This window comes from Abrus precatorius, unplaced genomic scaffold (assembly GCF_003935025.1).
Source record: "Abrus precatorius isolate BTA unplaced genomic scaffold, Abrus_2018 Scaffold3, whole genome shotgun sequence".
NCBI classification, from domain to species: Eukaryota; Viridiplantae; Streptophyta; class Magnoliopsida; order Fabales; family Fabaceae; genus Abrus; species Abrus precatorius.
This window is the reverse complement of record NW_020874373.1, coordinates 34,532,748-34,675,026: the sequence shown is the minus strand read 5'-3', so window position 1 is coordinate 34,675,026 and position 142,279 is coordinate 34,532,748. Positions and strand designations below refer to the sequence as shown.

Sequence of the window (142,279 nt, the reverse complement as noted above, 5' to 3'; positions counted from 1 at the left end):
TGCTTTTATTTTTTTAATTCAACGCAATATTATGACAATTAATCGGTGGAAGGAAAATAATTTTGAAATAAAATATTCTATTGCGAAATTTTTAGTTACGTGAATATTTTTGAATTCAAGTTTTAAATTTGTTTTTGTTTGATTTAGAAAAACTTAATTTCTTGAAAAAAAAAAGTCCTAATATTTTTGTGCAATAAAATTTTATTGAATTGATGCTTAATTAAGTGTTACTCAAACATAGTTATAGTTCAATTGAAATAATATAAAGTTCGTAGAGGTCTTTATTAATTTAATTAGTCTAAATTTAAGATTTTAAATATAATATTTTATGTGAAAAAAATTGTATGAAGGAGTTAGACATGAACACCTTTACAAAAAGTAATACAAGTTTTCACTTTATCAGCACCCAAAATATCTGCACAAATAAAATTGGCGAAATCAAAGAATTTATGTTAAAAATGATTTATTCTCTCAAAGAAGAAAGAAAGGAAATTCTTCATTTCATAATTGAAAAGTAATAAACTTAGATAAATCATATAAAAATGTATTATTTTTCTCCGAGAAAAAAATTATTGGGGGAAATAAACAATGTAATCAATTCAAACAGTGATCAATATTTTGAAATTTTGGAGTTGTAATTATAGGGGTGAAATGGGCTTTCCATGGCATATAATGAATTTTGGGTTGCACAAATTCAGATTTGGCGACTTGCTCAACCCAACTTAAATAAACTTCTTTTGCATGTGTTCTAACAAGGTTAATAATTTCAGAAAATTTGAATTTAAACATGAAATATTTTTCCATTTTGATGAATTAAAAATTATCTGAATATTTAGAAATATAATCACTTGTTAATCATGAATATTTGTATATCCTAGAGATAAACACACTGTCCTGCTGGTTATCCCACAAACAACAAATCCAAAAACTTTCATCTGGATTCATAACTTAGTTTGACATGTGGAGGAGCATCAAATAACTTAAATAATACATAATTTGGGTTAAAGGATAGAAGCATACCAAAAAACAATTGAAAAGAATTGCAAAGAGATTGCATAAACTTCAGAATGCATAGTATAATGGCACTTCAAAACGCTCAAAGCTTTAGTTTATAGAAAGGTAAACACTTCCAATAAATAGTATGGATCACTTATGATGAAAGCAGAATTAGCATCTTTTGTTTTTTAATCTAAGGTTCATATGTGCACAAATATACATTCCATCAAGCTATAGCATTTTACAAAACTCCAGATTCACGAAAATCAGTACTTCAATATTTCAATATGCTTAGGATCCAATCTTGTAATTTTATATAATTTCATAATAGAATCTGAGTTTATTATAGGAACATTGTTTGTGAATCTCAACTTTAACCTTAACATCCCTTGTCCTTTACCTAGATCATAGATGATACACCTCAATCATGAGTTATATTAACAACTTTTCTAGAAGAGTAGTCTTTGGTTAGCACCTAAAGCCACTGTCACAAAATAAATGTGGCCTCATGTAACTCCAAAAAGAAACAGAACATATTCCAATTTCCTCAAACTAAAATTCTTAACACCATTTCATTGGCTTTTTGATCCAATTGGTTGTATTTGGTTAATTGGTTTAAGGCATGAACTGAGATATCTTATCATCACATTTATTTAAATGTTTCTATGCGGAATTACATAATAAAAACAAATGCAATAAATGAGAAAGGTAAATGCATTAACAATATGTAAGTGCTGGGTGGCCCTCCAACAAATTTTTTTGCCTGATCTGTTCTAAATCTTAAGGACAAGGACTTGTCCATCAACCACTCCCACTGAGTTATTTTATACCAATTTACCCCACAAAAATGATTTGTTTTATGCTCACCTTAATCCACCTAGTGTGACCATTAATCCTATCTTCATTAGGTTTTCCACATTATTCCATTAATAAAACATTAAAGTCATGATGTGTAGTCCATTGTTTTGTCATGTTACAGCATAATACATCACATAATTGAAGTTATTAACTTGCTGGTTCGATTATAAAAATCACTAATTTCATTATGTGCTTCTTCAATGTTTTGTTCTGTCAACAGCATAATGATCAGTGTTCTTAATTTGTTGACATATACTGCATTAAAACAGTATATTTGACTCTTATGATGTAAAATGTGTTTTTATCTTAAAGCATGAATCACTGTAAATTTATTGTAACAATCGTAGTGTATAATCATTATTTGGATGAATAACTGCACCGCCGATCTAATTAGCTAAAGATCTTCGTGTTTTCTCTTTAACAGTGGTGATTCTATAAATTCAGATTACTGAAAAAGCAAAACAATTTTGTGGCATTTTTAGATTGTTGAATGTTTATAGCATGAAACACTGCAACCCTTTGGGTAAATCCAGTTTTTACTTTTTCTATGACTATGAATATGTATTTTGCGACACATGGTCATAACTTTTGAAACAATTGTATAATTTTTATTGATTCTTGAGAAATAATGAGAAGATCCACTTTTATGATGTACATGTATGTATTTATTGAAGATTCTTAAATGGAATATAAGAGAAACTAAAACACTCAAATAAGTCAATAATCATATATTCAAGAGGTATATATAATATTTTCTGTCATTTTAATATAACAGTATCTAATTCATACAACTAAAGTTCTATATCTATGTTGGTCTAAGTGACAAGTGATTCAGTATCATTTAAATAAGGTCTTGATAAATACAAAATATAATGTCCACTTTCTGATATCCTTAAGTCTTAGGTATATTTCAGCAATCCTGGAATTAATTAAGGTCTCCTGATTGACTCTAATGTACTGAGAAATTGTTATGTTGCATTATGATCTAGGATGTGTAATGAGGAAGTTTAGGATTGTACATCAAATTCAATGAAGACTAATCATAAGGCCACATTAATGTATGAGAGGTTTCATGAATCAGCTTATACAGTACAGTGCCCATAGTTAACTTATCATAGCATATAGACATTATCTAAAACATACACTTCCACTAATACAATTACTCATACTGATGACTCGCTTTAAAATTAATGTAAAGAATTAAACAAAGAAATATTTAACCTCAAATAATTTATAAAATTTAAATTATTAAGAGAGATTATATAAAAATATTTTAAGGGAAATTATGATAATTTATTTTATTAAAAAAAAATCTTAATATAACAAAACACACTTTGTAGGAACAAATAATCACTATTTAATTACATGTAATACTTTTTAAAAAAATTATAAATTTCACATACTAAATGTACAATTTTATTTCCAATTGTTAATTAGTCAGCGTGAACAAATAATCTTGCATTCACAGCCAATAACTATTCATAAATTTATTTATAAAGGTCTAATAATTTTTATCTACGAATAGTTTTATAGAGTTATTTTATTATTATTTTTTATGAAGGCAATTTTGTTCATTTAAAAAAAAATAATCATTCTCCCTAAACATTTTTATCTAGTTATCTTCTTTTTATAAAGATAATTTTGTTTATTAACAATATCTAATAATCATTCTCCTAAACAATTTATGTCGCTTACGATTGAATATTTCTTTATATTAAACCTTAGAAACTAATTTTCGGATCATTCTACTGAGTGATGCCATTGATTACTTTCTTAAATTCTAAAGATATGAATAGGCCAAAAGATGTGTGGGAATGAATACGAAAAATACTTTAAGTTGCATGGACACGTTTAGTGGGGCCTATCAGAGACTTATCGTGAAATAATTTTGTGTTTCTTCTTCCTCCTTTTCGCATTGGTTGCTTCATTGACATAACATGAATCCTCCATGTTTGCAGTGTTACAGAACAACCAACCTAACACCCAACCACTGTTTTTATCTGAAGAAATCCCTTAAAGGTTATTTGTGGATACATAGTAAGGGTTTGGTGATTTTTTTATTTTTTTTATTTGGAGAGAATAAGTAGTTTTTCAAATTTAATCTTAAACAAGCTTGCACATCTATTTAAAAAATAATAATCACTTATATATTTTGTCAAATATTTCGTGTAATTAAATAAGTCATAAGGATATAAGCAACATTTAGAGATGGACTCCAAAAAAAATATCTTATGCAAGACAAAAGCTAAAGAAAAAGGCAAATTACAAAGAACAAAAGTGAAGCTACTTTCAAATTTGTGGTTCCTATTGAATAAACAGAAAGGGCAACAAAAGCACGTAATGTAATAAAATAATAGTGTTTTTTGTAAGCTATATCATAATTGATCTACATCATTTTTAACTATTAAATAATAAAATTTAGTAATTCATCTTCATTTATCATTTTCTAAATTTGAAAAATATGCAAATTAAATTAACTTGTACTAAAATCCATAACCTGTGCTGTATATGTAGCTATGATTAATTTCCACAACCTTCCGGATGCCCTCCTTTCGACAAGAAAGAAGAATTACAAAAGCCTGAAGGATCCAAGAAACTTCCATCACAAACATGCCGGGAACCATGTCCTAAAACACAACAAAGGATAATCTTTTTTCTTTTGTTTTTTAAGGAAAATGTTGTTTAAACACTTAAAAAAATTGGATACTTAAAGATTTTTTATTTTTTTTTATGTTTTAAGGTATCATATGTTATATGTAATATCAAATTTCTGTGATTCAAATATAGTGTTTATTTAATGATTTCAAGTTTTAGACAACTTTTAAGAAAAAAGAAAAAAAAGAAAAAAATGTACCCTTATAAAAAATTATTATTTTTTAAATATATATATATATAATTAAAAATAAAAATAATTATGTACCTTATGACAAATAATAGAATGATAACAAAAATATCATTCACATATAATACATAGACATTTTAGCAATTAACTTCATAATCTCCTCTACTTTCATTTAGAGTCGGATGAGTAAGGGTGAGCAAAAATCTAAATTCAAAAATTCAATTCTTAACCAAAGTTAAACTGGATTTAAAAATTTAAATTTTGAAAAAAATGATAAATCTAATCTTCTTTAGTTTTGGTCTAAACATAATTTGGATTTCTTTTTATGAAATTGAATTTACTTACCAAAATCGATTTTCATCCATCCTGTGCACAGTATTTGCAATAGGCTTATAAATATAATATAACACTTGATTATGATTTTAGTGAAAGATACATGTGATTTAGTGAAAAAAATAATATATATTATTTTATAAATTAATAAAATATATTAAAATGAATAGAAAGACAGCAAATTTTTAAGTAAACAAAATATTTTATATAATATTATATATTATAATAATAATTTATTCAATATTACTGCAGATAAAAAATATTTTTAAAAATTTTATTTTATTAAATAATAATTGTGTCTTTTTTCTTTCATAAAAGTATCTCACATGGTTGACAAGATAAAGAATAAACTTAAAAAATCAATTCAACAAAATCATAACCACTTTTTAATACACATTCAATAATTATAAAATATAATATATTATTTAACTAATACTGTTCAGATATTTGTTAACAAAATTTTATTATTAAAATAGTATTCCAAATATATTTTTCAGTCTAATTTCATCACAAATGTAATTAAAGAAAAAGAGAGACTAAAGATAATTTTACAAAAACCAATAAAAATTATATTACTAACATCTTTTATACAATTTTAATTTAAAAAAAGAATTATTTACTCGTTAGTTTATGTGATGAATACACGATGTAAAGTAAAAAATATAAATTTAATTTTAATATAAATATAAATATAAAAATTATATTTTTAATTAATTATTATAAAATTTATTTTTTTAATATAATAAATAATAATAATATAAAAAATATTTGTTGTATATTTTATTAAATTAAAACTAATTTTAAACTAAATTTAAATTTTAAAATTAGTTTTAAAAAAATAGATTAATTGAAAATCAAATCTATGATTAAATTTAAAATGGATTTGAATTAGTTTTATCTAAATCCAATAACACCGATGAGAATGGTACTATAAGTTTGATTATAGTTCATCTCCATTCCAATAACAAACACCCAAATCCTTTTTCAAAACAAGGTACAAAGTAGAGGCAAGTTTGTGAAAGAAAGAACTCAACCATGGGTGTTTCTTCAGGTGCAGCTGAATTCAGAAACTTCAATTCTCCCATTCCCTACCTCTTTGGTGGCCTAGCTCTCATGCTAGCAGTCACAGCAATAGCACTACTCATCCTTGCTTGTTCTTATCGTAAACACTATTCTTCTAATTCTAACTCAGGTGGCGATGAAGAGAAAGTACCACACATGATTCTTGTGATAATGGCTGGAGAGAGCAACCCCACTTATTTGGCCAACCCAGTCCCATCTACAACCCATACTGAACAACCCCTTTGAAATTAGACTAAGAGGACAAGACTCATCATGCAGTTAATTAGCACATATATACATACTTGCACCAACAAAAAAACAATACCCATATGGTTTAATTTTATAAGTACATTTTTTTGTAGTTCTTTCAATTTTGATCGTCATCAGATGCTGTTTAATTTAATTTCTTTTATTGTATGTTCATCGCTCCTAGTTTTTTAATTTTAAGTGTGTTTAGGTGAATAATTGAATTCGAGGGACACACCATTTTTCAAATGTGTCAGCTTAATTAATTCGTTGGTTCACCCTTTCTGAAAAAGAAAGAAGAAAAAGATCCATACAGGATCATATAGGTTGTTGAATCAGGGATATCACATGAGTTGTTAAATCCTCTCGCCCGAAACGTTAAATAGAAAGAATACTTTATAATAAAAAGAGGGAGCAAGAAATTATAAATAAATATTATTTTGAATTTATTACTTTGTTATATATATGGTGGAAACTTGGTATTAAATATACTTCAAATTATTTTTCATTTAGATATTTTATTAGTTTATAAATTACACTTAATAAAAATAATCAAGGCTATGTTAGTCAACATTTTTTATTTAGTTAAGAGTATTCATTTCCTATTACAGGATTTATTTTTTATCCATTATTTTTATATATATCTTAAAGCTAATCATTATACGGATAAGTTAATTTTATTGTCTTATAAAAAATATATCGAATATAAGATTTTAGTTAGTGTCTCTTTTTTCTTAGTTTATCATATTAAGTAGAATTACCTAGGCATTAGCTTTTCCAGGTCTTTAATTAGTTTCTTCTTTGTCTTTAAGTGTTAAGCCCCGTTGATTATCAACAAACAAAAAATAATCTATAACTTACTCACGTCCCTTATTTTATAAAAATTGATAAATGCACGTATAACTTATTTAAGGAATAATTTTTATACTTTTATAGTCACTTTTTTAATATTTATTTTTTATTATGTTTTATTTTTTTATCACATTATTAATTTTTGTCTTTTCTTTTCTCCACTCAAAATAGGATGTGAAAGTATTTTTTTTCTTTTAAATCTAATTTATAAACATTAATTCTAATAATATTATCATTTTCTAATATCTCTTATTTATTTTTATTTCTCTTTTCTGTTACATCACATATTACATTTACAAGTATTTCTCTCTTTTATCCCTTTCTATCTGTAAGCGGGTGTCTACAAAATAAAATAATAGTCAAGAAAATGTTATGATAATTAACAAAAGCAGAGGGAAAGATAGATATGATGAGAAGTGAAAAAAGAAGGGAGATATGATTCATAGGAGTTATTATCTTTAAATAGAGAAGTACCTTCGTGATTATTCACGTGCTTATTTGGTTGGAGTTTCTTTGAATAGCAATTAATAGAGACACTTTTTTACATGTTAATGTTAATAGAAAAGGATATATAAACTCAATGAATTTAACCATGATTATCCTTCAATTAGCTTAGTAATAAGAAATTCATTTTTGTAGAAGAAGAAACCATTAACATAATTACCACATTCTTAATAATTTTTTTATGCATTTAAAAGGACCCAGTTATCATACACGCACCCATGCTTTGTTGGTATTGTGTTACTAAAATATTTTAAAATATTAAAAATTAAAATATTCAGTCCATATAAGTTTGAAGAGTATTTGGAGATATTCTCGTGCATTAAGTGGATATGTTTAGATTAATTTTTTAAAGTAATAACTTTTAAGTTTGGTTATTTATATTTTTTTTTCCAGTTTTTTGCACCAAATTAACTTATTCTATTTTTAAAATAATTTAAATTGATTTAAAAAAAAAATCTTCTAACAGAAGCAACTTTTTCCTAAATAATAACTACACACCATCCACAGTCCATTAGGCCCAACTGGAAAAAGCAATATTAGACATTGGACTAACTAGTAATCGACACAACACTATCCCAATATTTGACATAATTTATTTTAATTATATATGCATATGTACTAATAAATTGAACAAAGACACGTGTTTTAACTCCTTTTTAAGTATTGGAATAAAACATATTTACTTTAATCATGAAAATATACGTTTACTATTAAAACTTTAATATAGAAAACTAACCATAGGATAAATATCCTTATAACAATTTTGGTACGAAAGTTTTCAATTAAAACTTACATCATTTTCTTATTTACAAAAACATTTCTAAAGAGGGGATTGGATTGTGTTTGTTTCAGATTTTCAGAAAACGGATGCTGAGTAATCAGAAAAGCAAAAGTTTTCCTATAAAACTAAATTGAAAAGCATGAGATTCCCATTTGGGTTATCTTAAATCAACAAGCAAGCTACAAATGATCTAGAGGCTAGTTTATTTTTATAATATTATATATAGCATAACCCACTTGATTGCTTTATCATGTTTTGTTGGGGAGGAAAAGAATGGTTGACATTGTAAATATTATTATCACCTAAGTTGAAGTGATCAATAGTAAAGAAAAGTAATTGACATACACATGTGCATCTTTCAAAGATCTTGTTTCATTTTTTAAAAATCCAACAATCACACTAGATTGGGATTAAAAGGATGACATGACACAATATGATAATCACTTGCTAATAAGGGATCATCAAGCTAAAACAATCGCAAATAATATTACAAACACATTTTTTTAATAATTTTTTAATATATATTATGATTGATTGAATTTTTTATTCACCCTTGTTGCTTCTAAAACAAGTGTTAAAATACTTTAATGAGAAATATTAAAAAAAAAATTTGTAACATTCTCCTGTTACTGATATTGAGAGAAAGTGGAAGCAAGTGAAGTCCAAGGGAAACAGCAAAGTCCATTACTCTACATCATCTCTTTTGATAGTGGGAGACAGGTGAGAAATGGCAACATCAATTCCATTGCTGATTGCTACCTTAGCTAGATTTCACATTTTTCTCGTTGAGTTAGATATTAATATAAGAATAAGAAAATGATAGTTTGAAAGTTGAAACTCAAATTTGAGTGTGAAATATAAGAGTTTATTAATATCTAAGATAATATGAAGATGTTTTCTTTGCTTTGTGATAGTGGCGACACCGCCGTCAAATATCAAATATCAAATATCAAATCCAATGGGCTATGGCTAATGGCTTTGCCAATGAACCCATAAAGTGTTATGTTGCGGTTTCAAGATCTACCAAGTACAAAAGCAAGGTAAGAAGCAAGTACCATTTACTAAAATTATATTATTTATTGGTGACCTTGTTTAAAACGTTTTTCCAAAAATTAATTTTAAGATCATACATATAAAAAATAATTTTTTATTTCAGTGTTCTAGTGAAAAACAGTATTTTTATTTTGACAATAATTTTAATAAAATATAACTATAATCAAACAAAAATTATATTTTACTTTAAAATTACTGTTTTTTTTAAAATTAAACAAAAAATGTTAAATCAACCCACACGCGCAGTATATACATAGTCACCCGTGATGATCACTGTGTGCTGACGAAAACAGTAACAAAAGAACCAATGAAGGAACCTTTTTGATCTCGCAGGCTCCAATGGTGTTAATAATGATTTTTGCCTCTTTAGAACGATGAAATTTGAAAAATTATTTTTTATTTAATATGCAAGAACCTAATTAATATGACAAATATTTTTAGAAATAGAATTATTTTTATTAATTTTATATTTACTTCTTATAATTAATATAATTAATTTTTTGTAAGATGTATTTTATTTTTTGCGTGTAGCAGTTTGAACAAAACGTCAAACTTGATAAATGCACTAATAATGAAACCAAAACGCAGAGCGAAAGAAGAGGAATTAATGGAGAATCGATTAAAAGATGGGTGAAGATTAATTGTTATTATTTGATTCTAATAAGGAATCATGAGTTACAAACAACATCACAAGTGCAAAGGCGTTTATTCTGGGGACGAAGATCTTGACAAGTGCAATGCATGGGAATGGCACTTGCTCCCAGTCTCGAAAGAAACTCTTCAAAGCATGTAAATCCTGAAGTTCCCTTTGGACATGATCCATCAAATGTCATTTTTTTGGGACAAAACTTGTACTCTCCTGTGCAGTGTTACAACACCATCAACAGTAAATTTAAAATAATATAATGAGGATTAAAGAAATTAAGAATATGATTAGACCTAATAATGATAAACAGTGATAGCAGTTATACCGTAGGTGTAGCTGAAGAGAGCAAACAAAGTCCACAAAATGAAGAGAATGTTTGGAAGCTTCATAATGTTGATGAGTCTTACTCTTAAAATGAATGATCTGACATTGTTGCATCCAAATGAGAGGGATATATGTAGGTTTGAGAAGGTAACCAGGTTTTAATTCTTGAGGCGTTATTAGGGGGAGAGTTTATTGTTCTTAAAAGTAACATTGCAGTTACATCCACAATCATATCTATAATAAATGAGGTTTATTCTATTTTCTTGCATATTTTTTATTATTTATTTTATAAAGACAATATTCACTAATATATGTACTTATTATCTTAAATATATACAAATTAAGTTGACTTCTTTATTCAGTAATTGTTCAAAGTGTATTATATGCATAACAGATTTGAAAATGTAAAATTATTCCAAATGAACATGTCTTATTTTTCATTGACCTAATAATAATATAATTAACTATTGATAAAATGTTATCAATCAAATTTATAGGAAAAATCAGCCACTTGAAAATATAAATAAGCATTCTAAATTTATTTTTATATTTACTTTATTTTGAAGAGACAACCAAAATCAAATATATAATTTATCAGAAAATTTTATTATATCCTACCAACCTTCAAGATTAAGATGAATATACTAGTAGTTGTGTAATATAAAAAAAAAATATAAATTAGAAGTTTCTTCATGATAAAAAGTATATGATAAAAAAGAATTAAAACTAATAATATTTTTGTTTGTATTAAAAACACATTAGTTTATTAATATATTCATTATATACAGATTAATTTCTTAGAATAAATAATAATTAGAAAAGAATAGTGGTTTTTAGTTTAAATGAATTATTAAATTAAAAATTTATTCATAATTTATCAATTCAATAATTGTTGATAATTAAATATAGAATTTAATAGAATATATAACAACTTAATAAAATATTATAAAAAATAAGTTAAATAAAATTTCAAGTTGTTATCATATTATATGTTTTTAACATGAGAAAATCAACAATAACAGATTAAATAATTAAAATATTAAGTAAATCCATGGATGAAGCTTTTGTAATATTGGCTGGAAAAATTGTCTGAAAGTTTTAGTTATAATTTATTTGATTAAATTAATGTTATTTAGTAAAACTAATTTTAAAATTGTAACTGAATTATGTTTAACTTATTTTTTATAAATACAAATTATTTAAACGATTAAGAAAAAAAGTAAAAAATATATAAAAATTAATTTTCAACAAGTTCAATATTATTTAAAACAGCTTCTTATAAGTTAGTTTTAAAAATTTAATTTTTTATTAGACAATTTTATAATCCAATTAATCAAAATTCTTCATATCAATTAATTAATTAAATTAATTAATGAAAGAGTTGTCCTATATTCTTTTAATAATATTATTTAAAAATTGCTTTATTTATTATTTTAAAAACATAAATTTATTTAGTATTTTTATTTTCATTTCATAACTAAAAATATTTATAAATATAAAAGATAGGAGAAATTAAATTATTTTATTTTTTCATATACTTTTTAAGCAAAATTTATAATGTGTATAAAGGTGCAGAATAACAAGTTGTTTGTGGAATTTTTTATTGAAAAATTTAAGATACAATGAAATTGATTACATTAATAATATTAAATACTATAATTTTTAATAAAAATATATTATTTAATATATTTTTATTGTGTACATTTGGACATAAACTAAAAATATTTTTATTACATATAAAGTAAATATTAAATAAAAGTATATGTGTTTATTATTTTATAAATGTAAAATTTATTTAATGACTTTTCTGTTTAATTTCGGATTTATTGTGAAAACATTATTTTTTAATAATATTTTAAAAAAATTTAATGTCTTTGTTTAAAATTTTTAAATTTTGTTATTACTTAATAAAATTATATTTATTTTAAAATAAAAAATATTCTATAAATATAATAAAAAAAATTACATTATATATTGTATTTGAATGACTATTTCACTTTTTATATAATATCTTAAAATTAGTATTTAAAAAAATAATTAAAGAAAAACTGTTAAAGCATCTTACACGTGCAATATGATGCGTGCGTACATAGGCGCCCGTGCTAATAAATTAAAAATGATTTATTATGAACCTAAATTAATATATTTTAAAAAACAATTTAATTTAAATTACAGTAATAAATAATTTTCTTATTTTGTTTAGTTTAGAATTTTAGTCATTCAGTTTTGAAAGCATTGTTCCTGGAAAACAGTTGCTTGATCTTGTATATCGTATATAACTTGTTCACAATGACAAGTAATTTGATCATCAAAATTTGACGTATACATACATAACTTGTTCTTTTAATCAAATTTTTTAACGCATAACAATTTAATTTTGAACATGAAGAAGTAAGATGGTTACGAATATTTAATATAGTCATTTAAGATTATGAATTAATCTGTAAAAATGCAGTGAATTAAAAGTGACAAACAACGTCACAAGAGCAAAGACGTTTGTTGTGGGGACGAAGATCTTTACAAGTGCAGTTCATAGGCATGGCTCCTGCTCCAAGTCGCGAATGAAACTCTTGAGAGCATGGATACCCAGAAGTACCGTATGGACATGACCCCTCAAATGTCATTTCTTTCCTGCAAAACTTTAGTTCTCCTGCATATATACAACAAACATCCATTAATAAGAGATCAAAGGCAGTGCATGTATAACAAAGATCATAAAGATATAACAGTGATAATAGTTATACCGTAGCTGCAGCTGATCATGAAGACAGCAAACACAGTCCACAAAACGAAGAGAATGCTTGGAAGCTTCATAATGTTAATGTGGAAGATGACTGATGAGTCTTCAAATGATCTGATGCTGTTTGCATCCAAATGAGAGGGATATATATTGGAGCAGCTAACCAGGTTTTCAGAGATATTAAGTGGACAATTTATTATTCTTAAAACCAACGTCGCAGTTACATTATACCTCTAATAAATGAGATTTATTCTATTTTTTATAATTTTTTAAATTTATACAATAATAATTTAATAAAATAATTATACATAATAACTTTTTTAAAATTTTGAATAATTGTCTATATTAATCTTTCTATTGATTATTTTATTTTTATATATAGTAAATATTAATTTTTACTATAAAAACAAAAGACATAAAAAAATTTAAAATCAACATCTCTATTATAAATAAAATTAAAAATAAAAATAGATTAAAGTATAATCTAATTTTTTTTAAAGTTTAGTTTGTCTTAACCTACTTAGATAATAGATATAATTTTAAATTTTTAAAAGATTTAATTAATTAAAGATATAAAATTTGTATTTTAAAAAATTTTGTTAGATTTAATAAAATAATATATTTAAAACTCATAAAATTTATAGTAATATATTAAATAATTTTATATAAAAAATATAACATAATATTATATTAAATAAATAAAATTTAATACTTTTTATTAAAGTTGAAAAGTGATCTTATATGTATAACGCTTATTTGTATTTGTATTTATATTTATATTTAAATTCACAACATAATCATAATTGATTTTTAATTTTATGAATAAAAATTATTTATTTTTTCTATACTAATCTTATATCATGAATATTCTTAATTCAATAAGACTGTCTTTTATAAAAAAAATATTATCTAAATAAAAAAATAAACATTAGGAAAAAATTGTCAAAAATTTATAAAAATAACTTATAATTCACCTAAATTTTTTATTTTATTTTAGTAATTTTTTTATTATAAATTATAAAAAGCTCTCACATAAGAAAATTTTATTAAATAATTATTTAATTCAATTGTATTTCAAAATGCATATAAATGTACTCTATTTAGTTTTAGAGATTTTTGTCGGTTTTTATATAAAATCTTTTACAAAGTTTTATGAACATTTATTAATTTTTGACATAAAAATTGATTTTAATTAAGGGTCAACTTGGAATGTTACAATTAATTTTTAAAAAATTAATGTATTAACTAGTCCAATATTTTTTCTTAATTGTGTGAATCATTAAAAATATTTTGTATTCCTTCTGTTTCACAAGATGTTAGTAAGCAATAATGTAAAATTTTAAAAAATAATTAATTTTATATATTTTTACGATAAAATAGTTTTACCAAACTATTATTATTAAAAGTGTCGAAGTCATTATAATAGTTAAATGATAAATAATTTTAAAACTATTATAGTTAATTGATTTTTTTTCAATAAATAAACTATTAAAAATAATTAATATTTTAAAGTGAGTGGTCATGATTTTGTAGTGTAAGAAATTTTCTCACACATAATAAAAGACCCTCAATTTTACGTTAATAATCAAAAGCAGGCATTCGCTCCCATCGCGTTTATAACCTACGTTGATTTCCAGGTAGGGCTCGGGAAGGTCCTCTCTCTCTCTCTCTCTCTCTCTCTATATATATATATATATATATAGATATTATAAAATTTTGATTTTTTTTTTAAATTTACGTTAAAATTAACAGGATAGTTAAAGAATTTATACTACTTTTTATTATAAATTTATTTTAAAAAATTATAAACACAAATTACATTCCTTTAAACTCACTTTTAAATAAAAGAAATTCCATAATAAAAAATGAATGTAAGAAATTAAAGGAATAAAAAATAGGTTTGTGTGGGTTGGTGGACGCGAGAAATGGAGAATGTAAAGACATGAACAGTTTATTGTTTTAATGATAATATAATATAATGATGACACGCAGGAATGAGTGAGAATGAAGTTGATTTTCTTGAAGAATGATAAAATAATTTCCCACTGATAATGTTGGCTTTGGAAAGAAGACTTCAATTTCCCACTGATTCATTCCATCGCCTACTTTCTGTCCCTCAAATCTCTTTCTCATACCCTTTTCATATTACTGTGGGCAGCCACACTAGGATCACTGTTTTTTGGCTTTAACTCACCCTTCTCTTCTATGCAAATGGAGATCAGAAAAATTCATACAAATTAAAAATAATATTATATTATCATTAAAACAATAAACTGAATAATTATGATTAATTATGATCCATTCTCATAAGAGAGAGAGAGAGAGAAAGTGAAAGAAACCAAATTATCACATTTAAGTAAGGATTTTTTGTATAAAAAATAATATAATAAATAATTCGATGCATGGGAGTCATATAAAGGAATCAAAATAGATTTTTTTAAATATGTTCTCATAAGAAAACCAGAAACGAATTTATAAAATTTTAAATCATATTTTAAATTTAAATTGGGCATATACTTCTGAAGATGACAAAATGTTTATTAACATCCCAAGTAAAATCAAGTATATCAAAATGATATTACTCTTGCCACTTTCAAAGTTGGCTTTAGAAATCTTGGTGCTGCATATGTACGACTACGACAAGATAAACGAAAAAGAAAAAAGATTAAAAAAAAAAAGAAATATAATGGAGAAGAATATATTATCCCCAAGGGACAAATTTTTTTAATTAAAATAGCCGTACATGAAAAATAGTGCAGCCCAACTTCTACAGCTACTCAAGCAAAGGAATTTCAACACTAGAGAGAGGGAATTTCTTTTTCTTATCTTGAGATTTATTTTCCTTTGAAATGTGTTTTTCCACTACAAAGGAACCCTTTATTTATATATAGAACTTGAAAGGCTAGGTATATAAAGCCTTAAAGGTTTAATCATGACGTTCTCTCTAATATTCTTCATCAACAAATCAAACCTGAATTTTAGACAAAGTGAAATGACGTTAAATCCAAATTATGAAGGAAGTTGAGAGGGCAAGTATCTAATTCCTTCACCCTTTCATCTCATGGAGGGTGCCAATACTTATGTCAAGGAACCGTTTATAGCAATACTTTAGTTATTTATGAAATAGAATTAGAAATACGTTACTTTATTTCATCATCGAGAATCACATGTTTCCTATGATTTATATTCAATATCAGAATATTTTCATGATAAACATAAATGTATCAAATTTCAAGAAAAGACGTTTAAAAAACATCAATTAATAGAATTATTTCACTTTAATATTTTTTCATGATAAACATACAGTGATTCTAACTCAAATAAGATAGAATCTGATAAAAGATAGCTTTGATAAACTGGGTAGTAAATTTTCAGTTTTGTCATTAAATTATAGCTGTTAATTTATAATTTTCATTTTAACTATATAAAATTAAGAACTAAAATACTGACTTTGTAATTATAGAAAGACAAGGATTTACTCTGTGGACCACCTTACTGCCATTGTTTTCACCAAATTCATATTAATTAAGGCTTTTCTTGACATGATTATTAGTGAAATATACATTAACCAACAATTTATGAGGACTGTTCTGTATACGTCAACTGTGTAAGCTTCAAGCAATGTCACATATAAAATACCCATAGAACATGTTACTGATAAAGTTTTGCCTTTATTTACTCCCTAGTCCTTATCTTGATTCGTGACCCATCTAGCTGAATTTAAAGATGAGGACTTTCTTATGCCTCTTACCATATTTTGGCTAGAGCAAATACTTCCTTTTGAATTCTGAATCATTTAGAGCAATTTTTTTTTCCTTACATGTGTTTAGGTATAAACCAGACAAAATGGTGAAGGAATTTCAGTGGGTATTTGGATGAGTATATATTTGCATATTAACTTTTCTTCCAGCAAACAAACACATAAATAACCCAATAACAGATCAGTAAGATTTGAATTTATGTTTTTACAAGATATAATTTGTATCTTATCAAATAGATTGGCTTTTGTGAATTTCAGCTTTTAAAATTGAATATAAACAACTAAAATCGTAAATATATTTTTATTTAATTAAAAAATTATTAGTTTTAGAGACTTGTACTTTTAAAAGATTGATGTTAACAAAATTTAATTTTACGTAATCTTGATTTTATGAATTTATTTGGACTGAAATTGAGCTTAAAATGAAATGATTAATATTTAAAAAATATATCTTAAAAATAAATTGATAATAAAACCTAATATAAAAATTTCACCCCAACATGAAGATTAAATAAATATCATCATTAACAACGTTTCCGGTTTGAAATATAAATCAAATTTTTGCAAACAAGTTTGAAAACGACAAAATCTTGGTGGGAAGTGCAAATTGTGTTTAGGTGCTACAAAAGCAGCACCAAACACATACCAAATTGGTAACACCAAATATTGATATATACAATTGTGAAAAGCAGATGAATAGTAATAATACACAATCATGTATGAGGCACTTCTACAATCCCAAATCACTAATGCATTAATTTCACTCCTCACATCTACATGAAGAAGCATCTAGGCAAGCACAAAAAGGAATCTTCCTCGATGCCAAAAGGGGTACTTTAGTAAATCAAAATGTGTCAATTTCACTATAAATTTCAGAACCACCATCTCACTTCATTTCACTGCCATCCACACACACACACACACAGAGAGAGAGAGAGAGAGAGAGAGAGAGAGAGAGAGAGATGAGGCCATTAAGCAGTGTACCGTCAACTACAACAACAACATCAACTAGTGTGAGTGAGATCAAAATATGGAAGTCTCCAATTCCTTACCTATTTGGAGGCTTAGCTGTAATGCTAGCTCTAATATCTGTGGCATTGGTGATCCTTGTTTGCTCCTACAGAAAGCGTGCTTCTCATTCTTCACCTTCAGACGAAGACATGAAACAAGCAATGCCCAAAATCATTGAGATAAACTCAGAGCCTGAGGTTCTTGTCATAATGGCTGGTGATCACAACCCCACATACCTTGCCAGACCAATCTCTTCTTCACTTTATTGCACTTGCGGGTCTCAACCAACCCCTTCATCAAGCTCCACCATTGACCAAAGTTTAACCAATTAACTTGCCATCAACAACAAAATTTTGCTCTACACTACTATATAATAATATATATAGAGAAGGGTTTCTTTTGCTTTTGCAATTTTCATATTCCAGTGGTTTTGTGAGAGCACTGAATATGATTAATGAAGATGAATGAGTGTTTTTTTTGAGAATTTTGGTTTTACATAATGAAAGGATCGCGGCTTAGACTTTATATATATGGATACATATATTATGCTTCTCATTTTATTTTTTCTTATATTATACGATGTGACTAATGAACTTTAATGATGATATCCATCTCCATCTCCATAGCCTTAGCAATTAGAATAGCATTGAAGGCAAGTGAAAACAAGAACCACCCCACAAAGTGATGCATCATTTTCATATTCTTTTTCCTAAGCTATCTTTAAATCATGCCTCGGAATTGCATTCTGTTGAACACGGTCCATTAGTTAAAAAAAGAAAAAAGGGGGTGAATTGGCATGTCACTTAAGAACAAAAAGAAATCATTTTATCTATTTTCTTTCCACCTTTTTCTTTTGTGTTTCGATGAAGCATATGATTCCATTTGTTTCTAAGTTAAAATTCTGAGAGCGAGAGCGAGGGATGCCATGAAACGCAGAAGTGTGTTGTACTTGGACGCAAAGGCCAGAAGAATTAAAGTGGGGCATCACCAATAACCACATACAAACAATGTTTAGTGCTCTGTCATCAAAATGAACATTCCAAATATAATATATCTAGAAAGATAAAGGAGGGAATTTTTTTTAACAATTATATCTATATATTTATATAGTATTTTTACTTTTTTTACCTCCTTTTTTATATCACGTTATATTATGATTGTATTATTTTTACCGTATATATCTCTTCTTTTTATATCACGAGTTAAAAAATTGAGGCTATATGAGAAACTTTATTCTAAATATTTTGGTGGGTGGATGATCAAATAATCAGCGGCTAGCATTGAAGTCCCAAAACCCATCAAAGTCATAAGGAAAAGTGGGATTGGATAACACAGCATCTATGCATGTGAAAGTGGAAGCCTTTTGTTTTTTAAGAAGCAATGTGGCCTTCACTTTGTAGGAGCCATAAAGATTTGACATTAGTCTTCAAAAGGGGCAGCGGCGAAACGCACTTGATTGTTTTATCTTTTTCCCTTATTTACAAAGTGATTTTTCTTTTGCTATCTGATCTTTTGTTTCGAGAAACGCGGCGACTTGATCGGCAACAAGCAAAAATGGGTTAATGGGAGGTCCACAAGTTGAAACTTGAAAGAAAAACAGTGACTTAAATTGTGGTTGCAAATGCACATTTTATAACCTCAAAAGTCACAACATCGTCAGAAATTACATATAAATACAGCCCATATAGTTGTGATTGTGGTTGCAATATGGACCTGGATTCTTTCATGTTACTAAGTGACATAATATAAGAGAAAATTATAAATTTTATTATTAGTTCTTATGATAAACTATGATGGTTCACTGTTTGATAAAAAAAAAAATATTTTTCCAACATAATTTTAAGAAATGAAACAGCTAAACAAAAATGAGTAAAAGAGAAAGAAAATTGCAACAGGGTATTTGTTGATGGGGGGGTTGTTGGAGTTGGGGGATAAGATAACATATTCTATGAGGATATTCCATGCATTGTTGTGGATTTGCCATGTCTTAGAGCGTTAGACACCTCTCAAGTCTTGTCATTGGGTTTGTACGGAAGCATAGTTCTTACCAAATTTCCAAGGTTGGCACAGTTAATAAAGGAATGAGAATTCAAAATGTTTGGTGGAAAAAACAATAAATAACAATGTCAAGAATGGGATTCGAACCCATGCCCTTTCGGACCAGTACCTGAAACTGGCGCCTTAGACCAACTCGGCCATCTTGACATCTGAATGTTGATTTCCTAAAAACCATAATTAATATAACAACATTGTTTTTTGAAGCATTATCAATTACAAATATTGTGTTGTCCATGCCTCACGGACTTATAGAGTTAGTGAAAAAATAAAAAATGTATTGTTATTTCATTAGAAGCTTTGGTTGTTTAAGTTTAAATCCTATGGTTCTTCTATGAGTTAAAGTCAAATCATGTTACTCTTCCTACGTACATATCCCAACTCTTAATTACTTTTACAGTGGTTATTATTACTCGCTGTTGCATTTGCAGAGCCTGTCCCTTGTCATTGTCTGGCTTGTTTTCTACTTATTAAAGAACCAATTGTGTGGCTTTATTATGTTGCAAATTCCCTATTTTAACTGTTTGGGCTTCATTTTCGATCCGTCATGCTAAGCACAGCCTTCAAACCCATGTTATTATAATTGGGTTAAGGTTGATCTTTGTCAAAAATATTTCTTTAAGAATGGCCTTAGCCCACATTTAAAATGTCACAATTTGCCCATATGGTATGTGTCTTTCGTAAAACATATATTTTGTTCTGTTTTTTAGCTTAATTAACCCTCTTCTCTCTTGCACATTTTTTTATATTTAAAGTAAAACTAGAGCATCAACCTTGCAGTGCACACGGGTTCCAATTTGAAAAAGAAAATTATGATAAGATTAGGCATAAAAAACTCTCACCAAACGTGGAACATAGCTGTTACTTTGGACAGTTTTCTATTGATATAGATTACCAAATTTTCTTTGTTAGTTAACTGGAAATGTATTCCAACTGAACCCAATTCCTCTGGGGCCCACTTAATCCATGATTTAATCTCACCCAAGTCATTTTACCTAAACTTTGACCTTCCTTTTCCCTCTCTACACCACCCCCTAGAAACCTATACACACATGATATCAACTAAGCGTAGTAAAAAGCTACTTCAACACTATTTTTTCGCAAAAATTTCTGTGTCTAAGAAAATGATAGAAAATTATATATATATATATATATATATATATATATATATATAAGATAAGATGAGTAACACTATAAAAAGAGATAAAAAGAAGTGTTACAAAAGATTGTCGTTAAAATAATATGATTAAACTTAAAATATGGTCATTTTATCTTGTAATTTACTCATTTGTGATGTGATTATCAAGATTTACCAATATTAGACCAAACCTAGTACGGCTTCTACGTGGTCTTTGTGGTTAGCACGATCACATCCCACCTAAACAAAGTTTAGCCAACAACCCTCCACCAACAACGACCTGCCATCATATATATTAAAGTTAAACTAAGGAGTTTGAAACTAATCAATGTTATTAAAAAAGACTGGCCAGCTTCTCATTCAAAGAATACTAATTTTTATACATAATATAGATTAGAAGATACACACACAAACACGAACAAACACATACATGTTTGATAAATAGATTGGCCTGTTTTCTACAGACAAGACAAAGAATTTTATGCAATGATAGATACATACAAAGTGAAAAGGCACTTAAAGCATATTCAAGGACAGGGATTTTACATTCCTTCCAGTTGTGCTATTGGGACATCTGTATTATGCAATAAAAGTCAGACTTATATTTAAGATGACAACAACAGAGGTTAAAAAATTATTATTTATAGATACTTCTTATGACCAAAGATTGCAGTTCCAACATTCCCTTTGTTTAATTGATGCTTCCAAATTATTTTATAATTTCTATTAGGAACCTTCCTGGTTCCTCCTTGAATTTAAGCCTTTAGCACAGTGCATCTACCATTTCACTACCCTTTTGGCCCTTTACCAATACTTTTGCTGCTGACACAGACAAGCAAATTTCAGGCTATTTCTATTCATGTAAGTTAAATGTAGATTTTCATTCATTAACTATAGTCTCTTATTCTTTCTTCCCCTGCATGTTTTTTTGCCAGTGTGTATTGTTTTTGCTTTGAATTGGCATAGAGCTTTGCTGCCTCAGAAATGGATTCTTTTAAACAAATCTGGGGTGCAGAAGGATGTAGCAGTAGTGAATCTGGTTGGACTATGTATATTGCCTCTCCCATGCAGGAAGATGATGCTGGATGCAGCAATGAAAATTATGGATATCATCATGATAATATCTATGGTGAAAACAGGAGAAAGAAGCAAGGGGTAAAAGTTGATGAAGAAGAAAGTGATGATTCGATGGCTTCGGATGCTTCCTCTGGTCCAGTTCATTATCACCATGCTTATGCTCAAAGCCAAAGTAATCACGGCTCTAAGAAAGATAAACAAGATCATGGAAGCAAGTGTTCTTCTAAGAAGAATGCAAACAAGCAGGAGAAGAAACGTGTTGACAGCAGAAGTAAAAAATGATGAAAATGTTCTTTGCATATGATGCTGGGATTTTTGTAACCATGCATCTCCAAAATTTCAATTTGTTGATTGTACTCACAATTCTACCCAAAGGAAACATCCACAAACATTCTTTGAAGTAATGGAAACATAAGTTTGAAGTTTTATCCCTTTTTAGACTAAACTCTATGTTGAATGTTATTATTGTTTTAAATGTGACAATAAACTTCCATATGTTAGGATCAATGTATGAGCAATAAGAAACACACCATAATTGCATTTGAATTGAAACATTATCAATGATATTCAAGCCAAATAACAGCACTTCTAACTTTTTAAGTACCGAGTTGCGGGAAAGAGCAATTATAGACAAGAGGGTTAAATTAAATCTTTTATCATGTAACCTCTAAATATTTCTTTTTCCTTAGTTTAAAATGAAAACAAAGTAACATTTTGTAATTAAAAATGTAAATAAAATCGAAATAGAAAACATTTTCTGAAACCAAACAGTTCCTAAATGTGTGGTCATTCATCAAGACATCATCATAGATACAAACAAACACAACTTAAGAGTGAAAGGACATAGTAATTAAGATAAAGTTAAAAGGGTAGCTGAATGTTCAATTCAAAGTTGAAATTCTCTTGTTTATTACGTATGGAAAAGTTGTATTGAGCTGGTTGACAGAAGAAACAAGAAACATGACACAAGAAAAGTGAGGAGGGGCCGTTAGAGATGTGGCCAAAAGATTGAGGATAATGGCACAAAGGGAGAAAGTATTTTCTATGGAAAAACCTTGCAATAATGATTCGTGCATGCATGTGTCTGTGCTGCCAAATGCTATGCAGCACCAATGGGGTATGCTGCGCTGGAAAGAGGGTAAGGTTTCAGATAGTTACACCAATGACAACTATAAGCAATAAAAGCATTGTTTCAGTGACAGGGCATTGGCTGGTTATGTGAACTAACTTTGCAAAGATGGGACACAAATGCAACAGCAAGGCATTCGCAAGTTTTAGGCTGTATCAGTGACATAAAAACATGAGGCCACACATGATTTGAAAGGAATCACAATAGGTCACATTCATATAAAACCAATAGAGAGAGAGAGAGAGAGAGTTCTTTTTTAGATTTATGATAGAAAAGAGTGTGACTCTCCACGTTTTAGCAAAGAAGGAAACCAAAGGGAAGTACTTTGGTAAAAATTGTCACTGTTCACTCCATCTTGGATTGGTGAGTCATCAAGTACACACAGAACATGACCATTTTATTTGTAAATAAATTTGTACATGTCCCATTTATTAATTAATAACAGGCACTTTTGAATCTTTGATGGTAATTTTGGTAGTATATGGATTTAGGATTGTCACAATGCTCACTGCTATATAAAATTAAAATCCTAAAATAGAAGCCTAAATTTAGGTGTAATCCCTTAAGTATTTTTTATATTATTTGTCACTTAAAATTGAAATTTCAATTTAATAATCCACGCAACAAAAGTTGATATTACATGCTCAAACATTGGCAATCTAACTAAATTTTGCCTTACAATATATTGTATAGTTTCCATGAGAAGTATGAATGAAACAATACCATAATTACTTTTAGTGTTAGTCTCTAATTAAAATTAAAACTTTATTTCATAAACTTATCCTGAGCTTTAATGTTAACTTTTAAACCAATTATCGAGATGAAAATTCAATGAACAATACTAAAAATATATGTGTTGCTACACTCTGATGAGAGCTATCACATGTCAATCACCCTCGACTTCTGTATTTTTCAGCCTGTAAACTACTTTTAAATACTCAATTGGATTGTCACAACTGCTAAGAGTACTCGTGATTTTAATAGATTCTCACGTATAAATTAGCAGGCAAGTAACGCAGGCAAAGATAATAATGGATAATACTAAGATCCTATCTATTACTTATTATCCAAATTCGAAACTTCTTTTAGAGAGAGGAACTTCTTATTAAGAGTTACAATTCATTCAATTCTCAATAACTTCAAAATTATTATTGAATTTGAAAGCGAAACTTCAAACCCCCTTGGGATGTTAGCAAGATATTATTTACTGAAAAAAGCTGCACATGAATTGTGCCAATCCCTTGTTCAGCCAAAAGTCGTTACATGCTTCTCAATCATTGAGCTCATTTATTGACAAAACCATTAGGCACTTCTCAATCATTGAGTTCATTATTGACACTGAAAACTTCAAAGAAAATGTATACAAATCCAAGAAGCTCAATGCCAAAAGAGGAAAAAAGTGAAGGTTAGAGTAAAGTAAAAGATTATTCACAAAAGTTACTTCTAACTAATAGCTCAAATACAAGGAGGAAGTAGAGAAAAGTGGAAATGTATGGGAAAAGCTGAGTGTAAACTAATTAAAAGAAAAGCTCACTCACTCACTCCTTAAACGTGTTTTAAAATACCAATCTGAATGCTTTCATGGAATATATATTAATACAATGCATGGGAAAGCACATGATTTTATTTGTTTAACCAAACATATATTTTCAAATTTATATATTATATTAACAAACTATTATAAAATGATAAAAAAAAAAAAAGTTAGGTAAAGTCTTAAATAATTGTAACACTAAAATCACGCTTATACATCATGGAAAGAAAAAAAATTAAAAAATAAGAGGCTAAATAGTAAATATTTATAACTGAACCTCATATATGGACTTTTGTAACTTAACATCGGTCCTTTAGTTGACTTCAAACAATTGGTTCAATAAAAAATTGAAAATTAGAAAAAATAAAAATTGAAACAACTGTTTCAACGGGTTCTTCATCACCACTTTTGGACCAGTTCTCCACTGATTTGTCTTTGTCACTGGGGCAAGCTACCCAAAATCAAAATTTGTCAATCTCCACAACTGAGCAATTTCAAGTGTGCAACTATTATTAAAGTAGAAATTAAAGCAACAACAACATCCAATACTTATTATCCTACTAAATGGGGCCAGTTTCATTGACTAATCAATGCCATTGACCTCTATCAAAACCCAAAAATTGAATTGTTGATCCATGAATAAACAAAAATTGACAAATTTTTATGTTGGCTTCCAAAATCTATCCTCATTAACTGGGGTTAGGACTAGCTATGTAAAGTTTGAGTACAACACAGGCAGAGTAAAAAATACGGATTCAATTTAGATCCACTGTTTATCACTATCACCCAACCAATCATATGTTGCCGCATAACATTAAAAGTGTTTTGACTTGATAGAATCTTGATGGTTTGACAACATCTGATTAAATGATAATGTACGCTAAGAATTATAAATTTAGGATTAGGGAAGGAAAAAAAGAGAGAAAGCTCAAGTTAATAAACAAAGTATGTTATTACTAGAGGTAATGTTGTACAATACCTTTACCCAATACTAAATACTCATTTTTATACTAATAATTAGTACTAGCACTAATAGTACAAGCTCAACCCCACTAATAATATCCAAAACCTAATCACGAAAGATATTCTAAGATAACAAACTTTTTTGCATTTGACATTGGATCAGTATGAAACTCAAAATGTTAACAGAGTAACAAAAAAATCAATTCCTACAGTAACATAACACGCATCCTTGGTGCTAAAGGAAATGTTATCAAAATGTGAAAACTAAAAGGGCACCATGAACTGGGACAATTTTGTATCAAGCATAAACAGCAAAGATACAACATAGTTGTTGGAAAACAAAAATAGCATGCCATTCAGTTGGATATAATGGAATAAAACTTCACCGCATTGCAGCTATGTAAATAAACTCAACTCAGCATACAGTCTGAGCAGAAAACATTACATTTATTCAAAATCCTGATACAATAATCTAAATTCTGGACTGTTTGGCAAGCTTGAACCATTCGGTATGGTAAGACCCTTCAATGTCAACCCTTTCATATGTATGAGCACCAAAGTAGTCTCGTTGAGCTTGCACCAAATTAGCTGGCAAACGTTCCCTTCTATAAGTGTCAAAATAAGCAAGACTAGCAGACATACCTGGAGTGCTGATACCAGAATTTATAGCAAGGCAAACAACTCTCCTCCAGGCAGATTGGCGATCAATTATTTCCTTTGCAAACTCTGGATCCACAAGAAGATTTGCCAGATTAGGGTTTCTGTCATATGCCTGCTTGATTCTGTCTAAGAATATAGCTCTGATGATGCAACCCCCTTTCCAAATCCGGGCCAGTTCACCCAACTTCAAATCCCAACCCTTTTCAATACTCTTTGCACGGATCAGATTCATCCCCTGTGCATAACTACAGATTTTGGCTGCATAAAGAGCCTTCCTAACATCGTCAATCAACTTCTTCTTGTCTACAGGTTGGTCGGTCAAGATATCAGCAAAGCCACCTGATTTAAAGACCTTTGCAGCTTCAACTCTTTCCTCCTTCAGCCCACTAAGGAACCTAGCATCCAAAGAAGCTTCAATGGTGGGAGCAGCAACTGATAATTCAGCAGCCTGCTGAACAGTCCACTTGCCAGTGCCCTTCATGCCAGTTTTGTCTAGAACCTTATCAACAAGATATCCATCTCCTTTATCATCCTTAATTCCAAATATATCTGCAGTGATCTCAATCAGGAAACTCAGAAGTTCTCCCTTGTTCCATTCTGAGAAAACACTTTGTAGGTCCTCGTTTGACAACTTTCCAACTGATTTCAGCACATCATAAGCCTCTGCAATCAGCTGCATGTCACCATATTCAATGCCATTATGGACCATCTTCACAAAATTACCAGATCCACCTTTACCAACATAAGTGACACAAGGACCACTGTCAGGGACCTGAGCTGCCACCTTGAGAAGAATATCTTCAATGTATTTGAAAGCTTCAAAGGAACCTCCAGGCATCAAAGAGGGACCATGTCGAGCACCCTCCTCACCACCTGAAACTCCCATCCCAAGGTAGAGCAGACCCAACTCAGCCACTGCTTTCTCTCTTCTCTCAGTGTTCTCATACCATTCATTACCACCATCAATTATACAGTCACCTTTTTCCATGTATGCAGATAGGGTCTTAATGGTCTGGTCAACAGGTGCCCCAGCCTTAACGAGCATTATTATCACCCTAGGCTTTTGAATGGAATTAACAAAAGCTTCAGGATCATGGTAGCCATACACTGGAAGATTTCCTTCCAGTTTTGCTCGTTCTACAGTCTCATCAACCTTGGATGTGGTTCGGTTATAAACAGAAATGGGAAAGCCTTTCTCAGCAATATTGAGTGCCAGATTTTGGCCCATTACAGCCAGTCCAGCAAGGCCTATTCTTGTAGGATTTGTGGGTTGAGCCATAATTTATTTCCTGTCCAACGATTGATAATGCATAGGAGAATAAGAATAAAGCACACAAGAACTGCCACAAACTTCTGATTCAAGGAAAACAAAAAGCTGTAAACTACAATAGCCAAAGACAATAAGAATTTGATTGGGAACTCTCAATGCCATAAATAAAACTTCCACCAAGTACAAAAAACTTGAAATGTTGAACATATTCCAACAATAAAGAAGTGAGGAGAAAGGGTGTCTTCTAATTCCAAGATATTTACAGATAAAAATGTATCATGATTCCCCAAATTTGTTTCATAAAGGGTGATTGTCAAAATGATTCCATGATCCTACTATATAAACACTAGAGCACCATAAGCTTAAGGTTCTTATGTTGCCCCACGCAACAAATTCAATATAAGTTCTTAACTTATCAAAAAGATTAGTATTAACTATTAAACCCAACTATCAAACGAGCTCTATGCTTTCCTGGATCTGAACATATCAAGCAAAGTGACAATCAAAAGGCCACAAAAAACCAAAATGCAACAGGACAATATTCGAGTAGCAATACAGAGCAATTACTTGTATTTTGTTATTATTTTTAAAAAAAAAATCGTAAGGTACAGAAAGAGCAACCCAACAAATCATAACAAGTGTATCCGCTGCATGCAAATGTCAGAACACCACAGTCCAGCACACTCATCTCACAACAATTAAGGGTATGAATCAGCAAGAAACTAGAACAAAAACGTAGATCAGCAACACTCAGAAGAAGATCAATCACACTGCCCTATTGATTTTCCATAAACCACAACAAACAGAAGAAATCCAGCATAATAATCAAAGCAATTGCAAAAGAGTTTTCTGGGCATGCATATTAAGCTCATATAAACCACCAACACTAACTCAAAGTGGATCTCAACAATAAAGTAAAAAGGGAAACTTGGAAGGGCAGACCTGAAATTTGAAGCGAATCACAGAAAAATTGAGTTCTGGGTATCACAGATAGCAGATCAAAAGCTGTGGGGATATAAGTTATATATATTATTTAATAATACTTTATAATATAACAATAATTATTATAAAAGTGAGAAAAATTAGCAATAAAAAAGTATTATTGTTATTATTTTAAGGTACTGTTAGGAGTTGAAACTTGAAAGCCGACGATGGCTAATGAGACCAACCACCAAATTTTTGAGACCAAACAGAAAAAAAGAAGAAGCAATTTTCTTATCTTAATATTATTTTGTTAATGTTAAGGAAGCATGCGGTCAAAGTTGTCTAACCAATGGGGTTAGGTGGAACATGCTTTTGAGGAATCTACACCGTTGATTTTACTATGACGGCCCAGTTCAAACTTGGGTCAGAGTCAGGCCCAATATGAATCTGTCGTGTTTGGTGGTTCCTGCTTTTCTTCTTTTGCTTTTCACACACTCGCCTTCAAATCAAACTTCAATGTCAACAGGTGAATGAAATCAGCATGATGGATTATTTATGATTTATGAGAGCAAAATTGGAAATTTGACATTAATAGAATATATCCATTTTGCATTTGCAACTTTTTTTTCCATTTAAGTGGTAGTGTTTTTTATGTAAATTTAATTAATATAAATGCTGATCTATAATGAATATTGTAACTATCACTTATATTAATATTAAATAATTCATATCTAATAAAATACATCTATTGTATATTGAAAAATGTAAGTTGTGAAGCTATCTTATCAAATTTGAATTTTTATTTTCATATTATATTAACAAAATTTAAACCTTTTTAGTTTCTTCGTCAATTACTTTTTCTGGGGTGATACATTGACTATTATATAAGTTATATCGATTGTTTTCATAACTGATTATCTAAAGTAAGTTTTGTGCTTAGTTGTATGAAGTGAGAAATAATTTTAAATTAATATATTATATTTGAATTATATAAAATGAATTACTTTTTTGGAGTGATAGAAAGTCATGTATAATAGTTAATTTATATTTAAAATAATTAATTATTAAAAATAAAATTTAATTATAAGATCTAATTTTTATCTAAAATAAGTTATTTTTATTAAAAAATATTTAATAAAATATTATAAGATGATTTTTAAAAGTTATCAAACAAATAATGATAATTTTTTAGGCAATCAACTAAAACAATTCAATCCAAACACACTTGATAAGTTGAGTGAAGTAAAAACTATCAAGAGGTTGGGTTTGTTGAGAGGTCTCACAAATTTAAATTATCAGTCTTCTTTTTAGAATGAAATAAAATGTAGCTCTATTATAAGTATCTTCTCTACCATATACTGTGACACCAGTTTTTTTTTTTTTTTCTAATTTTCAGCATAGAAAAACAGAAAAGAAATCAAATACCTAGCATAAAAAAATTTGGAGGTTTAGAATTTTTGTGTTTTGAAATATCTTCTTAGAAGCATTTTCTTTGCACAGTGTGGAATCAAATTACTAGGATTGGATTGCAATCATAAAAATTAAGAACACAAGATTATTCTTTTTCTCCCTGTTAAAAGTAGAGTGTTAAACTTGACTCAAGTAGTACCTGTCCATTGAAAAACCTATTATTACACCAATAATTTTTTTAAAAATTCAACAAAAATGGTTGATTCAAGTGATTTAAACAAAATTACTTTTTACAAAAGATATTTATGATTTTAAATTAAAGAATAAATAAAAATTGGACCGAGTTATCTTTGAAACAGTCCTCTTAGTCTTTGACCCATTCAATTATTCTAGACTAGTGTATAAAAAATTGAACTTTAGATCAGAAAATTATTCCCAGACCCGTCAAAACAAATTGTATGAACCGTTTGGGTGTATTTTGAATATTTTTAGGGAATATATAAGCTATCCCATATGTTAATAATTTCATAGGACAGGACCAACCTTGACCTTTTGTCTTATACAAATACAAAAGTAGAAAAGGTTTAGCATGTTTGATGGGGTAACTTGTGACAAGAGCAATCTTACATTAAATCAAGGTTGAGTTAGATTATTTTACTGGTTCTACAGCTATATCTTACTGGGATAATTTCAGGAATTCAGGACATGCTTACATAATAAATTTAATGTATTCAGTTGGTAATCAATTTTCGCAGTTGAAAGTACCTAAAATTTAACTAGGATGCATTTGAAAAGAGTTTAAGGGTGGCTTATGAAAACAATTTATAATAATTAGAATTTCTTTAATCTTAATTTAATAAGTGTCTTATAATTTATTTTAAATAATCTCTTAAATTTATTCCAATAAATTTTATGGTTAAATTTATACTATAAATTCTTATGGAAAAAAAGTTAAGACTTCAATACAAATTTTTTTATAAAAATTATGATGCATTAACAATATTAAATGGTATATTAATCAACATCTTTATATGATTAGTATAATCTGTTTTCCATTATCAAGCACATGAAATATTTTCATTTAGTAATAACAAATGAAGTCAATTTTTTCTTGAAAATCAATTTGATGATGAAGATATAGTATTAAATGACTAATTAACGTGACGTTTATATTCACACAACAAATTTGATATGTTGATAAACAGATGATTAATAGAATGACAGTACATTCCAAAAGGAAAGGTGTTACTCTAACATTAATTTCCACGAATTATTCTTAGTCGAGCCAAACTAGAGGAAAGCCAAAGGTGAATCATTATGCAAATGCACAGCTTCTATTTGCAACAACGTGTCCAAACCTATATGGAGAGTAAATTAACAAAGCTTTAGTTATTTCCAGTAATATTTGGTCAAGCATGCTACTACCTCTATAAAACCTGTCCATATGTTTTCCCTTTTTTTAGCAACAACCTTTTCCATCGTCACCCAATAACCACTACACACACCCTTTTATCTATGCGTCATGTCCAACTCTCATACACTCAATATTCCACCTCACATAATTACTTGCACAATTCTAAAATTACATTCAACTAGTGACACCACATAAATTTTATCTAATACTACTTAAAAAAATGTTGTCACTTATCAACCTCTCTCTTACATTATTATTTTACATTAAGGATACATTAAGTTTTATTTTGACTTAACATTTATAGAATTCTTTTAGCTACTTATTTTCTTTATTATTATATATAAGTTAAAATTTATTTGGTTTTTATTGAAATTATATAATTCATGTTGGTTGTTACTTTTGTTGTTGTGGTTACTGCTGGAACTGGAAGATGAGGTCATGAATGTTAAAGGGTTTCTAAATTGTTTTCTGGGCAAGAATTATGATGGTGTTTTTTAATCTGCTGAGTGCACAAGAAGTTGGTGCTAACAATTAATCCAGCAGGTTTATAGGTAGCTCTGTAGCCACTTTAAATGCTTATTGCTCAGAACATATCACTAGAATTTAGAAGGTAGTGGCAAAATTAGTGAGTTGATGATAAAAATAAAAATTCAAAATATGTCATTGCCGTTTATGGTTTTCACCTCATACATCTCAAAAGGGAGGCAAAGACTGGTACTATTTTGTACTTGCACAGTTCACACACACATAGAAGAACTTAAAGATGAAAAATTGAAGAGATATAAAAACTTTGGCTTTATCTTCAAATTTAACCAAGAAGTTCCATAGAGCTTGTGAATGATGATTGGTTTGAGGAATCAGATTTGACATAGGGAGAAGTGGTGGGAACATCTTCAATGGGGCTCAAGGGGGGGCATGGACTGTGTAGTTGCATGTCACATAGCATTTGGCGAAGTTCTGAAGCTTCCTCTCTCAGTTGAACATTTTCTTGAGCAACTCTGTCATGTGATTCTGATACATGGTTCAGCTTGTCTATTAGTTGGTGATTTTCATTCCTCAGCCAAACAACCTGTGACCATAGTTCATCAAGATGCTTTTGCTTCCTCATCCGTGACCGGCGTGCAGATTCACGGTTTGATATCATCCTTCTGTGCTTCCTCTCATTGATGAGGCTTTGTTGTTGCTCATCTGCTTCATCAGAAGTTGAGTTGCTGCTTATGCATGAGGACTGAGGGCTGAATTCTGCAAGTAGTTGGGGAGGGTTTTGGTGTTGGAAACCATAGAATTGGTTCGAGAGTTTGTGGATTTGAAATGTGGGGATGTTGTTCTGAATCATGGTGTAGTGACTTGGATAAGGAGGAGTGTCTGAAGGGAGTAAATAATTGAGTCCTGTAATCTCCCTAGCTTGCATGGTGTAGAAATTTATGAACAAAAGATTGCAAGGCTTTGGGGAGATAACACTGAGGGATAAATAATAGTTTCTATGGAGATGAAGGAAATAAGAGTTAGTTGAGTATATATAGGGAGGGAAAATGGTTAGATGGCCCCACTCAATGTGGCAAGAGTAATAGTATTGAGGGTTTTTTTTTTTTTTTTCCTTGTTTTTTTGAAGCACAGATTGATGGAATGTCATGCGCAAGAACAAGATGTTAATGTAGTACACTAGCATTGTAGTTATGTCCTTGTCTATGCGTGCAATGTTTGAGTATGAGTTTATAAAGAGCTTATAAAAATAATTCAACTTTTATATGAGTTTTTTTTTTTTAACTTATAAATAAGATTCTTACAAAAAATATCAAAATAAGTTCTCTTTGTTAAGTAGCAAGTGTCACATTCGAGTTTGTTAATAAGCTTTTATGTAATAAGTTCTTATCAAATAAGTACTAAATTAAGTTATTTATCTCAAATGTACCTTAATGTTTATTTTATATATATATAGATAGATAGATAAACCCTTTAACCTAAAAAGTAAAGACTCTCTTTGGAGCATTTTGCAAAAAGTTTTCTAAAATGAAAAAGATTAATCCACACAAGCAAAATGTTGTGTTGTGTTTATTTATTTGTGGATGTGACATGCATGCTCTGTTCATGTGCTATGTGGGGTATTGGGTTCATTGAACAAGCTATGTGTGAAAGACATTCTGCACATAGACATGGGTGATGCAACATGAGGGAGGCAACTTGGGTTAATGGATAATCATTTTGGACAAAATATGCTTACATCAGATAGACACAGGCAGTTCATATCATGGGGAGTATAATAATTCAACTAGCAGACTGTTTAGGCAAAAGCAGGCACAGAAGAAAAATGGGAGTTTGAGAAGTCAATTTAGTATAGTAAGTGTATAATAATGTGTTATTTCTAAGCTGATTCTCTGTTGGATAATGTTCACTTAAATGACATAAGAAATTTAGAAGATAAAGGAGATTGGGAAAGACAAGCTCATTTCTAATAGTAAGAAAGAAAGGTTGATGAATTTGATGACTCAAGAGCCACTCTTACTGGGACCTCCATAAACAATAATATAAGTAACTAGAAGCCAAATATTTGATCAGCAACCACTTCTGTTTTTTTTAGTATGGTTAGGTATTAGTTGTTTATTTCGTCTTGGTAATGACAGCTTTAATAGTAATCTCAAGGAAAAGCAAGATCTGCTATTACTCTACCCACACCAATTATGTGGCACAAATGCTCAAGGTGTTAGTATTTTGTATTCATTGTATAGAGCTGTTAAAAAGATGAACAAGTTGTGTTTGGAAAAGATGCATAAACTAGGTAAGATATGTGCACAATCTTAACCATTCAGAAAAAGTTATAGTACGGACCAGGTTTTTATCCAATAATTTGCATTAAGGAGTGTGTAAGAGTAAGGTTATGCAACTACGACGTGTTCTAGCATATTATCATGGTTGTTCCATATAAACTGCCCCTGCTGAAACAAATTAGTGTTATATGACTGCTTATGATTGTTAAAGATTTGAAAGTAACTGTTAAATAAAATAAAAAAGTCACCACCAAGGATGACCATACTTGATCAAAATCTCATTAAAATTTTAAATTTGCACATCCTAAATTGTATTTCCTTGATTAATTTATATGATGAACCTTTAGGATACACATGATATGAATGTGAAAAGACTTAGTAGCCCTAAGGGAGAGGGAAAAGGTTAGCAATCTTTTTAGTGGTGTTGACAAGTTGTTAAATATCCAATCAGAAAGAGGCCAATAGTTCCACACTGCCGCTTCTTTACAATAGGCTATTATTTGTTTAATAAGAAAATGATAAAATCAGCATAAAGATTTCTAATTGCTTTTAATAAATTCATTTTGTTATGAACATGAATGAAATAAAAGATCATACAGTGATTTTATGTGCTTTCTCTTCCAAGCAGTTGTTATCCATGGCATGAAATCCATTTCGTTCCTGACAAAATATGATACTTGGCATACTAAAACTTGGTTACTTAGGTAGCTTTTTGAGTTTGGTACCATCATTTTCCGTATAATGAAAACAATATTACTCATTCAGGGAGAAAGAGAGATGATTTTAGACTTAACCACCCAACTGAGTGGAAAAAATGATAATGCATATATATGGTGGAAATTAATGAATAAGAATGGTGTTCCTATTGCATCTTCCACTAAATCAAAAGCTTAAATCAATTTAGAAGAACAGGAACCAAAAATCTAGTTTAGAAAAATGATTTCTCCCTGCACTTCCCGTGTGAGTCTAATTAAGTGGACTAATTGGTCAACAATATCATTAGACAGATTTAGACTCCTCTTTCTTTTCTTGTCTTCTGATTATTCTTTACTCTCTCTCTCTCTCTCTAGTGAAGTATCTCTATTTATTTTTTCTAACTTGTGAGAATGAGCATAAGGGTATGTTTGTATATATACTGGGAGACTTATCAATATGTCTTTCATTGACATGCTTGTACTTGTACTCTACTTTGTGCTTGTACTATACACTGGTTTGGTGACTTTGGTCAAAATGTTAAACCACAAGACTACAAAGTTCTCAACTTTACATTTAAATCAGATTATATGCTGAACTTTCTCCCCTTCATATTTTTTTGGTCTAGTTTATCATTGACTATCTGCAACTAGCAACTGGTTTTAAGTTTTGTTCATATCCATGTCAATTGCGTTTACCTCTCTTATCCTAGTCCACAATTGGAAGTATTAGTCCTTGTCTCGTTATAATTACTTCTATTTTATATTATTGGTATGCATGCTTGAATTTTTTTAATGATTTTTTAACTCTTTTCCTTATCTAAAGTTGAATACTTTACAAAATGTTCAACTCCACTTGGCAGCAAGAAGTAAATAAATTGAGGTCATTCCTAGTTTCAGATGTGGTAGATAGGATAAAAAATGAGACTTATATATACAAATATGAGACCTCAAAAGCACGTGAAGACCTTAAACTTGTTTAGCTCCATAATGGCAATTATAGCCTAAGCCAATTTGAATACAAAATTCAACTAGTTTATAAGAAACCAAAAATACTAATGGCTAATTCAACTTATCTATTAGTGCTTAGCCATAAAAGTTGTAGCATAATCTTGATTTCTGAGTGGGTTAGTTATTATAGCACACCTGTGTTTTAGAAGAGAAGGATTCCTCTAAACTTTTTCTTTGCCTGTATTATATTAAAACAATGATTTGATTTATCTATACTAACATGTCATATAGATTATGCCATAAATATAATAAATGAGACCAAACCAAAATTTATGACAATGACCCTTGCATACAATCTATTTGGAATTTGATTCTTAATCTACATCGCATATACTCTAACTTGGCCAATAAATAATATAGCTTTAGAAAAGCAAAACGCAAAAACAGTTGTGTTAATGCTTCCATATTGACTATTGAGCAACCCATTTCCTAAAGGGGATTCGAATCTGTAAGGGTGTTTTGGTTTCCATAGTGATGTAATAAAGCATGATTAGTTCTTCTGCATAAATAGTTAATTGTATTATTTTTAGTAAGTGGTTGAATAACTTGGATAATGGCTAATAATATATGAATTATTTTTTCTCTGCATCCAAATAAAACTTGCAATGGTTTTCAGGAATAAAATATTATCTTATGCTAGGATATGATTTCAATTTAATCAGAACTTCGGTATGATTAAATATTATACTTTTATACTCACTTTTTTTTTTATATTTTTTCTTTCACCCTTTTAACATTCATTCAATAGATGTTAATGAAACATTATTCTAGTAATATACAACGTAATATTCTTGCCATTTGTCTACATGTTCACTATTTCTCAGGGGACCAAGTATTGAGAAAATGTGACATTGTCCTAAAATTGCTGTACTAAGTCAGGCTCGGCTACTTGATTTAACTGTTGTCTATTTGGTACAGTCACTGAATCAAAATTATTTTACTTTCATTCAAGATAGTTAACATGCCTTATGAATTTTTTTTATTACTTTAATTTCTAGTTTATTTGTTATTAAATGATTAATATTTTTAGTAATATTTTCCATAAAAGAAAAATCTATTCAAGTCACAAAAATTTATAATATGATAGAATTAGTTGTCTTAATTATAAAAATTTCAATATGCAAGATTAAAAAATATGCATATATTATGTGAAACCACTACTCCTCGGTTCTAGTATCTTTAAAATTAAGTGATTGCAGTATTTATTTTTTATTTATGAAAACTACTATAAACTTTTTTTTTACTGATTTTTTTTTTGTTGGTATGTTTATTTAAGCGTGAAAAAAAAAACATTTTGTTTAGAAAAATGTATTAAATTATTTCAAATGTGTGGACTGAACTTACTTGGCGTAATAGAGGTTCATTAAAAAAAAAAAAACATTAGGTACGTAGCATGAAAAACATTAGGTTTTAAAATATAATTTTTAAAAATTATAATAGAAACAAATAATTTAAAACTAAAATCAAAATCAACAATGTGAGAAAATTCTGTGCAATTTTTTTTTCAGAAATCCTTTGAGACCCTAAACCCTAACATTTGTTTTTCTTTTTTAATTTATAATTTTATCATTAATGAAAAGTGAATTTTCTGAATTTTTAACTATTTTAAAAAGAGAAATAAAAAAATCAAAATAAGTCAGAACATGTTTGATTTAATTTTTAAAAAAAGTTTTTAGTTTTTAAAAATAAATTGTAGAACAAATTTATAAAAACTGAAATGAAAAATTATTTTTAAAAACTTAATTTGACAAACAAGGTTTTATTATTTTTAAAAAAAACAAACATATCCTACAATGTTTGGTTTATCTTTTAAGTTACCTTTTCATTAATATATTTATCAATAAAAAATATTTTTTAAAATTTTATATATCATTAATAATGAATAAAAATATTTTATTTTTAGAAAATATATATTAGACGAAGGTATTAATTTATTGGTTGACAATTTCAATCCAAAAAAAGAAAAGGTCGAGAGACGAGAGAAACGCGGGCGCACGATAAATGTCATGTGTAGGGTCCATGCTAACAAGCACGCATGGGCGTCTATTGCACCACCCTATTCTCAACATGTCAAATCAACCACCCAACAAAAATATAACTTCTTTTATTTTACATGCCATTGTTGATTTGTTTGCACAAATATTCAATACAGAAGTGTCATCTAAGTCATATCAATTATTATTTATAATCAAATAATTAATTAATTTTCTTTTAATTATATTGATATCTGTGGGTCTGTTTGAATAGATGTGCTTGATTTATACTTGTTAAAAGGTATATATTTATTCATTTTTAGATTAAGTATTGTTATATTTATAGTATTCAATATATATATATATATATATATATATATATATATATATTGAGTACTATACTTTTGATACAAATAAAAAAAAAAGTAATTAGGTAAGAACTTTATACATCACATGGAAATCTATATAAAGAACAAATTCCCATTTTGGTATCTTGGGTTTGACTCTCATTTTGGTCTAAATAAAAATTTATTTAAGCCCTTATATTGTTAATCATTGGATTGCTACACTTAACCATTTGAAAATGAGTGATAACCTTTGCATTATGAATAATAATAGCTGACGGTAATGAAATGTTAATCACTTAAAGATAAATTATAATCATTCACGTGATAGTCATGTTGACCAATCAAATATGAACAATAATCGTTGAGAACAAATATCAAAATATTAATCATTCAATAACTACTATTAACTTTTCAAAGATGAATTATATTTTATTCACGTAATAGTCGTTAAGTGGCTGTGATTGACCGATGAAAAATAAATAACATAAATAATTTTGACAATTAAAAAGTTATAAGATAATTTTCACTAATTAATATGACGTTTCTTGATAATTTGTCTATTTATATTGCTCCCTAATCAACATGTGATTTTTTTAATCAAAACTTTGTTGAAAATTATCACCTTCAAATTACTTAATGATTCTTTTTATACAAATATTTTTAATGAGAAAAGTCTAACTTGTCATAACATATATACATTAGAAAGTTTAGAACTTCGGTTATGTATACATTTTTAAGAAATTAATCATTAATTGTCCACTAAAAAATATTCCTAATATAAATACACAAAATAAAAGTGTTTAAAATTTGGAATATATGCATGATTAAGTTTCATGATCAAAGTCGATCATGTGGCACAAGTTGACCAAAAAATTTTACTATTCGTTGTTCAAACCTACTTACGATTTTTTTGATCTTTTTGATGTACTAAATTTGACAAGTTGACACCACTCAAATTTATATAAACATTTCCATGTATTCATTTCACTTCTAAGAACAACACATTTATTAATTTGATAGTAATAAAATTGGCAAAATAACTAATTCCTCCTCCTTTATATTTTGTGGGATATCAATATGTACAATTTAAATTAAAAATTTGTCATTTATTTATTTATTTAATATATGATTTTGGCCTTTTCTTCTTTCTTTTTCTCTCCTATATAGTTTAGGGATAGATGTTAGGGAAGGAACAAGCATGGGCGGCGGGTGGTGTCACATGATCATGCGTGTGCACCCCATTATCACAACCCACATTTTTCTTTCTCAATGTGCATGACAAGAAGGGTTAGATCTCAACAAATATATAGCTATAGGTATTTAATTTTCAATTATCAATCAATTCATTTCCTTTGTTTACATCAACCAAATATACCCCAAGCATCACAATATAGGAGCTACAAAGAAAACAAAACCATTTTACACATTCATAGGAAGAAGATCAAGACAAGGAATCTTTGAAATTGGATACTAGCTAGTACAATAGTACTTGAGGATTTCACTTGCTTTCGACACGTATCATGATCATTTTTTAGCAAGAATCTCATAAACATCTCGTTGTATTTTCCTTTACAGATATTATGTACCTGACTTTTGATCTTTATATTTTTTCTCTTTAGCAAAAGTCATTGTATTAAGATATTTGCTTGGTGCAACATTTCACTTGCATGTACAATTATATAATGGATTACGTACTTCTTTATGGTTTTGGATCCCTGACAAAACATTTTGTGATAATAAAGTTAGTGCACATAATTCATTTTTATTGCAAATTGGGTATATTCTCCCCAATTTTCTATTGGGCATGTCATAAAATGTACCTCTCATATCAATAAGAAGCTGTTATTATGTTGTTAATATTCTTATTGCTGCCACTGTGTAATCGTGTCAGCTGTCGTAAATTATCCAACCACAATTTTCATACTCTAGCCATGTGTTAAGCAGCTATTTTTAGACTTCATTAACTGTGTGTTATGACAAAATTAAACTTAATTTGATATTATTAATACAAGGGTAAGTGCAATTTAACGTTTGCCACTTAGTTTGATTACAAACATAATCATATGGTAGTGGATTGCGCTCCAACCAATTGAGCATCAAAGTGATCAATTTAATAAATTAATCAACCAGTGAAAATCAGAAGGCATGGCAGATATTTTTGAGTCGTGTAGAATTAAAAGTCATTTGAAAACCTTAGGCCTCAATAGAATGATATTATAGGGACTCAGAAACTGCTTCATATGAAACCAGCTATTTTTATTAAATGTTAATACGAAACTTCCAAAGACACCAATTAAAAGTTTATTGAAGTGGATCAGTGCTGCAGAAGTACAAGAATGCATATGTAAGCTTTTAAATATGGATAAAGATGTTAAAGACCAATTAGATTACACAGAATTTAATAATAATAATAACTTTAGCCATTAGATGGAAGCAAAAACTGATTATTAAGAAAACTAAAGCAAGCTGCATTCATGCAATGAGAAGGAGAAATATGTAAGAAGCATCTTGCCCAATTTTTCCTTTTATTCTCTCCAAACATGAGATGACACAACATACTTCAAATTCAAAATTGAATTATCAAATGCTATTGCTATCATAGCACAGAATTATTAGTATGTGATATGCTGCGATATGCACCCTCTTGAGGGTGCCTTATTTTGCTTTGTTGTCTGTTTTAGACTCTCTTTTATGCTTCTGATTTTGTTCTTATGTGTCCTCTCTTCAACATTATCTTTGATGTCTCTGAAATCAGCTGACCAAATTGTTCAGAATCCAGTGCCTCCTTGACCAGAATTTCTTGTCTAGGCATCACTCTGAAGCACAAAGATGTCACAATGATCTTTGGCTAAGAGGATAAGCCTTTTGCCTTATGTCTAATAATGGATAAACTTACATAATCAATATTATTGTTATTTAAACCAAAATTGACTATTGGTGGAATCAATTATTATTATGCTAATTGGTTATCTGTGGGCACCCAAGTCATATTTTTCTTGGTTTACAAAAAGATTCCTCCTCTCCAATACAATGGATATACAGGTATGTTTGAAAGAGCTCATGAATAACTTATGAAAAATAGCTTATAACTCTCATAAGTTATTTTTAACTTATTTCAATAAGTTTTTTGGTATAGTTTATTAAAATAAGTTGTTTTTAAGCTCATTCTAATAAATTTCATCGTTAAATTTAAAATATAAAATATAACTTAAAAAATATTAAATAAATGCTTAAATAAGCATTTATCTAAATGCACCCGGATAAAAAATTGGGTTGCCTTAAGCCTGCTTTGTGGAATTTCACACTTTGAGACTGACCTATTTAGAGAACAGAGTTAACAGGTGCTGTCAATGTTATGTTGGGTGTGCTATAAAATGGTAAAGTGGTAGTGGGGGCTAATGCACCGGTAAGGTAAGACAAAAGGGGTAATCAAGAAACAACAAGTGAAGAGTAAGCTAAAGCAACAAAGAAAGCTAAACAAAAGGGGCACTAGCTTGAGAGACCCTTCTTGCCCATCATTTTCAAACCTAGAATGATTGAAGTAATAATGATTCTTAGCCCCCACTTACCCTTTAAAAAAAAATTAAATCATTTGGAAGTAAAGGGGTGTACTTGGTAGAAATGTTGAACCAAAGCCACCATCAAGGGCCACACAAAAGCAAGGTTTCTAGAGGAAATGAGTGCTCTCTCTGAGTGCCAAGAAGGACACTATGGGATCATCAGGTTAATGAAATTATGAAAATGACACCCTTGTTTTGTTTTTCTTTCTTACCTGTGCTCCAATTTTCTTAGTTAAAAAACAAATCTGAAAAGTGGATATATATGTAGGTAAAGTAAATCCACCATAAGATCTCAGAGAACTTTGTTGCATTGCATATCTATAACGGTATAAACTGCTATCATGGTTCTAGGATTCACTGCTGTAAAAGATGACACCCATTTCATTTCAATCTTAACCTCTCAGGTTCTTTTAAGGTTATGCAACAAATCATGACCTTTAAATTGAGTACCACCAATCCAAGAAATCATAATAAAAATAAAATAATAATTTTGTAATTAAAAATAACAAAATAGAAATAGAATTTTAAAAAAAATAAACAGACCCTTGATTTTTCAAGGAAAAGTACAGAAATATCCTTAGAAATCCTTGTAATAGAAAAGATAATAGACTATTGCATCACACCACTTGTTGAGTGACACATCACTTATACAATGAATAATGTTGTATCTTCTAATAATATCTTTATGTCAATCTTTCTAGCATTTGATTAAGAATATTAAAAAAAATAAATGCATTTAATATTTTAAAATGCAATAAAATATCCAATGCTTTTTAATGTTGTGAACTGAATTTAAAAACATTATTTATTAAGAAAAATCTTAATGTTAATGTTAGTAACACTCTGTTTTCAATATATTAATTATTTATTATTAACTTTTTTAGTAAACTTGGACCAATTATAAAGAGTACGTTTAGCATTTCAATGTTTATCAAAATTTGGTCTTAACATTGTAATTTGAATTTTTGAGCAGTAGTATTTATTATCAGAAACTAATAGAGTTGGGTCTGGTTTAATGCATGTTAACTTGGTAACACATTAGCTGTAAATTCAAAGGCTAGTTCATGTAGGGTTTCTTTGGGTGACCATTTATATATTTGAATTTGAATAAATTTAATTTTGTAAAATTAATCTTATTTAAAAGTGAATTTAAAGTGATGTAATTTATGTTTAATTTTTTTAAAACATAAATTTATAGTAAAATTTATCATAAAAATTTTATTCAGTACAGAAATTATAATTGACCATGCTTATTTAAACATGAATTTAAGGATAAAATTAATTTTAATCATAAGCAATTAAATATTACAAAATTATATTATAACAAATTAAATATATTTTTTAGCATTTTAACATACAACCGCACATGCAATTAGAAGTTTAATATTAATAGAATTGTTACAAATATGAATGTAATTTTTTTTAATATAGTATTAAACCATTGAGTATGTCCATTGAGTATGTAATCAACTAATTTGAAAAATAGCTATACGTGTTCGTTATCTTACTTTAAAGAGAAGATAACATATTTCAAGAATATTGAAAAGATTTCTAACTGTCATTATATAATAATGATAGTAAAATACTAGCTATTTTTTACAAGAATAAAATAATTTTATTTATATAGTTTTTAGATTTGACCTATTCTTTTTTTAGAGAAAACTGATTTTAAAACAAATAGATTTAACTGCACTTTATTTTTTTATTTTCTGGCCTAATTAGTTTTATTTTTAATTTTAAATATTTTTTAATTATTTGAATTAAATTGCTCATCTTAAAATATTATCTAATAATTTATTAAAATATAATAAAAATATTATATTAATAATTTACATGATTTTTTTTAAAAATGTTTAAAATAAAAAACTTTTATCATATTTTATACATATCAGTTACTATTTTTATTTAAATATCTTATATATTTTTTTTATTAATTTATATAAATCAATAATATATTACTTATTATATTTTTAATTAATTATTAAAATTTTAATATAAAAGACTTAATTAGAATAATTAAAAATTAGCATTTAATAAAAATTAACGTGAGTAATTAAAATTACATAAGATAAAAAATATATAGGCAAATACACAATTAAACAAAAAAAAATGAACAAGTGATGCTATTTTTTCGAACAAACAAAAATGTTAATTATTTACCTTTTCTCTTAAGCCTGATTTATCTTTATTTAAAGAAAACTTTACTAGATTTATTCAAATTATTTGGAATTTTCTTCTCCAAGACCACTTGGAAAGGGAAACAAAACTACTAGAAGAACAATTGTTAATTTTGTTTTGAAGTGTGAAAATCCCGCCAATGCATGCATGGTACTACAATAGTCTTTAGATGTTACAGCATACTGTGTCTTGTGGCCTTTGTCTTGCAAGGCTCAATTCTTCTCCATTAAACTCACTCATCAAAACCTTGCCACCTTATGCATTTTGCACTCTTTCCTTAACCCAAATGAACCCCACACAGAAATTAACATTTTCCCATATTTTCCAAAAATGTTCCAGCCTTAAAACCCTGAATCCTGGCAAACAAGCCCATGCCCAGATGATTGTAACTAGTTTTGTGCCCACCATCTATGTTGCCAATTGTTTACTTCAATTCTATAGCAAAACTTCCAATATGGACTACGCATTCAGGGTGTTTGACAGAATGCCCCAAAGGGACATAATCTCTTGGAACACTATGATATTTGGGTATGCAGGAATTAGAAACATGGGGTTTGCACAGTCTTTATTTGACTCAATGCCTGAGAGAGATGTGGTTTCCTGGAATTCTTTGCTCTCTTGTTATTTACAGAATGGTGTTAATCGAAAGTCAATTGAAATTTTTGTCAAGATGAGATCACTGAAAATTCCCCATGACTATGCTACTTTTGCTGTTGTTTTAAAAGCTTGTTCTGGTATTGAAGACTATGGCTTGGGGCTTCAGGTGCACTGCCTTGCAATTCAGATGGGTTTTCAGAATGATGTGGTGACGGGTAGTGCTCTGGTAGATATGTACTCAAAATGTAAGAAACTAGATGATGCTTTTCAGGTTTTTCGTGAAATGCCTGAAAGAAATTTGATATGTTGGAGTGCTGTAATTGCAGGCTATGTTCAGAATGATTGGTTTGTTGAGGGATTAAAACTGTTTAAAGATATGCTGAAAGTAGGTATGGGGGTGAGTCAATCAACCTATGCCAGCGTATTTAGGTCTTGTGCTGGGTTGTCTGCATTTAAATTAGGCACACAGTTGCATGGTCACGCACTAAAGGCTGATTTTGGATATGATAGTATAGTTGGAACTGCCACATTGGACATGTATGCAAAATGTGACAGAATATCTGATGCCCGAAAGCTATTTAACACATTGCCTAATCCTACTCGGCAATCTTATAATGCCATTATTGTTGGATATGCTAGGCAAGATCAAGGTCTAAAAGCTTTAGAGATTTTTCAGTCTTTGCAGAAGTCTTATCTCGGCTTTGACGAAATTAGTCTGTCTGGTGCTTTAACCGCTTGTTCAGTGATCAAAGGCTATTTGGAGGGGATTCAATTACATGGATTAGCAGTCAAATGTGGTTTAGGGTTTAATATCTGTGTTGCAAACACTATTTTAGACATGTATGGCAAATGTGGAGCACTGATGGATGCTTGTTTAATATTTGATGAGATGGAAACAAGGGATGCTGTGTCTTGGAATGCAATCATTGCTGCTCATGAGCAAAATGAAGAAGTAGAGAAAACACTTTCTCTTTTTGTATCAATGCTGCAATCAACAATGGAACCTGATGATTTTACTTATGGTAGTGTTGTAAAGACATGTGCTGGTCAGCAAGCATTAAACTGTGGCATGGAGATCCATGGAAGAATTATTAAGTCTGGGATGGGGTTAGACTGGTTTGTTGGCAGTGCCCTTGTTGATATGTATTGCAAGTGTGGAATGCTAATGGAGGCAGAAAAGATCCATGACAGACTGGAACAGAAAACAACTGTTTCCTGGAATTCGATCATTTCAGGATTCTCATCCCAAAAGCAAAGTGAAAATGCTCAGAGGTATTTTTCCCAGATGCTTGAAATGGGTGTAATACCTGACAACTTCACATATGCTACAGTTCTTGATATCTGTGCTAATATGGCAACTATCGAACTTGGAAAGCAGATTCATGCTCAAACCTTAAAGCTACAGTTGCATTCAGATGTGTATATTGCCAGCACCCTTGTAGATATGTATTCAAAGTGTGGAAATATGCAGGATTCCAGGCTAATGTTTGAGAAGGCACCAAAGCGAGATTACGTGACTTGGAGTGCCATGATATGTGCATATGCATACCATGGTCTAGGAGAAGATGCCATTAAATTATTTGAGAAGATGCAGCTTTTGAATGTGAAACCAAATCACACAATTTTTATTTCAGTGCTCAGAGCCTGTGCACATATGGGTTATGTAGACAGAGGGCTGCATTACTTCCAGAAAATGCAAAGTCACTATGGTTTAGATCCCCAGATGGAACATTATTCATGTATGGTAGATCTACTAGGGAGGTCGGGTCAAGTAAATGAAGCTTTGAAGCTTATTGAAAGCATGCCTTTTGAAGCTGATGATGTCATTTGGAGAACTTTGCTCAGTAATTGCAAGATACAAGGGAATGTAGAAGTTGCAGAAAAAGCAGCCAATTCTTTATTGCAGTTGGACCCTCAAGACTCTTCTGCTTATGTTCTTTTATCAAATGTATATGCTAACATAGGGATGTGGGGTGAGGTCGCAAGAATAAGAAGTATAATGAAGCACTGTAAGTTAAAGAAGGAGCCAGGTTGTAGCTGGATTGAGGTAAGAGACGAGGTACATGCATTTCTTGTTGGAGACAAGGCACATCCAAGATCTGAAGAGATATATCAGCAAACTCATTTACTTGTGGATGAGATGAAGTGGGCTGGGTATGTTCCAGATATTGATTTCATGCTTGATGAGGAGGTGGAAGAACAAGATTCTTATGAGGGGCTCAAAACCACAGTCTGTAGTGTGAGGTAATACCTTAATAATGTAGGAAAGGTTCCAATCACTGCCTACTATGGCTTAATGGATATTCCCCTACACTGATTGATGCTTGGGTTGTGCAGTCTCACATTCCGAGATTGATGTCCAGGTTCCCTGCATTGAAATGTAGCTTGGGTTAATTATACCCTCAAGATGGATGGGACTGCTTGTGTCAATCTGGGTCTGGCTTGCTATAGTGGCCTCTTGGGGGACAACCAATGGTTTTGGTTGGCTTATCCAGCATTTTTATCACCTTGGATATATTATTCATCATCCATGTAGATTCATTGTGAGCTAAATACATGGATGGTTGAAGAAGTAGAGGAGAGGATCCAAGCATATGATAATTTATATCTAAAACGAAAAAAGCATGTGATATTAAGTTGAAATAGATTCTCCAGAGGCTCTTCACGTGATTCATAGCCAGATACACATTTTCATACAGTGGGATTTTATGAACAGATTCATGCAGCCAGCAAATGAGACTGGTATAGATCCAAGTCATACTAATTTTAAGTGGAAGGAACTGTTAGCACTGATACTATACTGCGCGTTCTCTAGCACACAAATTTAACAAGTTGCAAATGGAATAAAATCACAATTTGTTGTGGATGATTTTTTTCTTTCTATATATATATTGAAAATATTATCAAGATTGAACTTGTGGCATACACATAAATCTCCATCCTTCCTTCAACCGGGACGTTATTGGTATTTATATTAGATATTGGCGTCAGTGCTTTTATTCAATATTGGCAAACAAATGAGGAAAGCACATGCATTCTGATTTTGTTTTTATTATCATTCATATTACCATTAACAAAGATTATAGGCCAATAGTTTGTCAATAGATATAAGTTACAGTAAAACATAACATATTTTGATCCATGTAACTGATTCACCTTATTTGAAAAAGGCTCAATCAATATTTTATTAACGTTTTATTATCATTCTAAGTTGATTAACCATACTTTTATGTATCAACCATATATTTAATATTATTGAAATCTATTTATTTTAAATAGATTAAATGTTTGCATCACTATTCCTAATATTTGTATAATAACAATGTTTATCTTACATAAATGATAGATCATATCTTAACAAAATATGTGTTTTACTTTAATGACACACTAATGCTATAAATTTTGTACTAACTAGTAAAAAATAAAAAATTATGTAAATAATAATAATTAAATATTATTTCATTAAGTAAAGTTGACTAAATAAATTACTAGATACTATTAAACTTAGTTAAAAATTTAATTTTCAAAAATATTATTAATCAAAAGATCCATTTTAATAAAATTAATATATATATATATAAAAGAAAAGATCTTCCTACATTAGTATAAATCTAAAAACTCTTATACTAGTGTAAAAAGATCTTATCTTTATATAAATATATATTGTTATAAAGGAAAAGTATGGTCTCAAAAACTTGTTAAAAGAGATAAAAAGGAACGAATATTATTATTTCCTACAATCATAGTCTCAGTTACAACAAAATTTGATTACTACACAATGACATGCATTACAACCTACAATGTCAATGACAGTTGTAACCTAGTGGCACCTTCCCTACTCACCCATCATTGTGGTGTTAAAGGTTGGGGGTTCAATCCCTCCACACCTCATTTCCCCAATTCCCCCTCCTATCCTAGATCCCAAAAAAACAAGGGTAAAAGAAAGCATAAATTTCTACAATACATTCATGGACTGACATCAACATCCACATCCACATCCTTGAAATACAGATAAACCATAGCTGAAACTAGTAAGACAAGCACTGATAATATTATGTGCCTAACATTAAGAACACCTGCATCTATTCTCCTCATAGTTCCAGCATCTGGCATAGAATCTGCAATATTTACTTCATTATCATTTGCAGATAAATTTTTCTTGTCCACCTGGGGAAGGAATATAGAAGCAATATTAGAACTTTGCTCTGTACACATTTTTCTTTATATGTGCTTATTTTAAATGTTTAAATCCTCTTTTATCTGAATGCTCATATCAGTGAACCGTTATTAAGTTCAGAAAGTAAGTTGACAGCAATGATAAAGTGTTACATTTGCTCTTTTAGTGTGTATAATATAATATAATAATACTTCTCTCAAAATAAACTAAATAACAATATAGAGGAAAGAATGGAAACATTAGAAGAGAACAAGCAAGCAGATTTATATGTCAATGTCAAGACTAACGCTTTGGATCAGAATTTTAATAAGAAGCAGGTGTTAACACAAGATAAAATCATAACAGTAATTATGTTTATTTTCTACCTGCCTTCAATGGTTAGGAAGAGAAAGTAACAACTTAAATCAAAGCAGTAATTTAAACAGAAGAGATAGCATACACCACACTTTGTTAACCACAAAACCAGGCATTTTATGCCAACCAAGTAGTGTTTCACATTTTCTAAAAGTACATGTAACCAATAAAAAGAGGTAGCATTTTTCATCTTCGTAAAATGTTGGTTACACGTATAAGGCACTTGTATTGTAATGATAAATCGACAATTTGACATATCCTACCGGCACATCTCTAAGCCAAAGACAACTTTAGACTACCATATAAAGAATGTTTTACATAAGCAAGGAGCCTAATAAACGGCATAGCTAGTGCCTGTGCACACATTTAAATTTTTTTCCCAATGTATTATATTCACTTTGTTTGTTTGTTTGTGAGTAGATTATTGCATATAAATCACATGTACAAATAAAAAACAAGCTAATAAAGTCTGAATGAAGTACCAACCTCATGGTCAGTGGCCAAAGACACACTGACTGCTGGAGAAGGATCCTTATATGTCTGTTTTAGCTTCACTACCAAGATTTTGTTCTCACTTGCTAAGAAAGACAACTGCAGACAAAGTACAAAAATTTCAACTAACCATGGACTGGTATAATCAAGCCAACAACAAATTCAGCTTACCTTCAAGCTAAAATTGTGATTTTAAGACCAAAAGATTATCCATTTTGATTATCTCACATTTTCAGCACATGATTCAAAATTTTCAATCAGATTTGTTTTAAAGTCAATATGTTTATTCTTCCTTTTACCCTACTTCAATGAAGATAGCTTAAATTTTTTAAAAAGGAAACGGAAAACCCTATGCACCCCATTAGCCAAGTAAACTACAGAAAAATATTCATCTTCTGATCTTTCAATTAACTTGATCTACATCTAAATTAAAATAAATTGGAACAACTCCATACATGAAACAGATGTGAAACTAGTCAAAATGTAAAGGCAGAAAGCTGAAAGATTAAGGACGATAAAAAAAAAACAATGTGATTGTTCAATTGTTATTCATAAATGGTCCCGCCAAACAAAGCATTGCATAGTTTCATATATAGCTATATTCATACAACATTCCACTATTATACTAGGCAGATCAATTGATACCATTTGAAATCCTAGCTGTTCCTGTTGATTTATGAGCAAGAAATGCTCAAATTAAACATCATGCAAACCAGACTTAGCAGCCTATAAACAAGTCCTGATATCATAGGTCGAAACAGATTTATAACTTTTTGGCCTGAAATAATATTCAGAAGCTGGGTCTTTACCTGCTTATTAAGGCGCTCTCTCTCAACAGCCAGCTGCATTAGCAAATTTTTGAAAACTTTGGCCTGCTTCCCCATATCCTTTGCAGTTGCCACTTTTGCTTCCTCCACTTGGTGCAATGATCCCTCCAAGCATTCCAATCTACTCCTCAAAAAGCTTAGCTCCTCATTTAAATCAGCATTAGATTCAGATAATATGATACACTTCTCCTCTGCACTGTCAGCCCGACTCTCAGCTTTAGAAACCTTTGACTTAAGATCTTTTATCACATGCTCCATGTCTTTAATTGCAGAATACAACATACTTTGCTTCTCTTGACTAGCTTCGGCAGAAGCTACTGCATGCTGCAGCTGTAAGTCAGATTCCCTTAGCTGCCTCTCAAGTGACTCTACCCTCTCAGATTTGCCACCACCATCTTTCAAAAGAACCAGCTGCTTGTTGAGTTCATCATTAGTCTCTCTCAATAATTGACACTGAGCCTCTGCAGTATTAGCCCGATTTTCTGCATTAGATGCATTTTCTTTCAATTCAACAATAAGGTTTTCCATGTCTCTCATTTCAGAACACAAAATATTATACTGTCTCTGATATTCATCTGCGGAAGCCTTCACATTCAGTAGCTGGCATTCACGCTGACTTAAACCATTCAAATTGAACTGGGAAATCTGGAGTTTACCCAACAGGTCTTTTGAAATTCCTGTCAGTATCTCACGTGCATTATCTGCCTCAAACCATTTTTCCCAAACATCAATTGCTTCTTCCTCCACGAGAATTAGCTCTTGTTCTAAAGAAGCCATCCTTTGTTTTAGCTTTTCTTCAATTTGCCTTGAGTCATTGAAATTCTTCTCAAGATCCATTTCATTTGCCAAAGATTTCTCTAGCATCCTAAGAATATTTCTTTGTTGCTCAATTGTTTGCATGTTTATTACTGTGTTTTCATTTAAAGATTGATCATCCTCTCTCATGATCTCACCCTCTTCAACATTACCTGATGTCATTTAAAAAATAATAAAATAATATTTATCAGAAATAGATAATTATTCAAATAAAGATATTTTATTGGTCACACATTAATCAAAAAGCAGCAATTTTAAGCCAGTCAATTCAATTTTTTTCAAAGTTCTTTCTATCTTTCTCTTCCCTTATAAAAGAAGAAATTCATTAACGCAAGAGAGGAGTTCCCACTGCATCACACAAACAAACTCACGTGGAAAATGAGGTGGACCCCAGATAATGGGACAAGCATAAAAAGATTTATAAATACCCTTTTCTAACTACTTAATGAAAAACGACAAAAACACAAAATAAATAAAACCAAATAATCATCAGTGTAACAAAAAAGGAAAGGAAAAAACTTCATAAATATATGAATCAATCAGATCTTCTACATACCATTTTCTTCCCTCTTATAAGAAGACAAAGTGCTCTGAAAACTAGCAGATTGTTTCTTAATCTCCAAAAACTGCTCCTCAGATTGCTTCAAACATTGTTCAGAACCACACAACTTGTCTTCCCATAGATTGCAAGAGGACACCCTCTCTCCACCATCAGCAATATCAGCATGAAGGGTTTCCAAGAACCCATCCAATTCTCTGACCACAGAACCCAACACCCCACATAACAGATCAAACTCCAGACACTTTCCAACACAATCCATGTCCACGTTGTTGCTGTCTTCCTCATCCAAAACCAATGCCTCCAATTCAACCTCAAGAGTCTCCAAATGCATAACAAAAATGCTCAAGTTTGCAACTTTCTCAGAAAAACATGCCAGATTCAATTCAAGCCTGTTCATCATTGCGGTGGTTTCATTACCCAGATCCTCAATTGCTTCTCCACTGAATAAAACGCCTCCAACATCAACATCGCCACTATCCTCATCACTCTGAGTGTCCATTGTTCCAATCTAACACTTCAACACTTGTTGTTCTAGAACCTGGGAGAGAACCCAAGTATCAAAATTTAGAAAGTTTAAGTCACAAAGTGCATATAACACATTGGGGAAAATTTTGACAAATTAAAAAGGAAAAAGGAAAATTAATGGAGAATGCAAGGTTTGAAGGAACCGTTAGAATTCCAAATAATTGAAAGGAATGGAATCATACCAATTGCAAAATGGGAAATTCGAAGAAGAATCATGCAAAGTTTGGATCCTTGGATTGCATAATTCCGATGATAGAGACGGTCGCGCCCTAATCACAACACCATGCACTCGCATTGCACAGTTGCACCACAGTATGAAACGCAGCGTTTCATCTTTGTGGTTTTTTTATCCACTTAAGCCTAATGGGCTGAAATATGTGAATCACTTTTTTCTGACCAAACAAACCCCGATGTTTTGTTTTTGGGGTGTGATTTGGGTTAGAATTATTTTTATTTTGGTACATGTGTTAAAATATTTCAAGTTTGCAGAGAGGAATATTGGTAACATATTTGTTTTAATATTTTTTAATTTTCAGTTACAAAATTTAAAATTATGAGTAAGAGAAATATTAATTAAAATTTAAAAATAAGATATATATAATTTTTTTAATATATTTTAATTAATAATAAAAATATATTAAAAACAGTGTGTTAAAAAATATATTAGTAATATTTATCTTGTCGTAAATATATGTATGTTTCTTTGTCACCAAAGATGATGAATGAAGTTATTACATGAACTAAATTTAAGGTGAAGTGTAAAATATTTATTAATTATTAATAAGTTTGGTAAAATATCATATATTTGAGATAAAATAAAATAAAATTCAACAACTTTTTGATAAGTTGTTCAATAAGTTATTTTCATAAATACGGCAAAAAAATTAATAAAATCCAATTTTTATCTTGTAGAGTGTTATAAAATACGCCAATGAAGTGTTCTATAATCTCATTTATTAGATGAACATGCATGTGAAAGAAAAAGAAAAAAAAGCTTATTCTAAATTAATTAAATTGAATCACCTTCTGAATTCTGACATCATTTCATAATTCATATAGTTACGTGTTCTATCAAAATACTTGCGATTTACTAAAATTTTTATTATATATTTTTGGACACATTAAAAATTTCATACTAATATTTGTTAAAAACCGTTGGTGTGTGTCAACTAAGAGCTTTCATGTCAACAAAAGAGAATAATTTATGAAATTAAAATTATTAGCATCGACCAATTCCATTAAGACATTTGTTAATGTTAAAATTAGGTAAATTAAAACTTTTAAAATATAATAAGTGTCATCAATCTTTGTTATATTGGGCGTAACGTGACCCAATGAAATATTAATACTAATAAATAAAAAAAGTTGAAAAATATTAATCACTTACCTGAGTCATCGTGATTCACCATCAAACAAAGCTGTTTCAGATTCAGTAAAATAATCGATTAATGAAATGATTATGAAACATAAGACGTTCTTCGCCGCTAATTTTTCTGTTTTTATTTTTTAATTAAATTAATCTAGACCACACACATTTATACACGGTTGTGTTTTTCCAATATTTATATTTAAATTATTTTAATTACTTATTATTTTTGAAAAAAAATAATAAGGAATGAATGTTAAATGATCTGCAGAAAGATAAAACTTAGACTTAGGCCTTAGCAGATTTTTTTTTCCTTTATTTATATACTTATTCATTTCTAGTCCTTTAATTTTTAATAAAAAGTATAAATTTAATTTTTAAAGCTATGTTAACATATTTTGTGGTATTATTAGAGAATAATTCTTCGAACAATTGCAAAAGGTCAAATCTAAAGAGTGACCTAATTAAAGTATCTTATAATATGTTTATGTTCTATTCGTGTTGTAATGACTGCATTTGTGACCAACACCACAAATCACATTGATTGATGTTTCCATAATTAAATAAAAATTAAAATGGCATATATTAATTATATAAAAATACATTATTATTTAGTCATGAACTATTATGGAATTGGAATTTATTAAATTTTATAATAATAAACACATCAAAAAATTTGTTGTTGTTTTATTTTCTTCTTCAAATTAAATTCTCAAAATAATTCAATTTTTTATATTTTAATTCTTTTAAAGATATTAACTAAACAAATAAATAATATGTAAAGTACATTTCAACTTAGTCATAACTCCTCTAAAATAAAATTTCCACTTTAGAGATTAAAATAAAAAAAAAACATAATTACTAGTTAAAAAAAAAGAATCGTGTTTATAACTAAACATTTATAATCATTTAAATTCAGTTAATTTTTTTTCAATCAATAACCGTAGTTTTTACTTTATCTTACTATAAGAGAATAAAGTCATTCAGCTAAGCTACAAGTCGTTTTCATTGCTTTTTCATGCTTGGGATGTTAGCATTAGTGATTGGTCACGTTTGTTAATAAAGAAAATGCTTTCACTGTTAAAGTGTTATGAGGGGACAAATTATAAAAGAACTGCATCTTTTAACCCTAAACTCATTGTTTCTCTATAATCGTTTTGTGAAGTTTTAATATTTTTTAATAAAAAAATCTTTTAAATATTTATTATAAAATTTTCGTCTGAAATTTACATGGTTAACTTGATTTTGTCTTTTCTGAACAGCATATTTTATCAACTATTTATGAAAAATTATAGGAATAATTTTTAAAAGTTTGAAAATATAATCCAACCTTCTGCATATATTTACGTAAGTTTACCCTTAAATTTAATCTAACCTGATTAAATTAATATGACATAAACTTTATTTGTGGTCCACATAATTTGGACCCACCTCTGTAACTTAAAAAAACGATTTTTACTAAAAATATCCTGAAAGCTACTTGTTGAATTCTTACTCAGCACACAGACAAAATCTGACATTACAGTACCATCCAATAGCATTGAGTGTTTTGGTTAACCCGTAAAATTAGGCACAGTTAAATGATTTGGTAAAACAGTGGTACCAAATTTTTAATAATAAACTCGTGGTTACAATTTTAAGGACATAAAGTAATTGCTGATTAAGCATTTTTAATTAGAAAGCACTTCCGTATGAAGTTCGTTTGTTTCCAATTAAATATCGAAAATTTAAGATGATAAAATATAGTACTGCTTGTATTATTTAATAATTTAGGGTTTGATTAGACTTTTTGATTGTCCATATTATTTTGATTAGTTCAACCATGCGTAGATTTTTCTAAGTTTTCGAGTAATTTAAGAAATAAAATAGAATGCTTGAGAGAGAAAACAAAGGTGTTGGCGCGTTACACCATTTTGATAATTATTATATTTATGTGGGTAGATAAATGGAACGTTCCCTGCAATGGGTCGGTGATGGACTCGCCTTTTGATAATGATAGGTGTGGCCCATTGGCCCATTGTGCTGCCAAAAGCCATTTACGGGCCGATCCAATGATGCCTTCAAATTTATTATCATTATTTTATGCATTTAATTTTTTAAATATATTATATGTTAATAGTTATTTTTCAAAATAATATTATATTATTTGTGTTAGATCATGTTGAATTATTACATACAAAAATATTAAATACTCGAAGATTAAACTTTGACTACGTATAATAATCTCGTTCTGCTTTGAGTATAATTGTTTTTAATTAAAAAAAAATACATGTGATTTAAATTAAATATTATATTTTGTAAAATATTACAATTTATTTTAATATTTTATGTGAGGGTGTGGAGTTAATTTTAAAACTTTAATTTAACTATTATTGATAAAAAGACAAAAAAAAAATCATTATCATATGTCACTGTTCATTCTTCCTTTTTTATTTCGCTTTCCTTGAAATGTTTTCTACGTCTCACACTTTTCGTAGTTTCTTAAAATGCTTTGTTAGGTTTTGGATACTTCCAAAGATCCAATGAGAAGGAGTTCACACGGTTCTTTCTTTTTGTTTCAAACTATACTTTTCAAATTAATGAAAGTAACGTCGACGGAACTAAAATTTCAAATAAATATTTGACTCAGTTTATAGTTAATTAAAATGTAAATTAATTTTTGAATGTTGAATAATTTGTATAAAAAGTATAATTAATAGAATATAAATTTGATTCTCAAACTTATATATATATATATATTTCCATTTGATTCATGGGTGATTATTAATGATAAAAATTATAATTTTAAATCATGATTAAATAAAAAAAATACTTTATACTAATAAAATGGAGTTTGTTTTTCATTAGCTCGTACCTTTAAATTGAAATAATTATAAAAAAAAATTTTTTTTTAATATCTAACATTATATGAATAAAGTGTTTACTCGTATATTCCATGTCTTCTATTATCACTTCAATGATTTTTTTTTTCATGAAAGCAAAGTTGTATGACAAATTACCTCTCACATGTTTATTTAGGATTTGACTTAAATAAAATAGTTAAATTAATTTAAAAACCAAATCATCAAAAAATTGGAGAAATAATTTTTATTTACAATCTCAAATCAATTAATTATAATAATTTTATTTCAATTGAGCTCATGTAGTCATTTTGTCCTTTCTGGGTAATGCCTTCATTTTGCTATTTTTGTCCAAATTCCTCAGCAAATATTGTAATTATACCTTGTTGTCTCTCATGTATCAAATGGAATCATTGTACATTAATTAGACTTATCCTCAAATACCCTACTTGGTGGTCCTATTTTAAATGGAGATTTATGAATTTTACTATTTAACAATAATCTCATCTAATGATTGAGGACATGTCTTTGTAATTGAAAGTGAATTTTACACTTTAATAAAATAAATATTTTTTTAAATGTATAATTTAACAATTCATAGTTAAATCCATCAAAATTAATTTTGCTTAATTTGTATACTTATTTACTTTTCTTATTCTTCCGATTGATGATCTAAATGGCAAAGGTTTTATTTATTGGAATTTAAGACTGTGGTCATACTTAAAATCAAAGCAGGGAAAACTCTTACGGTAACCTATCAGAATTCATGTGCTGCATAAACATAAACGTGGGATCATTTGAGTGTTTTGTCATTCTTTTATTTCTAAGCATTGTTGTAAACAAACATGAATTCCAAATCACGTACCACTATCTAAGGTGGAAGTTGATTGGATTAGATTAATTTACTTTTTATTTTAAATTTTAAGTTTAACTTATTTATCTTACATGGGTTTTCTTAAAAATTAATTATATTTCTTTAAAAAGCTTGAATTGATTTAAAAACTTATTTCATAGTAATATTTTTTAGCATGTCAAATTATCAATAAACTTATTTAGGTATAAATTTATGAGTAAGCAAAAAGATTTATTTTTCTAAATGAACTAAAATAAACATGATATAAAAATACTACCATAAAATTTTAATATAATAAAAAATAAAATGGTTACTATTTTAATTAAATTAATCTACTTGTTTTTAAAAAATTTGAACGACCCAAAATGTAATATTTTTAACTCAATAAACTTTTAGAATTTTTTAATTTAACTTTATTTAATAAATATACCTAACTTAATCTAAGCTTAATTTGAGTCTGACTATAAACTTTCAACAAATAATTTAACCAATTCGAATTCATATTCAATTTAATAAAACAAATAAGGATCCAAATATAAAGAGAAGAGATGTAAATAATCTATCTAAAGTTGTAGTGGCTGTTGATTCTTCAATAGCTTATATTGTTTTATGCGTGTTTGAGAAGAAATTATTTCAAATAATTGTTTTTTAAAGTTCTTGAAAATTTATTTAAACAATCATTATTTATTTTAAGAAGTAATTTATATACAAAATTTCAATATTTGCGTAGATTTGAAGTGCACGAATCTTTTATATATATGAATTAAATCACAAAATAATAATTATAATGTCAAGCTTGTCGGCTATGGGAATGGTTGCGCAACTGTCTCCACAATGCTTATCTTATTTGGATGGATAGGAACTCTATGGGATGATATCTGCATATCAAAGGTGATAAGCTGAGGATAAATAATTAATAATAATAATAATAATTTATAAAGAAGTATTTATTATATTTTAATATATGTTTTAGTTATATTTTAATAACCTTAATATAATAAATATGTAAAAATAAGTCTATTTACATGTATTTAAACTCAATTTTAAAGATTGTGACAAATAAAATATTTTTTTACAATAATAATACCTAAATAAATTGTATCCCAATTAATTTTTTTATAAAATTTACCACAAATTAATCTAAACGATTTAGAAAAAATGTAGTGAAATTAATATATTATTCAAGAACTTATATCAAAATAGCTAAAAAAAATGTTATTATTCTTATTGAAATAAAATATTGATTACAATTCTTATGGTTTTTCACGCATGTATTTGCTTGAAATGAATTTTCTTTTCTTTTGTAAAACTGTTACTGGTACATATCATATATTCCTTTAAAAAGTTATTTGGGGTGATGATATATCATATATATTATTCTTAAAACAACTTTTCTATTACATTGCTTATTGATATTTAATCACTTTTTCCTTTACCAGAAAAAGAAAACAAAACAGTAAAAATGTTATAGAAATAACATTTATTGTGGTATGTAAGCCTTATGTTATAAGTGAGTGTGATTGATTCCTTTTAAGACATAACACTTTTTGTAATGAACAAATCAAAATGAGTGGTACCACCAACCTCCCACATGATTTGTTTTGAAGAATTAAAATATCTATTTAAGAAACAAAATTGTTTCAATTATCATTTTGTACAAGTTAGTATGGTAATATTTTAATAAATTGTCTTTCCTATATAGGTTTTTTGATCTGTGACATAAACCAACGACCAGAAAATATCTGTACCATGTTCTCTTTTTATAAACACGTTTGGCAACTTGCCTTTATTTGTTGTGCACAAGTTGGATGATGGAATCATCTTCTGCTTTGAATTGCTATAATTTTTTTAATTGTATTTTGTTGTTTCTATTGACAACTCAAACTAACCTTGTAATGGGTACCTCAAATCCCACGTGGTGTCGCCGCAGACACTTCTTTTTCTGTGTTTGGAAAATGGAAAGAAATCTGAGAACAATCAAAATATCAACCGCAAATCCAGCGTACATAAATCCTGTAAGAGCTTTTCTATTTTTTATAATATTTTTTCTATAATTTTATAAATTAAATATTAAATAAAATATTCATTTATTCTTGTGTTGAAAATATAAAACATATGAAATATTTTTTAATGATTAAGGGGATTTATTATTCATATCTAAACACCTAAATTCCTGACTTTTACCATCTTTCTTAAGTGCATGTTTAAGGTATTAAAAACATTGTTTTGTGTAATTCTTTTATTATATCATTTAAAATGCGTGTCTATAAAAAAACATTATACGAATATCAAATAAGATATTAATTACTCAGTGTTAAAATATAGTCGTAACTGTTAAACTTATCTGTATCAAAGTGTCAGCAAATTTCCCCTCACCATCATTTCAGTTTGCATACATAATTCAGTCAATTCGTATGCTTCATTAATAATAATACCAATTAGTGTATGCATGAAATTATTAACATTGATATTAAATTAATCTTAATATAATTGCGTGTGTGTTTCTCTCTTTGGTTCGTCTATAAATGAAGCCTTTTGGCCCCCAACCTCTAATTGGTTTTCCATTTGATTTAGGGTCTTGTGGCTGCGGATTTTCAACCTAAATTTCCGCCTAAGAATCCTTCTGGTCGTTGCTTGCTTCTTTCAAGCTCAACCCAAAATCTATCAGGAACCAGTAGATTCTGTAAAAGCAAATTTTGGGTTCTAACCCACTTTTGCCCAACTGGGTCTTGTTGAATCTCTCTTGAATTCTGTGTTGCTGGGTTTGAAATTTGATTCCTTTTTCTCTTTCTGGTAGCTGGAATTTGGGTATTTTGATTTATCAGGTATTAAATGAAGCCAAGCTGAACTAAATTATTGCTCAAAAAGTTTGCATCTTTGATTTAATTTGAAAACTGGGAATTTTGGTTAATAATTTTTTGTTTGTATTCAGAATTATAAGGTTGCTTTGAGGTTTTCCAAGACTTGGACCCTGAAGATGACGATTGGTAGTTTTGCACCAAAGGGAGAGAAGAAGAAATCACGGAAGAACAAGGCAGTGATCAATGAGAATGCACCCTTGTTGCCAAAAAGTCAGGATCAGGAGAGTGATGCAGGGTTTGATGATTTCAATGGAGCTTCATTCTCTGGAGCTGTTTTTAACTTGTCCACCACAATCATTGGTGCTGGAATCATGGCCTTGCCTGCAACCTTGAAACAGTTGGGGATGATACCTGGCCTCATTGCCATCATCATCATGGCTTTGTTGACAGAGAAGTCAATTGAGCTTTTGATTAGGTTTACCCGGGCAGGGAAGTCTGTTTCTTATGCTGGTCTCATGGGAGATTCTTTTGGCAAATTTGGAAAAGCTCTGGCGCAGATATGTGTTATAGTCAATAATATCGGGGTGCTGGTTGTTTACATGATTATAATTGGTATGACCGTTATTATTAACTTTAGTACTTCAATTTATTTGAGTGAATGTTTATTGTTATTCATTATCATAGGTCTAGGATTTATGTTTAACCATCAATCTCTAGAAGCTAGAGCTACATGGTTGTCTAATTTAGTTTTGTGTTGTTCATCATGCAGGTGATGTGCTCTCTGGAACATCTTCAAGTGGAGATCATCACTATGGTATCCTTGAAGGATGGTTTGGTGTGCACTGGTGGACTGGGAGAACATTTATAGTCCTTTTTACAACACTTGTTATATTTGCACCCCTGGCTAGCTTTAAGCGAATCGGTGAGTGCTATTCCTTTAACCAAAATTGAAAAAAACAATTGTTAGTTTTGTCATTTAGTGTTGGGAAGATATCTGAGAACACTGGGATTCATGCTTATACCAGGTGCATAAGTTCTTGTTTTAGGCACCCAGGGATTGCTACAAGGGCTGATGGCACACAATTACTCATCAGAGTATTTGTTTTAAAGTGTTACAGCCTATTTAAATCACCATTGAAGCTTAAGACGAATTGGGTATTCTCATTAATTTCATGCTAGTAGCTTTAATTTTTTGTTAGTTTGGTTATATTTTGAAAATTTATATTTTATAGTAGAATTAAGTAAAAGGAAAAAAGAGTTTTGTGAAACGTTTGTGTTGTTTGTCGCCATATATTCTGTATTCATATTATCAGTTTGAACCTGGATGACATGACTTAGTGGACATGTATGGTTATTTACTTTGAACCTTGATAGATCTTGCACTTTGGTTGCAACATATCAAATTCCTTGAGCATTAATTTTTGGGTGTTCAATTTATGTGATGGGCAAGGTCTTATTTTGATCTATTTAGCTTCATCTTCACTATGAATGCGCTGAAGATTTACATGCCTGCTCTGTGGTTGCAGATTCATTGAGATTCACATCAGCCCTTTCAGTAGCACTAGCAGTTGTTTTTCTAGTCATTGCAGTGGGAATCTCAATTGTCAAGATTATAAGTGGAGGCATTGAAATGCCCAGACTCTTCCCGGTCACTACTGATGTGACATCATTCCTTCAATTATTCACCGTTGTTCCTGTGTTTGTCACTGCCTATATCTGCCACTACAATGGTATGCAAGTTATTGAAATCTTTGTGCCAAGCTTGTTCTCTTTCTAGACCTGTTTTGACTTTGATGTTTTTATATGTTAGTGTTTTTTGTATGAAAAATGTGAAAGTTAGTTTGACTTTTCTTTCTGTAAGCCTCAAGCTTTTCCATGCCCAAAAAATTTGAAACGATAGTATACAAGGTATAGATAATCAAAACAAGTTGACCTGAAAATTTGATCATCCAAATGGTCATGTCCTTTATTCCATGATAATGTCATTATATGCAATTATAACTTTTGTGTCCTATGCTATCCTATGTTGAGTTGCTTGAGTAAAAACTAGAAATTTCAAGCCTGAAGTATTTCTAAACACGAAACATTGGAAAATGTTCCTAGTTTCAATTTTATGATTTAATAACATTACCGGAGTTTGCAATCTGGATATGCCTTTTTGCGATATGGATATTGAGGCAGATGGTTGCATTATGTGAACTTAAGGGTATGTTCGGAAGTTAAGTTTTGAAGGGGAAGGGAGGAGAAGACAATTTTTTTTATTAATAATAAACATTCTATAATTTCATAATTTCTCAAAATAAAAGAAATAAAATGATAGATTATGTCATCTTAATGTGCTAATCTTTTCTTTAGTTTTAGAAATATTTTATAATTCTTTTGATTAAAATATAAAATCTTTGTCCTCCCTTCCATTTTCCTCTAAAATTCAACTCCCAAACATACCCTAAAAGAACTGATGTTTGTACACTTTTTATTTTGCAGTTCACAGCATAGATAATGAACTTGAGGACTCCTCACAAATGCGAGGAGTTGTACGCACCGCCCTTCTTCTATGCTCATCAGTCTATGTAACGATAAGCTTCTTTGGGTTCCTCCTATTTGGAGAAGGAACTCTTGATGATGTGCTTGCCAATTTCGATGCCGATTTAGGAATTCCTTTTGGTTCTGTACTCAACGATGCTGTTCGTCTAAGCTATGCTGCACACCTAATGCTTGTATTTCCAGTGGTCTTCTATCCATTGCGGTTAAATATAGATGGTCTCCTCTTCTCTTCATCAAGGCCTCTGGTTCTGGATAACTTCAGATTTGCATCACTCACTATTTCCCTTATTGGTGTTATATTCCTGGGAGCAAATTTTATTCCTAGCATTTGGGATGCTTTCCAGTTCACAGGAGCAACCGCCGCAGTCTGTATAGGATTCATTTTTCCAGCTGCCATCACTCTTAGGTGAGTTTGGTTGCTCATACTTTCTGTCCAGTAATCAGTTTGATTCTCTAAAATGGTTCTGTTATATGTTTGTTTATGCTTTTGTTGCTACCGAATTAACGTTCCTTGATCGTTTTAACTATGCAGGGACCGCTACAACATAGCAACTAAAGCAGACAAGATTTTGTCTGTTGTTATGATAGTCCTGGCTGTCTTCTCAAACATTGTGGCAATATACAGTGATGCCTATGCCTTGATCAAGCAGAACAAATCTAAACGCGAATGATCGTCATGATTTTAGTTGGAGGAACTGAATTGATAGGGTTATTGGTCAATTTGAAAATCAGGGTTTTCTGAGAGGGTATGATGGGTCGATTTGAATAAACAGAGAAGCTACCCTGTGTACAAATGTGCTTCAGAAGTATTGAGGCCTGCAACATGCGTTCAGCCTCCTTTGTAATTTGCCATTCTGCTGTAATAGTTAAGGTTCTTGCCGAACATTACTCTCTTTCCCTGATTTGTTCTTCCGCAAATGTAATATAGAATCCTTTGTAAGCATTTGTATGTATTATATTCGGTGAAGGAATGAATTATGAAAGAATGGTATATAGTTCAAGAAATGGACGAGACAAAAACCATAGCTTTCATTTATTTTAATCCCCTCTCCTTTTCTACTTACTAAAGAAGTTGAATTGTAGATTTGAAAACTTGTTAATTGTTAGCATTGTTATTTTCCATGAAAAATAGAACATTTTGGTAACTTACATGATTGTGATTGTCTTGAAAACTTGTTAACAACTCATTTACTTCTTGTTATATGTATGAAAAATATTAAACACCAAACCATTGAGCATGGCAAAAATATAATTCCTCAAGTGGTTCGTTTAGTCATATTGACAAGACTTCTGCGACTGCATTTATAGAAAGAGCAAAAGACTTGCAAGGACATCAAGAACAAGATAAAAATGGCAGCAAGGAATGTCAGAATTTGCCATGAAGCAAACACGTAAACCTTCATAAATATCCAGACTTTGATACTCATTCTACCATTATAATGCTGGTTAACATCTTCAATGACTTTATCCAAGAATGGCACCCTTGTCAATTTAATGGACTTGCTCATCCCATTCCACAAGTTAGCCACCTCTTCATCACTCTTTAAGTGGTTCAAAATAACCCCTTTTTCTCTAAGAATCTTTGCATCTTCCTCAGAGTCTATGATCCCATTCATCAATTCAGTGTAACGGGTGAAAATCAATGGCCCTGATACAGTTGATGCTTCATAAGCAACCAAATTTCTCAACAACACCTCGCTGTCTACATCTAAACTAATTGTTGGAAGATACAGTGTTGCATTTTTTACATCAAATGTGATAGTTGATATGTCACCATTAGTGGCCATAAAACTAACGCCAGACTTTGAGAGTTCTGCAACTGAAGGAATAGCGATTTCCTCCATTAAGGGTGGTTTGTTGGTAACATTATCTGAGCTTAAACTCCCATTTTCTGCTTTGGATGCTTCTTTTTCTTGAGAGAAAAACAAGTACTCAAAGGGTTGCTTTATAATCCCTACTCCAGGAAGGTTAGAAATGATTGTCCAAGGCATGCTAATGATAACCTTCATGGCTCTAAATTGTAGGACCTTCTTACTTAAGCTTGTCAATGCGGTAGACAATTTTGAAAGCAACCTCCTAACCTCACACAGGAATCGCTTGACATAGTTCATGAATAATTTTTCATTTTCTTCCTTATTTTTATGTTGATCCACAAATTCGATTAGAGTTGATTGTTCTTCCAATTTAGGCACCATCATGGCATACAAAAAATCTAGCAGATGAGCACACTCTGAGACAATGATCTCTGGATACTCCTCTATGACCTTGAAAGGAGACAGTTCTTTGAACAATCCTATTAACATAGAAAACAGCATGTCATCTGCTAATTCTAGTGATGAGAATTTGAACTCCAACATCTTTCTCAACACAAATAATGGGATTTGATTTTCAAGCATTACTGTGTCCTTCAAGATTGCATTATGAGCTACTTTCCTCCCTGTATAATCCACCAAGTGAGACATCCTCGAGGAAACTCCTGGCATTATTGTTTCATCTTGAATGGTGTAAACATGAAGGAACTCAAGCAAAAATGAGGCATCAATAGCCATCATCCATGCCAATGTTTCACCATTAAAATTTAAGTACTTGTGGTAACATGCTCTAATCCTATGTTCTAACCTTATCAATTGGTCAACTATATGTTCTAACTTGAGGCTTTGTAGTTGTTTTTGCAATCTTCTTGCTGCTGCAAGCTTATATCTTTCCATCTCATAGAGTTCTTGTCGCCAATAGTTATAAGGTCCTATGGCAATCTGCTGAGGGATATAAGAATCTGGATCACTAGTCATAAGGAGTTTAGGCACATTGAAGATGGACACGGGGAATTCACCATAATCCTCAAACTTTTCATTAAGGGTCTCACGTATTTGAGTCACCCATCGAAGCTCATCAAAGTTGGTTTCAGGGTCATTTGCCATTATGGGTCTAAAATAAGACATGTTTTGGAGAAATGAATTGAGTTCTTTTGATATTACATTCGGTAAAAGTGAGGCTAGTTTAAACTAAAAAGAATTATGCTTTGATTATCATTAACTAATGGCCATTATGTTACAGTTTCTTGTTCAACAATAAGTAACACATTTCATATATTTAAATGTTAATGAATTCTGTAAGTTATTAAGTTTCTAACTACCCTTTTCTTATATCGTTTCGAACTATCCCTTTGAAGTTGTGAAAAGTAAAATATCTATTTAAATTATAATTCGGATGTCTATGCATGCTTTTCATATAATCTATATAACAAAGTTAAAAGGAAAAATAAAACAAGTCTTGTATATTAAACATTGGAGCAAGGCATACATGTAAAATTTATTTTCTTGCTAACTATCACAAATTGAAGAAATGGAAGGTAGAACTGAGGAGAAATTTATACGCACTTTTTATGTTTTAATGCTACTTATAATAAAACCATTACAATTAAAGTTTGTTTCGGTTAATAAACGCTTTATTTCAACATAGTCTTTATCTTATATCATAGAATTAGGGTGGAAAAATTCTGGCAATCTATCACATATTTTTATAATTTATAATCAACACCTCTAATTAGCTACCCTTTAATCTTACACTGTTTATTAAGTTATCTCATCTAGGTTCTGTTTTTTATTTTCAGAAATTTATATAAAAAATAATAGTAATAATAATGAGTTAACCACATCTTTTAAGATAAAATTTAGCTATAATATCATATATATTTTTTATGTTGTTTTAAATTAAGTTAAATTTTTAATTTAATAATATGTGTAACCTTTTTATTGCAAGAATAATAAAAATAAAATTTTACTTTTAATTAAATAACAACATTAAAAACACTTTTAATAATCCCATCTTTTATTTGAGGATATAATACCATCTGTTTTAAGGGTAATCCTAAAATTTTAATATTTATTACCAACTAAGCCAAGAGACCAGATTAGATCCTAATCATTCATCCAAGATGGAACAAATCCAACGGCTCATGTTAAACGATGCTTCTATCTAACATCTCATATTTGGGTTTTCAACCCTCAGAACCTTTTTGTTCTCATCTGTGCCACAGAGACGTAGCTGGTAGTTTCTGCTTTCTCAATTTCTCAAAGTTTTAACCTTTTGAATTTTTTATTCTCTCTGCTACATTTGGGTCATGCTGTGTTGTTTCATTGTTTGAGCTGCTTCAAACTCATCTCTTTGGTTGATATATTGATATGGCCATTGTGTTGAGTTTCCCGTTTCAGTTTCACACTTGTCTTCACAAGCTTTGTTATTGTTCCTTTCTTAGTGTCCCTTTTCATACCAATGCTTATACTGGCACACATAGTAATCTCTTTAGCATTGTTTTATCGTCACCACCAAAACACTGTGTGCTATCAATTGGATCTACACGGTTTCATGAGTCTACGCCACTGTCTAAGGACACGGTTCCTGCTGTTGTCGACTTTGGTGTTTGGGAACAAGAAAAACATGTTGATGATGAAGGAAGAGGAGAATTTGATACATCTTTTGTGTCCAAGAAGGAATTGCCTCCTTGGGGAGAAGTAGAAATGGAAGATTTCAATGATGGTGGTGGTGGTGGTGGTGATTGTGATGATGATGATGATGATGAAGGAAGAGAAGAATTTGTTACATCTTTTGTGTCCAAAAAGGAATTGCGTCCTTGGAGAGAAGTAGAAATGGATGATGATGACGACGATGATGATGAAAGAATAGAAGATGTTAATGCATGTATTGTGACCAAGAAGGAATTCCTTCCCAGTGGAGTAGAAGATGATGATGATGATGTTGAAGGGAGAGAGGAATTCGATACATCTTTTCTATCCCAAAAAGAATTGCCTCCGTGGGGAGCAGCGGAGGATGATGATGATGATGGAGGAAGAGCTAATATTGATGCATATTTTGTGGCCAAGAAGGAATTGCTTCCCCGGGATTCTAGACCTGTTCAATCTACTTTGTCAGCTTCAGGGGAGACGGGACTAATGAATGAGCATGGGGCACTTTTTCTGGAAGAATTGGATGAGAATGTGCTATCTAATAGGATTTTGGTGCTTAGCAGAACTAACAAGATTAGAAGTGCCATGGAGTATTTTAGGTCTATGGAATTATCTGGTCTTTGTCCAAATATCCATGCCTGTAATTCTCTTATTTCTAGCCTTTTGAGAAATGGGTGGTTTGATGATTGCTTCAAAGTGTTCAATTTTACAAGAGCAAGAAGGATCACAACAGGGCATACTTATAGCTTGGTTCTTATGGCACATACAAAAGTTCATGGGTGCAATTCAGCCCTTAGATTCTTCAGAGAACTTGAAAGTGAATGTGATGCGAGGAAGGATTTCGATGCAATTGTTTACAACACCGTGATATCGATTTGCAGAAATGTTGACAATTGGAGTGAAATAGAGAGGTTGTGTAGGAGTATGAAGGCGAATGGGTGTGCTGGAACACATGTTACATATTGCCTATTAATCACTAGTTTTGTGAGATGCAACCAAAGCGAGCTTGCTCTTTATGCTTACCATGAAATGGTTCAAAATGGATTTGAACCAGATAGCAATACACTGAATGCTATCATTAGTGTATGTGCAAAGGAGGGAAAATGGGATGCTGCATTAAGTGTCTTTCAGAAAATGTTGAAGGATGAACTTAAGCCAAACTTAGTTGCATGCAATGCATTAATTAACTCACTTGGTAGAGCAGAGGAACTCAAACTAGCTTCTCAGGTCTACAACACAATGAAACGATTGGACCTTAAACCAGATGCATATACATTCAATGCTCTACTAAGTTCTCTTAACAAGGCCGGTAGGCCTCACAAAGCTCTTCAGCTTTCTGAGATGATTGAAAGAAATGAAACATCTCAATTCAATATACATTTATACAATACTGTTTTAATGTCTTGCTCAAAGCTTAGGTTATGGGATAGAGCTATAGAAATTTTGTGGCAGATGGAAGCTTCTGGACACTCTGATTTGACGATGTCATATAATCTTGTCATCAGGACCTGTGAACTTGCAAGGAAGCCAACAATTGCATTGCAGGTGTACAAGCATATGGTTCATCAGAAGTGCAGTCCAAACATATTTACTTATCTGTCTGTAATTAGATGCTGTGTTTGTGGAGATCTCTGGGAAGAATTAGAAGAAATCCTATATGTGAGTAAAATGCATTTTCAAATTTCTAAGCAATATTTGTCTGAGCCTAGTTTGTTATAAAATTACAACTGATAGTTATTGCTCAGTTAAAAACGTTTTTCAAATAGGTCGTATTTTAACCAGTGTCAATTTGTAGATTTGTTTATGCTAGCACTTGTTGGTCTGATATGATAAGCAGAAGCTACTCATAGCAACAATCCCAAATCATGCTGAGTATTATGCATACATGGATACTATGGATCCAGTTTGTCTTATTCTAGGCAAATACTTATAAATTTTAATTGAACCGAGTAATATCCGATTTAACCTCATTTTCTAGTCTAACAAAAATATTTGACCTCCCTGTTATATGTTCCTTTGCAGCAGCCCATGCCAAATGCCACTCTTTATAATGCCGCAGTTCAAGGGCTGTGCTTACGTGGCAAGGTTAACTTGGCAAATAAGGTCTACACAAAAATGCTAGAAAGTGGTCTTCAACCCGATGTCAAAACACAAATACTAATGCTTCGCATGTTAAGGAAGTAGTCAGTAGTTGTTATAACTAACTTGACAGTTTTGCAATGATGACCCAAAGGAGGGGAATATAGCAGTTAGCTGAATCAGGGCCAGTCGAATAATAAATATTGTTTTTTTGGGTTTTTGGAGAGAGAATTGCAGACCAAGATTTTACTCTAAGTTTCCAACAACTGAAGTTCTTGTCTGCACACTTTTCTTTCTTTTCTTCTTCCTTTTGGTGCTGAGGTATGTAAAGAAGCTTTTTGCTTGATATGTATGTAAATGATGTAAATGCGCAAGTTTTGTACATTTTTTTCCTGCTATAGTTTGTTCAGTCTTCTTCCTCAGTGTTGATTCTGTACAATTTCTTGTGCTTTTAAACGCAAGTTTTGATATTATTCTTGTAGTATTTCATGAGCTTGCACTCATAATTTTGGTATTTCTTATTATATGTGGACGATCGTACTTTCCCTTTTCTATGCTGAGAGATTCTAAAGATCAATGTAATGACTTACTTTAGTCTGTAAGCAAAAAATGTGGAAACAAGTATTGTTTCCTCCTGCCCAGAACTGTGTTGATACGAGTATTTGTTTCAATAGAACTATACCGTGTGAAGGTTTCCCTTCGGAAATTGATGTGTGATTGACCCGAACTCCCTTTATCATTAGTGTGTAAGATGCAGCTTCGGTGCTCCTTTAATATAATCAATCTGTTCAGGGAAGAAAAAAAGTTATATTTGTTTGATACCAGTTGGACTGTGGTGGTCTGTGATCTCAAAGATATGTACAAGATATGTACCAGATTATCATTTTCATCCATTTCTCAGCTTCAGATTAATCAAATTCTTAGCAGGGGTGCTGGTTCAATTCGGTTTTTACTTAAAAAAAGTAATCCAAATTGCACATAAAAATAACATGTGGTTTAATTTGAATATAATTTAAAAATCAAATAAAACAAAACCACAAAATATTACTTTAGTTTGGATTAGTTTTTATTTTTATTTTTATTTATTATTAAATTATTTTTTTTTCAAAATTTTATTTGCTATTATATGACTTTTAGTCTAATTCTAAATTTAGAGTAAGTAATAGCTTAAAAATGAAAAAAAAAAAGTTTGTTGAGAAAATTAAAAATAGAGGAACGAATGATGATTAAAAGGATAAAATTATAAACAAATAATAAATTAATCATAGAGAAAAAAAGAAGAAAGGATATCCAATTGAAAAGAATAAGAGTGCAAAGTAAATAAAAGTGATGTAGCATATGTTCATATAATGTTATAATAAAATTGAGAAAAAAATATTTTTTATATAAAAAACAATAAAAAATAATATAAATATATTATAACTGTGATTTGGTTTGGTTTAATTTTAATAATAGAAATAAAAAATCAAAATGAACCACAATATAAGATTCGATTTTTTCAATTTTCAACAATTTCAGATCGGTTTGAAGGTTTAAAAACAAATTAATTCAATTTTGAACACCATTAATTCTCAGTCTATGTACAATTCATCTAAGGTTACATATGGAATTACAGTAGCTTGGTTTCATAGCCAAGACAATAAAAATGCATCTTGTTTGTTATAAATGAATACTGCCATTGACTGAAACTCGTTTCATATTTCTATTAAAAAATATTATCTTCTGTTAACCTGTCAGTTCCAAATTTTCATTGATTTAATATTAATTATCATTAATATTCAATGATTTATAACTTTGATATTGGAATAGGATAACAAGATAACCTATTGTATAAGCATGGGTTTCATATTCATATACGAGACAACTGCCAACAGAATTATGTATGCATTCAATTGAGGAAAGTAGTTTATGCATTCAATTTTTCCCCTATTACACTTGTTTTCTAGATCAATCCCTCCAGTAAAGCATTATGAAGAAAGGCTAGACATTGAAAGCAAGGACTTTTTACTAAGAAAGCACCATGATTCTGTAAATACTACAAGTACAGAGATGGCAAACTAAACATACGGTCAACAGGTTCAGAATTAACTATGTGATCATGCAGATCAAGTGCATAGGATGTGCTTGGTTGTCTCAACCAGGCAGCTACTACAGGTCCTTGTGATATAAACCTCCCTAAATTACACTCAGCAATCCGAAAGGGTGCACCCATGCCATTCAAGAGTGCCTCAACAGCCTTTCTTAAAGAGCCATCACCAACCACTTTGCTATGTTTGCCCCATCCAGTTAAAATGCTGCAAAAAGATTATGATTCAAATTTTTTTCCTCACTAATCCAATCAAAGAAAAACAATAATAATCCCAGTTGTGCAAGATGCACACCTCAATATTTCAGGTGGGTCAGTGCCTTTAAAAGCTGTGGTACGCATGTGCAGCAGCCATGCATGCACCATTGCACAGGCTGCTCCACAGGACATCAGATGCAGATCCAAGCATGAAGCAGACCAACCATCTTTCCACACATGTCGGTTTCTCCCTTCAAGTACAACCAGCTTAGCCCCCAGTTTCTAATGCCAGAATTTATAATAAAAACAGAAAAATGAAAAGTTAGATTAATGTAAAGAAATGGTGCATCTCCTTAATTTCACCGATGAGGCATGAATACAACACAAGTAGTAGCAAATTACAAAAACTAAAGATGCAAAAGTAGCAAATATCTAATCACTTAATTTTACCTGACCAAAGTGCCAAAGCATGTCAGTCAGAGCATTAAAAAATGCAGATGCTGTTGAAGAATCCATCTGCTTGATTTCATCAAACAGAGCTTTAGCCTGAGACCATACCTCTTCCTTGTAACCATAACCCATAAGTAGTCCATGAGCTACGCCATACACCTGTTGATCAAACGGGCGTAGCTCATCTAATAGCTTTGAAGCATCTAGAAAAGAATCAAAATGGCTGCATCGAACGTACCAAATTATATGCTTTGTAATTGGTTATTATATATTCATGTGAGAATATCAAAGTACATGCTTTAAAAAATATAGGAAAAACACAAGCAGTAATAGGAGGCGGTGGCAAACAATAAAGAACATTGAATGCGTCACTGCATATTGAAATTGAAAAACAGGAAGTCATTGCAATGTAGGATAATATTAATATTCCTAGGATTAAAGATGTAGTACTCAACATAATTAGAGGCTAAAAGGGGATGGCCAAATGAAACAATACACAGCCAAGCATCGCTGGTCTCTAGTTACCAATTAGAGAAATAGAAGAAAAGCTTTAGTTAGTGATAAAAATGGACCTATTCCTTGAAACATCCATAAAAAGTAACTTTAAAAAGAAAACCCCAAGCCTTAGAGTAGATCTAATCATAGTCGTCTAAAGTAAACTTGAAAAGAAAGAAAGTATAAAATAACACTGCCACATCCTACAAGTGTGAACAATATTACTGAAGTGGGCATGCCACATTCCTTGGGGGGAATAAACAATGGCTTATGCCTACGAATTTGAGGCTGATGGAAATCCATCTTCATTGATCTCTTCTATTTTTGTGTAATATGCAAGTGGCAGTATAGAATAGATTGGTGTAAGACACAGAAATCCTGGATAGGTATTTACCTGCAAGCATTTAAAATGGCTGAAAATGTGACAACATTTGGTTTGATTTCCATGTCATGCATTTTTCGAAATAGCCGCAATATGCAGAAATTGCCTTGTTTGCTCCTCTTACCCTTCTCTGTGTCACCTGCTTTTTCAGCTGCAAGTTGCTCAAACATCCTCATGATTTCATCATCAGTATTCTGATTCCCAAAAGTACCTGCAATAAGCCTAGAGGATGAAGGTTCAATTTGAAGTTCATTTCCTTGAAAAGTAGTATCAACCCCACATTCCAAAGCTGACACCTGCCAAACTCGGAAGGCATCAATAATGGAGTTGTAAGTGACAACATTGGGCTTAATTCCTTTCTTTGTCATTCCATCAAGCAACCTCATAGATGATTCAATTAAACCATTTTTGCACAGAGCATCAATGAGAGCACTATAAAATACCACATCTACAGCCAAGCCTCTCTGCTTAAACTCTCTATAAACATCCATCGCCTCAGCATACATTCTATCTTTAGTGTACACATTAATCATTGTTGAATAAGTTACTTCATTAGGATAAATCTGTCTGGCTTTCATCTCATCAAAGGTTCTCCTAACCTCAGTATACTTCCCATGTCTACCGTATCCTCCAATAAGTGCATTATAAGTTACAACATCATGTTTTATTCCACAATTCTTCATCTCTCTGCATGTACTCACTGCCTCCTCAAACCAACCAAGCTTTGCATAAACTCCAACCAGTGTATTGTAAGACACCCTGTCCAACCTAATCAACAAACGCCTCATTTCATCATGTACATTTAGGGCATCCTCTAAGCGGTTAGCCTTAGAATAGCCATCCATCAAAGTACAATAAGTCACTACATTGGGCCAAATGTTCTTACCAGGCATATCCTCATCCATAATTTTCTTAGCAAAATCCATTTGTCCAGCTTTACACAGTGCATCCACATATGTATTGTAAGTATACACATCATGCTCAATCCCTTTCCTATCCATTTCATCCATCAACTTCTGACACAGTTGCCACCTACCCCTTGGGACACAAGTTTTGAGAAGTGAATTGTAAGTAAACCGATCCGGCACACAGCCAGAGGCTACCATCTCTTCAAAAAACTTGACAACCGTGTCAAAGTCCACTCCACCCTTTCCACCTCCATCAATAATAGCATTATAGGTAACCGAATTGGGCTTCAAGCCAATGCCTTCCATGCTTCTGAACAACCTCACAGCATCAAGAAATCTCTTATTCCAGCCAAGGGCACTAATCATGGCGGAAAAGGTATAAACAGTGTTTCCATACCCTTGATTCCTAGACAATTCAAACAGATCCAAGGCAAGCTCAATCTTCCTTAACCTACCAAGAGTACGAATCATGTTGCTAGTCAACTTCCCCTTATCACCATTCCCACTCACTCTACTCAAGGCAAAATCATAAGTCCTAGAAGCTAGCAAATAGTCATCAGTATTGGCAAACTCCCGAATCAAATAAACATAGTCCTCAACACCATTAAGCCTATGTTCATAACTAAGCAACACATTTTCTATAGCAGCATCATCATTACCAGCACTAGTGAGGCAATGCAGGGCCTCCTCTGCCTCCTTGGAATGCACATGGTTGTTCGGAACAGCCCGCGGGCCACCGGAGTTCATCTTCCCCAAGTGCCTGGTGGAACGGCGACCGGAAAACTCAGGGGCAAGCCGGGTTCTCCGGCCGCCGCTGCCACCAAGAAACGAGCTGAGGGAAGATGAAAATGCAGCAGGAGCAGTGGCAGCTGCAGCAGCAGAGGGAACACCTGCACCTGCACCTGCAGGAGTTGGTGATGCAGGTGAGGGGTTTGAGGAATAGTAGAACCTAGTGGAAGAGCAACGGTTCTTGTTGTTGCGGCGGTGCTGGTTCCTAATATGGTTACTGTTGTTGTGGTGATGGCGTTGGTTGTTGTTGGAGGGTTTTGGGGGTATGGAAGAGAAGTGTGGTGGGTGAGTTGGGGTTGATGCCATTGCAAGAAGTGAGCAAAATGGTATCTGAAATGAAGGGAAAGGAGAAATCTTTTGCACAATATGAAGCTGAAGGAGTGAGTGAGGGTTGGGTTACGTTGAAAGGGGGAAGATTGGGGAAGAATTCAGGTTATGTCTTGGAATTGATATCTTTTCTGTGCAGAAATTATCATTGGTTCTTCCCCTTCTCTGTTCAATCACTCTACCTGCCCAATCACCTTTTCAACTACTGTTGTTATAATGATAAAATAATTGGATAAGAGGATTTCATGCCCTAATTTATCTTCTACTATTTAGTAGTATCTACCCTTTTCTTCTCACTTTTCATACGAACTCGTGTCACTTTTGCTGGTACATTTAGCATCTGCATTAATGGGAATTTTAGTTGATAATCCATGTTTGGTTTTTAATTTATATTGAGAAAATGTTTTTTTTTTTAACAGCTTCTTCATAAAATTATTTTAAAAATAAATCGTTCATAAACATATTTGTATTAGAAAAACTTAATCTTGACATAAGACTTGGTCTACAAGTATTCTTACTTCCTATTATAATACTGGCGTATTTATTTAATTTTTTATATTGTAAAACATTTTTATAAATAAATATGTTTTTTTAGTTCATTATGATTTTTTACATTTTTTATATTATAATTTAAATCAATAAGAATTAAAATATGAACTGAAGTAACTTTCATTTCAAAAAGCTGAGACTTTAACTTCAAATTATCAAATTAATTTTTGTTTGAGCTCTGAATTTTTTAAAAAATTATATATGTAAATATACTTTTAAAATGATTATTTTATAATATTTAAACATATTTGAGACTTGAAAATAAATCATTTACATAATTATTTTGCTAACTTTAATTAAATTTTTTATAATTATGATAAAATAATCAAATTTTGTTATTTAAATAAATTTTGAAGCCGAACTGAACAACTTTTTATATGAGCATGACCTAGAAACTTTTAGGGTTTTTAATTTTAAGAATATTCTTTTATGCATTAAAATATAATTTAAGTGGTAAGTATAAATTGTGAACAACTTTTAATAACTTTTGTTAAATTAAAAAATTAATAATATAGGTCAAAGCAAATGTATTCACACACTCAACTCCAAAATATTTTGCAGGCATTTATATTTTATACTACCAAATTATATTATAAAATCTATAAACTATTTTTATCATGAAATATTATTTATTAATTTATTTAAATTAATCTCATACAAGTAAAATTTAAATTTTTTTGGCTTGTTGAATAAGCTATGACAGAAATTTGGCTTTCCTTTTTTATATAAAATATGATGTAATGAAATTAATTATAAAAGTGAAACTTTATCATTTTAAAATAACTATTTAAAGACCAACGGATATTAGTTTAATGACGAACGATTCATTATTATTTAAAAAAATCTCTAATAGCAGAAAGATTAAAAAAAAAAGATATATTCATGATTTTGACATATTTTTATTTATTATTTTAATAAATTATTATATTAATTTTATTATAAATTAATTCTATTAACTTTTCACATAATTATGAACACATTTAACGTGTATATATTTGCCTAAGATATTATATGTATAATATTTATTATTCATAATAAGAAAGATTAATTAAAATTTTTAATTGATCCTTGAAAGATAGAAAATTATTTAATCTATTTGATAAAAAAAATTTAATTTTTAAATATATAATCCATTATTTAATTATTTTTGTTATATACTATTTATTTATTTATTTTGTTAAATTTTGTAATTACTTATACAACACGTTGAAATGACACATTAATATATTTATAATTATATTACTTAAATATTATAATTGAAAATAATTTTAAAAAATTATACATTTTTAATAAAATATCATACAATAGATAAAAAAAATAGATTATTTATTATTTTTAAGCACTTTATGTTGTAACTTTTAATAAATATAATTAAAAATATATTAATTTATCATATTACATTTAATGTGCCTATTTAAGTAAGAGTTATTATATAAAAATTAAAATAAATCTATCACATATTTAAACATTAATTTTAATATTTTTAAGATTAATTTTAAAACACTATATTTTTAAGACCAATAATTATAATTTAAATTAAATAAAGATTAATATAAAAAAAATTTAAATTATTTTTTTATTTTCTCATCTAATTTAATCTAAATTTTACTCAGATCATGAATAAGTTTATTTATGATTATTTTTTACATACATAACAATGCAAATCTAAAATCTTACTTAAGTGATACATAGCTGCTTATCATTTTAGAATTGATTAAAATTATATTAAATTTTTACAATATTAATATATATATATATAATAAATTTATATTAAAAATTACTTTATCTTATTAAATTTAATATATTAATAATATTAAAATTATAATTTTTTTAATAATCATATACTCTTAAACATATGTTGATAAATTATTTATAAAATTTATCCAGTATCAAAATTTAAAGCTAACTTAGCTTTTTTTTTAATCTTTAAAATTTAAATTTAAATTTTAAAATAATATAACAAATATTTTTAAAATAAAAATAATATCTATTTGTTAGTTTAATTTTTAAAACTGTTTTTTAGATTAAAAAATAAAAACACTTTAAAGCTATTTTTTTAAAAATAAAAATAAAAATTATTTTTAAAAATTTTAAGAATTTATTTTAACAAATAAATTTTATTTTTTAAAATTTTAAAAAAAGTTTTTAAAACACAAAAGAAACAATCCTTTTTTTTTTTTTTTTAATTTTTGAGGAAAAATAATCAGCACCGTTTTGCTGGGTATTGTTTAGGTTCTGAACTTCTCTTGCATAGTTGCATTCTCCATACACTGTCTCCTCTTCTTCAGCATCTCAACCCTCTCTGAAATCGCAATGACGAAATCGATGGGTCCCCCGCCCCCCAAAAACCCTAATCTCCCAGAGACAGCACCGTCAATGCCTCCGCCACGTGATTCCGAAGAAGCCCAACCTCCACCCCCTCGCGACTCCCCTAAAACCTCTCCCTCTCAGGGCGTTGCAGCTCCCTATAAGATTCCTCCATGGAGCTCCGCACCTTCTCATCAATTCTACCTTGAGGTTCTCAAAGACGGTTCCATCATCGACAAATTCGACGTATGTGAGAAAGGTGCTTACATGTTTGGCCGTTTGGATCTCTGCGACTTTGTACTCGAACACCCCACTATTTCTAGGTTTCATGCTGGTACGCTACACATTTTTCCAGTTATCCCTCTCAATTATGTATCTTCTTCTGTTCGTAATTGCATCAAACTAACTATAACGCCAAAAATACGATTCGTGTATTTATGTTCAATTATATGTAGTTGGCAATCCCTTCTTAGGACAACTCCGCACTTTTCATAATAATTGTTTTGTGCTTTGTGGGGTGTTATGAATTCTTTGAGGAGAATAGAGAATAAGCAGTTGAGTTGTTATGTTCAAGAAAATTAGAGTTTCACTGACTACTTCCTACACATCAGTTGATATTAACCAACCTCAGCGTCCTCTACTATAATAGCCAATAGGACCGGATTACTTGCATGCATTTTGAAAACATATTTAAGTAATGCATGACTTTGTGAATTTTGTTGTCAAATTGTATCCTTATTGGTTAGACTTCAATATTCATGTTGAAATTATTGGGTTTTAGGTATTGAGGCAGGAAATTGAGAGAATAGAGATTTTGAATAATACTATCTTGAATAATAGGATGTGTTACAATTTTGATGCAAAACATAATGTACCAACTCTTATTTATACTAATACTTTGTCATAATCTTAATTCTTAACTAAGGAGACGAGTCATTAGATATAAGGAAACATGGAAACCAGTGGAATAGGGACACTATTCTAAGCTATATCATAATGTACTATTGCTAAGATACTCCAAAATTACTCTAAGCTATGATCAAGATTCTATTGAATACTTTCTATTTATTCTAATGATTCACACTGTTTGCCCATCATTCTTACCAAGGTTTTCATTTGTCTTTTGTTAGTTATACAGTTTAAGAGAAGTGGAGATGCATATCTTTATGATCTTGGGAGTACACATGGCACCTTTTTGAACAAAAATCAGGTATTACATTGAAATTCCTATCCGTATGAAAATTTGATGATACTTTTTTATGAGATCTTTGATGCATCAAATATTTTTTGTGATGCTTTGGTTCCTTACTAATTTCATTTTTGAAATATATACTGTGGCCAAGACTGTGAGTTGCAACTTTTTGCACTTATTTCTTATTCTTAAATGATGGTTGATTTGAGTTCCCATTCCTGCTATTTCATGTTCCTAACTATGCCCAGCATTATTTTAACAAATCTAAAGTTGATGAAAGTAGAAGAATCAATTGAATATCCACTGTTATTAAGATTTAGTTTAATATTTTCACCTTTTATTAATGCTTAGTTCTAATTTATTTTATAAAACATATTTGGGCTTAGCCCAGCCATTAGGAAAATTTCTGCATAATTATAACTTTATAGCATGAATAACAACTAGTTTTCCTTTTTCCTGTTTGCTTAGGTGGAGAAAAACACTTATGTTGACTTGCATGTTGGTGATGTCATTCGATTTGGCCGGTAGGTATTTGTGTATTAATTTTTTTTTTATAATGCCCTTAAATAAGGCTTTTCATGTATTCCATATCATTCTGGTTTTCACTTAAGCCATTAATTACTTCTTTCTAATTATTTTGGATGCTGTGATAGGTTTATTTGTTTAATCTCTATTATGAATTGTGTGCCTGGTATCTCTTAGAATCTATAACAGTAGTTATTTAGCCATTAAAAAATTAATAGTTGCAGCTTGCTTGTGGTTGCTGCTTAAAGGGATATGCAGTGAGTTCACTTGAACTGTGTAGTGCAACAAGTCAATTTTAATTAGTATTTGATATTTTACCCTCATGGTCTTTTTAAGGAGTTTTCTGTTTCAAATTTGCGTAGAGATTGGGGTTCTCACTTCTCACTATGCATTGTTATTCTTGAATGTTGTTTTTCTTTGTAATTTTTGTTGTAGTGGTGTTCTGGTGAAGTACATGTTACCCGTCTTTGTTAATGCAATCTTCTACAATTTATTGTACCTTGCTCTGTAAATTCTGCTATAGCCTTATTAGGCTCAATATTCTTTAACATTAAGAAGAGCAATCAATACTGTAGTTCCATTGATGGAGAGTTGTAGTTAAGTCTAAGGTTCCTGATAGATATTTGTTATTATTGGTTTTGAAACAGTTTTTTACATTACATCCCTTTCGCCCCTCTTACTGTTTTCATGGCTCTCCATAATTTTTTTAATCCTGAATGTTGGGTGGAGAAATGCCAACAAGAACATAAGTGTTGTTGGGATGAGAATGTTGCAGTGCATGGGTCTACAATAAATGAAAACATAAGCTCATTAATGAATTTATTAGGGAGAAAGATGACAGAATCTGGTGCTTCAATAAAAACAATTGATTAGATGAATTTTGATTTGAAAGAAACATTACTAAGATCTTTCCCTACCCGAAATAATAGCCTTGTTTTTTAGTTTTTGACAAAATACGATGTGTTTAATTTATGTAACTGATCTCACCTGATGGAGAAAAGGTTTTTGTTATTGTTGTTCATGTTCACTTTTTGTCTTTCATTACATTTGTTAAATGTTGCGAGTGTAGAGATGAATTTGATAGGAATGAATGGATATTCATCTACAAGGAACTTCATTTTCTCAATTTATTTTTCTATATATTCATCATGTATTACATTTACAGGTCATCTCGCATGTTCATTTTTCAAGGACCGTCTGAGTTGATGCCTCCAGTAAGATCTGAGCTTCTTCTTATCCTTGTCTTTGTTTTCACTACATTTATGAGAATTCATTGTGTTTGGTAACGTGTCTCAGTATCTCTCTTGAAAAAAAAGAGGGGGGGGGGGGGGTTCAAGAAAGTAAAAGTTGCTCAGATTCCAGTATTTTAAGTGATTGTGGTTCATGGATTTTGAGCACATTTCCTTTCTTTTAATTTGTTTTTAAACTTAATTACATTTTTAGTCCTTGTACTTCAACCAATATATTATATCTCTAATAGAATAGAAAGGGGAAGAGGAAAATTTGTCTTGCACCAATTGAATAGGTGCATACAATCTATCTTGGTAATATGCTCTTGCACATTGTTGCTTATCTAGTAGAGCTTGAATTTGTAGTGATGCAATCATACACTATCAATTATCAGCAATTTTATATGTTTCATTTTGGAAAAATTTCAATTCCAGGGTTCTGGTGTATTTGAAATGGGGAAAAACCTAGTATCAAAATTAATTTTATCTACTCATAATCATTAACTTGTCTTGGAACATGGATTATCTATTATAAATTCATTATCAACCGTATTTAATTATTCCTCAATAAGTATACTTGTCAGGATTTCATAAATCATAGTTCCCTCTTTCATTTTTTCCCCCTTATGTGATGGGCAATAATGCAATATAACTCGTCTGTACCAAGGGCATTTATGGTAAAGTAAAATTTAATGACAGAGAAACAAAATGTTTCTTGTGATCTGAGAAAGAAAATCAAGAAAAGAAAAAGAAACTTGGCAGCAAGGCTGTCCATGCAAAAATGCTGTTCGAGAAACTCCTTCTAACACAATATAGGATAATTCTATTATTTTGAATATATGATTGCAGAAGATGATATTCCTTCTTTATGGGCTATCTACACTTTAGCCTGTGTAAGGGTGAGCCTTAGCAGTTAGCACAATGGTAGGATTACTGCCTTGTTTTACTAGATGGCTGTGCCTGTGTCTTAATTTCTTTGCTTTCTCTTCCCCCCAAATGAAAGTTTAACCTTTTCATCTGATTATTACTGTAATTTAACTTCTTTGGTATTTTTTTTCATGTTGGGTTTATTTTGTAGGAAACTAACAAAAAACTTTTGAGAGAAGTGAAGATGCAAGAAGCAATGCTAGATAGGGAAGCTTCACTACGACGAGCAAGGTTGGAAGCATCTCATGCTGAGGGTATATCATGGGGCATGGGTGAGGATGCTATTGAAGAAGATGAGGTTTGAATTATGACATATGATTATTCCTTGGAACTGCCTAAATAACTATTAAAATATTATATGTGTAGACTTTAGAATCTACTTGTGTGAAAACTCAAGTTGACTATATATGTCTTGTCTTCTGATTCATTAATTTGGTGGATTTTAATTCAGGATGATGCTGATGAAGTGACATGGCAGTCATATAAAGGACCGCTTACAGAAAAACAGGAAAAAACCCGTGAGAAAATAATAAAAAGAATGGAAAAAGTGAGTCATTCTTGTTAATTTTGTTTCCTGTGATTTGTCTTTCATATTTAATCCACAAAAAACTATAAATATGAAACACTTTTTGTATAGGGGTTGGTGGTCGGACCCCCATCATATCTTTTTCACAAATAGAATACTAACCATCTTTTAAAAGACCTAAATACCCAAAGCTTTTTTTTTTTTCCCTCTCAATAACCCTTTGTTATCTTTTGGGTTAAAAGAATTTTTTCCTATTACTGGATTCAGAATCCCTATCTCTGTTTAGATTATATTCTAAATGAATGAACTAGGAAGTGATATTGTGGCTTCATAAATTGATGTTAATGGTCTCGAATGGGTTATATCTTTGTAAACTGAATGCAGAACACATCTTCTTAAGGATGGGCATTAGTAAAATCGCCCAGAAAATGAGGGATGATATTTGTAAAGACAGACAGAGAAATACCCCCCCCTTGTCGCATAATGCACTTCCCTATTAACCATGATTGTATAGTCTTAAGGGCTTACCCTATATTTGTGCTTTTTTCTTTGTGCAGATTGCTAACATGAAGAAAGAAATAAATTCTATACGAGTTAAAGACATTTCTCAGGGTGGATTAACACAAGGTCAACAAACTCAGATTGCTAGGAATGAGCAGAGAATAACACAGGTAATGTTGGAGAAAATAAATTAGACAAAAATCTTGTATATTGCTCTCCATTTTCTGTGATTGTTGGATGTTTGAGAATTAGAATTTGTTTCTCATCAAGCTATCTTGTTAATTGGGTAAATATTGATCACACAAGTTGATAAGCTGATGTACTTATTTTTCAATTGGCTAGATATTAGAAGAACTTGAAAACTTGGAGGAGACACTGAATGATAGTATTCGAGAAAGTATTGGTGCACGTACAGGAAAGATATCTCATGGGAAGAAGAAAGGTGAAGTAGAAGATGAAGAAGAATATTATAGGTACAAATTAGTATCAATGAAGATAACTAAGTATCTGAACTGCTTTTGTTCAATGCTGTTCTTTTTGAGTGAAACAAGTGCAATATTTAACATGCTCGCTTGACTCTCATGTTGCAACATTTATAGTGATGTGCCAAAACTTAAAAACATTTTGGTAATTACTTGTGTTGTTCAGTGACGATGATGATGAATTTTATGACCGTACAAAGAGAAAGCCTTCTCATCAGAAACCTGGTGACAACCAGTCAATTGAGACTGCAGATACTCTTCTTGATAAGAGAGATGCCATTATCAAGGAAATGGATGAGAAGAAAGAGTTGCTTGTTATTGAAAAGAACAAAATGTTGTCAGGATCAGAGAGTGCCACACAAGATGAAGTTGGTGATTCACTTGATGCATATATGTCAGGGCTTTCATCTCAACTAGGTGATAGTTCCTTTACTAAATATGTTAAGCTTACAGCATTTTAGTTTATGTTGAAGTAATCTTTGTTAGACATTGTTTCATTTTTCCACATTTTCTATATCATTTTGTGCAATAATATGTCTGAAGATGCAGATAGAAATTTGGTTCTTGTGCTTCCTATCCTTTCTTATTTCTTCTTTTTTGTCAGTGTATGATAAAAGTGTGCAGCTTGAAAAGGATTTGTCAACTCTTCAGTCTGAGCTGGATAGGATATGCTACCTGTTGAAGATTGCTGACCCAACAGGAGAAGCTGCCAAGAAAAGGGAGTTGAAGGTACTAGAACCCAAACCAAAAAAATCTGAAGCAGTTACCACTCCCATCAAGAAGAAAGCACCTGCAGAAGCACAGAAAAGCAGCGAGACTTGTGCAAAGGCAGATTACAAGATCCCACCTGTGGAAACCCAGAAAATCGGTGAGACTTGTGTGAAGGCAGAAGGCTCTACAGGAGAAAAAGCTGCAACTGCAACTTTGGGTTTGGACAAGTCGGAACCAGGCAGTGACAAGTTGGAGGATGAGAATGTTGTATTTACTGTCCCAAAGCCCCAATGGCTTGGAGCTGTAGAGGATAGGGTTACCGAGGATAATACCCTACAGTTGATGCCCCCTCTGCATTTGCATGAGACAGACGAGTCCAATCAGTTTGTTGACTACAAGGACAGGAACAAATTTTTGGGCAGTGGTGGTGATGCCAAGACTTCGGTGGAATCTAAAATTGAGTCTGCTGCTCCTGGTCTAATTATAAGGAAACGGAAGCAGGTTGAGACAACTGGAACAAATAGTAATGATGCCTCTCAACAAGTAGCATCTTCCACTTCAGGGGAACAAATGGCTGAGGATGCTGTGGCTCTGTTATTAAAGCACCAAAGGGGACTGTTTGCTAATGATGATGAGGAAAGATATGAAGGCCAAGAGAGGAAGGGGCCTAAAAGAGTGCTTGGGCCTGAGAAACCGTCTTTTTTGAACAATGAGATGGATTATGATTCATGGGTTCCGCCTGAAGGTAAACACATTTTGGTTCAGTATCTGACTAAATGCTTGAATTGTCAATTTGTTGGATGATTATACATTCCTTTCCTTTGTACAGGACAATCAGGTGATGGACGCACTTCCTTGAATGATAGATATGGTTACTGAGATTGGATGATGTATAGCATTCTACATTACAAGAAAGAAGTTTAGGCTGTATATTCACTTAATATATGTTGGCGAGGGATCAGGCAGACCCTGCTCAGCATTAACGAACTTCAATGCAGAGTTGGTTGTATGACGCAGTGATTTCCATCGTTTAAGTAGAAGGGAAGGGACTACTGTAAGTAGTAACGGAAATGGAAGGGTGAAAGCACACTACAGTAATGGCAGATTGAGATGCACTTTAGCTGATACCTGATCAAATGCTTGCCGCATGTACATGATCCGAGTAGGAGGGACTTAGGTTTATGCGAGAAGTTTGGAATGAAGTAGCCACGCCATTCCTATTCCGATAACTAGCAAAGCAATTTAGATCCAAAAAAATTCTGCATGCCACTGCCCTTTGGAAAGTTAAGGACTACCATCATGCCATTATAAATTTATTCTTTAAAGTATGTTGCTGCTTTTGAGAGGAGGGCTTTCTTATCATGTAAGAACTAAGAATTACTTGTGATATTGCTTATCGATAAAGAAATGACCATAATTGAAGGCGGCCTACAGTAATTTAAAAAAAATAGTATTAGTTCCTTTTCTCATTCTTTTTAATTTAAAGAAAATTTAATTTTAACTCTAAATATTGAATTTAAGTAAGTAATAATAGTAAAAAAAAAAAAAAGATAAATATTTAAAATAAGTGTAACTTTAATGTAATAAATTATATTTTAAAATACAAATTTACTTAAACTTAAGGATTAAGCTTAAAATATTAGCAAATTTTATCCTATATGATTGCTTAATGTTAATTTTATCCAACAAAATGTACTTCAATTTTATCCCATAAAATCCCGTAAAAGCAAATTTTCTGACATTTTTACTTTATTTTTTTTAAAATTGTTTAATATCTCAATTTCATTATAAATATCTCAAATGTTTATATATAAAATAATAATTTTAAGTTTTTAAATAAAAGACTAAATGTTTACTTAATTTAAAAACAAAACATTAGTTTGAAAATTAAATTGAGACAAAATCACACTTAATCTAAAATAGAATGTAGCCAAAAGAAATAGAGAACTAAATGCATGCATTTTTTTGTTAAAGTTTTATAAGTTTATATATATCTATATATAATTTACGTAGGTACACATAACTAACTCTCGTCATATTTACAAGAAAAACCTTGTACAAATAAATGGACTGTAAAATTTTCTGTTGATTTTCAAGATGGTTTGCAGCTATCCATAGCATAATTTGCATGGTGACTTGGGAGAGCTGACCAAGGTCACAGATTTACTCAAATAGTTGATGATGCTCCAGACCCTTCAAATTAATAAATCAAATCTATTGGGCATGCTGCAATGTCAGGCAATGCAAATTTCAACTCATGGGCTTTCCCTTGGAAGCCTCCTGAATGCTGCACCAGCTTCAAAGTCTTTATATCTCGTCTAAGACAAGTGTACATCCTCAAAAACTTCATTCATCAACGGGCGTATATACTATCATACCACGAGGGTCCTCCAAGACTCTCCTGTGGATGCCTTTGAAGATATATACAGCCATTGAAATAGCCTCTATAATGAGTACGTTTAGAAGATATGTTGTCCTTGCCATGCATTGCTCACACAGACATAACATGAGAGACAGCACACCCCAACAGACAGAATCCAAGCCTCACAGAAGGCAGCAGAAAGGGATCAGTTGAAGAAATATGGTGACTCTAAAACTTCCCTCAGGTCAAAGTCTCCCCTCTCAGGCAAGGGTGGAAAGGATAATGATGGGAAAGATCTCTGAAAGCTGACCACTAACTGTTCACAAATTAACTACGTCAGAAATCTTGCAATAATGTGTAGATATCTGATAAGATAAAAAAATTTGAAGTTTAAATCAAATAAAAAAATCAAGATGGCACTCTAATTCCTTCCTTCTGCAAGCTTTACAAAAAATTTCCAGATTCTACATCTTGTCAAATAACATACATGCATTTCCATCTTTGTAACCAACGCAGAAAGAAGTATTGAAATCCCAGAAAACAAAACACACTCCACAAAGAAAAATCTGGTATTCATTAATCAGGCTACGGTCATTTCACTTTAGAAGATTTACACGAATGAAATAAAGTTCACCACTAATATAATTAATCAATTATAATACCTACGGACAAAATAGCATTGAATATAAATAATGAGCATTTAAACCATACATTCTCCAGTATTGGGGTCTCATAGAGTTCGACAAACTTATCTCTCAGTATTCTGTTCATTTTATCCACATCACAGGCATGTGTCCAATATGAATCATGAACCCCTACAAGCATGTAGCAGAAATTATTCATCAGTATAATAATTATAACAACTATGAATATATGGAACCACAAGCTTAGTTCATTTGGTTGGGACATTTGCTGGCAAATTCCCAATAAGGGGTTAGACTCAACACCCCTCTGATGAGTTCATGGAACATCCCTTTCCCATTACCCTTCACCCCAGGCACCATTTTAGCGGCAGGGCTGACCGTAGTCCCTAGCAGAGTCTTCTACGAAAAAAGGGGGGAATGCAAAGGCCCTATCAAGGAAATACCCGCAAAATTCAAGCCTTCCTTTTTGCAGGCAACTGCAGTCATCATCATATGAGAACCATCGAGTGAATGAACAAAATTTGGTGGAAAAGCTGTTCTCTGCCTCTTGACCATGACCTAGAACATTTGAATGTGAAATTTACAATTTAAATCTGGAAAATATAAATAAAATCAAAAAATCAAAATTTTCTCCCCCAATGTCAAGTAACTTGTTGTATGAATATAAAAATACCCTCTGCCTATTTACATAAACTAACTCTAGAAAATGTTTGGTATGCAGAAACCAGCCATCCAAGACAGTGAAGATACTCGAGAAAGAATACCACACTTGATACATAAGAGCAAGATGACCATGGGTATCTTAGATGCTATCTGTGCATGGGCATTTGAAGTCCATTCCAATCCATTGGAATCACAAATCCCCATGCATGAGATTTTATCTTTTTTTTTACAAACGAGTAATTTTACCATATAATAATTTTGTGAAGTTTCCAATAAATATCATTTTGTGTCTTTCCATTCTACTCTCTCACTCAGAGTTAATAAAAGTTGCTACTACTTTTTTGGATATCATTTCTATATACACAAATTGATGAATATATTTTCAATGTGCAATAATTTGATATTAATAAAAATAACCTGAACTTATCATTATCAAATACCAATACACATTTATTGTCATTAGGCTATTTAAAATTCTTAAAATTGCATGGCATGATATATCATGGATTCATGATACAATATATTTACTTATTTGTATACAAAGTTGGTAAAAGGGGATTTTTAGTGCATATTTGGTTTTGTTTATTTTATATAAATTATTGCTTTTTTCACCAGCTTCCTGTTAGGGCTTTTGGAAAAAATAATTCCCAAACAAAGGCTTAGAAAGCTCAAAGTTGGATGTCCATGTTTAATCACAGCAACCAATCAAAGGGGCACATGCTAAGGCATCTTCCATATCAAACTGCACCTGCCTGTACCAAGAGGCACTTGTAGTGCAGGGTATATATTGGCAGGTGATGATGGGTAAAAGATACACAGTAAAAATTGCGGCATGTATGAAACACAATATATTTAGATATACATACAGTGAGCAGCAAAAAAATGTTGTAGCATTTCTAAAACAAACCAGTCTAAGTACCAGTCTAAGTCCAAAAATTCATCTTTAATATAAAGATGCAAGGCTAAGATGAAAATTATGAGGGAGGGGGAACCTAATGTCATTCAAAATACATAATCCCGTGAATGATGTTAAATTTACTTACCTTATCTGTTTCTCGTTGCAATGTCAACATCTGAAGTGAAGTTTTGATCTGCAATCCATATAACAATAACAGATAATAGATTATCAACCTATAGGCGCCTTGAAATCCTAAGAAATCAGGAGTAGTATCAAGGATGTAATTCAGGAAAATTCCATTGCACTCACAATATGCCTTCCTAGTTTACGGTAAGGTTGCACCACAGGAAGTCCAAGAGGAGTGATCCAGTGCACTGGTTGATTTTCAGATGCAATTATCTGTTCCAACTGTCTTGGTCATAATCATGCAATAACACAAGTACAAAACTCCCCAAAAAAATTACATTTTTTTCTCTCCATGTCCAAGTATGAGAATATGAAAAGTTTACAAGTTAGTACAAGAATTTCAGAACATACTTTTGCACAGTCACCAAGCCAGGTCATGATACCTCGTGCACCTTGAAACATCTCCTCTAAGGCAGTTAAGGTGACCTGAGAGAAGGAAATAAAGATGAAACAAACACCACATACATACCTATTTAACAGGGACTAGATGTTTAAAACACAGTCATTGTCATCATCAAACCTTAGCAGCATAACAAGAAGCACCGTAGAGTTCTGTATCATCTGAAATGGCATTCTTTTCTTTCAACCTCCTTTTTATCTGCTCCCGTGCTCCAATATAAGTGACACCATATACTGATGTCATCACAGTCTGCTTGACCAATTTTCTATCCACCTATATGAAGTCGACAATCAGCCAACAATCAGTTGACATGAAGAGTGAAAAGAGAAAAGCACAACATCAACTAGAATTGGTTACGCACTGAAATATTCTCATGAGTTTATGATTCCAGGCTAACTATAATATACTCTTTCACAACTATAAGTAACCAATCTCCTTGTATAAATATGATTAAACCAAAAGAATGGCAGCCAACCTGATTGACTAAAGTCTTTGCATGATGAGCATCAGGAAAAATTGCAGGATCCTTCTGAGCATCCCTTCTCACGATGTCCAATACTCTGCATAAATAAATAAATATATATATATATATATATATATATATATATATATATATATTTTATGAATAAGCTGTTTACTCCAAGAACATTCCTCTCACAAGGAAGATTCATGAGCGAAAATAGGACAGTAAAACAAGAGGAAAAGAAGAGCTTTCCGAGTATCAGAATAACTACATATAAACAGCAGGCTAAAATAACACAAATGAAAAAACCATAGCCCCATAAACATATTTTTTTATAAAAGAAAGTTTATTACAATGAAAAGTAAACAAGAGCATAGCAAAGTATCCTCCTTAACAAATACATAACAAAGTAGTCAACACTGTTACCATTTATCTTCCAACAATTCTAACACTCCCAACAGGTAATGCAAGACAGCTGGCATGCTGTCTGTAACTGCTAAAAGCAACCATTACTTCTCCTAAACTACATAGAAATCTATCCATCCTACAAAGAGAGCCTTAGGATACACCCATGCCCACCAAGAAATTTTTCCAAGATATAAAAAAGGGTCAAATGTCTAATCAAACTTAACCCTTATGCCATCCAATCAAATGCCTCCTGCTTAGCAGTAGAAAAATCTTTGAAGAAGTATTTGGCAGATTCATGCTCATAGCGGTTTCTCCCCTCCTAAATTTGTAATTGAAAGAAGAATATTCGGGACTTTCTCAGAAGAAAAAAAAACATCGCAGGTCCAATCATGCTGAAAAACGTAGTATTTTGTATTGTTCCGGGTATTATATAATTTTTTTCCTGCTATGTTCTGATAATTCCTTTTTCATTAAAAAAAACCTGAAATGCTGACTGTTAGCATTTGAAATTTTAAGCTATATGCAACAATACACACAAACTCACCTAGCTGCTATTCCTGAGTAAACATCAGCTGGCTTCTCCCTTGCAACTAGATTGACAGCAGCAGCCCCTAACTGAATAAAAAAAAAAGTTAAATAAAATATTAATAGAAAGGCATTTCCCATTGGCAATACAGTTTATTCAAAAATAGAAAATAGAATAAAGGCATGCGAACCAGAAACATCATAGGAGATTAAGATTTTAAGGGAACATCAATCAAGAGATTCTCACTAAAAACATGATAATCATAACCATATGAAAAAGTAAAGTTACAACAGCCTTTACCTTGTCTCTCCCCAAGGCTGCATAATGTTGTAAACCATTACAAGAACCATCCTAAGATAGAAAATCATGTTGGTAAATAGAGATTAGCCAATAAACATGATACATTCTACACAGAAATTATGAAAATGAGAGTTGACAATCATAATTATGAGCATAACAGGGCTAATTGATTATTGATAACCCAGTTGAAGAAAAAAGCTAAAGGAATACAAAAATTTATTTCTAATATATTTTAACATCCAAGTGAGAAAGATAAAAATAGACAAGGCTCCCAACATTGTTGGTCTGGGGAGGGGCAGATACATGCGATTTTACCTGTGAGCAAAGTGGTTATTGCAGTTACTAGAACCTATGACCACTAGGTCACAAGGAAGCAATCTTACCATTTATCCAAGGTTCATCCTCATCAACAGGAGAAAGATAAAATCATAATTTAATACTTAAAAAAGAAATAATTTACTTGTAAATGTTTTTACCGTTTCTCATAGAAATATTTGAGAACAGAATACAAAATAAAAACAAGTTAGCAATTTTGTAATTGAAAATGAAAACAAAATATTTCTTGAAACCAAACAGCCCCTAATATATTCCTAGTAGAACTTCCCAAATGTTCTATATATTCATGAATAATAGTCAATTCATGATATTATTTTTGAAGAGTTGGTTGAGGTGGGACTATGTAACGTGGTCAATTTCAGCTGAAGTGATCTCCATTCCAAGTGCTAAATTTATCAGATATGGTTGCATCATAACCTCTAAACCCAATCTAAGCAAAATTTTGAAGATCCCTAGTGTATTTTGATATGCCAAACTTCATTCACACCATGCAAATACCTGATGAACTGGAATATGTGAGATGAATGTTTCTGGTGAAGAACTTCTTAAAGCTTCAGTTAGTGTTATGCACACAGCTAAGCATTGCAAAGGATCTTCTGCATTCAACCACCACCGCCTACCTTCAAGAGGTTTGTCTGCAGAATCAAATATGTCATCGAAATGATTTTCAGTAAATGCCATGCGACCTTCATGAGATAGTTTATCAACACCACCAGCATATAGATTTGCCAGGTGTATCTTCAGCCAGTGTAGGCCAGACTTCCCAAGAGGACGTCCATCTGCAAATTCCAAAATGCCCCGGCATAAATCTGAACCGAGGTGATTTAAGTGTGGGTGCATGGGGTATGCACGCCCTCGGAAATCAAGGTTGTGTGGGTAGTAAAAACCCTCTTCCTCCTTCATTTTTCGTGCTACCTGCACCCATAGATATACATGGGTGTGTCACTGTGTTGCCAGACAAAACAATAAGGATTACACACTGATGTACATATAGTTCAATGAAGCTTACAGCAAGTTTAAGTTCTATGTCACATCGTTGTGAATATCTCTCTCTGTTCTCTTTCTTTACAGATCTAACTTTCCATTTCCATTTCTTTATCTTTGCTTCATCATCAGTATCTGGCTCCTCGGGTAACGGAACCTACAATAGAAAGTTAAACACCATTCAAACCATAGTCAACATATAAGATCTATGCATAGTAATGTCAGAACAAGTTAACAACCTATAATTTAATTAGTTGATGATAATTAAAAACAGAAAGAAATGAAAAACAAACAACAACCAAATAACTGAACTTACATCATCACGGTCCACCAAATCAGCAAGACGGCCTCCACTGGCCCATATTCTGTCTACAACACTCAGTACTTTCTTATTCACCCTCCATTTTGTATGCCCAAGAGTATCTAGAGCCTGATCACATGGGTTTTATATGTGCATTTGTTAAAAATAGTTCCCTGCAAAAGAATGCACACTGCACACACACACACACACATTGTATGCAAAATATGAGAACTATAACAAATTCAGACCTCGAATACAGGTTCTAGTTGCTTCCTAGGAGCCCTTTTAACAGCCTCACGTTGTTGCCTGACTCCATGAGTACGCATGACATAGGACGGTAAGAACAAGTGGCCGCCTTTGTCATAACTGTGAAATTAGCACAGGGAACATGGAGCAGTCAGTGTTTAAGCAAGCCGTTCAGCCAAAAGGTGAAAGATTGTAATTTACTTATTGCAAATATTGAATCATGTGCTAGATAGTGTATAAGGAAAATATTGATTCCATTTTGAAGTTAAATGCCAGGGCCAGTTGTTTACTGAGCTAATAGTATAATTGAGTGGAAGCCAAGTACATTGCAGCAAGCATAAAGTATCCTCAATAGCAGGAAGACAAAACCAAAAAACACAACATAGAAAACCAAGGACAGTTGGAATTAAAGACGGTACCCTAATCCCATAGCCAATTGTGAATGGTAACACCCTTGAACAACAACAACAACAACAGGCCAAGCATTACCACAAAGAAGCTAAGAACAAAACCCAATCCCTTAGTAAATCTAGGGGCAAAAAGATTCCTTAAAGAGAAGCTCATTCCTCTACAACCAAATGCACCAAAGAATGGCATGCTAAGGGGTATAATATGCTGATCATCTTCACAGTTTTTTTTTTTTTTTAAGTTTTGTAGTCATAACTATAAAATTGATATACAGAAGGGTAGCAAGACAGCAAATAAAGGTGTTAAGTTACCATACCCTGTCCAGTTGACTGGTGGAACCAACATAGGCATATAAGGAATGACCATATTTTTGGCCTGTTTAAAAATGAAAATAAAAACAAGAAATCAATGAGCTATAAAATCCATGGAGAAGAGGAGATGGGTATAAACATAAATAAACAAATAATGTAAGATGCAATTATCTATTTGAACTAATTGAAATAACTGTACATATACTTTGGCTTCGATACACAATAAGATGAGCTAACAACCTATTGAAATTTGTGGCATTCAATCAGAGAACTGGAGGTGAGAATAGGAGATAATTTTCATGGACAACCAACTCAGATATAGTATGTTATTTTTCGAATCTGATCAAGTAATCAACTACTTCCAAAGACTTAATAAAATAAGGATCCTAGGACAAACCACTAGCCAAACTATGGGCCATGGCGGAAGAAAAAAGTAACAAAAAGTAAGAAACAAACATTGATGGGCTAAATGCATGACCCCAATGCCATTTAACTCAGGGGTTAGCAGGTAAACTTACTCCGACCCCCACTGGGCCCCAAAAAAATCTTTTAGCAAAACACCATAGACAATGAAAAGAACCACAGAGCATAATGCTGGGGAGATCTCATTCAATGGGCTAAGCAAGGAACTACATTGGTCAGCTTGAAGATAAAGAAGATATACTTTAGAAGCTGCAAGCATTACACTCGGACCAAATAAACCACACAGCAGCAAAAACTGCACATCTCCACAGAAGTTTTCTTTTCTAGGATCAAGGGTTTAGGGCCTTTCTACATAGGGAGTAAGTTTATTTTAGAATTATTTAAGGAAGTAACCCAATAAAAAACTCACAATTCAATATCTGACTTACAAGTAGGATTACAAATGCTTAAAGCTCCTCCATATATAGAATTATTATGTGTTCAGACTCTAGGAAAGAATTAAATTGACAAGGTTTAGATCCAACTAGATTCTGTCGTATCTCCTTTCATTTTCCTCCTACCCTGTTCTCTTTTTACCCCAATTCTCTCTTCTCCTAAGTTCATCATCTGCAGGGTACAATTGTTCTAATAGAGCATTGCCATTATTACAAGTAAAAGTTTTTCTACCCGATCCAATTCAGGATCTGCAATATTGATAAAAGTAGAAGCCCACAACATAAATATCCTTTCTAAATAGAAGACCCAGTAACTTGACAGATAACAATTCCAAAAATGTTTCATGGGGACATCTCAAATGATGAACAATTCAATTTAAACTTAAACTAAAGCACAGAAGGTGATGGAATATACTCACAGTTCTGTCAAGTCCTTTAAGAATTAGAGGGTCACATTGAATAATACCATATTTTCTGCCTGTTTTCCTGTTTATATTAAAAAAATAAAAATCCAGAGCAACAATGTAAAATACTGCTGGAAAATTTAAACATAACTATGAGTCAGAGAACAAAAGCTCACGACTCTTTTTTCACTGTTCTAAGGGAATGCACGAATGCAGGTCGGATATCAGGTGCACTATCCAGTAACTGATCTGATGGAGGTTGTATGTATGCTGTTTGCATCAAAAGCTCAACCAAACGGCTTCCTACCTGTGAATAGGAGGAGAGGATACCATCTTATTAAGAAGCAAATAGACAGCAAAAGAGAAAGTTAGCCCGTGTAGGCAAGGCTACACAAACCTTTGTCTTTATGACTGCTCCCCAGGGTTTAGTATCATCCTGGCCCTTTAATGTCCCCCTCAATGCAACAAGCTTTTGCCTTTTCATCAAATCAACAACTTTTTTCCGCAGCTTTTGCTCCTCTTTGATGTCAGTGATAGATTCAGCTACTTCATTTTTCTTGCCTTTATCACCCTTTTTCTTCTTAGTTTTCTCCAAGAACTTATGTATTCTAACCTGAACCAACAAACAATATGCAGTACATAAAGTATCATCCATAGCAAGAGATAGGATTAAGATACCTACAGATATAAAGGGTCATTCTGAAGGAAGTTTATTATTCAGAATAAAATGAACAACATATCCAAGACAAAAGGAAGGAACATTTTGCATTTAGGAAAGGCCAATATTCAAGTCTACCAAGCCTTATACTTTAATTGTATATAATCAGTATGTAATTTAAGGAGATATGAGGCAGGCAGAGTAGCTGGTAATGTACTCATCCCCAGGTTCATACTAATAAAAATCCCCAAAGAAGCCTCACCCCGATTTTATAATTCCCACACCCAGTTACAACCAGATAAAGGTTGCAGATACCCAGTTACTCACCATCCCTGCCTCCAAAAAGCATTCTAAAATAAGTAAACTTTTTTCTATTAAAAAAAAAAAGCAAAAGATGAAAGCCATAATTTTATTTGAACATTAGAGGTCATTATGAAGGTCTTTGCCTCATCAAGATATCCCCTGAACCCCCCCCCCCCTTCTCTCTCCACCCTTTTGAACTTCCTCCACACTCCCATGGACTAACATAAAGGAATCCAACCAAATATTATAGAACAATATTCAAAACAATTTGAAATGAACAATTTAATCTATTTCAATCAACATATTTGTGCACTTAAGACTTAAGTGCAAACCAAAGAAACACAGACAATACCATCAACGCAATTTCTCACCTCATTTTCAATGGCATCACCTATGCTGCAGACAGCATGCACAACCCTGGCAGTGCCAATAGTGGCATGCTCAGTTCCAGCCATCAACATCCCCATCAACTTATGCATTGTGATAACAGCCATTTTGTCAGCCGGCAACTGAACAAAGTATGATGCATAGGCAGTTCTTTGCTTCCCCGCACAGTACATTTCCTGTTCCTTTACAATAGCATCCCTAAGAGGCTCAAACCAGCCAAGAAATAGTGACTTCATGTACGGCAAATTGGGTGCCAGCTTCTGCTCACACATGTCCATCAAAAGCTCCCTATACTCCTTCGACGCCTCTTCCCACACCTCAGTCTCAATCTTAACCTGCCTCCTCCTCAGCTCGTGATACTTAGACTGTGTCATCCCCTTTGTCAAAGTCACCTGATCCTGCCACCTACAACCAACCACCCCTCTCTTCTCCTCCTTCTTCATCTCCTGCAGCAGCTCTTGAATTTCATCAATTGAAGCAACCTCTTCCTCAACACCAATTGAAGAAACCCCCGCTTGCCTTTCCTCTTCTCTCTTCATTTCCTTCAACAGCTCTTGAATTTCATCACCTTCCTCCACTTCAGTGGAAGAAACCGCCACCTGCCTAAGCTCTTCTTTCTTCATCTCCTGCAACAGTCGTTGAATTTCATCAACCGCAGCACCATCTTCCTCCATATCAGTGGAAGAAACCGCCTCAGCAACCCCAACATACCCTTTAACCCCAAATTGAAATTGAGATTTTTCATACCCAAAATGATTTTGTTTCCCCAAGTGGCACGAAACCTCGCCTTTGGGATTAAAAACCGAACATTGGGAAAGAGTGAGAGGCCTGGGAGGGTGGAACCGAAGGCGAACTCCTCGACAAGCTTGTTTGGCGGCGTTCCGCCACATGTTTGTAAAAATGTCGGAATGAGTAGGTTGCAGAATGAGAGGGTTTTGAAGAGAATCGAATCCCTTAACAAGAAAATTGAAGTGGAACATCAAAATGAGAGGAATAGGAACGAGAAGAAGAGAAAAAAAAGAAAGAGCGAAGAGTGATCCAAATTCATAGAGTGACAGTGTTGTGTTCCAAATTCATGAAGGGACAGTGTCGCCGCCTTAAGCTCTAGAACGATGTTGATGTTGTAGCCACCACACCAAGCCTCCAAAACCCCCTCTGCCTTGGGGTTTTACAACTACAACACTACTGAAAAACCAACCAGCACCATGTACCTCAAAATAACAAAAGTTAAAATAATAAAATATAATTTATTTGTTTTTTTTTATATGATTACCAACAAAAATTTGTATAAGCTAAAAGTTAATTTGTTTTTTATTTTGGTTTTTCCAATCTCAAATATCTTCAATTAATCAAGTTTCATCAAGTATTCATAGTATTATTTTCCAATAAAATAAGTTATTGATAATTTGTAGAGTAAAATTTGATATCAAAATTTGAATTTGATTTCGGCAATAAAATTTTAATTTTAAAAACAATAGTTCATTATTAAGAGATTACACTCAAATTTTGTATTTTAATTTCTGTAATTATTTTTTTATATTTTTAACTGGACTAGATAAAAAAAAGTGACATTTATATATTATTAAAAGAAAATAAAGATTATGTTAGTAGACCTCTAAAACTTTGTTGAGGATTATAAAAACTAGAGCTCTCAATAAATGTAATAAAAATTTTACATGTAAAATAAATGATTATGGTAAAAAATCTAGAGTTTGAACAATTGAGAGATATTTGGAAACTTAAAAAATTTAAGAAATATTTGTAAAAGAAAATTCTATAAACTTATTACAAGCATATATATAATAAGTTGAAAGTATAACATTGACATGAATAAGAAGTTTTATTTTTATTTGATTTCTTTAATTCTTTTTTAGTGTTTTTTAAAATTTAATTAATCGTATTTTAAAAATATTTTTTTCATTTTATAGGAAAATTGAATGTGTAATTTTATTTTTTAAGCAAATTTCAGCTTCCTTAAACGATTTTTTTTCTTAAATAATGATAAACAGATTATCACTTAAACAAGTACAGAGAGTATAAAGCGAATCTTGTATCTAAAAATGTCTAAAGGGCAAATAATACCTTAAATGAAAATAATAATCACTTAAGCAAATAATATAAATATGAAGCAAAAATTAGACACATAACATACTATTTCAAACTTTAAAATATAAGTGAAGGATAAATAGCTTAAGCAAAACTAACATTGCTTAAGCAAAATGATTTGACTTAAACAAAAATTAAACAAAGAGCATACATTTTTAGACAATTCAAAATAACTTAAACAAGATAAAAATGGTTTAAGTAAACTTAACTTCACTTAAACAAGAATAACTTGGCTTAGGCAAAAATTAGATAGAGGCTAATGTTTAACATTTTATGTAAAATGGTTTAAGCGAATACATAATAATGTAAAATCTAGAGTTTGAACAATTAAGAGATATATGAAAACCTACAAAATTTAAGAGATATTTGTGAAAGAAAATTTTGGAAACTTATCACAACTATATAATAAATTTAAAGGTGTAACATTTATCTGAGCAATAAACTTTAATGTCATTTTATTTCTCTAATCCTTTCTTGTTGCTCCACATTTAACTTAAACAAGATGAAATAGTTTAAGTAAATTTAACTTCACTTAAACAAGAATAATTTGTCTTAGACAAAAATTAGATAAAGACTAATGTTTAATAGTTTATGTAAGATGGTTTAAGCGAATACATAATAATGTAAAATCTAGAATTTGAACAATTAAGAGATATATGAAAACCTACAAAATTTAAGAGATATTTGTGAAAGAAAAATTTGGAAACTTATCACAACTATATAATAAGTTAAAGGTGTAACATTTATCTGAGCAATAAAGTTTAATGTCATTTGATTTCTCTAATTCTTTCTTGTTGCTCCACTGTTTTTAAAATTTAATTAATCATATCTTTTTTTGAAAAAATCTCTTTAGTTTATGTGGGAAAGCGAATTTTCACTTAAACAAATAGTAAGAGTATGAAATGAATCTTATATAGAAAGCAGTTTAAGGGACAAATGAATTTGGCTTAAATGAACACAATAATCACTTAAGCAAATATTCAAATCTTAAAATATAAGTGAAAGACAAATAGCTCAAGCAAAACTAACATCACGAGAATGATTTAGCTTAAGCAAAATTAAATAGAGAACATCAGGCTATTCTTTGCCTCTATTTGTTGTTGTATTTGAGTAAGATGTGTGATGTGGTATTCCATGGGTGTCATGTTGGGGATAGATGATGGTGTTGTGGTTGGTGGTGACGAAGGATCAGAAGATGCATGTGACTGCTCCAATTAGTTAGTGCAATAATTGTTTATGAACTGAGTATTGATGGACTTTTTAACTTGATTGTTGGGCATCCAAGAAGTTTGGACAACCCAATGACATTGTTGCAGCTACAAAAGGGGAGAGGTGTAGATTACAAACCAATGAATTTCCTCAAAGATCATAGTTGCGACGACGATTGTGATCTTCTTTATGATGTTGTAGATTCGAAGCATGCACATGTCTGATGTGTGAGTGGTTAAAGCAATCCTCAGAAACAACAATGATGTCTAAATTTGTACCAAAGTCTTCAAATTCTTCCTCTTAACTTTATAGGCTTGCCTTGTTGATTTGTTTCATAGGATTTGTTTGGGATGCATAATATCTCAACTATATTGTCATCCAAAAATTCAGTTGTAAAATGTCTCCTTTGTTGGTAGTAGCTAAGCTCTCCTTTTTATAAGGTGAGAGAGTTTTCCAACAATGCATTGATTGCAACCCTTGACATTGATTGCCCATTAGATTATGCATAGTTTGGTAAAAAAAAAATTTTGAATACTACATATTGCACTAATTGTACAAATAGATTTTTAGCATTGCTCTTATATTTTAACCATTACAAAAGATGTTATGATATTTGGTGCAACTTTGATATATAATAAAATAGTATAATATTTTAAATAGTTGCTTGATACATTATTAGAAGCACACAATCAAAATAAATCAGTAACTATATTTATTAACCAAAATTAAGTCATGGCCAAGACTCTTTTGGAAGTCATGCCTAAGACACATCGTGCTTTGTGTACATGATACTTGTTGTAAAATGGAATAAAATATATTCGTAATTTAATGAAGAGTGTAAGTCTTTTTTTAAGAGACTTAAAAAAATGCATGTATGACTTTGATATATTGAATGACATTGAGCAAGCTTAGAGCAACATTGTTCAAGAGTACAATGTTCTCGACAATAATTAGATGAACTCACTATATGCCGTAAAGAAAAAAAAAAGCATTATTAACTAAGTGAAAGTGTAAATTATGATTTCAAAGCTTGTATGAAGTATGATATTAATATTAAACAATTCTTTGCATACTTTGAGTGTGTTGTTGAAGATAAGCATTATAATAAACTAATTTGTGAGTATGAGTCCTACCATAAACTTGCAATATTAAGATATGAAATGCCTATTATACTAATATAAATGGACAAAATTTACACACATATTATATTTAACCTATTCCAATGAGAATTTACTTCATCCTTAGAATGCTATATTTTAGAAAAGATTGAATTTCTCTCTATCTTTAAAAATATCATTATTATAATCAACTAATAGAGATCAATTAGAGTATTATTTGATCATGCCTCAAAGTTTATATCTTGTAGTTGGAGTTTAAAACATTTGATATACTTTGTTCCTATACATTGAAGGTTTTGAAGAAAATAACATTAAAATTGTTCCTAAAAAATATATTCTTAAGAGATGGACAAGAAAAAATCGTTATAGCATTATACAAAATGTCAAAAGAATAGAGGTTGAGGGGATCCTAAACTTGTTATACGATGACACCAACAATTAGTTTTTAAATGATTAAACTTGCATTAGAAGTATCTAATTTAAAAGAATACTCTCATATAGTGGATGAAAGTGTAAATGTTGCATGTGGTCAAATCATACACCTTTGATTACAAGCACAAAATACAAAGACTCACATTGACCATAATGCCCTACATTGGTGATTGATGATGATACACAACTAAAGAATTTCAAGCAATGACTAAGCATAAAGAGGAATATGTATAAATGATTCAAAAATTGAGTTAAACTACAAGGAAATAAAGAAAAAGAATGCTCCAATAAGAAGTCAATTACAAATCTAACATTTTGAGGTATATATTAATTCATTTACCAATGAATAAGTTAATTTCTACATCTTTATTAACCATCTAATTTTTCTTTGGTTAGCGTATCTAAATTTGCTTAAGTGCATCTAAATTCACTTAAGCGCCACATAATCCGCTAAGTGATTATGTATTCACTTAAAATCCACTTTGCATAAATTGTTAAACATTACCCTTTGTCCAATTTTTACTTAAACCAAATTACTCTCGCTTAAGTGAAGTAAAATTTACTTAAATCATTTGCCTCGCTTAAACTATTTTGAATAGTATGAAAATGTATGCTTTCTATCCAATTTTGTTTAAGGCAAATCACTCTCACTTAAGTGAAGTTAATTTTGCTTAAACTTTGTACTTCGCTTAAACAATTTTAAGGTTTGAAATTATGTTTCTTATCTAATTTTTACTTCGCATTTGTATTATTCCCTTAAGTGATTACTGTATTCATTTACTCCTTAGACTGCTTTCTATACAATATTCGCTTCATATTCTCATTAAACTATTTAAGCGACACAAAATTTGCTTAAGAAAAAAAAAACTTAATATCTAATTCTCTTACAAACTAGAAAAAATTTAGATTCCCTCATAGTTTTACAATTACAACATTGCTAAAAACAATCAACACCAAGTACCTCAAAATAACAAAAATTAAAATTATAAAATATACTTTTTTTTATATGATTACTAAAAAAAATTGTCTAAACTAAAAGTTAAATTGTTTTTTATTTTTTTTTCAATCTCCTGTATATCTCTTGTATTAATCAAGTATTTTAACTATTTATAGTATTATTTTCTAATAAAAAAATTATTGATGATTTGTAAAAAAAAAATTGATATTAAAATTTAAATTAGATTTATGTAATAAAATTTTAATTAAAAAACAATAGTTCATTATTAAGAGATTACACTTAAGTTTTGTATTTTAATTGTTGTAATCATATATTTACATTTTTACCTACTAAATAAAAAAAGTAGCATTTAGATATTATAAAAGAAAATGAAGATTATGTTAGTAATTATTAAGAGACCTCTAAAATCTTATTGAGAATTATAATAACTAAAACTCTTAATAATTGTAATAAAAATCTTACAACATGTAAGACAAATGATTGTGGTAGAAAAATCTAGAGTTTGAACATTTGAGAGATATTTAAAAATTTTAAAAATCTTAAGAGATATTTTTTAAAAAAAATTCTAGAAACTTATCACAAATATATATAAGTTGAAGGTGTAGTATTTATATAAACAAAAAATTTTACTGTCATCTAATTTTTAAATTTTTTTTCTCATTATTCCATTTTTTTAAAATTTAATCAATTATATTTCAAAAATATATCTTGCATAGCATATCATATTGTTATTTAAATGTTGAAATACAATTATATTTTTAAAATAAAATTATAAAAAAATAAAATTTATAAGGATAACTATAAAGAAAATAAATACTAGTATATAAAATTTGACTCTACCTACTGAGACATTATATTCATTTTGGTCAATAACTTTTTCAGACATGGCCTTCAATTATTAGAAAAAGTTCGTGATAAAAGAATTATCAATTAACATTAACATTTAGCAAAATATATAATAGAAGGAAAAAAGTAAAAAAATTGATGGAATTAAGAGTGCATAAACTTTTGAGTTCATGCTAAAATAATGTAATCATATGTGAGAACGAAAAACTCATTACCTACGACTCAAAAACTCCTGTGACTTGAAATTTTCCAATAATGAAATTGTACATCATATACCTAATAATAAAAAATATATCATTAATAATTTATTCATATTTATATTTTTCTTTGTAATTAAAACCTTATTATTAATAATTAATATAACATATTAATATAATTTTATCACTCATATTTATTTATATAAATATATATATATATATATATATATAATGAAAAAAAGGAAGATATTTATTAATTTTTAAATAAAATAAATATTTTAACAAATTATATTTAAAAAAATTTAAATTATAACTCGTTAACATACTCTTTTAAAAATAAGTGGTTTAGTCTACAAATTCTAACTTTAATGGACTATTATAAATACCTATTATAATTTTAATTCTAATTTAAAAATTAAAATTATAATTTGTATTTAATGCTGATTACTTATCTGATCCCTTGCAAGTTTAGAAAATAGAGTGGGTAAAATAAACAGAGTAATTGCTGATCCTAATCTCACTGGAAAATGCAGAAAATTAATGCAAAATAGAATTAAAATTTCTAATTTTGGTTAATTTTTATATGGCATATATAGGTTAATTTAGTTCATGAAATTAAAAAATGATAATTATTTTAATTTTTAAATAATTATTATTACATATTTGATAAGTTTATAAATAAAATAATATTTTTAAAAATTAAAACACCTAATATTTCTAATTTTAACAATTAATGTGGTGTATTACTAGTTATAGTGTAAATTTATTGTAATGATTTTCCAATCAAATAATTCTGCATTTTTTTAGCAGCTTCCTAGTTTACCTTTTAACTCATTCAATAAAATTAAATTCAGGTAAATCACTCCTTAAATGGGTTATTATTAGTGGCCCTATATATTGGTTGACAATGAACTCTTTTTTCTCAGCTGAGAAAGAGAGTTAGAACACTAGTGCTATCTCAAATGGCCTCCATCGTTAAATCTCTCTACATCATTTTCTCCCTTCTCATAATTTTCAGAGGTAATTTCATTCTTTTATTGAAATTATGTGTATGTTCTTTTAGTTTTACTAATCAGTGTTTTTTTTAACTAATTTAATAGGTAATTTTTACTGTTAAAAATCATAATAAATTTATTTATTTTTATCAAACTTAACATATCATATTATTCTTGTAAGCTGATTTTATTGTTTTAGTTTGTGTCCTAAAGATGTCAAAAATCTTTTATTTTACCTTTTAATGTTTAATTTATTGCTCATATTGCAGCTTATGGGGATAATTGTTCTTTTGAGAACATTAGCATTGGTCAATTAAGAACAGAAAAATGGGCACATGGCATGCCAGTGTGGAAAGTGACCATCACTAATAATTGTAGGTGTACTCAGTATCAAGTGAAGCTCAAATGCAATGGATTTCAAACATATGAATCAGTGGATCCATCAATTTTGAGCATTTCTGGTAGTGAATGCCTTCTCAAAAATGGCAATTCCATTTCTCCCTCTGAGAGTGTCGTGTTTTTGTATGCATGGCAACCCCAATATCCATTTCAACCTATTTCTTCCCAAGTAAAATGCAATTAAGTATGAAGAATAGTATTTTTTGTGTTCTTCGGTTATTTGTCAGCTACTCAAAAATTAAAAAGATGTGCTAATAATATTCTTATTGATGTTTCCTTGGTTATTTTCCCCTTTCATTTTTCACTCTTTTGTGTTTATTCTTTATTTAAAAGGGTATCGTATTAGTATTATTTTAATAATATTTGGTAAAAATAAATTTGACAAAAAATGTCATTAAATATTTTTATTACTTAAAAGATAGATAAGGTTATGAATTTGTTTCTTTGACTTGTTTATTTTAAATTTGTCGTTTAACTCTTTATGTTTATTAGTTTTTTAATATATTTGTTTTAAGTTAACTCTTTTGTTATAAAATTGTTAAATTTTTCTAGAACTCTTACCAAGAACTGTGTTTTAAATTGAGTCTTCTTGACCTATTTAATTTCATATATAAGCCATAAAAAATTAAACAAAATTTAAAGGCAAATATCATTTTCACTAAAATATAAAAATTTCACAACTTAAGTAAAAACAAATATTTAAAAAATATCTAATTTAATCTCTCATTTTAATTAGTTAAATTATTTAAAATTCTGATACACTGTTGAAACTCAACATTGACAATGTTCAAATGAAACCTTAATCTTGAATGCACCAATATTGTACCAATTTGATCGGTGCACCACAATGATCTCGCCTCTTTTGGACTCATTGAAGTCATATTGGATCATATTTATCAAATTAGTTTGTTATGCACCATGAATTTTCCATAACAGACTAGTTTAAGGACTTTTTATTTTAAAGATTACGAAAAAGCGTTTTTAGAATTTATTATTAAGTGTTCATAAAATAAATATATAAATTCCAAAATCAAAGCATTAATCTTTTATTAAATATTCCAATTATTCTGAAAAATATTATATCAAATATTCAATAGCACAATATATATATATATATATATATATAATAATAATAATAATAATAATAATAATAATAATAATAATTAAAAATTACAAAAAGTCAATGCCTTGATAAGATTAAATACATGTTTAATTTTAAGTTTGATTAATCATGAATTCACATTTATTTCAACATTATTAGTTACTTTTGCATTAAATCCACGTTTATAAGTTTTTTAACGTATATTTAAATGCTCGTAATAAAAACTTTTTTATTGTGTATCATTGCACACTTTACATAAAATATTTATTTTATTGAAACCTATGTCCTAATAGTTAAAATAAGTCTAAATCTCAACAATTTATACATTAATATAAATCAAATTGACCCTTGATAGGAAGCGGACAAGAGAGTACCACATCTTCATAGGAAAATTCTATATGAACAATATTTAATAGAAAACATCAAAGAAACAACAGTAATGCAGAGCAGTTGGATAAAATATGTTTTCGTGCTGGAAAATGTTGCTGTAACATTGCAAAAGTGCAGAAGTAAATCTAATAGTGCAAAACTTGACTTTTTGTCCGAGTGAAGCGTTGTTTATATAGCAACACCAAACTGAAAAAATAGACTCACTTACTCGGACTATGCTAGCATGCTAAAGACACAGGTTAGATTATGAACTTAGAAGATTTAATGGCACATGATCTACCCGGTTAAATACTTTTTCATCTATTACTTTAGAAAATAAATCGGACACAACAGAACATTTTCTATCACCCATACAACCCATCAACCAATCAAATAATCAATAAGAATACAAGCTTTGTCATCTTTATGCATGAGTTGCCGTGGGCCTGAAACAATCAATATTGCATAATCCAACTGATCTCACCATCTCCCCAAAACTGCAATCACAATGTAGAAAAATAGTCAGAGTCAGAAACAACATTAGCACAAATGAAATTAGCACATTGGACATGGTCTGTAACTGACCGGTCAATGCTGTTTCTAGCTTTCTCAGGAATGTCTGCTCCATTATATGGTTTCTCAGGGCGATCTATACTCTTTCTTGATTTATCTTTCCTTTCTGTGCCAGCTCTTGATTTTTCTTTATGGTCTGTACTAGCCCTAGGCTTTTCCTTCAAGTCAATGCTACGTCTCAAATTCTCCCTTAAATCCATGCTGGGTCTAGGTTTCTCTCTAAAATCCGAGCTACTCCGTGGTTTGTCCAGTTGATCAGGAACATGTCCATATCCAGTTTTTTGATGCGATGACTTCTCAATAGCTGCAATAAATTTTTTGAGGTGCTTTATATATTGAGGGTATAGCTCCAGGTTACAATGATTTCCTCCTTTAACCCATAGGGGTTCATACTTTTGTTTGCAATGTTCCCAAAGTTGCTTGCCATGGGAGCAATCTACTACATCATCAGCTGTTCCCTGAAAGGTACATATGCCAACACAAAGGAACCATCTTAGTTATATATAAACAGGCTTGAAAGTTGAAATTTATGCAACGATTGCACTAGGCTATTGAATAGGCATGTAAGAAAACACTCGATCAGGGAACAAAGAATTCTAACCTATTAACAGGTTCAAATATGTAAACGTTAAGGATAATTTCCATTTTATAGCCTAATTAAACATTAAGTATGCTTTAAACTAGTGCAAACAACATAGGAAAGCATATGCTAACATAATGTGAGTTTTATGATTTGCAATTATGAACTGCATGTAAGAACCTAAATCACTGAAAAACTGTGCAAGAGTGATAATTCATTACACCTTTTAGTAATGGTAATCTCCATAGATAGTTATTAGCTTACAGAGTAAAGACAATGGACATTTGCAGATAGTTTCCACATGAAACATTCAAAACTTGTTTTTTTAATTGATTGAAATAACAAAAGTGAATTGACATTGATACATCAATGTACAATTTAAAGTTTTAAGGCTCTCTCTCTTTCCAATCTGAACCACATGCTAATAACAAAAATAAGAGGAAAAAAAGAAGTAAACTTCATGTTATGTGAAGAGTGAGCTAGAAACCATAATAATTCCTTATTCCATAAGGCAATCAGAAAGTTTCAGTGAATGACCGTAACATCAACCTATCATCGATCTATTAAAGGATTATAGGAACATATTGGTGCAAGCAAGTGATGTATGATAGTCTACCAATCACTGAGGTGCATTTTAGTAAGAAAGCTTGGGCAGCATATAATCCTTATCTTATACTGATATCACAATGACATCAGCAGGTAGCAGAAGAAGGAAATCATAGATATTTTCAATTAAAACAGCATTATAGACTTCTAGTTCCAATTTCCCATCAATGTACTTGGGCATGCTTGACACAACCACATACATAATATTTGAAAAGTACTTATAAGAGGCCTAGATGGGCATCGACAAAGACAATGGTCAAGGATTTCTCAATGCTGAGGGAGAAATTTCTAATCAGATGGCTCCAAATAATATTAACAGACCAATACAGCTGAATAAGGTTCAGTCAATTTATTACCAAGAATGACGAGGGTATGTATAAAAAGAAAATTAGGTGTAATCCAAAGCAGGATGTAACAGAAAACTAGAAAAATGCCATTGCATAAAACTATTAATCCCTTCTGTCCAATGGCACATCGTATATTAAATAGAAACAAGTATACTCACATGAATTATCAGAACTGGACAATTGACCAAGGGAATTTTATCAATGTTCTGCACAAAAAAACAGGAAAACATCATAAAATTGAAGTAGTGAAAAAAAATAATTGCAGACCCAAATTGAACATTGTGAGTAACCAATTTATCTTTGGCAGAGACTAAACCTTATAAATGTCAAACCAGTATGTCCGCTTCACAGGATACATGACCCGAAGACCAGATAAGATGGGACTGTGGAGAATCACAGCCCTCAGGTTTGGTAAACGAGTAGCCAAATCTGTAGTGGGTCCACTGCCAACAGATTGTCCATACAGAATAATATCTTCCTCTTTTGCTCCATACATTTCTACCAGACATTTATATGCAGCTTCTATATCTGCATATGTGTTCTGCTCACTAGGCTGTACAAAAAACATTACATTGTTCAACTCACGCTCATATTCGAACAAATATTAAGCAATGTTATAATTATCTGAAAATAATGGCTCAAAAAGAAGCAATAAGCCACCCTATATTATAAATTCGACATTATTGAATTTGGGATAATCTTTACACCTAAGAGGACATCCGCCGCACCTACTTCCCTTCTCATGCAACCATTTGTCTTGCTCAACAACATATGTCTTAATGTTTTCAATATCCAATCATTTTTTTTTCTTTAATTGGTTATCTAATCAAAAGAAAATTTTAAAAAAATATTTTTAATGTGAAAATATAAATTTAAAAAAAAAATTACAGGTAAAAAAATATGAATTACAATAATTTGAAACTTTACACTTGACAAAATATTAAAAATTAATTTAATCAATAAAAACGTTTCTCGAATGATGAATATAAACAATTCATTAATAATAATGTCAATTAAAGAAATTTTAGCATTAACTAAAATAATTCAGCAAACTAAAACTCTTTGATTCGATTTCAATCCATCCATAAGACGTACTATCATAATACGATGAAGATGTGCGGCTATATGAGAGGAAAATAAGTATAAAAGTTATTCTATTTTCGGCTCAAACTAATAATACGAGGATAATAATAAATATTAAGCAAACTCAAAATTATCTAGACACATCCTAGCAAATATATATATATATATATATATGGAATATGTTTATAAAAAGAAATCAATAATATTTCAATTTATTGATCATGTAAAAAGTTATCAAATAAGGAAAATATTTACTTAATTTAAAAAATATATATCTTCATATCCCTCCAAACATAGTAAGTTAAAGGAGCATTACGCCATCCAAATCTCTCTCTGTCAAAATGAGTAATCGCAGTACATTGCAGTCAAATCATTAGGAACACTCCAACGATTACGGAGCTGTAACTAGAAAACCGTATAAATAAACCCCAAAATAGTAAGAAAGTAGCAAATTGAAACAACAGAAAGCACGTTTACCTTCCCAGAGGATTGTCCATAGCCAGAATAGTCATAACTACAAAACAAAAATAAAATTAAGAAATGGCGAAATAACAAGAAATTTAAAAAAACTAAAAAACACGAGCGAGTGCTGACCCGAAGAGGTTGACTCGGAGGTGAAGACTGAGTTCGGAGAACAACTCGTACATCTGACCCAGATCGGCGGCGTTACCGTGAGAATAGAGGATGGTCAACGAAGCGGAAGGGTTTCTGATGTACATGGCGACGATGCTGTTTCCTCTCTTAGTGCAGAGCTTCAAAACATCGACGTTTTCCCTGGTGTTCAAACCGGTCATCTTAGGGTTCCCCGTGAGTTCGTCGACCCCCACCCGATAAGACGCCGGATTGGGCGGAAAGAAGGCGAACTTGGCGGCCATCGACGACGTCACTGCCCCCATTAATTAATTAATTAATAATTATTGATTGTCGAAATTTGAAAATAAAAAGGGAAGTGAAAGGAGAAGAGAGGAGCACGTGTGAGTGTGTGAATTGGGTGATGGTGATGGTGATGTTTGAAGAAGCATTGCTATTTGGTGACACTCACACGCTATTAGTATCCAACACGTGTCCCCTTGGGGGCATGCTATCATCACTTTCATTTTTCTCATCGTGCTTTTATGCTTTTCTTCCCTCCATTATTTTCTCTCCTTTCAAATCATTTTTTTAATACTAAATTACTTTCTCTTCTTTTTATTAAATCATTGCATCCAAATCAAGATAGGATTCTCTTAACAAATGTTAAATAATGGTTCATAACTAAATTTGTTTATAATTAAAGATTTAAAGCTTATGTGAAGTGTTTCTTTAATTAAACAATATTTTGAAGTAGCGAAATTGAATTATCAGAATGGTACTTGATCTCTGGGTCACAGAGTACTTCATTTCATAGCTTGATTACAAGGTTTTAGCTTCTTATCTTAATACTATGCTGCCACCTACTTGCCAGAATTGTAGGTGTGGCCAATTTGCTTTCCAATACTCTCATTGTCACGTGTTATTGTTGCAATTAGTGCCACTAGCAAACAAATATTCTTACATGATTCACAATTCCACCATAATTAAACTCTTCTTTTAGCTACCAAGTATTTTTATTCTACTTGTTTTTTTTTTTAAATATAAGTAAATATAAAATATTTATGATTTTTGAAGGAGTATATTTCAGTGATAGTTTATATTTAATATTTTTTAAATAATTTCAACATTAATGAAAAAAATCAAACAATAAATTTTTGTTTACATGAATAAAATATATGTCATAAAACAACAATATAATTATATGAATAATAAAATATATAAAATAATTATCTCATACTTAAAATAAAAATTCTAGTAGTTTATTTCGACGATAAAAAAAACTAAGAAGTAGAAAAAAATAAATAACTAAGAATGTCGAGGGTCGAATGGGCTAGGGTAATAATCCCTCAGCATAGCGAGTATTTATGAGCATTCATAAATATTTATATATATTGAGTATAAAAAATGTCATAATATTTTATAATATAAATTAATATTGTATGATATTATTACAAATTAATATATTAAAAATATCATTATAAAAATGTAAAATAAAATTTATCTCATCATAAAATAATTTTAAATATATTTTATGTGTATACAAATATAGATATTCAATTGATAAGTCATTTCAACTAAATCTTTAATATCAAGTTGGAGGCCAATAAGTATAATTATATTTAAATAAAGAATTTATTATTTATAAGAATCTTAATAATATAACATTTATTTTATTCATTTTGTTTATATACGAATATGTATTACGTATATGTCCGTAGATACGTGCACACTTTTTACATCTAAAAAATTTGGGAAAAGGGAGATTAAAGTGGAAGCAAAACTGAAAGGGTCATCATGACTATCAGGAATCTGGTTGAGATTCTGAGACCCTTCATTAAAGTTTCAACCAAAAACAATTAAATTAATCAGAAACATCGATATCTTTTGTACGTAATTTATTTCATCTCGTTACAGAGAATTTATTTGTTTTGAATGATATGATCATATAAAGCAAATGTGATTAAATGATCTTTCAATATTAGTTCTGATAAATTGTTGGCGTTGCTGTTTACAATTAAAAAACAATGTCAGAAGCGGCTGAAGCACTGAATCTTGTTGAATTGGTAGCCATAGACTATTGTAGATTCTAGTTATGCTTGGCTTTGAATCAAATTTGTGTCAAGTGTAATAATTAAACTTAGGTTTTGTGATGAGTATTACCGTGAATAGTAACTTGATTGATGTGATTTGTGAATATTAGGCTTCTCAAATTATGTCAAACTTTTTAATTATTCAGTGAGGTTAAAAATTTATTTTGTTTGGTAGATTTGTTTTAATGCTATGAATCATAATTCTATTATTGAAATATATTTATACTATAATGCTTTTATTTTTAAAAAATAACAATATATTTTCTTAATCGCTCCTTTTGTTCCTTTATTCGTGCATTTGTAAATATAATGGCATGGAGTGAAAGTAAAGGTTTTGGTAGTGTGAAAATGGAGGGTGCGCTGTTCAATGCTTTTCCATTATGTTTGTTCGTTTATTTATTATTATTATTGTGAATATATAATCAAATAATATACACTAAATATATTTTTTTTATCTTTCTTTTGAAATAGAAGTTTTAAAAAATAATTTTTTAAAAAACGGACATCCACTAAGCTTTTTAAGTTTTATTTATTTTCATTACTTTAGTGTACAAAGTGTCTAAATACTCGTTAAAACTAAATAAATGCACGATGAACATGCAAGAACTATTCATTTAAACGTAAATAAATAAATAAATAAAATAATCTATCCATAAAATCAACAACGAAACAAACACACAGTTTGTATTTTCTTATAAATTTTTTTTACAGTTTCCCTAAGTTTTGCTTTGAGCAATGAGCAACCACAGGTTAGTGGATTATCACAATGATCACCAACATTAAACCCCACCATCACCAAAACTTTATTTTTTAGTATATGTAATATTCTACACTAATCTCTGTTCCCATTGATCACGAGTGACAATCAGTTAGTGGATCCTACCCTATACAAATTGAATGATAATCATAGACTCATCATACACAAAATTGCTGATTACTTTATTGTTATTCCAAGAGTTTTATTTTTTAAACTAATAAAAATTGATACAATTGTAAAAGAACATCTTTAAATATCCCATTTAGATATACACACTATATTTCTCTTATTCTAATCAATGAGTAATGATTATAATTATTCATACTTATTTCTTATTCATATCAGTATAAAATAAGAGAAATCAAATCAGCCATTGAAAAAAATAATTCATTTAAATAAATTAAAGTTAAACAAATTTTATATTATATATTTAAAAATAATTTTATTTAAAATTTTTATTATAGTTTATATTCTCAAAATAATAAATACTTTTAAATAAAAAAATCATCTTTAATTATATAAATTTATCTCCTTAAAAATAATATAGTGGATGTAAAATCAATAATATATCACATGCTGACGTGGCGACATGTTACGGATAAGTATTGTGGACCTGAACACAGCAGGGACTGCTATAGTAATATTGAATTTTGTTGTTCCCTTTGTCAAATAGTGACAAAGTAAATCAAATCCAGCCGAAGAGAGAGAGAGAGACTTTAACCTGAACCTAGTTAGGTTGTTCCTTCTTCTATGTCGATGTCAGAATCTCTATTCTTCGAGCTCTATCAAGTTTTTTTCTCATCAATTGGAGCTGCATGGTTCCAAATTCTGAGGTAATTGTTTATGTTCAACCCCACCATAGCTACACTCTGCCGTTCTCTGCTTAAAAAAATGATCTCTTTTTTTTTCAATTGAGTTATTGACACGTTTATCAAGGCCTTGGAAATATTCTTAATTTTGACTGTGAATGAGAATTTTGGATCTTGATCCGGGGTGAATTTTTGGGTCTGCTTCAGATTTTTGAGCCTAGGGGTATATGTGGTTGAAACAATTAAATGTCTTGATTGTTTGGTGGGTGTGAGGGTGGAATAGGGGTCTGAATCTGAAATTTTGTTTAATCTGGGGATTTGAGGGAATTAGAGGACATGGATTGTGTTGGGCATTCTTCTGAATCAGGGTCTAGTGTGTGTATTGCTCAATCAGTAGAGAATGGAGTTTTTGGTGGAGATGGGAGATGCTGTAAGCAAGCTTCCTCTCCAAGGAGTGGAGGATCAAGGAATACTAGTCCAATGGGCCGTGCTGTGTCCCGGAACACCAGCCCTTCACGGCAGAAGGTTGTTAAGACCAAGCCAAGGGGTTTGGATGAGGAAACACTTGCCACATTTGGTAAGGCAGTGCATGTTGATGTTCAAATGGAGGATAGTATATGGGCAATGTTACCTGAGGACTTGTTGCATGAGATCTTAGCTAGGGTCCCTCCATTTCTGATTTTTCGGCTTCGATCGGTATGTAAACGGTGGAATTCACTGCTTCAAGATAGTACTTTTCTCAAATTCCATTCCAGTGTGCCATCACATGGGCCTTGTCTTCTTACATTTTGGAAGAACACGCAGATCCCGCAATCTTCAGTCTTCAGCTTGCCACTGAAAACTTGGTATAGAATACCTTTCTCATTTTTGCCACAGTGGGCATTCTGGTTAGTTGGCTCCTCTGGTGGTCTTGTTTGCTTTTCTGGTCACAATGGGCTAACGTTTAAGACCTTGGTTTGTAACCCCCTCACACAAACTTGGAGGGCATTGCCTAGTATGCATTATAATCAGCAAAGGCAACTGATATTGGTTGTTGATCGGGTAGATCGGTCATTTAAAGTGATTGCCACTAGTGATATTTATGGTGACAAGTCATTGCCAACTGAGATTTATGACTCAAAAACAGACAGTTGGTCAGTTCATCAGATTATGCCGGCAGTTAATCTCTGCTCTTCAAAGATGGCATATTGTGACTCCAGATTGTACTTGGAAACCCTTTCACCACTTGGTTTGATGATGTATAGACTAGAAACAGGTCACTGGGAACATATTCCAGCAAAGTTTCCACGCTCATTACTGGATGGGTATTTGGTTGCTGGTACCCAGAAGCGTCTTTTTCTTGTTGGAAGGATTGGCCTTTACAGTACTCTACAGAGTATGAGAATTTGGGAATTGGATCATAATGAAATTACATGGGTGGAGATCAGTAGGATGCCCTCACGGTATTTCCGTGCTTTATTGAGATTATCAGCTGAGAGATTTGAATGCTTCGGGCAGGATAATTTAATATGCTTCACATCTTGGAACCAAGGGAAGGGCCTTCTATATGACGTGGATAAAAAGATCTGGTCTTGGATTGGTGGGTGTGCTCTTCAGTCATACAACAATCAAGTTTGTTTCTATGAGCCAAGGTTTGATGCTTCTATCTACTAAGCTAGAGTCTCCTGACATGATGTCAGATGCACATCAACATTTACTAAACAGAGGTTTACCTGTGATTTTCTTCTTGACGTGTTTTCTTTGAAGTGACATGCTCTCTAACCATTCATATTGTTATTTCTTCACAATGGGCTGATTTGTTTATCATTTAAATATCTTACAAGTTACCATGAACAGCATGCCTGACTATGAATTCAGATTTTGTGAATGGAATTGATGGTGAAACATAATGCTAGCAGTAATGTGACAGCTTGACTGGGATTTAAAGCTGATGTACACTGCTCAGTAAAGGTTATAAACTTCTAAATAAGGGTTGGAGTGTTTGGAAGATCTATGTGGCTGATGGGTGAATTTTAAAAGACATTTTCTTCCCTGAACATTGCCACTTGAAAATGCTTAGGGCATTGAAATTGTGCATCTTAAACTTCAACTGCTTCCATGTTCGATGGCTTATCAGTGTAATGTAACTGTTTTATAACTTGTCTTGAAATTGACCATATGTAAATTTCTCATGTAAATGGATTCTCCAAACTTCTTTTTTGAAAAAAAGAACTCATGAAGAAAATGTACTTTATAATCTTGGCATCTTGATCTTGATCAGATTATAGAAATTGATCTAACTTGTTAGTTATCTATACTATTGTGCTAGTCTCTGATGCCAATACTAAAAGTGTTTAAAGTTGAGATAGGATATTCAAATGAATGCTAAGGCTAGTATTTCTTGCTTTCATCCTCTTTTTCTGTTAGTATTTCTTGAGATAGGATATTCAAATGAATGCTAAAGCTAGTATTTCTTGCTTTCATCCTTTTCTTCTTTTATGTTTTAATATGGCCACTCTCTCACTCTCACTTATGTTCAGGCATCTAGTGGTGTACTGGTGTCTTGTATCATAAACAGTCAAGAACAAAGTTTTGGAATTATTCAGTCTATTGTTTTCAAATTGTGGATTGATAGGAAAGTTTAATGTGATCTAATGATAATGGTTGAAAGATGGAAATATTTTCATTCTTTTATATCATGCTTGGCAAGAATTCTTGGTGGTTTGAACGGCGCCCCATATTTTATGCATACCTTGCAATCATTAATTGGAAGGGGTTAGATCTCTAGTGATTTCTGCATTTAAAATAAACTGCTGGGTGTTGACACTTTCTTTGAATATTTTTTTGGTCTATGGCTGGGGTCTAGTTTTCTCTGTGGAAACATGGTGTACCACAGAGAAAATAGCCTGTGATTTCTGGAAGCTGAGGTTTCATTAACTTAGCATTGTGGACGGTAGTCATATATAGTTTAAGTTCACTAGTGCATCCCAACTAAAGATATTTTTTGAGCAAATGGTTAAACTGGCTATTTTCCTCTGAGTACAATTCAGTCACCTGATAGATGCTATGCTAGTTATTTTATTTTTGCTTTTCTTTTGGCTTGTGTACAATATGAGAATGTGCAACTAACAAACTGTGTTAGGAGCTTATATATGCAGCCCGAGCTTGTGTGATCAATTTCAGCGACAAATTTTCCATTCACACTGACAACTGTATAACCTAAGGACTGTTGGATTTCGTTGAATTCACCAAGAAAATTGGTACCATAAATCTACAACATCGATTCCAATTACACATAAAAGGGGTGAGCCTGTGACTTAAAATTTGTTCCTTTTAAAAAAAAGCAATAAAAATCTTTTGATCTTAATAAGATTTTGCAAAGCTGGCCAGGATTTTAGAAGTCTCGTACTAAACAAATTAAATGCACGATGCAGAATGCAAGATGATACATGAGCCTAACATCTCTAATGAATTTTTTATTCCTTTTTTGAATTGTTGGATCTTTTGCTTTCCATGCGCTATTTGGCATGCCAATAATTCACTCTCAACCCTTTTGAATGATCTATGTAGAATTATAACCATTGCAGGCAATCCAAGGCTTTCATTTGAAAACATAAACTTCATTGTTCCATCATCTTATTATTACTTTAGCATTAGTCAAACAAGTCATCTTGAACTGTAACATCAATGCCATATATTATGAGAAATATTTGAGTACTCATGTTTGATAGTCTCAAATCATTTTTTTTATTTATCATTGTATCCTTTACAATAATCTCAAGTTTTATAATGCAACGAGCAAAGAAATTCAGAAGAATAAACTTGAGGAATCAATATAGATAGATGTTGTGATCAAATTACGGTGAATTTTCTTTGCATTTGTTTCGATGTTAAGACGAATGTTAAACTTCGTCTTCCAATTTTGTTTACATATTTCAAACCGTATGAAATGATTAGAAGTTTTTTAAAGTAAAAACTAAAATCAGTATGCTAGAGGGTATATATATAATTCACACACTCGAGGTTCTTGTCTCATATCACATAGTTTTTTTTTTTCATTATTTTTATTTAGGTGTTAAATTTTGAGATCTTAAAGTCATAAAACTAAATCCAATCATTGTCAGCTTCGACCGCAGACATGCTCAAGTGCTTAATTAACAGCAACATTCTTTGAAGTAGTAATTTTAAATTATTTTATAAAAATTTTAAGAGTAATTAAGTAACTATTTTACAGCCTTAGATTCAGTTTTCTACAAAAATGCTAAAAATCACTATTTCATTGATATTTTTGTTTATTTTATTTAGTAAAAATAGCAAAGGGATTAGTGTAAATTTTAAAAAAATCAGTATATTTTAATATTTTAAATGACAAATAAAATACAGTAAAATAAAACTTATTATCTAAACTTGATTTTTTTTACAGAAAAAACAAATGATATAAATTTTAGTCCTATAATAATCCCATCATGCTATAAAAATATAATGAATATGATAATTATAATGCACATGATAATATTCCATTGCAATTATATTTTTCTTCACAGTAAGTGTAAATAAGGTTCAAGCATATTCATCAGACAAGTTTAATGTAAACTAAATCCACTATTAATATCCAATAATTGTAGCAGTAGGAAAATTTTCTCAAGGAATGCTTGATGAACATTCAATACCATGTCCACATCTATATATATGCAATAGCATTAGTCAAAAATGAATTTTCTTTTAATTTTTTGGAAGCACTGTGTCAGACCTTGAACGAATAGATATGTGAAATATGTGCACTGTGCAGTTAGTGATCAATGATAGTAGTAAATAAACGTATAGTCTAAGTGGAATCTTTTCTTGGGGTGTTAAATAATCCTCTGATAGTGCTTCTAAATGCGATTTTGGTGGCAATGCATGTGACTATGTTCTTAAAAGGTAAACAATTTTTCATTTCTTTGAAAATTGAACTCATTTTAAAGCCCCAAAACAACAGCTTCTAATAACTGGTTCACACTTCAATCGTAACTCCCCAAACCTAAAAAGCTCCCCGAACATATGTAGGTTACAAATTTTGACCATGGTTTTTCAGACCAAATTTTTTAAACTTTCAACACAAGTTTTGGTTAATTAGTTTCTCCAATTGTCAATTACATTAGGTAAGCTTGCAAAATGTCATCGACATTTCTTTTAATCATGTATTATCACATTAGTATAAATTGTTGATTTTTATAATACTTAATTTAAAAATTATATTTATTGTATACTTTAATTAACTAATATAAAAGTTTTCATTAAATAAAAAAAATAAAACTATTCTTCAAATTTTGTTTCAACTAGTAAGACTTCACATTTTCTCATATATCCCTTTGATTGGATCTTTTTAATAAGAAATAAAATTAAATTATAAGATTAAAGAAAATAATTAAATTAATTATATTTTTTTATAAATATAAATTTTATTTTAAAAATATTCATAATATTAAATAATGTAATTAGAAGCTTGTATATTTAATAACATAAATAAAAAATTTAAAAATTAATACATTTCAAATTTATTATATATTTTTTATAATTAAAATAAAAAATTATTTTATTCCTAATAAAAAGACCAAAATAGAGTAAAAATCAAACAATCTATGAATGCATATACAGGGGCGCTTATGTTATATCATAAGTAGTTCTGTTAGTACAAAGTTAATAGCCTAATATGCACCGTTTTTATATTTACTTATTATACATCAAGTATCATAATTATAAAGATTTGAAAACGTAAATATAAACATTTACAAAAATATCATACAAATATATTTTCAAACATTTTGAAAAAAATGGAGTATCCAGCTATAAAAATTGTGAATTCCTTTGGATAAAAGGCTTCCAAGTAGAGATATCTAAATCATAGTCTATATTGTGCTTAGTGTCGGTGAATCTATTTTATATATGAATGCTTATTTATTTATTTTGATAAGAGAGAACATAGATAGGGTTAGTGAAAAAGCTCACGAGTCACAAGAGTTCTCATAAGATGAAAAAAGAAAGTTGCAGAATATATATTGCATGATTTTTAATTTAAAATGAAACCGACTTTGGTGGTGAGGGGCACGCTGTTCTCAAAAAGAGACCACTAGCATAGTTGGAGGTCACGCCCTCATGTTCTTAAACTCCTACAACACAGCTTGTGGTTTAAATTAAGTATTCATTGCTAGTTAAAAAGGTTATATGGTTTCGCAATTCCATGCACAAAATCAATAGTCCATGTTACAGAGGCTCTTAATTTGATGCTACACCTAGACCTTACTTGTGTAGAGTTTCTGATGTTGAGAACGTGTCAAGTTTTTAGGTTCTGCTTAAAAGTTAATTACTATCACAAAATTAAGTTGCAAAGAGTTAGGGATTAGCTGTAGTAGAAATTAATAAGAACACCCATTTTATCTCGGGTCATTCTTATTAATTAACTGATTTGAAGGGTATTGATCTCTGACTTAGACCTTACCCCTGAATAGACCATGGTCTTAATTATATTACGATTAATTTTTCTTGGCCATGACCGTTTTGTCTAAATTATAATCTTTCCAAAGAGCTACAACCTACAACTTACAGTAATCCTATCTATTCAACTAAAACCAACTATTTTCTCATGAAATAATTCAATTGTTTTTTTTACATGTAATATCGATTGGTTTCCATAGCAATAATAATTAGTACAACAAAAAATTTCAGCAACAAATTATTTAATATACTTTTTTTAACAAATTTTTGTTATTAATTAAAATTTATTAAAAAATATAAAAATATAAAAATATAAAAAAATATTAAATTAAGAATAAAAAAAAGTAAGATTTATATCATTTTTAATAAATTTTAATCAATAATAATCAATAATAATAAGCTTAGTTAGCTTGCACGTAGTCAATCAAAATCAAGCACAGTCACTTTGACTTGAAAAGTCACTAGTTCCTTTCTAAGTTAAAAAGAGATTATGGTCATGATATTGTGTATCACACCATATCTTATGGATTGTTTTCTTTAATATTTCTAAGGATTTTGTATTGGAATAGTTATAATATTTTATCCTTCTGTGTCTTAAAATCTTTGAGTATTTCTTGTACTCATTTAATATTTTTTTAGTAAAAAAACTTGTAAACATTTGTTTGAATAAAAAAATTTATGCAAAACAAAAATAAATAGTTGATTCCATTCTTTTGCTAAAAAAATAACTTTATTCTTAAGAATTTTTTGATGGACTTCTGGCACAAAAGATTGTTAAATAGGTAACTTAACGTATATGGAACAAGTTAACATATATAAATAGAAAATATTAATTTGTGGATGTGACAAAGTTTTCTTTTAAATTTGCGTATGGTCTATTTTTCTTTCTTTTTTTTCTAATACAGTTCAAGTTTATATATTTAAGAGAAATTCGTTTATTAATTATACTTATATACCTGTATGTTGTTTATCATGCATGAGATCAATATGCAAATGATCAAGACCAGATTATGACTTTTTATGACTGCTTGCTCAGCTTCAGTCCACAAAACCATTCAAACTTGAGATTGAGTTCACCTTTTTTTAACAATAAATTATTCTTACTTTAAGCAATTGATTTTTTATTAATTTATTAATCTGATTATGAGCTTTCCTAAGTTTTTAACTTATCAAGGAATAATATAGTAATTAAAAGAACAGAGGTCGGAACCCTAGCTTTGACTTGGTCTGAACTTTGGACCCTCTATAAAACCAGTTTTGCTTTCTCTCTTTCAATTGTTAAACAAAAGAAAAACACAAATCCGTGAGAAGAAGAAACACTCAGATGAAGATCACAGTGCCCTCAAGCCTTTTACTAGGATGTCTCTTGGTCATGACTGTCCAAGGTGACTCATCAGCAAGAGTTGTTCAAGCAGGTAAAATAATATTATCCATTTAATCATTTAGTTACCAAAAATTGAAGATCAAGCAAAAAATTTTATGATCTGATTACCACAAATGGAATTTCAGGTAAGGAAGGGAATAATAATAAGCCTGAGGTGTCTGCTCAAAAGGTATATATATGAATATATATGATCAATTGCACTAACTGTACTATTTATGTTCCTTCATGTTGTTGATTAATTTCACCATGTATAATGATTATGTGTTGTGGAATAGGAACCATTTGAGAGAACTGGAGCTGGTTACATGCGGAACCTAGGGCTTGGGGGAAACAAGTTTAGCACACATGAAGTGCCAAGTGTTGATTCTAAAAATGGAAAAGGAGAAGATGGAAGAGGGACTTCAAAGATTTCAGGTGCAACCTATTTTGATGGAATATGTGACTTTGATCAAAGGGAGGGAGATCATAAAATAGTAAAATGTAGAGGGGAGAAAAGTATTAAACCAAGAAAGCTCAAAATGGATGGTTTTGTAGCTTTCACTGATGATTATCATGGACCCAGGCATCACCTTCCAAAACATAACTAAGTGAAAAGCATTGAAACCCCTTGTGAGTGAGTCTGCTAGCTAGCATTCGATCATCACTAGTCTTGGAGTGGAAACTTGTTTGTAGATTTCATGTATATTTACTTTAATTTATGTGAATTAATGTGCAGCAATTTCCTAAACTTTAAAGGCCGGCATCGTTGTGTTTTTGTTAAGAAAAAATTTCAATATTTGTGCTAGCATCCTATCCATGAATCCATTTTATTCACATCAAATTGTCTTTAATTAAGTTTTACTTATGAAAGAAATTGTTCCTATGGCTACTCATATATATGTCTGTTTCCAAACGGCAGGCGAGGAGAATGATGGTTTGAAGAAGTCCTTTGGAAAATCACAACAACTGAGGAATGATCACCAGGTTCTATTTGCTGCTGATCTCTCTCTCTCTTTAAATAGAGTATATATATATGTGTGTGTAGCAAAGTTTAACACCATATCATATATAATTATATAAGCTGTAGAGTTTCACTTTCACAAAAATATAGGATTTTTTAGTTTTCCCCCAACTTTCAAGAGAGATTAACATGTTTAGAATTATTTTTAAAAGGAACAATTCATTATTTTAATATTTTTCAAATTTATAAAAAAATGAATAATTATTTTTTCAAAATATGTTGAATTACGTACGCATTAATTTCCCACCCTAGAGTCCTTACAAAACCAATGTACTTTTATTAGCCTAGCTTCCATACACACACATATTATAATAATTATGCATATTCATGCTGCATAACTTTAGGAAGCTAGGCTCCCATATATATTTTATACACATTCGTCATTTCCCAACTTACAAAACACGTGAATTAATGTGCAGCAATTTCCTAAACTAGCCTATATATTTTATACATATTCATTGCTGACCTAGCTAGTTTAAATTCACACAGAAGCTAGTGAAAATGGGACCAAAGGAATATTTGAAACACACCAAGTTTGTAATTCCAAGGAGTATTCCCACCAGCAAAAACACCAAGTGTTCACGAGATTGCAATGCCATGTCAATTAAATCCAGCTTAGGGACTGAAGAACTTGAAGGAACTGCTCAGAAAGATGAGACCCAAAGGCTTGTTGAGGCTGCAAAAGAAATTGCAAACCTGATATATAAGGATTATAAAGGAAGACCAACCCACAGGCCACCCATTAATAATCATGAGCCTAGAAATTGAGATCGATATAGTAAAATAATTAATGGCATAGATATATCCAAGCTCGCAATTTTGCACCATGTTCTTGCTAGCAGCTACCTGGATAATGGCCTTAGATATATATAATATAGGTTTGCTTTATATCATAGTTTTTTATGTGTCACAAAGGCAGAGCCATAGGACTTAAAAATAGTTGTTTCTTTTCATACTAAAAATAGATATATGTAGAACGCATGCAGTTTGAGTGTTGTAATTAAGTGTATCTTCATAACATCTTACGAATGTGAATTATGACTTAATTTGTAGCAATAATTGCCACATCGAATATCGCAATGCTACCTATATATAGAGGTTTCACGTCATTGATCGGTCTATGGTGTGGCTATTTAATTTAACTCAAACTAATTCAGTGATTGCCACATATATATGCTACGTACATACTCTTTAGTGAATAGTATAGTTGTGGGAGGACAGATCATAGTTACTCATGTGAGTATGATTCTTAACCCCCTAATTAATTAGAATATTGAAGCGATGCCTAGCTTGTGAGAATAGATTAATATAAGGCACACAATGTAGTGCTGATCATGAGTACAATTGTTAATTGTGATTGAGTAATTATTCTAACCTGAGTTTGAGATTCCCACTTACGTCCTATATGGCTTATTTATCCCATGTTGCCTTATAGCATATTAAAAAAAGTCAGAATAGAGGATTTATACAACAATAATGCTTATTAGTACGAAAATCACGAAAACTGTTTTAAACTACGATTACATGATTCCAGTCTAGTAAATCTTATTTTAAATTTTAATAGTTTAATGTTTAACCGATAAAACACAGAAGTATTCATTTGTACCAATATCGTATATTATCTTTTGTATCAAACAGCAGCACTCTTTAAACAAAGGGTGTTATGGAAATCTTTCAAACTTGTAAGTGTTTTACTAAAATAATTATTCGTTTCACGTCAAAGTCAGTTGAAATCGACGATGCAAACATCTATTAAAACATATATCAAACAAAAATCAAACAAGATGCAGTGCATGCATGAAGAGGTACAAAGATTAAATACGAACGAGATTTAGCTTACGTGAAATTAATAGATCACACAACAGATAGATCTAATGGAAACGCAGCATTACCGGCTTAATGAATTATTTAAGAGTATATTTAGACGAATTCCATTCCGATCCTATACAGATACATATTTATAATTTTAATTATCTTAAAATTTTAAAATAAAAGTAAGAATGCTATATAAAGTATATTATTATGTACTATTTTTTAGTACAAAAAGGTTTTGTTGAGTTGAGTCTTCACATAGACAACAAAATTTAAGCTCGCATTTTTATGAAATATAAATTAAATACTTACCAATTAGACCAATTTTCATTAACCATATATTATAAATATAAATTTATAATAAATTTAACTTAGTTTTCAACAAATGAATTTGTTTTAAGCATGCTAATTGCAATTAAGTGTTAGAATAGAGAAATATATAATTTAATCTTTAACAATGTTTTATTTATTTGTTTTTAAAAAACAGCTTTATATAATCTAATTTTTTAAATGTGTTAATTTACTTAAAATTTATTTTATTTTCAAAAATTCATGTAAAATAATAATAAAATTAACATATTTGGGAGCTATATTATACACTGTAATGCTTTTAAAGATTAATTAATTTTTTAACGACTTGTATATAAGTTAACATATTTAAAAATTAAATTATTCAACACAATTTTTTTAGGTAAAGTATAACTTTAAGAAACTAATTTGTGAATTTACTCTTTAAAATATATTATTCAATTTATTAAATAACTTATGAATATATATATATATATATATATATATATATATAATTTTTAGATACTTCAATAGTGTATATTTAGAATCAAATATTTTCTTTCATTGTGTAAGAGAGAAAAATGTCAAATATGAATTGACACAATTGAAATATTTATAAATAAAGATTAAAAGGAAGATATTTTTTTTTTGTTTTTATTAAAAGAAAGATATTTGATGTTTGTTAAAAAAAAATTATTAACATTAAATTTATTACTTTTAAACAGGTTTAACAAAAGCTTAAAACAGAAAGGTCCAAGTGACATGCTTTTAACAAAAATGGAGAAGTGAGAACGCAGTCACCCCTTTGAACAGTTTGAATTGAACCAAATCCGCGTGTCTATATTTTTGGTTTACGCTCCAAAGCATGAAGAAGCCTCCAACTCAGACCCCTTCCACTTTTCCCTTTACACCTTCTTTCTCTCTTCTTTTTCTCACTCTGCACCTTCTTCATAAACTCATCTAACTCAACTGCTACCAATTTTTCTGAATCAACCTTCTTCTGCATATTTGGTATGTCTGTCCTTCTGCTTTTGAGAATAAGACTTTTTTTTTTCTTCATTTTTTTGAATTTTGCTTGGTGGGTATGTGTGGTGGTGGATAATTTTATTTCATGTTTTTAAGAGTAGAAAGTGATTTATTTATGAGACACCATCTTTGAAGTGACAAATTATTATGATACGTTAATGATTGATGAATACATAAAGCATAGATGCTTCACTATTGTATATTGCTTTGCTTTTTTCGCTTGTATTCATCTTTCAAGTTTTTTGTGGTTGTATAACAGTTTCCTTCATGTATTGAATTAACTTAAAAATTGTGTTAATTTTGTGACAGAGAACCTCCCCAGTGATAGTCTTTTGCAAGATGATTTTGGTGTTTGAATATCAAGAGAGATGAAGGAATGGTTCATCAAGTTGATTTAGTTATTATCTGTGTCTCTGTTGGGGTGGCCCTTGGAGTTTTGATAGCTTGCTTCATATTTTTTGGCATAAGGTGGTACAAGAAGCGAGCTCATCTAAGGCGATCTGTGGATGAGCCTAGTTTAACAACTCTCCCAATAAGAGCAAATGGGGTAGGAACAAGCACTGAGTTTAGTGCTTCTCTCTCCAGTTCCATAGCCACTTCAAGGTCAGAAAATCCACAGAAAAACTCCCATTTAACTAGGTGGAATCATCAAAATAACGATGGGCTTGCTTCAGTGCCAGGCATTCTAAAGTATTCATACAAGTATGTACATTTTTTCTTAAGCATTAACCTCATTCTTTCTTTCTTTCTTCCAATATGTTCTGTTTTTGCATAACTAATAGTTGACATGAATGTAAACAATTTTGTTCTTGAATTGAAAATATATTGATTACTTGATTTGTGGAATTGGGAAGTTTCTATGGTCCTTTTGTAATGAAGTTTCATAGTGTGTTAGAGACCTTGCAAAATTTTATTTATATTGCATATTACTTTGGAAGAAAAAAGGGAAAATAGACCTAAAAGTGCTTATAAAAATCCATATAAAAGGTTTCGACAAGTTTTAAGTTTGCTGCTAAAGGCCTAACATAACCCTCCTCCTTTACCCGGGCTTCCGATCGGCTATGGGGACCATAGGCAAACGTAGAACTTAAAATAGCTTAGATAAAAGAAAAAAAAAACACATACTGGGACATTACCATTTACGATGGTATATCCGACATTTTACATGTTGCAGAGAAATTCAAAAGGCCACCCAAAATTTCACAAATACATTGGGACAAGGATCATTTGGCATGGTATATAAAGCCATTATGCCTACAGGAGAGGTGGTAGCTGTAAAGATGCTTGCACCCAATTCCAAACAGGGGGAAAAAGAATTCCAAACAGAGGTACATGCTGATAACTTTTTTCTTCTTTTATAAGCAGTCCAAAGGGACTTGGCGACAGTTGGTATAAGGCTCTTCGGAAAATAACCATCTTATGGTTTGTCGGATGCAGAAATTTTTCTTTTAAATCTTCACTGCTGTTTTATACAATGTTCGAAAAGGATTTCATAGTTAGGCTTTTCTTTGTTTTAAATTGATTGAGAGACTCGAACAGATTTTTTCTTAAGGCATCAAGCCAAGTTGTACATTACTTGATTCCTGTTGATTAGACCTGAATAAAATTGAAAAATTTGAAGGAACCATGCAGATAATCCTAATCCGAGCTTGCTTTGATTACCTTATAAGTTACAGCATCTATTGTTCATAGTTTTCCCAACTTCAGTTGTTTCACAGAAGCTATAGTATACCAGTTGCTTTGAACTCTGTTTTGAAATGTACTATTCCTAAATGAGCTGACAAATTACTTGAGTTTTTATTTTCATTGTGCTATATGGTCATCATCACTGACACACAAATCTTTCTGAGGCGAAAAGTTCCTTTATTTGCCAGACACAATAATCATCAATTTAAAATGGTGGGGATGACCTATTACCTCTAGGTTTTATTTAAAGTAATGGAGTTGGTTCTGGTTTAAGAAACTCCCAAGTACTGCACTTACACTCTGAATTTAACATCAATCACCACCCACCAGCTTAGCGTGAAACTTTTTATGATTTTTTATGTGATGTTGGTCCAGGTGCTTCTGCTTGGAAGACTGCATCATCGGAATCTTGTGAATTTGGTAGGATACTGCATAGATAAAGGACAGCATATACTGGTTTATGAGTTCATGAGTAATGGAAGTTTGGCAAACCTTTTATATGGTGAGCAGAAATCTTTCATGTTTCTCTTAATATCCTTTGTATGTGAGTGATAGCTATATATTAAGAATTGGATGATAATGTCAACACACACACAAAGATCTAACTTTCTTTTACATGTTTTTAGTAGTTCGCAATCAATAATAAATGTAACATTTTTCACCATTGCACTGGATGAGGCATATAGAGTTTAGTTTAGTTTTTTATTTTAACCTCTTCTTACAAATAAAGCTGTCTATAATCTCTATTGAGAATATTTGGTTTGTGCATGCATCTAGGTGAAGAAAAGGAATTGGGTTGGGATGAAAGGCTGCAAGTTGCTGTTGATATTTCACATGGAATAGAATACCTTCATGAAGGAGTATGTTCAACGATATATTTTCTTAGACTATTTTAAAATGCCTTTAGCTGATAAAAATATGGATGGAACAGGCAGTCCCACCCGTCATACATCGTGATTTGAAATCTTCCAACATATTGCTAGATCACTCAATGAGAGCCAAGGTAAGCTTGTTGCTACTCTTGTTTTTTAATGGTCAGTCTCATATTAATATATCAACTCAAACACGGGAATCATTTCCTGGTAATATGGTCTAGACTCCAGAGGAATTTGTAAATTACGTAAAATCAAGGAATTTCAAAAGAATTGTTTTGGAGATTATATCATTGGCACTTCTTTTTAAATAGTAGCTAAATAACTGCAACCTGTAAATTATACTCTTATACCATGCACCTCACATACATCACCCTCCCCCCCGGGCCTTCTTTCTTCCTTTTCATGTTGACGAAAAAATAGCAAGAGACAAATTGTTTGGTATTTTATTGAGTATTGATCTACTGGCAGTGTATTAGTGTTATCGTTAGGTTTTAGATTCCTATTAAATCCGTCTTATACTGTCCAAGTTATTTCTTCTTTAGTTCTTTTACCGAGGTGGGACAGAACTAAACGATTTCTTTGTTGGAATATACCCATCAGCAGCTAAATTCTAAAGAACCAACTAACCTGGAGTATTGACATAATATAGTGTAAATTATCTTCCTTTTCTTTTTAGGTGTTGATTATCTTGAAAATTACTGATTATGCAGGTTTCTGATTTTGGGCTCTCTAAGGAAGAGATTTTTGATGACCGTAATTCTGGCCTTAAAGGTACATATGGCTACATGGACCCAGCATACATTTCCACAAGCAAGCTTACAATGAAGAGTGACATTTACAGCTTTGGTATACTCATATTTGAGCTCATCACTGCCATCCATCCACACCAAAATTTGATGGAATATATCAACCTTGTAAGTTATTTTTGCTTTGGGAAAGGATGCTAACGTTATAAATCTTTAGACTGATGATTTCTTATGTATATGTTTATTTTTCATTTACTGCAAGGCTGCAATGGATCATGATGGTGTAGATGGGATTCTTGACAAGCAACTTGTGGGAAAATGCAACCTTGAAGAAGTGAGGCAGCTTGCTAGAATTGCACACAAATGTTTGCACAAATCACCTCAGAAACGCCCCTCCATAGGTGAGGTTTCACAGTGTATATTGAGGATTAAGCAAAAGCGCCTTATGAAAGAAGACACCATGTCATTTGCAAGCAGCAACTTCACCCGAATTGTGAGTCAAATAGAGGATCAACAGGTTGAATTAAGTAGAATAACCACCATGAACCACAGAGAAACACGGTGAACGGGAATTCATATATGTGGGGTGAAAATTCTTTTTGTAGTCCATTTCCTGCAACTGTAATTCTTTGTTGACAGTGCCAGTGTTAACACAGACGGGGTGAATTAACCACTTGACTCACTGCAAGTCTGAGTCCAGAGTGAGGGATACAAAGGCGGATTCCACGCTACTTTGAAACATGATAGGGGTTTGTGTGACTAGTAAATTTTTGTAGCTAATTAACACAAATAAATTCTATATTTGACCACCAACCATTTACTCATAAATGTATGCTTTCTGCGGAACAAAAAAGATATAATGGATGATTGAAGGAAAGGAAAAGATTGTTTCTTTTTACTCACTATATTATAGAAGTAAAGATGAAGTATAACTCTTTTTGCTTTCATTTTCTTTCTTATTTCTCTTCATCTAAACAACTTTAAAGTCTCCTTATTCTCTATTCATTTGCTACTCTGTCCTATTCCTACGTTTTTTTTTTATTCTTTTCGCAGACAAACAAAGAGTTTAAGACGACATGGGCAACGGATTATACCAGGATTTAAAAGAATTTCAGAAGCATTTAAAGGCGACAGACATACCAGAAATATCATATAAATCCCCGGGAAACCATTGATATACACAAATTTATTTTGGCACCTACCCTGAATTATTCAACAAACTAACCAGTGAACATAAAGTGGAAAAATATAAAAGAGGAAATCAGGGCATAGTCTTCATATCTACTGGTAGATAAGTTTCCCCTCTACTTGCTGATGCAAGACCTTACTACCTGAAAATCTTCATTTACTGCTTCCTGGATATTCACTCCTCAGCGTTGAGAAAGCAAAGCCTCTGTACTTACCTATAATTCAATGTGCACCATGACACATTGTACAAGCCCGAATATTTCATTGATTCACGCCATGTTTCACTAATAATCTCCCTAAAACTGGCATGAAGTTCCAAGTCTCTGTCTCTGCTTCATGCCCACATTACCACGTTTGCAATTGACAAAAGCTGGGATCAACAACCTTTGGAAATTCTCAAGAAACTGATTCCACTTGTCCTCATCCATATCTGTCAGCTTCACAAAACTTGAGCTTGCAGGCAACTCATTTACAGTTGTGTTTCCAGATGATGTCCCAGCCAAAAAACCACTCTTTTGTTTTGCACCCAAGTGCTGCCAACTTTTCTCACCAATTTTTGTGTTTTTCACAGACACGGACAGTTTTGAAACATTAGGCACCCGATTTCCCACAGGACCACTGTATTCATCTGCACCTAAGGGTAACTCCTCTTCACTCCCAGCCTCATCCTCCTCCATCACACTTTCCTCTAGTTTAGAAAGTGTGTTTCTACCATTTTCATTTTTCACTCCAACTTGGAAAGGTGGTATTACTTTCAGTTTCTCTTCAATATTTATAGTGAAATCCAACTCATGATCCTCACAGTCTAACTGAAACTGAGTTACACCTTTGTCTCCTACTTCTGCCTGAAAAAAAGAGAATTCTTCCTGATCTAACAGTTTCTTTGCTTCAATACATATAAGCTCAAGCTCACTAGGCTCTTCATCGTGACCCTGAAATTCCCGACTCATCATATCACCAATCTCTGCTAGACAGAGACCAAAGGCTGCTGCTTCCTTCAGGAAGACAGTGCAGAGAACTAAAATCCGCAAGCATGATTCTCTAATCATGGGAAGCTCCATTCTAAGCATGTCTGAATCACGAAAAGGGTCTAGATGATATATATAGTCAAGCTCATCATCTGAGAAAGGAATTGATGCCTGAGGCCAATGGATCCATTCAAAATATGGATCTTCCAAACTTTCAGGGAGACAAAGACCATGATCAATGGGAAAAAGCTCCACCTGATCAAACCTTCCTAACCCTTCAAGCTTCCTGACCAAAAGATTTCCGGCATGTCTGTCTGTGTTTAAAATTCGTATGTCCAAAATCCCAATCCTATGAACAGCAGCAACAGGGAAACTGGAAGTTCCATGATCACTTGCATCAAAATCATGAGGAATGAAGTGCTGCAGTGATGCAATCTTGCTTATTTGCTTCTTGTTATGATGCATACTACCATTCACCCTGTCATTAACATTAAAAATAGAATGTGCAACTTTCACAAGGGCAGTAGAAGGCACATTGGCAAAATGACCATGATCAAGAAGGTATGCGGCAACTTCTCTGAAGCCTGTCTCCCCAACCCTCACTGAACGTTTCAGTCCTGGTTGTCCAAGAGCTTTGCCAACAAAACCTTTCGGATTGTTTGGTGCATAAGGTTCCTCATCAGTTGGTTTGACAATAGCAACATTTTCACCATCACTGTTCCTAAAATAATATGCTCCTCCCAACCCACTCTGAATGGGGATTGGTTCAATGCCAACTTTTATTGCCTTCATAATATCCTTAACCAGTTGTTTTGTTCCTGAAAACATATCTGAGCAACCAATAACCTCGATTGGTCCCCCCTGATCCCTTTGCTGAAGATCCCTGCCAGTGGGTGAAAGGCACGGGGTAGATGAACTCCTATGTAAAAAGTTCCTAGTGAGAAGAAGTGGAGAATCATTTCTAACCACACTTAGATCATTCTTCAAGACCATGTCCCCACAAACAAGTGAGCTTTCCTCTGTTGGGACGTTGAATGCAACCTGTAATTTCCTTTTCACAGTATGGGCATTGTCACTCCTATCTAATTCCATCCCCAAAACACACCCAGTTTCAGTCTGAACAAATACACGTCTCCTCCCAGAAGGCTTTCTTTCCATTTTCTTATTCCCACAACAATCACTAGGAGGTCCTTTGAAGGTTGCAACAGCCATCTCATCATGTAAACAGGTGTCCAAATCAGGATACATGTAAGGAAAAGGAGAAGGGGCAAACTTGAATGCCAGTAGCAGAGCCTGCAGAGGTGCCAGCGGCAGAGAGTTTCTCTCTCAAGCAAACACCAAACTCAGATGCCGGCACTTGATATTGCAGAGAAGAGTTTTTTCCATAAACAATCATAGTCAATTCTGTAATATCGAAAAACTCCAAAAGTTCTCACATAACAACAGCTTACTCTATAAAACAGATTTCCTTCAACCTAACCGCTACATTGGAGATGTCACCTGATAACATAAGCTGATTAAAAAATAAAATAAAATCACTACACAGATATATCACTAAAGAGAGAATAAAAAACAAAGGTAAATTCATTTTGCAAATCTCAGTATTCAGCCAAGCATGAGAACAGTGTTTAAACTTAAACTTAAATGCACTCTTAGGAATTTAAAAATGAAATTTTAATCACTTATTGAAGGATCATAGGTATCTAATCAATCATTGTAATGGAAAGAAAAAGAAGTTGTTGAGTATAACCTCCATCAGTGCAATGTAATGACATCTCACCTTCACTTCTCCCAAGTCCTAACCAAGGAAATCAGTGTTCACCAGTGACAGTAAGCACCAGGATAGTGTGTGCTTGATGAAAAGAAAAAGATGTAATTGATTTTTATGAGTAACCACAAGTGGATAACTGGACTATTCACATGAAAGTGAAAAGTACCCCGTGTAATTGCAGAGGAGTTCAATTTTCTTTCATTTTCCACCCTCAACCTAATTTCGACCACATCTTAAAATGTAACTTATTCTTGCTCCCAAAAAAAATAAAATTAAAACATCATTCAAAACCTTAATTAATTAAAAAGTTAAGAGTTATAACTTCCCTAACCACTCAAGTAAAAGACAAACCGACCATCATTCTATTTAAAACAAAAAAAACAAACAAACTGAAAATAATCCTGGCACCAAAGTCTGTCTGTATCACGCAAATTGGCATGTTCATATGTGAACGCAACTATGTATGACAACAATGGATTTGAATCCTCCTTTTCTTTTGAAACATGAAATCTTCTGAGAGAAAATACTCAAATTTTAATTACACGGATCTAGGAGTGGCAATTCAATCCATTAACCATCCAATCCATCCTTGCATAAATCCAGCCAACCCATCCAAATATAAAATAGATATTAATAGATGGGTTAGATTGGATCACCATTTGTTATTGGATAGTGAACCATCCAGAATATTTTGTAATTCATTAAGTTGCCTAAAGTTTATTAGTGGGGCATAATTCTTTAAAAGATGAACCCTAAGCATTTTTATGTTGAATGTGTATTAATACTAAACTACATTTTATAACATTTTTCTTTTAAAAAATATAATATATTTTAAATGGACGGATTAGATATCAATTCATAAAAAATGGTTAATGGATGAATTGGATGAATTCTTATTAAATAGGTTAGGGATGAATTTGATTTTTTAACACATTTTAAATGGATTAATGATTTATCTTAAACCCATCCATTATGATTAAGTTCGATTGAAGAGGGTTAAGGTAAAAACGTTTAAAAAAAAATCAGAGATCCACATTACACAAGCAAAAGATTTCACGCATTATTTTAATTTTTCGTAACACAGATTTTAAAATCAGTTATTAAAAACATAAAATCGGATAAGATCCTCGCCTTTTCAGCCTCCAGAAAGAACCAACATGCCACAACTCTCACTACCAGAGGCTTCGGCCATCGTTAACGACTTTACCTTCTCTCTATCTACAACAACAAAAATTATAAACTAACCTTCAACTTTTATTTTAAAAAATAGAAGATAAAAACGAGAATAAAAATTTTCAAACCGTTCGATTCCTCAAAAATAACAATCGATTCGGTTCAGAAATTTGATTAGACGGATATTTTGGAAACCACATGGACAAATTAAAAAAAAAAAAAAAAAACTCACGGCGATGGGGAGATCGGAGCGAGAGCGGCGGCGCGTGTGACGGAGGCACCGCCGTGAACGGTGGCGGTGAGATCCGAAGAGAGAGCGAAAGATGAGTGTCAGTTGGTACTGTCCCGCCGCCCAATATCTTTGGTTTTCTTAATAACGAGATCAGACGATGATAGTACGGTCTTATGTCATAACTGATTCTTTTTTTATAAAATCAATAATAATTTATTTTTTATTTCAAAAATATTAGTACACTCTATCAACAATGTTTTGACACGTGGGGATAGTGGGCCAACCATACGGCACGTGGCAGAACTTCAGATGGATATTTCCCTCTTTTTTTTTTTTCCTTCTGCAGTTTCACACCATAATTATAAACCTTTTTTTTTGTGCTTCTTTGCAGAAAGTCTAACATAGATTGTTGTTTTTAGGTATCATCTTTATCATTAAAGTTAATATAAAATGTATAATAATCGCTTTATGCAATTGATTGGATATGAAATTTTTTTACGTCTATCTAGTTTTACGTTATTTAACAATGAGGATCTTCTATAACTACTAACCTAGACAAATTTATTTTCCTAATTTTTAAGATTGAATTTAACTAATTATTAATAATAAAATTTTATCATATTAAAAATATACTTGGATCAATTAAATTGAAAAAAAATGTGTGACACTTAACGATACTTAAAAATCTTACTTATTTTACACAAACTTTTTTTTATTTTCTTCCTTGTTTCTCTTAATTTAAATAATTATAAAAATAGTTTTTTATTTCTATACTTCTTCTTCTCGCATATAAAAAGTCCAAAAATGAGAAAACAACTGGCTTATCTTTGGTCTAACTCTCAAGTCCAATCATTTTCCTTCTCATGTCCCTAGTTCAGTTTTTTTCTCTAATCCTGCAGACAAGATATTCAGGCCAGGCAAATAAATAAAAAGAAGAAGAAGAAGAAGATAGTGTACTATTTATACAAATGTTTGATAGAATATTACTGTAATTTTATACTATTTATTAATTAGAAAATATCATACAAATGCTTTTAAAGTAAATAATATAAAACTATGGTTTTTAATTATAGTAAAATTTTATAATATATATAAGATTTTTAAACAAAAATCTTAAAACAACCATACATATTAATTTTCCTTTTTGGTCATTATTCATTATTATTTTTACCCATTTGACAATCTTAATGAGATATAAAATAAACATTATTGTTGAATAGTTGAGGCTAAAGTAAAATGCTTTGGTTTGATATTTTCCTGAAATAAAAAGAATAATAAATGGGAATGAATAAAAGTTGCTTTCATTGGATTTAGACTCCTTAGTGAGCTCTGGTTGGATTGCATAGAAACCTTCAATCTCTACCAAAAATATCTCATCTGCATAGGCTACAGAGAAGAAAAAGGTGTTCCTCAAAATACCAAACCCTTCAAAATCAGCAATAAATAACATCCTTATTAGTCCTTACCAACCCCCACAAAATCCCTTATTTTCAGGTCAGAACCCACTCACCTAAGTCACACACAATAGATATACAAATAGAAACATAAGCATCTATGGCAATTTTCAACCCTATGCTGTGAAAATAAAGGTCCTTTTATTTTACATTTTCTAATCTTTCTTTTGTGGTGCGTTTGATCCATTCTCTCACAAATTCCTTAGACGTCCATTTATAGAAGGTCCCACAAACAGATCCAATCTCACGTTCCAACCACTCCTCACGTGCCAGACCCACACGTTACGTCACTCTTCTCATGGAAATTTTTTCCACTATATTTTCTCAAAGTGTTTTTTCTTTTCAAAGCAAAAAAAGTTATTTAAAAAAAGTATATATAAAAAATTTACATTTATTTCATTCTAAAAATGAAAATGAAAGTTTAAGTCTACAGTTTATAGACACAAAATCATATCCTACTTCACTGTCCAATAATGTTAGGAAATTGTTGGGTCCTCTGGTCTGGTCAATAAGAAAGTTTTCTTTTTATCATTAATTTCTATCACCTTACTTTTAGTATTAAAATATTAATAAAGTGGTGTTTTTGGAATGAATAATTTAAAACTATTGTATAACATATTCTTAATGGCTCTCTTAATATATACATACATATATATATATATATATATGTGTGTATTAAAAATCTTCAATTAATAAATTTGTAACGTATACCAATAAAATCGAGTAACACCATAATTAGTCTTCAAAATGATAAATATCAATTAATTTAGTCTTAAAAAATGTTAACCGATTTTATTCTTATGATTATAATTTTAGAAATTAAATATGACTGTTATTGGTAATTAACCTATTAGACATAAAAATAATAATCGTTTATTAATTTTATAGTTTAAACAATATATATAAATTTAAAAATAAAATCTATTGATACTCGTACTGTCCCAAAATGTGTCCATTTTCCCTCTCTGACCATTATATGTATTTCTTCTGCGCATCCCACATGGCCCATCCCAACAACAATAATTACTAATTAATATTCTTAACATATAAATTAGAAAATATATTACAAATGAAGAGTTATTTTCATTAAATTTTTTAATTGACACTAGGTAGTTAGCATTTACATTTACATGATAATAATAATATTCTACCAGGTTACTGCGAACATTTACTACCATTTACTAACAAGACAGGGATGCACCTTCGTAATCAATGTTCTTCAAACTGACAAAAATTGCCGGGGAAGTAAAACACAAAAAAATAAATATATTAAAAAATGAAAAATAAAAAGAAAATGGAAGAAAGAGAAACAAGAAGATAGATAGACTGGTCCTGTTTCTGATCCAACTGAACCAAAAACAACACACTCTCTTCCTTTGTGTGTGGCCTGTGTATGAAGACATGCTTTAACACGTGGTTTTGCAATCTTATTGCTTCTGACTCCTTCACTCTGCTTCATTATTCTGCTTCTGAAACTCTGCTTCTAGAGATAGACAGAGAGAGAAAGAGTTTGTTTTCACTTGTAAATGAAAGGGGAAGTGAAAATGAAGTCAAAGATGAAATGGGTTGGTTTGATTGGGCTTGTGCTTTCCGCTTTTTCTATCTTCATACACTTTCTTCTTGCTAGATTCACTGAAATGGGTGTTGCAGACTATGATTCCTCAGTCACTTTCTTCTCTTGGAGACCCATCTTTGAGAAACCGTTTTTTCCTACAAATGTAATTTTCTGCTAACATATCTCACACAAAGATCTCACTTTTTTTTTTTCATTATGATTTATGGTTTTGGTCTGGTTTTGTATTGAACTCGTTCAAGTTTAGATTTTTCTGTACATTGCTGTGGTAACCCCTTTGTTGTATGGAGTGTTGGTGGTTCAAAATTTTGGCTTTTTACTCGGGAAAATGACAACGATGTTGCATTCAATGTCATTTTCCTCATGTGGGTCTTAGTCAGATGCTTGTTTGCTTTTGTTTTTCTCCTTTTTCATGGAAATAAACTCTGTGTTGTTTTTGTTCCTTGGCTTGGATCTGTCGGTTGTTACATTTAACTGAATTTGGATTGCTATGTGTATCCTATGTTTTCGGGGTGATAAGCTAATGAGCTTTAAGACTTTGTTTTCGTGTGTGCATTTTTATTTTTCGGTTTTATCCTTTTCAAAATCTTTTGCTGTTGTTTGTGCTGCAGAATCCCTCATATAGAAGACTATGGGGCCCAGTAAAGCGGCTCGAATCCTTGTATCCGGATTCAAATCCACGTGGAAATTATGCTGGTTAGTTCAACATTTCATCTTGATGCTAAACATTCTCCTGCTTCAAACTGCAGAGGAGTTTGTGTTAGTCTATGGACAATGATTTTTCTTCTGACCAAAATTGTGATTTATTTACTTTTTTTACTTTTGGTTTTCTATCCATTGTTTTTTTTCGCTAGAGTGAATTGAGTATTCGATTTCAATCTGCATAGTGGACTGAAAAAAGCTCTCTATGCCAAATTTTGGGTTACGAATTGAGTATTAGATTTTTTACTTTTGTTGTAGCTTATTTTATACTACTATAAGAAATGAACGTAGGATTATTAGGTTATGTTGTGTAGTGCCTCTATCATATATGTAAGCATATGATATTGTGTGACTGGGACTCATGTTCCCGTTTGCTTAGTGCTTCTTCTTGATGCTAAATTGTAACCGTCTTTCACCTATGGACAAGGGAACAAAGCATGGTGGTTTGTGTATATATGTTGATCATCTTTCACTGTATTGATTTGATCTTGTTTCTCTATATTTTTGCATGTAAGATTTATCTTAATTTAAATGCCATTGCCTTTATTTTTTGTAATTTGGATTATATGTAAAACAAAAGGTAGGTCCTTACGGTAGGAAAGTAGCTTGTATTTCTGTAGATTGCTGTTAATCCTCTTATCTCTCTATCTCTGAAAGAAAATGTCTATCCTTTCTGACAGGTCCTGCTTCACAAACAAATGGGTTTATTTTTGTTCGGATACTAGGTGGTTTTCATGAGATCAGGAATTCGGTAAGGGTATTGAGTTTCCAGTTCTGTATCATATTATATTTAAATCATATTGAGCTGATTGTATTGTCATCTTTTCTTTATCAGCTATGCGATGTTGTTGTGGTTTCTCGACTTCTCAATGCTACATTAGCTATGCCTGAGATCCAATCAACAACCAGCAGCAAGGGAATAAGGTTAGTGTTCCTCCAGGAATTACAGAAGCTTTATTTTTAACTCGTGTCTAATGTGATCTAAATTATGTATTTAAACTATTTCATTATTTCTATCTATAATTATTTTTATCCAGCTCTCAGTTCAAGAGTTTTGCATACCTATATAATGAGGACCATTTTGTCCTCTCTTTAGCAAAAGATGTCACAATTGTGAGAACTCTTCCAAAAGATCTAAAAGGTGCAAGGAGAAAGAAGGAGATTCCTGTGTTTAGAGTGCCATATTCAGCATCACCTTTTTATTACTTGCATCATGTTCTCCCTGTATTAAAGAAGCATTCGGTGGTTGAACTAGTTATTTCGGATGGTGGATGCTTGCAGGTAAAGACAGCATATGCATAACCTATTAGATACATAATCTGTTTTTATCCAATTTTTCCTTCCAGAGTTCAAGTTCCAAGATTTATTTGTCTGGACTTGTTTATTTTGTTTGGATGGAGTTGACTAAGCCAAGATTCAATGGATTATTATGCTCCCTTTCTTTTGCATTGACATGATTTAGATGCTAAAATTGGTTGCAAATTTGCTATGTGGTTGACCATTTTGTTTACTTTGCAAATGATCCTGAGATTAAATTTTGACCAAACGTATTTGAAATCTAATTCAAACAGTCAGTCTTTTCATGTTGGGCATCCTATGATGGGATGAAGAACAATTTAGATGTGGATCATAATGAGAGGAACTTTATTTTATTACTTTTTATTTTAGGGATTTATATTCTTTATTTCTGAATTGGTTGGGGGTGGGGGGTTGCCTATGATAAGTTTATTTGGGGACAACTACTTATATGTTTGCTGGTGCTTGGCACTGCTTGCTTCCTCAAACTTTCTATCTTCTGTATCTAGTTCTTCGGCAACATGTCTTCTCTTTTCCTTCATACTATTTCTCCTTTTGTTGTACACCATGCAAGTTGTTTATGATGATTCAAGTTGTGCCTTTGTTAATGTACTTCTAAATGATTTTCTCTTTGCTTCCCTTCCCTTTTTCTCCTATCTTAGGCCATTCTTCCTCCATATTTTGAAGAATATCAAAGGCTGAGATGTAGAGTCTCTTTTCATGCTCTTCAGTTCCGACAGGAAGTCCAGGAACTTTCTGCCAAGATTTTGCAGAGGCAAGAGGAATTTCATCGTCACCTCTCTTTTAATTTTTTCTTATCTTTCATACTCTTTTCCCCTTCTTTTGGTTTATGTATAGTTCATGATATTATTGTAGGTTACGAGCTTCTGGTCGTCCATTCATTGCCTTCGACCCTGGCATGACTAGAGAATCTTTAGCATATCATGGTTGTTCAGAACTGTTCCAGGTATATAATCATTGACAACTGTATCTTAAACTTCCTAAGCTTTTCATATTTAAGCTAAGATGGCCTTAAATATTTTGCTAGGATGTACATACTGAACTTATCCAACACAAACGATCTTGGATGAAAAAACGTGGAATTGTCAAGGGGAAGCTTTCAATCAACTCAGCTGAAGCAAGACTAAAAGGCTCCTGTCCTTTAATGCCTGAGGAGGTAAGAGGAATGTGTTTTAAATTCTAGGCTACCCAAATTGTTCATTGTCAGTGAATTGGCTGGATACTCTCCAAACTTTGTATATTTAAATTCAAGGGCATATGTTAAAAAAGAGTGTGAGAGAACCAACCAGGTTTATTATATGATCCATCATTCTGATCTCTTGCAGATTGGTATTCTTCTGCGTGCCTATGGATTCTCAAGGGATGCCATTATATATGTATCTGGGGGAGAAGTCTTTGGGGGTCAAAGAACATTGATCCCTCTTCATGCTATGTTTGAAAATGTTGTTGATAGAACTTCTCTTAGCACTCCTTGGGAGCTGATTAGGCTTTATGGACAAGAGGGTAATCTTGTTAATACCCCTGAACCACCTCCTCTTGCTGAAGAAGTTACAAAGCGTGCTGCTTGGAAGAATGCGGGTCCACGCCCTCGCCCACTTCCTCCACCTCCAGCAAGGCCCAAATCATATAACATAGAGGGTTGGTGGGGTTGGGTAGCTGAGAGTGATAATGAGCCTGATAGTACAGTTATGGAACTGAGGACCAATGCCCATAAATTACTATGGGAAGCTATTGACTATGCGATTTGTGTTGAAGCTGATGTATTCATCCCTGGATTTGACCATGATGGGAAGGGGCATCCAAATTTTGCTAGCTTGGTGATTGGGCACAGGCTGTATCAGTCGGCTGCATTAAAGACATTTAGACCTGACAGGTAAATTCCTCTACTTCAATGTATTTAGTGCAATTTTTGCAATGGAAATAACTTTGAAACATCATACAGAATGTTATCTTAATCAGTCAAGTTAGATATCAAGTTCTTGAAAGTTTCAAATCTCTTTTATATCTTATATAAACTTTGTAAGTGGAAGAGAATCTAAAGAAATGATTCAGAGAAAAATGATTAGGAAAGTTTGTAAGTTCATAAATAATTATGAAACAAAAGCATAAGTAATGCTTATAAACTTGAAGAAGATTTACAATTTTAATACTTTGCAATCATACTTACGCTGATGCAGAAAGGAAGCTGCTAAACTTGTAGATGAGATTCGTGACCATATGTATCAAGCAAATCATACTTGGCTGAAGTCAGTTCGTAGGCATTTGAGGAAAACATTACTTGATGGAATTATAGAAGCATCGAATAAATCTAAACCACTATCCTTTCTCTCTCATCCAGTTCCTGAATGTTCTTGCTTGCAGCATGAATTCTTTGAAGCATCAAAGAATTCTTCTAGTCCTGTAACATCCCAATTATGGACATCTCTTAGTGTTGTTCAACGGTGTCCTGCATGGATGAACACTGGTCCAATCTCTCAATCAAAAGACAAGGAAAATGAAGAAGATTTAGATGATGATGATTCTGTATCTGAGTTATTTATTGGACAAAGCGGTGAAAATCATGAAAGTGATGGAGAAATAAACACTAAAGAAGAAAATCAATTTGAGGATCAGGAAGAGGATGGTGGGGAAAGATGACATCAAGATAATGTGTTGATGGTCCATCTTACAATTGATAATTGATTCACATTCTCGAATCTTCAGATCCATGTACATAATCGTTGTTGCTTCCAACTGTTGCTTACTGAATTCATTTTTGGGTGAGGGAAGCAGAAAAGCCATTTAAATGTGGCTTTGTAACTGAGTCAGGAATTTCATTCATAGTAGAGAATCATCTGTATGACACTAGTGTTTTTATTTTGATTTTTGGCTCAAGTTTTGAAATATATAGGTTAATTGTTGACCTCATATCAGTTTTGATGTAACCTTGGACGATCTTCCTAGTTAATATTAGGTTCAGTTTGGATTCTTTGCTAGGAAAATTCCCTGGTTGTCGAAGGTGCACATTCTTAGACTATTTATTTAACTCCATTTTTGTACCTGATGAGAAAAGTAAATCACCCATTTTATTTATTGACTGAGAAGAACTAAGATATGACACTATCATGTTATAGTTTTTCACTTTTATTTCAAATGAACCACTACCTTAATTCTTGAGATTATAAGCATTGTTTACTTTAGTCCTTTTACAGAATATTGGTACCTTGTGATGCAAAACATTTCAAAATTTGATTCACTTTGGTTATTGTCTATTACGGTTTTTCCTTGGTATTAAAGGTTAGTGGATGAATTTTTATAATAATGTATGAAGTCAGAGGCTAAAGTTAGAAATTAATGTAACAAGGTTTATAATCATGTGAATCAAAGTGATGGTTTACTTCTTTTCTGTCGGGTATGTATGCGAGGACTAAGGGAATAATGCTTGTAATAAGAATTAAAGTGGGGATTTA

At 31.0% G+C, this 142,279-nt stretch overlaps 18 protein-coding genes and 1 non-coding gene across 29 annotated transcripts; 10 read left to right on the top strand and 9 right to left on the bottom strand.

Annotated features, from left to right (window-relative positions):
- The first annotated feature begins 17,959 nt into the window (after positions 1-17,959).
- On the top strand, positions 17,960-18,340 carry LOC113863895 (protein GLUTAMINE DUMPER 5-like). The gene has a single exon (XM_027497664.1). The coding sequence runs from the start codon at positions 17,960-17,962 to the stop codon at positions 18,338-18,340; it is 381 nt and encodes a 126-aa protein (XP_027353465.1).
- A 1,792-nt stretch (positions 18,341-20,132) lies between these two features.
- Positions 20,133-20,213, bottom strand: TRNAL-CAG. The gene has a single exon. It is a non-coding gene; the product is annotated as a tRNA-Leu (tRNA).
- Positions 20,214-21,861: 1,648 nt separating this feature from the next.
- Positions 21,862-22,560, top strand: LOC113862560. The gene has a single exon (XM_027495639.1). It carries the CDS (start codon positions 22,186-22,188, stop codon positions 22,558-22,560), a length of 375 nt encoding a protein of 124 aa, XP_027351440.1. The 5' UTR covers positions 21,862-22,185.
- Positions 22,561-26,029: 3,469 nt separating this feature from the next.
- Positions 26,030-29,040, bottom strand: LOC113861308 (6-phosphogluconate dehydrogenase, decarboxylating 2). Its single transcript, XM_027494043.1, has 2 exons — positions 28,777-29,040; positions 26,030-27,853 (listed from the first exon to the last, which is right to left on the bottom strand). The coding sequence occupies exon 2, from the start codon at positions 27,841-27,843 to the stop codon at positions 26,377-26,379; it is 1,467 nt and encodes a 488-aa protein (XP_027349844.1). The 5' UTR covers positions 27,844-27,853; positions 28,777-29,040; the 3' UTR covers positions 26,030-26,376.
- Positions 29,041-30,159: 1,119 nt separating this feature from the next.
- Positions 30,160-35,683, bottom strand: LOC113863596. The gene has a single exon (XM_027497231.1). It carries the CDS (start codon positions 33,249-33,251, stop codon positions 32,391-32,393), a length of 861 nt encoding a protein of 286 aa, XP_027353032.1. The 5' UTR covers positions 33,252-35,683; the 3' UTR covers positions 30,160-32,390.
- An 8,594-nt stretch (positions 35,684-44,277) lies between these two features.
- Positions 44,278-46,953, top strand: LOC113862559 (pentatricopeptide repeat-containing protein At3g02330, mitochondrial). The gene has a single exon (XM_027495638.1). The coding sequence runs from the start codon at positions 44,278-44,280 to the stop codon at positions 46,951-46,953; it is 2,676 nt and encodes an 891-aa protein (XP_027351439.1).
- Positions 46,954-48,416: 1,463 nt separating this feature from the next.
- Positions 48,417-52,784, bottom strand: LOC113863082 (WPP domain-interacting tail-anchored protein 1-like). Its single transcript, XM_027496497.1, has 5 exons — positions 52,641-52,784; positions 51,928-52,471; positions 50,538-51,523; positions 49,723-49,827; positions 48,417-48,872 (listed from the first exon to the last, which is right to left on the bottom strand). Exons 2-5 carry the CDS (start codon positions 52,430-52,432, stop codon positions 48,672-48,674), a joined length of 1,797 nt encoding a protein of 598 aa, XP_027352298.1. The 5' UTR covers positions 52,433-52,471; positions 52,641-52,784; the 3' UTR covers positions 48,417-48,671.
- Positions 52,785-60,022: 7,238 nt separating this feature from the next.
- LOC113861217 (amino acid transporter AVT6A-like) lies at positions 60,023-64,008 on the top strand. The gene is made up of 6 exons (XM_027493892.1): positions 60,023-60,342; positions 60,450-60,930; positions 61,088-61,240; positions 61,845-62,048; positions 62,803-63,268; positions 63,395-64,008. The coding sequence occupies exons 2-6, from the start codon at positions 60,495-60,497 to the stop codon at positions 63,531-63,533; spliced, it is 1,398 nt and encodes a 465-aa protein (XP_027349693.1). The 5' UTR covers positions 60,023-60,342; positions 60,450-60,494; the 3' UTR covers positions 63,534-64,008.
- Positions 64,009-64,118: 110 nt separating this feature from the next.
- Positions 64,119-65,780, bottom strand: LOC113862557 (putative UPF0481 protein At3g02645). The gene has a single exon (XM_027495637.1). It carries the CDS (start codon positions 65,778-65,780, stop codon positions 64,119-64,121), a length of 1,662 nt encoding a protein of 553 aa, XP_027351438.1.
- A 1,085-nt stretch (positions 65,781-66,865) lies between these two features.
- Positions 66,866-70,105, top strand: LOC113862903 (pentatricopeptide repeat-containing protein At3g29290). 2 transcript variants are annotated; one of them, XM_027496192.1, is made up of 2 exons: positions 66,866-68,984; positions 69,348-70,105. In XM_027496192.1, exons 1-2 carry the CDS (start codon positions 67,044-67,046, stop codon positions 69,507-69,509), a joined length of 2,103 nt encoding a protein of 700 aa, XP_027351993.1. In that variant the 5' UTR covers positions 66,866-67,043; the 3' UTR covers positions 69,510-70,105. The 2 variants fall into 2 exon arrangements, with proteins under 2 accessions (XP_027351993.1, XP_027351994.1); XM_027496193.1 differs by having other exon boundaries at positions 66,894-68,984; positions 69,351-69,795.
- A 1,066-nt stretch (positions 70,106-71,171) lies between these two features.
- Positions 71,172-75,402, bottom strand: LOC113861762 (pentatricopeptide repeat-containing protein At2g31400, chloroplastic). 3 transcript variants are annotated; one of them, XM_027494787.1, is made up of 5 exons: positions 73,227-75,213; positions 73,028-73,154; positions 72,139-72,361; positions 71,786-71,970; positions 71,278-71,698 (listed from the first exon to the last, which is right to left on the bottom strand). In XM_027494787.1, the coding sequence occupies exons 1-5, from the start codon at positions 75,016-75,018 to the stop codon at positions 71,440-71,442; spliced, it is 2,586 nt and encodes an 861-aa protein (XP_027350588.1). In that variant the 5' UTR covers positions 75,019-75,213; the 3' UTR covers positions 71,278-71,439. The 3 variants fall into 3 exon arrangements, 2 of the variants coding, with proteins under 2 accessions (XP_027350587.1, XP_027350588.1); XM_027494786.1 differs by having other exon boundaries at positions 71,172-71,698; positions 73,028-75,402; XR_003504332.1 differs by having other exon boundaries at positions 72,129-72,361; positions 73,028-75,219.
- A 2,389-nt stretch (positions 75,403-77,791) lies between these two features.
- Positions 77,792-85,427, top strand: LOC113863027 (kanadaptin). Its single transcript, XM_027496401.1, has 11 exons — positions 77,792-78,229; positions 79,026-79,105; positions 79,556-79,611; positions 80,778-80,826; positions 81,920-82,066; positions 82,220-82,315; positions 82,852-82,965; positions 83,138-83,268; positions 83,444-83,694; positions 83,882-84,733; positions 84,818-85,427. The coding sequence occupies exons 1-11, from the start codon at positions 77,902-77,904 to the stop codon at positions 84,865-84,867; spliced, it is 2,154 nt and encodes a 717-aa protein (XP_027352202.1). The 5' UTR covers positions 77,792-77,901; the 3' UTR covers positions 84,868-85,427.
- Positions 85,428-85,930: 503 nt separating this feature from the next.
- Positions 85,931-97,238, bottom strand: LOC113861750 (DNA-directed RNA polymerase 2B, chloroplastic/mitochondrial-like). 2 transcript variants are annotated; one of them, XM_027494766.1, is made up of 19 exons: positions 96,018-97,238; positions 95,083-95,298; positions 94,862-94,992; positions 94,701-94,767; positions 93,430-93,488; positions 92,708-92,825; positions 92,475-92,588; positions 92,184-92,315; positions 91,673-92,089; positions 90,839-90,889; positions 90,557-90,627; positions 89,617-89,701; positions 89,262-89,414; positions 89,093-89,167; positions 88,865-88,954; positions 88,701-88,748; positions 87,438-87,552; positions 87,062-87,165; positions 85,931-86,666 (listed from the first exon to the last, which is right to left on the bottom strand). In XM_027494766.1, exons 1-19 carry the CDS (start codon positions 97,011-97,013, stop codon positions 86,556-86,558), a joined length of 3,153 nt encoding a protein of 1,050 aa, XP_027350567.1. In that variant the 5' UTR covers positions 97,014-97,238; the 3' UTR covers positions 85,931-86,555. The 2 variants fall into 2 exon arrangements, with proteins under 2 accessions (XP_027350567.1, XP_027350568.1); XM_027494767.1 differs by lacking the exons at positions 87,062-87,165; positions 87,438-87,552; positions 88,701-88,748 and having other exon boundaries at positions 85,933-86,584; positions 88,872-88,963; positions 96,018-97,197.
- An 8,590-nt stretch (positions 97,239-105,828) lies between these two features.
- LOC113862805 (alpha/beta hydrolase domain-containing protein 17B) lies at positions 105,829-109,862 on the bottom strand. The gene is made up of 6 exons (XM_027496012.1): positions 109,548-109,862; positions 109,431-109,467; positions 108,187-108,423; positions 108,029-108,076; positions 106,350-106,795; positions 105,829-106,261 (listed from the first exon to the last, which is right to left on the bottom strand). The coding sequence occupies exons 1-6, from the start codon at positions 109,847-109,849 to the stop codon at positions 106,189-106,191; spliced, it is 1,143 nt and encodes a 380-aa protein (XP_027351813.1). The 5' UTR covers positions 109,850-109,862; the 3' UTR covers positions 105,829-106,188.
- Positions 109,863-113,050: 3,188 nt separating this feature from the next.
- LOC113862824 (F-box/kelch-repeat protein At5g15710) lies at positions 113,051-115,563 on the top strand. The gene has a single exon (XM_027496053.1). It carries the CDS (start codon positions 113,519-113,521, stop codon positions 114,833-114,835), a length of 1,317 nt encoding a protein of 438 aa, XP_027351854.1. The 5' UTR covers positions 113,051-113,518; the 3' UTR covers positions 114,836-115,563.
- Positions 115,564-121,007: 5,444 nt separating this feature from the next.
- Positions 121,008-123,068, top strand: LOC113862556. The gene is made up of 5 exons (XM_027495636.1): positions 121,008-121,050; positions 121,145-121,188; positions 121,295-121,433; positions 121,918-121,982; positions 122,509-123,068. Exons 1-5 carry the CDS (start codon positions 121,008-121,010, stop codon positions 122,785-122,787), a joined length of 570 nt encoding a protein of 189 aa, XP_027351437.1. The 3' UTR covers positions 122,788-123,068.
- A 1,913-nt stretch (positions 123,069-124,981) lies between these two features.
- On the top strand, positions 124,982-129,052 carry LOC113861599 (calcium/calmodulin-regulated receptor-like kinase 2). Its single transcript, XM_027494528.1, has 8 exons — positions 124,982-125,130; positions 125,455-125,847; positions 126,320-126,473; positions 127,207-127,333; positions 127,609-127,691; positions 127,763-127,834; positions 128,417-128,620; positions 128,715-129,052. Exons 2-8 carry the CDS (start codon positions 125,522-125,524, stop codon positions 129,015-129,017), a joined length of 1,269 nt encoding a protein of 422 aa, XP_027350329.1. The 5' UTR covers positions 124,982-125,130; positions 125,455-125,521; the 3' UTR covers positions 129,018-129,052.
- LOC113861597 (phosphatidylinositol 4-kinase gamma 7-like) lies at positions 128,383-133,952 on the bottom strand. Of its 5 annotated transcripts, none has more exons than XM_027494523.1 (3): positions 133,785-133,951; positions 133,511-133,597; positions 128,460-132,108 (listed from the first exon to the last, which is right to left on the bottom strand). In XM_027494523.1, the coding sequence occupies exon 3, from the start codon at positions 131,854-131,856 to the stop codon at positions 129,937-129,939; it is 1,920 nt and encodes a 639-aa protein (XP_027350324.1). In that variant the 5' UTR covers positions 131,857-132,108; positions 133,511-133,597; positions 133,785-133,951; the 3' UTR covers positions 128,460-129,936. The 5 variants fall into 5 exon arrangements, with proteins under 5 accessions (XP_027350326.1, XP_027350324.1, XP_027350325.1 ...); XM_027494524.1 differs by having other exon boundaries at positions 129,535-132,121; XM_027494525.1 differs by lacking the exon at positions 133,511-133,597 and having other exon boundaries at positions 128,383-132,108; positions 133,785-133,952.
- A 2,605-nt stretch (positions 133,953-136,557) lies between these two features.
- Positions 136,558-141,900, top strand: LOC113861855 (O-fucosyltransferase 27). 3 transcript variants are annotated; one of them, XM_027494927.1, is made up of 11 exons: positions 136,574-136,803; positions 136,889-136,956; positions 137,423-137,507; positions 138,194-138,264; positions 138,349-138,437; positions 138,551-138,794; positions 139,472-139,584; positions 139,686-139,776; positions 139,858-139,986; positions 140,156-140,703; positions 141,008-141,587. In XM_027494927.1, exons 1-11 carry the CDS (start codon positions 136,632-136,634, stop codon positions 141,465-141,467), a joined length of 2,070 nt encoding a protein of 689 aa, XP_027350728.1. In that variant the 5' UTR covers positions 136,574-136,631; the 3' UTR covers positions 141,468-141,587. The 3 variants fall into 3 exon arrangements, with proteins under 3 accessions (XP_027350729.1, XP_027350728.1, XP_027350730.1); XM_027494928.1 differs by having other exon boundaries at positions 136,558-136,956; positions 141,008-141,900; XM_027494929.1 differs by lacking the exons at positions 136,574-136,803; positions 136,889-136,956 and adding an exon at positions 137,105-137,176.
- The last annotated feature ends 379 nt before the right edge of the window (positions 141,901-142,279 follow it).

What these genes read in the sequence shown, in the direction of transcription:
- LOC113862805 (XM_027496012.1), bottom strand. Translation starts at nt 109,849, where the DNA reads ATGGGGGCAGTGACGTCGTCGATGGCCGCCAAGTTCGCCTTCTTTCCG. An exon ending in GTCCAGTTCTGATAATTCAT is followed by an intron (nt 106,796 to 108,028) that starts GTGAGTATACTT and finishes TGTACCTTTCAG; the next exon opens with GGAACAGCTGATGATGTAGT. An exon ending in GCTAGAAACAGCATTGACCG is followed by an intron (nt 106,262 to 106,349) that starts GTCAGTTACAGA and finishes TTGTGATTGCAG; the next exon opens with TTTTGGGGAGATGGTGAGAT.
- LOC113861308 (XM_027494043.1), bottom strand. Translation starts at nt 27,843, where the DNA reads ATGGCTCAACCCACAAATCCTACAAGAATAGGCCTTGCTGGACTGGCT.
- LOC113862559 (XM_027495638.1), top strand. Translation starts at nt 44,278, where the DNA reads ATGTTACAGCATACTGTGTCTTGTGGCCTTTGTCTTGCAAGGCTCAAT.
- LOC113862903 (XM_027496192.1), top strand. Translation starts at nt 67,044, where the DNA reads ATGGCCATTGTGTTGAGTTTCCCGTTTCAGTTTCACACTTGTCTTCAC. An exon ending in AATTAGAAGAAATCCTATAT is followed by an intron (nt 68,985 to 69,347) that starts GTGAGTAAAATG and finishes GTTCCTTTGCAG; the next exon opens with CAGCCCATGCCAAATGCCAC.
- LOC113861217 (XM_027493892.1), top strand. Translation starts at nt 60,495, where the DNA reads ATGACGATTGGTAGTTTTGCACCAAAGGGAGAGAAGAAGAAATCACGG. An exon ending in TGTTTACATGATTATAATTG is followed by an intron (nt 60,931 to 61,087) that starts GTATGACCGTTA and finishes TTCATCATGCAG; the next exon opens with GTGATGTGCTCTCTGGAACA. An exon ending in CCAGCTGCCATCACTCTTAG is followed by an intron (nt 63,269 to 63,394) that starts GTGAGTTTGGTT and finishes TTAACTATGCAG; the next exon opens with GGACCGCTACAACATAGCAA.
- LOC113862824 (XM_027496053.1), top strand. Translation starts at nt 113,519, where the DNA reads ATGGATTGTGTTGGGCATTCTTCTGAATCAGGGTCTAGTGTGTGTATT.
- LOC113862560 (XM_027495639.1), top strand. Translation starts at nt 22,186, where the DNA reads ATGGATTCTTTTAAACAAATCTGGGGTGCAGAAGGATGTAGCAGTAGT.
- LOC113863082 (XM_027496497.1), bottom strand. Translation starts at nt 52,432, where the DNA reads ATGGACACTCAGAGTGATGAGGATAGTGGCGATGTTGATGTTGGAGGC. An exon ending in GAGAGCGCCTTAATAAGCAG is followed by an intron (nt 49,828 to 50,537) that starts GTAAAGACCCAG and finishes CTTTGTCTGCAG; the next exon opens with TTGTCTTTCTTAGCAAGTGA. An exon ending in CTTTGGCCACTGACCATGAG is followed by an intron (nt 48,873 to 49,722) that starts GTTGGTACTTCA and finishes TTCCTTCCCCAG; the next exon opens with GTGGACAAGAAAAATTTATC.
- LOC113863895 (XM_027497664.1), top strand. Translation starts at nt 17,960, where the DNA reads ATGAGGCCATTAAGCAGTGTACCGTCAACTACAACAACAACATCAACT.
- LOC113861597 (XM_027494525.1), bottom strand. Translation starts at nt 131,856, where the DNA reads ATGTATCCTGATTTGGACACCTGTTTACATGATGAGATGGCTGTTGCA.
- LOC113862556 (XM_027495636.1), top strand. Translation starts at nt 121,008, where the DNA reads ATGACTGTCCAAGGTGACTCATCAGCAAGAGTTGTTCAAGCAG. An exon ending in CTGAGGTGTCTGCTCAAAAG is followed by an intron (nt 121,189 to 121,294) that starts GTATATATATGA and finishes GTTGTGGAATAG; the next exon opens with GAACCATTTGAGAGAACTGG. An exon ending in AGGGACTTCAAAGATTTCAG is followed by an intron (nt 121,434 to 121,917) that starts GTGCAACCTATT and finishes TCCAAACGGCAG; the next exon opens with GCGAGGAGAATGATGGTTTG.
- LOC113861855 (XM_027494927.1), top strand. Translation starts at nt 136,632, where the DNA reads ATGAAGACATGCTTTAACACGTGGTTTTGCAATCTTATTGCTTCTGAC. An exon ending in TGAAGTCAAAGATGAAATGG is followed by an intron (nt 136,804 to 136,888) that starts GTTGGTTTGATT and finishes TGGGTGTTGCAG; the next exon opens with ACTATGATTCCTCAGTCACT. An exon ending in ACCAGCAGCAAGGGAATAAG is followed by an intron (nt 138,438 to 138,550) that starts GTTAGTGTTCCT and finishes ATTTTTATCCAG; the next exon opens with CTCTCAGTTCAAGAGTTTTG.
- LOC113863596 (XM_027497231.1), bottom strand. Translation starts at nt 33,251, where the DNA reads ATGCTAGTGTACTACATTAACATCTTGTTCTTGCGCATGACATTCCAT.
- LOC113861599 (XM_027494528.1), top strand. Translation starts at nt 125,522, where the DNA reads ATGGTTCATCAAGTTGATTTAGTTATTATCTGTGTCTCTGTTGGGGTG. An exon ending in ATTCTAAAGTATTCATACAA is followed by an intron (nt 125,848 to 126,319) that starts GTATGTACATTT and finishes TACATGTTGCAG; the next exon opens with AGAAATTCAAAAGGCCACCC. An exon ending in AAAAAGAATTCCAAACAGAG is followed by an intron (nt 126,474 to 127,206) that starts GTACATGCTGAT and finishes ATGTTGGTCCAG; the next exon opens with GTGCTTCTGCTTGGAAGACT.
- LOC113861762 (XM_027494786.1), bottom strand. Translation starts at nt 75,018, where the DNA reads ATGGCATCAACCCCAACTCACCCACCACACTTCTCTTCCATACCCCCA. An exon ending in TGCTTTGGCACTTTGGTCAG is followed by an intron (nt 71,971 to 72,138) that starts GTAAAATTAAGT and finishes TTCTGGCATTAG; the next exon opens with AAACTGGGGGCTAAGCTGGT. An exon ending in GACCCACCTGAAATATTGAG is followed by an intron (nt 71,699 to 71,785) that starts GTGTGCATCTTG and finishes ATCTTTTTGCAG; the next exon opens with CATTTTAACTGGATGGGGCA.
- LOC113862557 (XM_027495637.1), bottom strand. Translation starts at nt 65,780, where the DNA reads ATGGCAAATGACCCTGAAACCAACTTTGATGAGCTTCGATGGGTGACT.
- LOC113863027 (XM_027496401.1), top strand. Translation starts at nt 77,902, where the DNA reads ATGACGAAATCGATGGGTCCCCCGCCCCCCAAAAACCCTAATCTCCCA. An exon ending in CCTTTTTGAACAAAAATCAG is followed by an intron (nt 79,106 to 79,555) that starts GTATTACATTGA and finishes CTGTTTGCTTAG; the next exon opens with GTGGAGAAAAACACTTATGT. An exon ending in TAATAAAAAGAATGGAAAAA is followed by an intron (nt 82,316 to 82,851) that starts GTGAGTCATTCT and finishes TTCTTTGTGCAG; the next exon opens with ATTGCTAACATGAAGAAAGA.
- LOC113861750 (XM_027494766.1), bottom strand. Translation starts at nt 97,013, where the DNA reads ATGTTCCACTTCAATTTTCTTGTTAAGGGATTCGATTCTCTTCAAAAC. An exon ending in CCACCAGTCAACTGGACAGG is followed by an intron (nt 92,826 to 93,429) that starts GTATGGTAACTT and finishes CTAATTTCACAG; the next exon opens with TTATGACAAAGGCGGCCACT. An exon ending in TGCAACGAGAAACAGATAAG is followed by an intron (nt 87,553 to 88,700) that starts GTAAGTAAATTT and finishes CAAATGTTCTAG; the next exon opens with GTCATGGTCAAGAGGCAGAG.